This window comes from Oncorhynchus mykiss, chromosome 15, assembly GCF_057628025.1.
Source record: "Oncorhynchus mykiss isolate SJ-2025 chromosome 15, ASM5762802v1, whole genome shotgun sequence".
Lineage (NCBI taxonomy): Eukaryota > Metazoa > Chordata > Actinopteri > Salmoniformes > Salmonidae > Oncorhynchus > Oncorhynchus mykiss.
The window spans coordinates 19,358,120-19,502,298 of NC_143036.1; the positions used below are offsets into that span (position 1 = coordinate 19,358,120).

The 144,179-nt window shown below is 42.0% G+C and overlaps 5 protein-coding genes across 22 annotated transcripts in view; 2 read left to right on the forward strand and 3 right to left on the reverse strand.

Annotated features, from left to right (window-relative positions):
- Positions 1-20,344: 20,344 nt before the first annotated feature.
- xylb (xylulokinase homolog (H. influenzae)) lies at positions 20,345-84,212 on the reverse strand. Of its 9 annotated transcripts, XR_016486583.1 has the most exons (21): positions 84,048-84,212; positions 83,503-83,585; positions 83,239-83,308; positions 82,699-82,779; positions 82,508-82,594; positions 81,515-81,643; positions 81,239-81,304; positions 80,875-80,947; positions 79,242-79,360; positions 76,917-76,998; positions 74,593-74,633; positions 71,609-71,724; positions 68,415-68,530; positions 68,031-68,104; positions 67,402-67,498; positions 54,957-55,015; positions 53,999-54,074; positions 53,795-53,882; positions 44,244-44,305; positions 40,308-40,402; positions 20,345-20,927 (listed from the first exon to the last, which is right to left on the reverse strand). XR_016486583.1 is itself a non-coding variant. In XM_036943978.2 (19 exons), the coding sequence occupies exons 1-19, from the start codon at positions 84,099-84,101 to the stop codon at positions 20,859-20,861; spliced, it is 1,599 nt and encodes a 532-aa protein (XP_036799873.2). In that variant the 5' UTR covers positions 84,102-84,212; the 3' UTR covers positions 20,345-20,858. The 9 variants fall into 9 exon arrangements, 3 of the variants coding, with proteins under 3 accessions (XP_036799873.2, XP_036799874.2, XP_090055591.1); XR_016486581.1 differs by lacking the exon at positions 53,999-54,074; XR_016486582.1 differs by lacking the exon at positions 44,244-44,305.
- Positions 84,213-86,465: 2,253 nt separating this feature from the next.
- On the forward strand, positions 86,466-89,369 carry LOC110489736 (uncharacterized). The gene is made up of 2 exons (XM_021562577.3): positions 86,466-86,796; positions 87,328-89,369. The coding sequence occupies exons 1-2, from the start codon at positions 86,571-86,573 to the stop codon at positions 87,834-87,836; spliced, it is 735 nt and encodes a 244-aa protein (XP_021418252.3). The 5' UTR covers positions 86,466-86,570; the 3' UTR covers positions 87,837-89,369.
- A 5,392-nt stretch (positions 89,370-94,761) lies between these two features.
- On the forward strand, positions 94,762-101,411 carry nub1 (negative regulator of ubiquitin-like proteins 1). 7 transcript variants are annotated; one of them, XM_021562578.3, is made up of 15 exons: positions 94,762-95,045; positions 95,242-95,359; positions 95,512-95,670; positions 95,748-95,812; positions 95,949-96,013; positions 96,099-96,266; positions 96,489-96,577; positions 96,765-96,871; positions 98,280-98,466; positions 98,589-98,696; positions 99,205-99,357; positions 99,621-99,767; positions 99,930-99,998; positions 100,106-100,214; positions 100,440-101,411. In XM_021562578.3, the coding sequence occupies exons 1-15, from the start codon at positions 95,026-95,028 to the stop codon at positions 100,607-100,609; spliced, it is 1,734 nt and encodes a 577-aa protein (XP_021418253.3). In that variant the 5' UTR covers positions 94,762-95,025; the 3' UTR covers positions 100,610-101,411. The 7 variants fall into 7 exon arrangements, with proteins under 7 accessions (XP_021418253.3, XP_021418256.3, XP_021418258.3 ...); XM_021562581.3 differs by having other exon boundaries at positions 94,772-95,045; positions 100,133-100,214; XM_021562583.3 differs by having other exon boundaries at positions 94,772-95,045; positions 100,149-100,214.
- Positions 101,412-106,578: 5,167 nt separating this feature from the next.
- Positions 106,579-109,527, reverse strand: crygn2 (crystallin, gamma N2). Its single transcript, XM_021562584.3, has 4 exons — positions 109,399-109,527; positions 107,743-107,991; positions 107,307-107,452; positions 106,579-106,817 (listed from the first exon to the last, which is right to left on the reverse strand). The coding sequence occupies exons 1-4, from the start codon at positions 109,417-109,419 to the stop codon at positions 106,682-106,684; spliced, it is 552 nt and encodes a 183-aa protein (XP_021418259.1). The 5' UTR covers positions 109,420-109,527; the 3' UTR covers positions 106,579-106,681.
- An 8,639-nt stretch (positions 109,528-118,166) lies between these two features.
- rheb (Ras homolog, mTORC1 binding) overlaps positions 118,167-144,179 on the reverse strand; it is a 35,276-nt gene continuing 9,263 nt past the window's right edge. Inside the window, exons 2-8 of one of the 4 annotated variants that reach the window (XM_021562585.3) lie at positions 139,309-139,380; positions 130,595-130,662; positions 130,160-130,242; positions 126,180-126,236; positions 126,046-126,093; positions 120,838-120,919; positions 118,167-118,733 (exon numbers count right to left, since the gene is read on the reverse strand). In XM_021562585.3, coding sequence (XP_021418260.1) covers positions 118,641-118,733; positions 120,838-120,919; positions 126,046-126,093; positions 126,180-126,236; positions 130,160-130,242; positions 130,595-130,662; positions 139,309-139,380 — 503 coding nt within the window. In that variant the 3' untranslated portion in view covers positions 118,167-118,640. The remainder of the gene's footprint in view (positions 118,734-120,837; positions 120,920-126,045; positions 126,094-126,179; positions 126,237-130,159; positions 130,243-130,594; positions 130,663-139,308; positions 139,381-144,179) is intronic. The other 3 variants (XM_021562587.3, XM_021562586.3, XM_090199468.1) reach the window with 3 other exon arrangements.

Genomic DNA, 144,179 nt, shown 5'->3' on the forward strand with positions numbered 1-144,179 from the left:
CAACAGGCGGGTAGACAAACAAAAACCCACAAATTCTGACAAACTCCAAGCATTGATTATGCAAGAAGGGGCTACCATGAGTTAGGATGTGGCCCAGAAGTCAATTGACAGCATGCCAGGGGGGATGGCAGAGATCTTGAAAAAGAAGGGTCAACACTGCAAATATTGACTCTTTGCATTAACTTCATGTACAGTGGGGCAAAAAAGTATTTAGTCAGCCACCAATTGTGCAAGTTCTCCCACTTAAAAAGATGAGAGAGGCCTGTAATTTTCATCATAGGTACACTTCCACTATGACAGACAAAATGAGAAGAAAAAAAATCCAGAAAATCACATTGTAGGGTTTTTTATGAATTTATTTGCAAATTATGGTGGGAAATAAATATTTGGTCAATAACAAAAGTTTATCTCAATACTTTGTTATATACCCTTTGTTGGCAATGACAGAAGTCAAACGTTTTCTGTAAGTCTTCACAAGGTTTTCATACACTGTTGCTGGTATTTTGGCCCATTCCTCCATGCAGATCTCTAGAGCAGTGATGTTTTGGGGCTGTTGCTGGGCAACACGGACTTTCAACTCCCTCCAAAGATTCTCTATGGGGTTGAGATCTGGAGACTGGCTAGGCCACTCCAGGACCTTGAAATGCTTCATGCGAAGCCACTCCTTTGTTGCCCGGACGGTGTGTTTGGGGTCATTGTCATGCTGAAAGACCCAGCCACGTTTCATCTTCAATGCCCTTGCTGATGGAAGGAGGTTTTCACTCAAAATCTCACGATACATGGCCCCATTCATTCTTTCCTTTACACGGATCAGTCGTCCTTGTCCCTTTGCAGAAAAACAGCCCCAAAGCATGATGTTTCCACCCCCATGCTTCACAGTAGGTATGGTGTTCTTTGGATGCAACTCAGCATTCTTTGTCCTCCAAACACGACGAGTTGAGTTTTACCAAAAAGTTATATTTTGGTTTCATCTGACCATATGACATTCTCCCAATCTTCTTCTGGATCATCCAAATGCTCTCTAGCAAACTTCAGACGGGCCTGGACATGTACTGGCTTAAGCAGGATTTGAGTCCCTGGCGGCGTAGTGTGTTACTGATGGTAGGCTTTGTTACTTTGGTCCCAGCTCTCTGCAGGTCATTCACTAGGTGTGGTTCTGGGATTTTTGCTCACCGTTCTTGTGATCATTTTGACCCCACGGGGTGAGATCTTGCGTGGAGCCCCAGATCGAGGGAGATTATCAGTGGTCTTCCAGTGTCTTCCATTTCCTAATAATTGCTCCCACAGTTGATTTCTTCAAACCATGCTGCTTACCTATTGCAGATTCAGTCTTCCCAGCCTGGTGCAGGTCTACAATTTTGTTTCTGGTGTCCTTTGACAGCTATTTGGTCTTGGCCATAGTGGAGTTTGGAGTGTGACTTTTTGAGGTTGTGGACAGGTGTCTTTTATACTGATAACAAGTTCAAACAGGTGCCATTAATACAGGTGGAGGACAGAGGGGCCTCTTAAAGAAGAAGGTCTGTGAGAGCCAGAAATCTTGCTTGTTTGTAGGTGACCAAATACTTATTTTCCACCATAATTTGCAAATAAATCCATTAAAAATCCCACAATGTGATTTTCTGGATTTTTTCCCCCTCATTTTATCTGTCATAGTCGAAGTGTACCTATGATGAAAATTACAGGCCTCTCTCATCTTTTTAAGTGGGAGAACTTGCACAATTGTTGGCTGACTAAATACTTTTTTGCCCCACTGTAATTGTCAATTAAAGCCTTTGACACTTATGAAATGCTTGTAATTATACTTCAGTATTCCATAGTAACATCTGACAAAAATTTCGAAAGACACTGAAGCAGCAAACTTTTTGAAAATGTATATTTGTGTCATCTTCAAAACTTTTGGCCACGACTGTACACACGGACATGGACACGCACACACCTCCCGGTTCATCTTCCATTCACGCTGGCATCTCATCAGTCAATTTCACCCCACGATTAATTAACGAGATACTTAAATTAAATGGGCCATGTTACAGCACCAAGCATCATGCTTTGTGAGCCCGATTACATCATACTAATTAGTCCCTCCTCAACTAATTTGCTCCCCTGAAGCCCCCTAGGACCCATACATTCATTGCAGGTAAGTATTATGCATCTTAATTGATGACATGGGCTATTGTCTTTGTTTATTTATGACATCCATTCCGTAGAACTGTGTGTGTTCGTATGACGATTATTTTGAGGGAGTTGGATAAGGTTGTACATCGATGAGAAATATGGCGGTTGTTGTTGTTGTTGCTAAGCATCCGCTGCTTGGCTATTCGTTACCCATTCCTTACCACTCCGCCATTTTGGAATATGTCAATTTGTTAAGCAACACGAGTGCAATTAGATGAGATTTCATGACATTTAGACCCAATGTAGGGCAAGAATATACATGTTAAGGACCTTAACAGACAAATGATGACGGTTGTGCACAGTGAAACTCATATTTTGCTTTAAATAGGTAATGTAGTAGTCCTGGACATCATTTTCTAACTTCTGTGGAGCATTTGAAACCGCTCAGGAAGTTTGACAGATCAACTGCACCATTGTTGTGTCAGAAAACCCAATATAATCATGAGGCAGTTTGCGAGCCAACTGAATCTGTATTGACCTACCATAGCTGTTGCACATGGCTGATATCAAATCAAAATGTATTTGTCACATACACATGGTTAGCAGATGTTAATGTGAATGTAGCGAAATGCTTGTGCTTCTAGTTCCAACAATGCAGTAATTACCAACGAGTAATCTAACCTAACAATTTCACAACAGCTACATTATACACACAAGTGTAAAGGGATATGATATGAAAGCACATTTCTGCTCAGTGTTATAACGTCTGCTTCCAACTCACAAACACGTAGATCCCCTGAACGCAGCTCACTTTCCAGACCACTTTCCAGTTCACACTCTCTAACACATAGATCCCCTGAACGCAGCTCACTTTCCAGCCCACTTTCCAGCTCACACTCTCTAACACATAGATCCCCTGAACACAGCTCACTTTCCAGCCCACTTTCCAGCTCACACTCTCTAACACATAGATCCCCTGAACGCATCTCACTCTCCAGATCCCAATCACCTGAATTCTGATCACCTGTTCACATACCTGTATGTCAGTATCACACACTATTTAGTTCAGTTCTTTGCACCCCGTCATTGTGAGGTATTGTATTGTTTGTTTTGTGACACACTTCCATTCGGAGCTCTGTTTTTCCCCGTAATTTAATCCTCCCATGTATGATAGTTTTGGCCTGCCTCACTAACAACGCCTTTTGCCTATTTCCAATCCTTGTTGGCAAATGTAAACTAGTGCTGGATTCATATGGTGTAATCAGCATCATTTCCCAGTACAATATCAACAGAAACAAATAATAATCATTCTTAAGGTCATGAAGAGGTTAAAATAACACAGCTGTTTCAAATCTAGTCCCACTTTCAGGTATTTTTCACTAAATCGTCAAAAAACAAGAATTTGTCGTGGTGCCATGATCCCTGTGTAACGGAGGTTTCGGAACCCCACTCTCGTGATGAATCTCGTCTGAGATCAAAAAACTTGTCCCGTCTTTAACTCACAGTGCACAGGAGACCCAGGTTCAAACACCAGTTGGTCACACTTGCTCAACACAGGACTGACTCCTGATACAGTGGAGAAGAATTACAGTAGCTGGTTGGGCTAACTTATCATATGTCCCCCAAAACATCCACACTTTCCTGTGTATCATGTATGAGGTGGCTAGCTGGACATCCTGCTATTTAAACATGCAAGGGTACAAAGTGTGATGCGTATGAATGTGGAATGCTTATGTAAAACAGAATAATTAATTCACACTTGATGGTTTGAGGAACTTGAAAGTGGGCCCAGTTGCCCCATCTGTGTGTGCTTGTTGGTTCACCAATGTCTTGATCTCTCAAGATGCCTGGAACTGGGAATATGCCTGCCCGGTGAGGAAGAGGAGTTATCTTTGAACTGAAGTACACACATGCTGTGTAGTATACCATGAGGGGTTATGAGGTTCAGACGCCTGCATTTATGAATATGGTCTTCTGGCCTTGAAGAAATGCATAAAACAGAATTCCAGAGTGTGTTCTAAAGCTTTTCAAATGCGGTTTGAAAGTACTGTGTTTACCCTGTAGTTAGCTATTTAGCAGCATCTGTAGAAAAAGAGACATAGGCTACAACGTGAGGTATTTGGAAATGACGATTCTTACTCAGAAATGGCTATTGATCCTGACAACATCATATATTATTATCTTCATATCGTGATGATAGGGCTCATGTTTGTGGAAATGTTTTTTACTATATTGTATTGTATTTTATGTCATTGTAAACACTGAGTGTTCAAAACACCTGCTCTTTCGATGACATACTGTAGACTGACCAGGTGAATCCAGGTGAAAGCTATGATCCCTTATTGAAGTCACTTGTTAAATCCACTTCAATCAGTGTTGATACATAAAAATAAAAAAAATGTATTTCACCTTTATTTAACCAGGTAGGCCAGTTGAGAACAAGTTCTCATTTACAACTGTGACCTGGCCAAGATAAAGCAAAGCAGTGCGACAAAGTCAATAACACAGAGTTACACATGGAATAAACAAACGTACAGTCAATAACACAATAGAAAAATATATATACAGTGTGTGCAAGTGTAGTAAGATTAGGGAGGTGAGGCAATAAATAGGCCATAGTGGCAAAATAATTACAATTTAGCATTAACACTGGAGTGATAGATGTGCAGATGATGATGTGCAAGTAGATACTGGAGTGCAAAAGAGCAAAAAAACAAACAATATGGGGATGAGGTAGTAGGGTAGGCTATTTACAGATGGGCTGTGTACAGGTTCAGTGATCGGTAAGCTGCTCTGACAGCTAATGCTTATAGTTAGTGAGGGAGATATAATTCTCCAGCTTCAGTGACTTTTTCAATTCGTTCCAGTCATTGGCAGCAGAGAACTGGAAGGAAAGGCTGCCGAAGGAGGTGTTGGCTTTGGGGATGACCAGTGAAATATACCTGCTGGAGCGTGTGCTACGGGTGGGTGTTGCTATGGTGACCAGTGAGCTGAGATAAGGCGGGGCTTTACCTAGCAAAGACATATAGGTGACCTGGAGATAGACTGCATCCAATTTGCTGAGTAGAGTGTTGGATACTATTTTGTAAATGACATCGCCGAAGTTAAGGATCGGTAGGATAGTCAGTTTTACGAGGGTATGTTTGGCAGCATGAAGGGGAGGAGACAGGTTAAAGAAGGATTTTGAAGCATTGAGACATGGATTGTGTAGGTGTACCATTCAGAGGGTGAATGGGCAAGACAAAAAAATCTAAGTGCCTTTGAACTGGGTATAGTAGTAGGTGCCAGGCGCTCTGGTTTGAGTGTGCCAAGAACTGCAACGCTTCACGTTCAACAGTTCCCTGTGTGTATCAAGAATGGTCCACCAGCCGTTAGACACCCAGTCAACTTAACACGACTGTGGAAAGCATTGGAGTCAACATGGGCCAGCATCCCTGTGGAATGCTTTTGACACCTTGTAGTCCATGCCCAGATGAATTGAGGCTGTTCTGAGGGCAAAAGCGGGTGCAACTCAATATTAGGAATGCGTTCAGTTTTTCATCAGTCAAAATTGAAATGCCAAGGCATAAGGAAAGTAACCAAGCAGATGTTCACCATCTTCTTTATCAAAACATATATTGACTATAGAGCACTGATGCACAGAGGACCTTGTACCCTTAACACTATACACCCACACAAGCCCAATGTCTTTCATTTTGTTTGCACTGTCACACTTTTAATACCAGAGCTACACAACACCCTCAATACCTTTGAAAAATTAATGCTATGCCCAATCGTTATAACTATACCAATGGACTTGTTTCTATACTAATGGGCTATAGCAACGCTCAAAATAAATACCTCACCAGAAATGTCTGAAATATTTCTTTGGGTGTTTGTTGTCCTGAATTCTTTCAATATTTTGAGTTTTGAGAACCATCTAAAACAGGCTCTGTGGGAATCCAACTTTACTTCTTCCATTTGACAAAACAAGATATTACCTCTATTTGAGAAGCATGTGTGAGTGTCCCCCTGTGACTTTCACCCAAACACTATCAGGACAGGAAGCATCACGTAACAGACTTGGCTTTTCTCATGAATAAATAAAATAAGTCACTCAAAGACACATTCACTGCAAATTTTACAATCGCAGTGTGGCTCCGTTTCTCTCTACACCACGCTGTAAACATAGTCTTGTAATATTCCTCAATTTGGGAATGATTTTCCTGTTGTGGTGTCATTTTTTGCTACCGGTGCACTTATCCAAATCCCTCTTTTTACTCTGCTGCTACTCTCTGTTTATCATATATGCATAGTCACTTTAACTATACATTCATGTACATACTACCTCAATTGGGCCGACCAACCAGTGCTCCCGCACATTGGCTAACTGGGCTATCTGCATTGTGTCCCACCCACCACCCCCTCTTTTACTCTACTGCTACTCTCTGTTCATCACATATGCATAGTCACTTTAACCATATCTACATGTACATACTACCTCAATCAGCCTGACTAACTGGTGTCTGAATGTAGCCTCGCTACTGTATATAGCCTCGCTACTGTATATAGCCTGTTTTTTACTGTTGTTTTATTTCTTTACCTACCTTTTGTTCACCTAATACCTTTTTTGCACTATTGGTTAGAGCCTGTAAGTAAGCATTACACTGTTGTATTCAGCGCACGTGACAAATAAACTTTGATTTGATTTGTTAGAAGCCGAGGCTTCAGCACAGAACTTGTCAAACCTCTCACAGATATTGTAACTATAAACAGTATTTCAATATAACTCCAATTGATCAAATCAAGTGTTCCCTCTCCCTTTGTGGCCAAATGCTAGCTAGAACCCTTGATGTCAATTTGGGGACAGTACCTGTGTACATTTTAGGTTACCCTCAGTGTGAGGCTTGAGGCTAACAGTGTCCTAAAACGTACCCCAGAACACCTGTCAAAACCCATTGTCTTAGCATCAGCCTTCCTCTACCCTGAGATGAGGGAGCAGGTCTCCTGTCGCTTTTTATGTTCCTGGTTACATATGATGAAATCACACCCCACACCTGCTTTAACACTTCTTCTGTTGATGTTAGGCCTCACTCCTTAGGTACTAAAGGTACCTGGACACAGGGTCGTATAAGACCTAGCCAGAGGACAAAGTCTGCTCCATTCCAGAAACATGTTTTTACACACATGCCAGAGATGCACCATGACACAAACAGACTGTGGCAGCCCTGTCTCATGCTATGTCCACAGAGGAATTGACAAGGGTGCACATTATGCAGAAAGACCTCATCTACCTTCCCTAAAAAACAACTAGGTTAATCCACCCACATTGTATTAGCAATTATTCAAAGCCTTTTTTTTCTTCTTTCATCTGGCAAAAGGAAGTTTAATGTGAGGAAACAAAATGGCTGCATGCATTATTGAAGAGGCAGCGGACATTGCACTTTTGTTCAAGTGTTGCATAATCAGCTTTATTGCATGCAGGGCTGACAAAACAGCTAGCTGCTAGCCATAATGGTTAACCAGGCTATTTGAGTATCTTAACTAAAGCCTTCTGTGTTGTTGAAGTTGGATTTCACAAGCCTTTCACTCGCACAAAGAGTTCTCTTAACTCTAAAACCGTGCTGTGACTATGTGCAGAATGACAAACCAACAGAGCTGCACTCTTGCAGCAGTTGGATTTATTTCTGTCTACTCTCTTTTTCCCTCTGCTACTGCTAGGCAATGTATAGCTAGCTAGCAGTAAAGGAAATTGCTGGATACCAATTGAAAGAACGATTGTCTCCTTGAACAGTAAGTAGGCTACGTTTTGACCGGCTCACAACAGCTTAAAGTATTCCGGGAGTCATAGGGAGGAAGTAGTGAGGAGGATACAGGGCTGTGTGAATTGAACTTCGGATGCACCAAAGTAACAGCAATGTTTGAAAAAGCTCAATGACATGATTAACTTGTGAGTACTGTGTGGTTTTCCAGATGACAGTTCAAATTGCTTTGTTGAATATGGATTCCGGAGCAATACTCTAGACACAGATCATCTTTGATGATGAGAATATCTGTGCTGCAGTTCATTCATGCTTTATGACTGTTGGCCTTCCACCAAGAGCAGTAATTCTTACTAAAGAATCACTCTCAGAACTGACTGCAGTCAGAGCTCTGCCTCTCCAGTAGGCTATAAACAGGTCTTCCGAAATTCCATCAGAGCTCGTCTAAACTCCCACACCACCTCCCGTCCCGCAGGCTACACTACAAAGTCCCGGACCACCCAAAATGTCTGACTTACACCACACAGTGAAAGGCCATGTGTGACTGGCCGACTGCCCTCAGAGTTGAAACACCGGCCCCTCTTCCCAGACATCTGGGAAGGAGCTCAGGTGAAACCCAGTCGCCCCATAAAACCTAGTTGAGTTACTGAGACAAAATGGCCAGCTTGGAACTGCTGACAGCAGCTGCTTTTAATGTTAGCGCCAGACTGCTGGAAGTAATGGGTGCAATGGTAGCCCCATCTTTCCTTCACATGACTAAACAGAGGCAGGGGTATCCCTCCACATCTGGAGAACATCAAGGGCTTCCTATGCTCCCAGCGTGTCTGAGGAGGAAGATTACTTACCACCCACAGGCCTACTTGAGGAAGACAACTCACAGGTCTAACTGTTTTCTACCCGGTAGAAAACAAGCCAGGAAGATGTCAGCAGTGGTGTGCGGACAACTTGTAACACAGTTATAAGTGTGGCTCAGTTGGTAGAGTATGGTGTTTGCGATGCCAGGGTTGTGAGTTGGATTCCTATGGGAGACCGGCACAAAAAAGTATGAAAGTTTATGCACTCACTGCTGTCCCTCTGGATAGGAGCGTTTGCTAAATGACAACATTTTTTAATTAGAGTACTTGCACACACGCAGAAAAATAAATAGTTAAAAAGTGGCAGCATGGATAAAATGTATTCAAACATTCTAACAGCCTCTACCACTGCACCACGGTGCCATTCTCATCATGGCCTTGACAACAGAACACAGGAAGTTCTCATCATGGCCTTGACAACAGAACACAGGAAGTTCTAAAGTAAAAATCTGACTGAACTATCAACACACAAAAAGTCTGGAGTACACGACAATGACTCAATTAAACAAATATTTTCAGATTATACTTATTCATCCTCAAACGCTTCACTGAACCATTCTGTTTGATGCATTTTTTACATTTCTTTCTCTGCTGTTGCACTGTAACTAATTAAGGTTATTTCAGGCATCCTAACTCATTACATTCTGTGGTGTTGGATAAACACAAGTTTGTCTCATATTGTCTCCCTTTTGGAGGATGTTGTTTTTCTTCCCATAACTGATAGCATTTAGTAATTTAAGCAACATATTTAAATGTCGTACAAAACAAATAAAACAATACAGCTAGACAAACAGTGGGAGAGTGCTTGTAAAGAAGCCACATAGGCTTTTGTGTCAACATTGCATTAACCATGCACATGATGTCTTGTCCAGGCATGACAAGTCACATAAGGAAAACCACATTTTCCCTGCTGCTCGTCTATCAGCATATATCCTCATCTGAACCACATTCTATCTCATCCTGCCACACGGCATTAGTCAAAGAACTCCATTTTGTTCCAAAAGGTGCGACATTTATGATCTAATGTGATATGAGCTAACGGTCTCAAGTGCATACTAACCTTTTCAAAAAAAATAAAAATAATTCATAGCCGGATTCATTCACAGCGAGAGCTTCATTTTATTCATCCTTTTGAGTTCAACCTCCTGGAGCATTTTCTTCAGCGTAATCCTTTATTTTTTTTGCTTCAGCCTCTCGCATTATCGCCTGACACACTACTCCAAATACACGGCACTGCCATGGGGGTGACAGGTGCATCAAATGGTCACAAATGCTTTCTGAGCTTTGGAAAGGTTACGCAAACAACTGTCATATTAGGTTTTGGTAGGGGAGTGTGTGTGTGTGTCTCAGAGGAGAGAAGACAGAGACAGAGTGAAGAGTGAATACTATAGCCCACATATGTTCAGTGTATTCTGACAACCTAACACTCAAGTGCACATATACACACAACCGCCAACAAAGAGAAATGTACAAAAAATAGTTTTAAAAAAAAACTGCGTCTCCCAGAGTGCATCTCACTGCCTAAACATGTTTGATCCAGGAGCTCTGTGGAAGGAGGGATTTGTCACAATGCTTTCCCATCTTTAATCTGCGGTCTCTTTGTTCCTGTGGCTCAGAGCTGTTGTGTGTTACAGGAATTAGTGTCAGGAAAAAAACATCCCCCTGGAAGAGCTGGCCTATTATTTGATCCTGTGATGCACAACGGCAAGCCAAAATAGACAAGGTCTTTAGGGCACTGTTAGTGTCATTTATATGTATCTTTCTAACTTTGCCTGAAACCCTGAGTGTATTATTGTTTCGGTCTGTGTTGTGATACTGTATTTATGCTCTTGGCTTGTTAATAAGTGGAAGGTGATGATTTTGGAAAGAAAAGGTACATGCATATCAGCAAGAGCCCTCTTCTGTTGAAATTGTTTTTTGGCACTCCAGAATAAGTTTAACAAAAACTCCTTCTGCACAGAAAATAAACAGTTGACTTTCTTTTTGGTTTGCCATTAAAGCAGTGTTTTGTGTGGTTGAGTGCCAACCTGAACCCAAGAAAACCTTATTCTTGAAACTTGTTGGAATGAATAATGATTAGAGTCCCAAGTAGCCACTGAATCAATGTTTGCATACCCTATCGAACCCAGACACCTGCGCACCTAAACACTGCAAGCTCACACAAGTCTTCAGGTTTCTGGCAAGGTAGCCATACAAGCGTGGTTCACCAAAACAAATCTGCTCCCAACGTGACATTAGAGGTGGAGAAGTTCTCTGAGCTGAGCCTTAGAGGAGATTGTTGGGTTCAGGGGTTTGTGACATCTCAATTGCTACCTTCAGGGTGGGTACAAACTGGACAAATGCAGGGAGACAATCACTCACACAGCCCTAACTGCCTGACAAACTTACCAGAACACTCCTCAGGCCACACAGCACCTTCGGAGGTAATAGATGCTTTGTTCAACAGACATTTCATGAAAATGGTTACATTTCCCCAAGTGTTGATACCAGACACACATTTACAATTGTGATCACAGTGCCATCTCATGATCGTATCACGAGATGACATATCAATGATCATTTCTTCAGCTGAAAGACTGATAATGAAAGACATTATCTTACAATTTGATGTAACATAGTGTAATTCCAGTCCATTACCAGTTCACCTTTTGATAGTTTAAAAAAGAAGCAGAGCCATGGATATAAAGAGTTCATTGAACTTCGTTTGAGATTTACAAGATTACATTTCCTAATATCCTAACTGAGTCTAACAGAATAACGTATCACTTGCAGCTCCTTACACGCAAAAGGGTTCCACTCCATTGTCTCCTTTAATTACTGTGTTTTTCTGTTCTTGAAAAAGACACAAATGTTCTCTGAACAGCCAATTTGTTTAATTAAAGCGTAATTTCCACATCGTGGTGATGAGATTCCTAGGAAGTAGGAATTCTCTCAGTTAAGCACAAGCATTTTCTTTAAGTGAAATAAAATAAAGTCTGGCAGTCAAAATCAATGTGGGAGCAGTGAATCGAAACCACTTATGCCAACGATTAAAAGACAGACAGACATTAAGAAGAACATTTTCCATTTTGACGTTGTTCTTCTATGTTATTGAGAATATTATATCTGCTTCACCCTTGACTTTTTCCTAATTTTGTTGTGTTACAGGCTGAATTTAAAATGGATTAAATGTAGATATTTTCTGTCACTGGCAAACACACAATACCCCATAATGTCAGTGGAATGATGTTTTTTTTTTTGTTTTTATTAAAAAAGCTGAAATGTCTTGAGTCAATATGTATTCAACCCCTTTGTTATGGCAAGCCTAAATAAGTTCAGGATATTTTTTTTTATTAACAAATCACATCACTCTATGAGCAATAATAGCGTTTAACATTATTTTTGAATGACTACCTAATATATTTACCCCACACATACAATCTGTAAGGTCCCTCAGTCAAGCAGTGAATTTCAAACACAGACTCAACCAGAAAGACCAGGCAGGTTTTCCAATGCCTCACAAAGAAGGGCACCCATTGGTAGATGGATAAAAAAAAAATGTGTTAAGCAGACATTGAATATCCCTTAGAGCATAGTGAAGTTATTAATTACACTTTTGATGGTGTATCAATATACCGTCACTACAAAGATACAGGCGTCTTTCCTAACTCAGTTGCCGGAGAGGAAGGAAACCTCTCAGGGATTTCAAAGTCACAATGGTGACTTTAAAACAGTTACAGAGTTTAATGGCTGTCATAGGAGAAAACTGAGAATGGATCAACAACATTGTAATTACTCCACAATACTAACCTAAATGACAGAGTGAAAAGAAGGAAGCCTGTAAAAAATATTCCTAAACATGCACCCTGTTTGCAACAAGGCACTCAAGTAATACAGCAGAAAATGTGGCAAAGCAATTAACCTTTTGTCCTGAATTTTTTATTTTTATTTTACAGGCAAGTCAGTTAAGAACAAATTCTTATTTTCAATGATGGCCTGGGAACAGTGGGTTAACTGCCTGTTCAGGGGCAGAACGACAGATTTGTACCTTGTCAGCTCGGGGGTTTGAACTCACAACCTTCCAGTTACTAGTCCAACGCTCTAACCACTAGGCTACCCTGCCGCCCCAAAATGCAAAATGTTTGGGGCAAAACCAATACAACACATTACTGAGTACCACTATGTTCAAGCATAGTGGTGGCTGAATCATGTTATGGTTATGTTTGTAATCGTTAAAGACTGGGGGGTTTTTGTAGGATAAAAAATAACTGGAATGGAGCTAAGCACAGGCAAAATCCTTTAGGAAAACCTGGTTCAGTCTGCTTTCCACCAGACACTAGGAGATGAATTCATCTAAAACACAAGGCCAGATTTACACTGGAGTTGCTTATGAAGAAAACAGGGAATGTTCCTGAGTGGCCGAGTTACAGTTTTGACTTAAATCTGCTTGAAAATGGTAGTCTAGCAATGATCAACAACCAATTTGACAGAGCTTGAAGAATTTTGAAAAGAACAATGGGCAAATATGGCACATTCCAGGTGTGAAAAGCTCTTAGAGACTTAGCCAGAACAACTCACAGCTGTAATCGCTGTCAAAGGCGCTTCTGCAAAGTATTGACTCAGGGGTGTGAATACTTATGCAAATGAGATATTTCTGTATCTAAATTTCAATACATTTGCAAACATTTCTAAAACAGTTTCACTTTGTCATTATGGGGTACTGTGTGTAGTTGGGTAAGACACAGCAAAGTGTAGAATACGTTATGGGGTATGAATACTTTCAGAAGGCACTGTATGTAACTAATGGTATATCATGTTTATTTATTTTTTATTTTATTTCACCTTTATTTAACCAGGTAGGCAAGTTGAGAACAAGTTCTCATTTACAATTCCGACCTAGCCAAGATAAAGCAAAGCAGTTCGACACATACAACAACACAGAGTTACACATGGAGTAAAACAAACATACAGTCAATAATACAGTAGAAACAAGTCTTTATACGATGTGAGCAAATGAGGTGAGATAAGGGAGGTAAAGGCAAAAAAAAAGGTCATGGTGGCAAAGTAAATACAATATAGCAAGTAAAACACTGGAATGGTAGATTTGCAGTGGAAGAATGTGCAAAGTAGAAATAAAAATAATGGGGTGCAAAGGAGCAAAATAAATAAATAAAATAAATACAGTAGGGAAAGAGGTAGTTGTTTGGGCTAAATTATAGATGGGCTATGTACAGGTGCAGTAATCTGTGAGCTGCTCTGACAGCTGGTGCTTAAAGCTAGTGAGGGAGATAAGTGTTTCCAGTTTCAGAGATTTTTGTAGTTCGTTCCAGACATTGGCAGCAGAGAACTGGAAGGAGAGGCGGCCAAAGAAAGAATTGGTTTTGGGGGTGACCAGAGAGATCACCTGCTGGAGCGCGTGCTATAGGTGGGTGATGCTATGGTGACCAGCGAGCTGAGATAAGGGGGGACTTTACCTAGCAGGGTCTTGTAGATGACATGGAGCCAGTGGGTTTGGCGACGAGTATGAAGCGAGGGCCAGCCAACGAGAGCGTACAGGTCGCAATGGTGGGTCAATATATGGGGCTTTGGTGACAAAACGGATGGCACTGTGATGGACTGCATCCAATTTGTTGAGCAGGGTATTGGAGGCTATTTTGTAAATTATATCGCCGAAGATGAGGATTGGTAGGATGGGCAGTTTTACAAGGGTATGTTTGGCAGCATGAGTGAAGGATGCTTTGTTGCGAAATAGGAAGCCAATTCTAGATTTAACTTTGGATTGGAGATGTTTGATATGGGTCTGGAAGGAGAGTTTACAGTCTAACCAGACACCTAGGTATTTGTAGTTGTCCACGTATTCTAAGTCAGAGCCGTCCAGAGTAGTGATGTTGGAACGGCGGGCAGGTGCAGGCAGCGATCGGTTGAAGAGCAAGCATTTAGTTTTACTTGTATTTAAGAGCAATTGGAGGCCACAGAAGGAGAGCTGTATGGCATTGAAGCTTGCATGGGGGGTTGTTAAGCACAGTGTCCAAAGAAGGGCCAGAAGTATACAGAATGGTGTATTCTGCGTGGAGGTGGATCAGAGACTCACCAGCAGCAAGAGCGACATCATTGATGTATACAGAGAAGAGAGTCTGTCCAAGAATTGAACCCTGTGGCACCCCCATAGAGACTGCCAGAGGTCCGGACAACAGACCCTCCGATTTGACACACTGAACTCTATCAGAGAAGTAGTTGGTGAACCAGGCGAGGCAATCATTTGAGAAACCAAGGCTGTCGGGTCTGCCGATGAGAATGTGGTGATTGACAGAGTCGAAAGCCTTGGCCAGATCAATGAATACGGCTGCACAGTAATGTTTCTTATCGATGGCGGTTAAGATATCGTTTAGGACCTTGAGCGTGGCTGAGGTGCACCCATGACCAGCTCGGAAACCAGATTGCATAGCAGAGAGGGTATAGTGAGATTTGAAATGGTCGGTATTCTGTTTGTTGACTTGGCTTTCGAAGACCTTAGAAAGGCAGGGTAGGATAGATATAGGTCTGTAGCAGTTTGGGCCAAGAGTGTCCCCCCCTTTGAAGAGGGGGATGACCGCAGCTTCTTTCCAATTTTTGGGAATCTCAGACTACACGAAAGAGAGGTTGAACAGGCTAGTAATAGGGTTGGCAACAATTTTGGCAGATCATTTTAGAAAGAAAGGGTCCAGATTGTCTAGCCCGGATGACTTGTAGGAGTCCAGATTTTGCAGCACTTTCAGAACATCAGCTGACTGGATTTGGGAGAAGGAAAAATGGGGAAGGCTTGGGCAAGTTGCTGTGGGGGGTGCAGTGCTGTTGACCGGGGTAGGGGTAGCCAGGTGGAAAGCATGGCCAGCCGTAGAAAAATGCTTATTGAAATTCTCAATTATAGTGCATTTATCAGTGGTGACAGTGTTTCCTATCTTCAGTGCAGTGGGAAGCTGGGAGGAGGTGCTCTTATTCTCCATGGACTTTACAGTGTCCCAGAACTTTTCTGAGTTAGTGTTGCAGGAAGCAAATTTCTGCTTGAAAAAGCTAACCTTGGCTTTTCTAACTGCCTGTGTATATTGGTTTCTAGCTTCCTTGAAAAGCTGCATATCACGGGGGCTGTTAGATGCTAATGCAGAATGCCATAGGATGTTTTTATGTTGGTTAAGGGCAGTCAGGTCTGGGGAGAACATTTATTGAATGGGGCATGCTTATTTAAGATGGCTAGGAAGGCATTTAAAAAAAAAACAGGCATCCTCTACTGACGGGATGAAATCAATATCCTTCCAGGATACCCCGGCTAGGTCGATTAGAAAGGCCTGCTCGCTGAAGTGTTTCAGGGAGCGTTTGACAGTGATGAGTGGAGGTTGTTTGACTGCTGACCCATTACGGATGCAGGCAATGAGGCAGTGATCGCTGAGATCTTGGTTGAAGACAGCAGTGTATTTAGAGGGCAAGTTGGTTAGGATGATATCTATGAGGGTGCCCGTGTTTACGGCTTTGGGGAGGTACCTGGTAGGTTCATTGATAATTTGTGTGAGATTGAGGGCATCAAAGCTTAGATTGTAGGATGGTTGGGGTGTTAAGCATGTTCCAGTTTAGGTCGCCTAGCAGCACGAGCTCTGAAGATAGATGGGGGGCAATCAGTTCACATATGGTGTCCAGAGCACAGCTGGGGGCAGAGGGAGGTCTATTGCAGGCGGCAACGGTGAGAGACTTGTTTTTATAGAGTTGGATTTTTTAAAGTAGAAGTTCAAATTGTTTGGGTACAGACCTGGATAGTAGGACAGAACTCTGCAGGCCATCTTTGAAGTATATTGCAACTCTACCCCCTTTGGCAATTCTATCTGGTCTGAAAATGTTGCAGTTAGGGATGAAAATGTCAGAATTTTTGGTGATCTTCCTAAGCCAGGATTCAGGCACAGCTAGAACATCCAGGTTGGCAGAATGTGCTAAAGCAGTGAATAAAACAAACTTAGGGAGGAGGCTTCTAATGTTAACATGCATGAAACCAAGGCTATTACGGTGACAGAAGTCATCAAAAGAGAGCGCCTGGGGAATAGGAGTGGAGCTAGGCACTGCAGGGCCTGTATTCACCTCTACATCACCAGAGGAAAAGAGGAGGAGTAGGATAAGGGTACGGCTAAAAGCAATGAGAATTGGTCGTCTAGAACGTCTGGAACAGAGAGTAAACTGAGGTTTCTGGGGGCGATGAAATAGCTTCAATGTATAAATGTACAGACAAAGGTATGGTAGGATGTGAATACAGTGGAGGTAAACCTAGGTATTGAGTGATGATGGGAGATATATTGTCTCTAGAAACATCATTGAAACCAAGAGATGTCATCGCATGTGTGGGTGGTGGAACTAATAGGTTGGATAAGGTATAGTGAGCAGGGCTAGAGGCTCTACAGTGAAACAAGCCAATAAACACTAACCAGAACAGCAATGGACAAGGCATATTGACATTAAGGAGAGGCATGCTTAGTCGAGTGATCAAAAGGGATCAGTGAGTAGTGAGGTTGGTTGGGGTCACGGCGATTCAGACAGCTAGCCGGACCATCGGTAGCAAGCTAGCATAGGATGGAGGTCTGTTTTTATCCACCTCGTGCGTTTCCGTCGGTAGGATTAGTGGGGTTCCGTGTGGTAGAGGGGATCAATCCAATTCGCAAAAAAAAAGGATCTCTGAATGATCCAATGTTGACCTAAATTACTAATGATGATAAATACAATCCACCTGTGTGTAATCAAGTCTCCGTATAAATGCACCTGCACTGTGATAGTCTCAGAGGTCCGTTAAAAGCGCAGAGAGCATCATGAAGAACAAGGAACACACCAGGCAGGTCCGAGATACTGTTGTGAAGAAGTTTAAAGCCGGATTTGGATACAAAAAGATTTCCCAAGCTTTAAACATCCCAAGGAGCACTGTGCAAGCGATAATATTGAAATGGAAGGAGTATCGGACCACTGCAAATCTACCAAGACCTGGCCGTCCCTCTAAACTTTCAGCTCATACAAGGAGAATACTGATCAGAGATGCAGCCAAGAGGCCCATGATCACTCTGGATGAACTGCAGAGATCTACAGCTGAGGTGGGAGACTCTGTCCATAGGACAACAATCAGTCGTATATTGCACAAATCTGGCCTTTATGGAAGAGTGGCAAGAAGAAAGCCATTTCTTAAAGATATCCATAAAAAGTGTCGTTTAAAGTTTGCCACAAGCCACCTGGGAGACACACCAAACATGTAGAAGAAGGTGCTGTCAGATGAAACCAAAATTGAACTTTTTGGCAACAATGCAAGACGTTATGTTTGGCGTAAAAGCAACACAGCTCATCACCCTGAACACACCATCCCCACTGTCAAACATGGTGGTGGCAGCATCATGGTTTGGGCCTGCTTTTCTTCAGCAGGGACAGGGAAGATGGTTAAAATTGATGGGGAGATGGATGGAGCCAAATACAGGACCATTCTGGAAGAAAACCTGATGGAGTCTGCAAAAGACCTGAGACTGGGACGGAGATTTGTCTTCCAACAAGACAATGATCCAAAACATAAAGCAAAATCTACAATGGAATGGTTCAAAAATAAACATATCCAGGTGTTAGAATGGCCAAGTCAAAAGTCCAGACCTGAATCCAATCGAGAATCTGTGGAAAGAACTGAAAACTGCTGTTCACAAATGCTCTCCATCCAACCTCACTGAGCTCGAGCTGTTTTGCAAGGAGGAATGGGAAAACATTTCAGTCTCTCGATGTGCAAAACTGATAGAGACATACCCCAAGCGAATTACAGCTGTAATCGCAGCAAAATGTGGCGCTACAAAGTATTAACTTAAGGGGGCTGAATAATTTCACGCCCAATTTTTCAGTTTTTGATTTGTTAAAAAAGTTTGAAATATCCAATAAATGTCGTTCCACTTCATGATTGTGTCCCACTTGTTGTTGATTCCTCACAAAAAAATACAGTTTTATATCTTTATGTTTGAAGCCTGAAATGTGGCAAAAGGTCGCAAAGTTCAAGGGGGCCGAATACTTTCGCAAGGCACTGTAGCAGCTGATAAATCAGCTAACGATTAGAGGGCCGCAGATGGGCGTTCAGGTAACGTCGCGACGGAGGAGCCAGCTGGATAACTCCCTCGGGCAGATAACATCGGTAGTCCAGTTGTGAAGGACCGGTGGGGCTCTGCGTTGGCAGTAAAATGGGTCCGGATAGGTGATTGTAGCCCAGGAGTGGCTGATGGAACTCTTCAGCTGGCTAGCTCCGGAATAATTGATGTTTGCTCCGGGATCGACGTAAGCCGATAGTCACACGGATAGCAGCTAGCTAGCTGCAAGATCCAGGTATAAATGTCCAGAGCTGGCGGTTGAAATCCGGGGACATGGGGAGAAAAATAGGTCCGGTATGTTCCGGTCTGCAACGCGCCGTACAAAACTGCCGATAGATCTGATGACCACAAACCGTGGTTAGCTGAATACTAACGATTAGCCAGTAAAGAAGCTAACTAGCTTCTGGCTAGCTTCTGGTTAGCTTCTGGTTAGCTTCTGGCCAGCTTCTGGTTATCTTCTAAGGAGGATTACAGATTTGAGGTAAATAATACTTTCTTTTTTATATACATATACATTGGTGAGGCGGGTTGCAGGACTGTTTTGAAGTTGGGTTTATGGAAAAGAAAAAATATATATATAAAAAGGTATGCGAAGAAAGTTGTAAATATATATATATATATATACGGGACACGACAAGACGAGGACAAAGGACGTCTGACTGCTATGCCATCTCGGATGTATATGTGTGCCCTACATTACTCTTAGGATTATTCCTATAAATAGTAAATGTATTCTTTCTTTTGTGGATGATCGCAGGCCCACAGACCACTAGCAAGGTTTTCCTTTGCGTTTGTGCCTCCCAACAATAAAGGAGAAATTTCTCGTCACTTGTCAACCCCCCCGGTTACACCCAGCACAGTGTCACGCTCACCCTCAAATTCAGATCCTCTGGAGGTTGATCAAAAAGGGAACGTTGTCACATGTTGACAGTGTAACGTGCCAAAAAAAAAAGTGACAAGAGAACCATTCGCCTCAACATCCTATATGTTTGCCATCTAGAATAGGGGTGTCAAAGTCATTTTGCCTTGGGGGCCACATATCCATAGTTTTTGGAATTTTCGATGCTCTCGACTGTCTAGCTTTCATTTCTGTGATTATTATCCAGCTGGACACAGTAAAGAGATTGTATGAATGTAGGTCCATTCTCATTTCTATACAGTTTCCAGTTGGTTTTAGTCATTTTAAGGTATATTGAGTGTGTTCCCTCCCTAACACAATCTAACTGATCTAAAAGTATGTTTGTCAAAATACCGATGGTATTATAGTTTGTTGCCTAATGAACACAACTATGGAGATCATTTAAGCGCACAGATGTTGGTTGGACTGGAGGAGAATAATGAACAATTGATTGGGAGTGGAAATCGTGGGGCCTGTGTGTGTGTGTGTGTATGCGCTGCTAGGAATGCTGGGTATTAATAGACCAGTAGGACACAGCCCCAGTCAGAACATCAGCAAAGGAGAAACAGATACAAATATCTCATTGTAAGAAAAGACTGTCTCAGTCACCTTCACCAATGTGATTAATCACAGTAATGACATGGGTTGTCATGAAAAGTTCAATAGATTTTATTGTTTGAAGAAATTCGAGGGCATCAGCACAGTAGATAAATGAAGATTCAGAATACTCATAATACTGTAGATCTTTCAGAATTCCCATGAGAACAACATTTTTCAGTTTATTTCTGAGTGAGAAGACAATTCCCTTATGGAACTTTCATACTTCCAAAAATACTTGTTTGACTATCTAAATGCCCATTGAAATGATCATGGCATGACAACAGAGATTGGTTGCTGAATACACAATTAGACAGAAGCGAAGAATGCAAAGAAAATGAGGTATTCTTAGTATCATCACAACTAAACAAATTGAAGAGGGTTGTGTCACTTGCAGATACATTCATGAAAAATTACCTGTAAAAAAATAATATTTAAGGTGTTTTACAAAGTCAAACTAAAGAGGTTGGAATTACGTGTAAGGCACAGGTTTGCAAGTCCTTCTTATTTGCTCATCAGACCATGGAGAAATGTGCTGATTGAAATAATTGCCAGTGTTCAGTCACTGCTTTGATTCCTGGAGCACTCTCTCCTCCAGCTCAGCGTAACGCCTCAACAGGGGAGCAAACACCTGAAACAAAAAAGACAAAGAAATCCCAGTGAGAACCTAAATGTTCTATATAAACAAAAATGAATTGAATATCCATTTCATTAGCGCTATGTGGTAAAGTGATCAGCGGACAATGCTGAATAACACTCCTCTACAGATACCATTTTAGAACTACTTTTGAACTTCTGAATCCGACCCTAAACGCCCCGTTTACTGGCTCAGATATTTCTTATTCACATTGTCCTTTCCTTTCTGTGAAAAGAGTATATGGTGGATGTGTAACCAGATCAGATCAGCACGGCTCATCTCAACTCAGTAGTGTGAAAAGTGGTATACGGTTGAATGTATAACCAGCCAGCCCAGTATAAGTTAGCTCGGCTCAGAGGTATGAAAAGGCTACCAGACCTTAGAGTTTTTTTTAGGTCTGAAAAGTAGTCCAAATAAAGTGGTTTGCCAGCCCAGAGGCCAGAAAATTGGGTTATTTTCTCCCCCTGTGGTGAATGGACACGCATGGTTGAGTGGTTAAGAGCAGGGCAAAGCAGCAGACGCCGAGCCAGGATGGCCTTTCTTCTGAAAATACACTGTGGACACTATCAGTCATTTTGCTTGGAAAAGTCACAGTCAGCCAGGACACTGTTTGTCTGCCCTTAGAACCCTGTGTGTGTGTGTGGGGGGGGGGGGGGGGGGGGGGGGGGGGGGGGTGTTACTATCCTTATGGGGACCAGAAGTCCTCACAAGGATAGTAAAACAAGGACAATACTGACAAGTGGGGACAAAAAGGCTTTTTTAGGCTTAGAGGTTAGGTTAGGTTTAGGTTAAGGGAAAATAGGAATTTTAATGGGCATCAATTGTTTGGTCTCCACAAAGATAGTTAAACAAATGTATGTGCGCGTGCGTACAGTGAGAAGAATATTGATATTGATTGAGTCTTCAACTCCAGTCTGAAACCTTTTTATTTCACATCCATTACTCTCCTGGTCCTCTCTATCCCCTTGACTCCATTTCCCTGGTCCTCTATATCACCCTGACTCCATTTCCCTGGTCCTGCCTAACCCCCTGACTCCATTTCCCTGGTCCTCTCTATCCCCCTGACTCCATTTCCCTGGTCCTCTCTATCCCCCTGACTCCATTTCCCTGGTCCTCTCTATCCCCCTGACTCCATTTCCCTGGTCCTCTCTATCCCCCTGACTCCATTCCCCTGGTCCTCTATATCTTCATCTGTTTCTGTTATCCTCAGAGTTTCTACTCTCTCCTTTCTCTTGCTTGCTGTCTGCCATACCCCTGCCCCCTTTCACACTGCTCCAGCCCTCTATCTCCAATGCCCCTCCCCATCTCTACCCACCCCTCTCCCTTCCTCGGTGGAGTGTTGGCTCTAGGCCAGAGCTCCATGGTGCCACAGCGTATCATGCCAGAGCAGGGTGGCTAATCACACCAGTGTCAGCAGTTGGCCAGGGCCACCATGCACCAACGCTGTGCAATGCTCAGGAAATTAGATTGACATAACACTGCTGGAGGGAGTGTGTGCACGCGTGTGTGGTAGCACACAAAATCTTCTCTCCGCCCCATGGTGAAATGTGTAGAATTGCAGCAAACTTGCTTTAAAACTGCAACATTTTCTCCACTCTTCATGGCGATGGTTGTAGAATTGCAGGAAATAAACCTCTGACTGCATGTGTGTGAATGGATGTGGGTATGCAGATGTTTTTGAGGCCCCCACCCCCATCAAAGTTACCCATCCATGGACTAGGCTTTTAAACAAAAAGATGTAGGGGTAGATCAGCTTTAATATTGCGGATAGACTGTACCTTCCATCATTTCCAATACCCCACACATTTTGGGGTAAATACACAGTACCAGTCAAAAGTTTGGACACACCTGCTCATTAAAGGGTTTCCCTTTATTTTTACTATTTTCTACATTGCAGAATAATAGTGAAGACATCAAAACTATGAAATAACCCACACAGAATCATGTAGTAACCAAAAAAGTATTAAACAAATCTAAATATATTTTACATTTGAGATTCTTCAAATAGCAACCCTTTGCCTTGATGACAGCTTTGCACACGCTTGGCATTCTCTTAACCAGCTTCATGAGGTAGTCACCTAGAATGCATTTCAATTAACAGGTGTTAATTTGTGCTATTTCTTTCCTTCTTAATGAGTTTGACCTAATCAGTTGTGTTGTGACAAGGTAGGGGTGGTATACAGAAGATATATATAGTTTTAAACCAACAAGACCCTTCCTAGAACTGGCCGCCCAGCCAATCTGAGCAATGGTCACTCACTCTGACAGAGCTCTAGAGTTCCTCTGTGGAGATGGGAGAACCTTCCAGAAGGACAACCATCTCCGCAGCACTCCACCAATCAGGCCTTTATGGTACAATGGCCAGACGGAAGCCACTCTTAAGGTTACATTTTTTTTTAAAGATGGTGGCGGCATCATGCTGTGGGGGTGTTTTTCAGCTGCAGGGACTGGGAGACTAGTCGGGATTGCGGGAAAGATGAACAGAGCAAAGTACAGAGAGATCCTTGATGAAAACCTGCTCCAGAGCGCTGAGGACCTCAGACTGGGGTGAAGGTTCACTTTCCAACAGAACAACGACAAGTTTCTGAATGTCCTTGAGTGGCCGAGCCAGAGCCCGGACTTGAACCCTATTTACCATCCCTGGAGAGACCTGAAAATAGCTGTGCAGCAAAGCTCACCATCCAACCTGACAGAGCTTGAAAGGATCTGCAGAGAAGAATGGGAGAAACTCCCTAAATACAGGTGTCCCAAGCTCGTAGCGTCATACCCAAGAAGACTCAAGACTGTAATCGCTGTCAAAGGTGCTTCAACAAAGTGCTGAGTAAAGGGTCTGAATACTTAGGAGTATTACCTATTTCAGAGCTCTACGAACAATTCCTTCGACCTCATGGCTTGGTTTTTGCTCTGACACTGTCAACTGTGGGACCTTATAGAGACAGGTGTTTGCCTTTCCAAATCATGTCCAATTAATTGAATATACCACAGGTTCCCTTTGACATTATGGGGAATTGTGTGTAGATTGATGAAAAAAAAGTAATAATTTAATCAGTTTTAGAATAAGGCTGTAATGTAACAAAATGTGGGAAAAGTAATGGGGTTCGAATATGGATGAATGACCCAATAAGCAGCTTAGGTGAAAAATCAGATACATCTCACTCCACATTTCCTTCAGTGAATCTAATCCTCTTGCAATTTAAATCAAATCAAATTGTATTAGTCACATACGCCAAATACGCCAAATACAACCTTACTTACAATGCAGTAACAACAGAGAGTAGCAGTGGTGTAAAAGAGGGGGAAAGGGGCAATACAAATAGTTTGGGTAGCCATTTTATTAGATGTTCAGGAGTCTTATGGTTTGTAGAAGCTGTTTAGAAGCCTCTTGGACCTAGACTTGGCGCTCCGGTACCGCTTGCCGTGCAGTAGGGTTGCTGGTGTCTTTGACCATTTTTAGGGCCTTCCTTTGACACCGCCTGGTATAAAGGTCCTGGATGACAGGAAGCTTGGCCCCAGTGATGTACTGGGCCGTTCGCACTACCCTCTGTAGTGCCTTGTGGTCGGAGGCCAAGAAGTTGCCATACCAGGCAGTGATGCATCCAGTCGATGGTGCAGCTGTAGAATCCTTTGAGGATCTGAGGACCCATGCCAAATGTTTTCAGTCTCCTTAGGGGGAATAGGTTTTGTCGTGCCCTCTTCACAACTGTCTTGGTGTGCTTGGACCATGTTAGTTTGTTGGTGATGTGGACACCAAGGAACTTGAGAATATCAATCTGCTCCACTGCAGCCCCGTCGATGAGAATGGGGGCGTACTCAGTCCTCTGTTTCCTGTAGTCCACAATCATCTCCTTTTTCTTGATCACGTTGAGGGAGAGGTTGTTGTCCTGGCACCACACAGCCAGGTTTCTGACCTCCTCTGTATAGGCTGCCTCGTCATTGTCGTTGATCAGGCCTACCACTGTGTTGTCATCGGCAAACTTAATGATGGCGTTGGAGTCGTGCCTGGCCGTGCAGTCATGCGTGAACAGGGAGTACAGAAGGGGACTGAGCACGCACCCTGAGGGGCCCCTGCGGCCTTGTGAATGTTGACCTGTTTAAAGGTCTTAGTCACATCGGCTGAGGAGAGCATGATCACACAGTCTTCCCGAGCAGCTGGTGCTCTCATGTATTTTTTGTGTTATTTGCTTCAAAGTGTGTGTGGAGTAAAGGTGGTTCAGAGTTTTTTCCCCTCTGGTTGCACATTTAACATGCTGATATTTAAGTTTCCCTACATTAAAGTCCCCGGCTACTAGGAGCGCCGCCTCTGGGTGAGCGTTTTCTTGTTTGCTTATGGCGGAATACAGCTCATTCAATGCTGTCTTAGTGCCAGACTCAGTCTGTGGTGGTATGTAAACAGCTACGAAAAATACAGATGAAAACTCTCTAGGTAGACAGTGTGGTCTACAGCTTATCATGAGATACTCTACCTCAGGCGAGCAACATTTAAACGTGTTAACCCTCGCAAGGCTGCCGGCCCAGACTGACCAGCTGGCTGGTGTGTTTACGGACATCCCAGTCTGCTGTTCCCACATGCTTCAAGAGGGCCTCCATTGTTCCTGTTCCCAAGAAGTAGCACTCACTTCCATCATCATGAAGTGCTTTGAGAGACTAGTCAAGGGCCATATCACCTCAACCCTACCTGACACCCTAGACCCACTCCAATTTTCTTACTGCCCCAATAGGTCCACAGACAATGCAATCGCAATCACACTGCCCTAACCCATCTGGACAAGAGGAATACCTACAGTGCCTTGCGAAAGTATTCGGCCCCCTTGAACTTTGAGACCTTTTGCCACATTTCAGGCTTCAAACATAAAAGATATAAAACTGTATTTTTTTTGTGAAGAATCAACAACAAGTGGGACACAATCATGAAGTGGAACGACATTTATTGGATATTTAAAACTTTTTTAACAAATCAAAAACTGAAAAATTGGGCGTGCAAAATTATTCAGCCCCCTTAATTTAATACTTTGTAGCGCCACCTTTTGCTGCGATTACAGCTGTAAGTCGCTTGGGGTATGTCTCTATCAGTTTTTCACATCGAGAGACTGACATTTTTTTTCCCATTCCTCCTTGCAAAACAGCTCGAGCTCAGTGAGGTTGGATGGAGAGCATTTGTGAACAGCAGTTTTCAGTTCTTTCCACAGATTCTCGATTGGATTCAGGTCTGGACTTTGACTTGGCCATTCTAACACCTGGATATGTTTATTTTTGAACCATTCCATTGTAGATTTTGCTTTATGTTTTGGATCATTGTCTTGTTGGAAGACAAATCTCCGTCCCAGTCTCAGGTCTTTTGCAGACTGCATCAGGTTTTCTTCCAGAATGGTCCTGAATTTGGCTCCATCCATCTTCCCATCAATTTTAACCATCTTCCCTGTCCCTGCTGAAGAAAAGCAGGCCCAAACCATGATGCTGCCACCACCATGTTTGACAGTGGGGATGGTGTGTTCAGTGTGATGAGCTGTGTTGCTTTTACGCCAAACATAACGTTTTGTATTGTTGCCAAAAAGTTCAATTTTGGTTTCATCTGACCAGAGCACCTTCTTCCACATGTTTGGTGTGTCTCCCAGGTGGCTTGTGGCAAACTTTAACTGACACTTTTTTATGGATATCTTTAAGAAATGGCTTTCTTCTTGCCACTCTTCCATAAAGGCCAGATTTGTGCAATATACGACTGATTGTTGTCCTAAGGACAGAGTCTCCCACCTCAGCTGTAGATCTCTGCAGTTCATCCAGAGTGATCATGGGCCTCTTGGCTGCATCTCTGATCAGTCTTCTCCTAGTATGAGCTGAAAGTTTAGAGGGACGGCCAGGTCTTGGTAGATTTGCAGTGGTCTGATACTCCTTCCATTTCAATATTATCGCTTGCACAGTGCTCCTTGGGATGTTTAAAGCTTGGGAATTTTTTTTGTATCCAAATCCGGCTTTAAACTTCTTCACAACAGTATGTCGGACCTGCCTGGTGTGTTCCTTGTTCTTCATGATGCTCTCTGCGCTTTTAACAGATTTCTGAGACTATCACAGTGCAGGTGCATTTATACGGAGACTTGATTACACACAGGTGGATTGTATTTATCATAATTAGTAATTTAGGTCAACATTGGATCATTCAGAGATCCTCACTGAACTTCTGGAGAGAGTTTGCTGCACTGAAAGTAAAGGGGCTGAATAATTTTGCACGCCCAATTTTTCAGTTTTTGATTTGTTAAAAAAGTTTGAAATATCCAATAAATGTCGTTCCACTTCATGATTGTGTCCCACTTGTTGTCGATTCTTCACAAAAAAATACAGTTTTATATCTTTATGTTTGAAGCCTGAAATGTGGCAAAAGGTCGCAAAGTTCAAGGGGCCCGAATACTTTCGCAAGGCACTGTATGTAAGAATGCTGTTCATCGACTACAGCTCAGCATTTAACACCATAGTACCCTCCAAACCCTTAAGCTCGAGACCCTGGGTCTCGACCCCGCCCTGTGCAACTGGGTCCTGGACTGCCTGACAGGCCGCCCCCAGGTGGTGAGGGTAGGAAACAACATCTCCACCCCGCTGATCCTCAACACTGGGCCCCACAAGGGTGCGTACTCAGCCCTCTCCTGTACTCCCTGTTCACCCATGACTGCTTGGCCATGCACGCCTCCAACTCAATCATCAAGTTTGCAGACGACACTACAGTGGTAGGCTTGATTACCAACAACAACGAGACGGCCTCCAGGGAGGTGGTGAGGGCCCTCGGAGTGTGGTGTCAGGAAAATAACCTCACACTCAACGTCAACAAAATAAAGGAGATGATCATGGACTTCAGGAAACAGCAGAGGGAGCACCCCCCCCCCTCCCCTCCCCATCCACAGACGGGACAGTAGTGGAGAAGGTGGAAAGTTAAGTTCTTCGGCATACACATCACGGACAAACTGAAATGGTCCACCCACACAGACAGCGTGATGAAGAAGGCGCAGCACCGCCTCTTCAACCTCAGGAGGCTGAAGAAATTTGGCTTGTCACCAAAAACACACAAACTTTTACAGATGCACAATCGAGAGCATCCTGTCGGGCTGTATCACCGCCTGGTACGGCACCTGCTTCACCCACAACCGTAAGGCTCTCCAGAGGGTAGTGAGGTCTGCACAACGCATCACCGGGGGCAAACTACCTGCCCTCCAGGACACCTACACTACCTGATGTCGCAGGAAGGCCAAAAAGATCATCAAGGACAACAACCACCCGAGCCACTGCCTGTTCACCCCGCTATCATCCAGAAGGCGAGGTCATTACAGGTGCATCAAAGCTGGGACCGAGAGACTAAAAAACATCTATCTCAAGGCCATCAGACTGTTAAACAGCCATCACTAACATTGAGTGGCTGCTGCCAACATACTGACTCAAATCTCTAGCCACTTTAATAATTAAAAATGGGATGTAATAGATGTATCACTAGCCACTTTAAACAATGTCACTTTATATAATGTTTACATTCCCTACATTACTCATCTCATATGTATATACTGTACTCTTGACCATCTACTGCATCTTGCCTATGCCGTTCGGCCATCGCTCATCCATGTATTTTTATGTACATATTCTTATTAATTCCTTTACACTTGTGTGTGTATAAGGTAGTTGTTGTGAAATTGTTAGATTACTTGTTCGATATTACTGCATGGTCGGAACTAGAAGCACAAGCATTTCTCTACACTCGTATTAACATCTGCTAACCATGTGTATGTGACAAATAAAATTGGATTTGATTCAGATATCGTGCACCAGCTGTTATTTACAAAAATACATAGTCCGCCACCCCTTGTCTTACCAGACGCTGCTGTTCTATCCTGCCGGTGCAGTGTATAACCAGCCAGCTGTGTGTTGATGGTGTCGTCGTTCAGCCACGACTCCGTGAAACATAAGATATTACAGTTTTGAATGTCCTGTTGGTAGTTTAATCTTCCGGGTAGATCATCAATTTTATGTTCCAAAGATTGCACGTTAGCTAGCAGAAGTGGGGGTTTATTCGATCGCCTACAAATTCTCAGAAGGCAGCCCACCCTCTGGCCCCCTTTTCTCTGCCTCCTCTTCACACAAATCACGGGGATCTGGGCCTGTTCCCGAGAAAGCAGTATATCACTCGGGTCGGGCTCGTCAGAATCTTTAAAGGAAAAAAAATATTCTGACAGTCCGTCGTGAGTAATCGCAGTCCTGATGTCCAAAAGTTATTTTCGGTCATAAGAGACGTAGCGGCAACATTATGTACAAAATGAGTTACAAACAACGCAAATAAATGAACAAAAAAACACAATCGGCACGTAAAACGTCAGCCTTCTTCTCCGGAGCCATAGTTACTTCTCCCGAGTCTATAGAGATTGCATTGCGGGAGAGTATATTTTGGGGAAAAAAGGAGGGGTGAAAGATATTTTCCTCTGCCAGCCTGTGCCCCATCCCTAAGAAAATAGCTTTCTGCCCCCTTGACACCATCCATTACTGTTGTGCTCTGGCAATAGCAGTCTATCCCTGGGGGGCATACTAACAGAATTGTGTTGTATTGTACATGTCAACAGCACACTCAATTTGGAAAGTGTAATAGACATTTAGTATAAACTAGTGTGCGTGGTGGTTGGTTTTTCTATCCTTGTGGGGACCTAAAATCCACAAAAGTTCCCACAAGGACAGTAAAACAAGGAAAATTCTCCCTCCTGGGGACATTTCCAATGACCCCATGAGCTTAGGGGTTAGGTTTAGGGTTAGAATTAGGGGTTAGTGGTTAGGTTTAAGGTTATGGGTTAGGCTTAGGTTCAATAGGATTTTGAATAGAAATCAATTTTAGGTCCCCCGAGGATAGAAGAACAAAACGTGTGTGTGTGTGTGTGTAAGGTAAACACCAATTAAAGAACCCTCTGAATAGTGTAGTCTCTGCTGACCTCTGACAATCTCTATGAAGGGAGATAAAGACCCAGCGTTTCCACAGCAACAACACCCCGATGCCCCAGAGGACAGTGGGTAGTGTGGTACACTAACACACCTCTCCTTTTGGCAGGGTAGTCCCTTCTATGGGCCACATCAATCAGGTCTCAGAGAGAAATCTCAGAGAGGCCTATGCACATCCATGATTTCTTATGTCGATAAAAAGGACCGAAAGTATTAGGCTAAAAAAGGGATATTCACACACTGATTTATGCTCTCAATAAACTGTGAAGGTTTATTTCAAAAGCTGTGTTAGCTATCTGTTAGCCTACAAATCCCTGACCAGAACTGACATTGTACAACATCAGCATGCTAGCAGTTAACATTAAGAAGGACAAGGCTTTGTAATCATTCAATTCCTTTTTATAGTTTAGTAAAACTGTCCAGGGTGCTGTAAAATTAGTCTAAAACTTCTGCTTTTCCCAGCCACACCATGTAGCTAAGTAGCTGTTGTTAGTATGGAGGGGGGGGGATGTTCGACGGGTTTGCATAAAAGTGCAATGAACAGTAATCCGGCATGTCTGATTCCTGCCATCTCCTTAATAGGTTGCCGCCGCCGCCCTGACAGCTAAACGTATTCCCGCCCAACAGGGGCTGACACGTGATCTGCAATGAATTCCCACCGGGGCCTAGCAAATATAGAGCATTCTAATATCACACACAAACACATAGTGCTCCTCGGTCCCTCAGACCACATTCAAAGATTAGCTGCCGAGAAGCTAGAACAAAAGGCACACTTCAGAGAAGCAGCGCCGTTGTTAATGTATTGTGAAACCGACTGAGACAACATCACTTTAAAGCTCAATAGGTAGGCTATAGTGACGTGAAAGTGATTGAAAGGTCTATTAACAACACAAAGATAAGCTACTGTACATAAAGTACATCATGTAATCTCCATACAGTACATGAAGTTCCCTGGTTTTTTCAACCTGTAAGGCAGCTGTAGGATCTTAATTTGATCACCCTGTTACAGGAGAACTTTCTTGAAATGCAGAAAATGTCAAACTTGTAGTGTATTTGAGGTTTTAAAAGGCTTCTGAAGGTTGTAATTTCCACTTAAATATTTCTGATTTGATTTTCCCTTACGAAAAACTCCTACAAAAATATCCAAATAATAATTCACATTTCCTGTTGCTTCAGGATTCTTTTTTTCCACCTGTAGCAAAATGGCTCAAATTAAGACCCTACACCTGTACAGGTCCAGAGCTCATCTTCTGCAGACAATGAACGAGATGAGGGCAAAACAACTGTCTTTCATAACATTTCAAAGCAGTCATTTTCTATCTTTAGGAATACAAACAATATTGTGTGTGTGTGTCATGTTCAGTAACCTCGGCCCATTGAGGGACGGAGAGGAGAAACAACATGTATGACTTTCAGCTGATTCGGAACATATACTAGACTACTGTGTATGGGAACATAACAGACCAGGCAACAACACACTTTATTTTTTGATTGGTGGCCAATTAATGGAAAATTAACACACATCATTTACATTGCTGTCTCATTACGAAGAACATCGTCATTCACTGGGTGTGAAATGGGTCCCACACGCTGTCTCGCAAAGCAGTATAATAATCAAAGGTATCTAAATTCATAGCGCTGCAGGAGGAAACCCTGTTCAATGTGCTACATCACGCATGTAATAACCAGTTGTGAAATTTCTCATTGTTATTTATGAAGTATACTGAATTATTTAAAGGTACATCATGAGAAAAACCTGCAAAACATCTCCTCACTAATACTGGTATCATCTTAAGAAACCCAGCCAGTTTCGTAGCTAAATGTATCTTATACGTTCCTTTTGTAAAATATTTTAAATACATGCATTTTTCATGTGATATAAATGCATTATAAAAGTGTATTTATATCTCACATGGTATTGTCAGTTTGTAATGACAGAAAGGTACACGTTTGATATCAACTTTGGCAATATTTCCCCATTCCAAAAAAATACCCTTCCAAATCAATGGCAGTCTAATTTGACCACTGTTTGCATCCCATACACACAAAACATTAGGACTGATATCTAATATGCATTATTGTTGTTATTCATGCCTTCGCCATTAGAATTACTCTTCAGGACTGGGTGATAAGAGATATTCGACATGTCAGTGATTCCAGAGAAATTCAACATGCCAAAGATATGAGAGATATTAGACATGTCAAACCGTCTCCCTTTTTCTGGGAACCCAAATCATACCAGTCGCCATGTTAATGTGCCTTTGTTGTGGTGGGTAATGTCGGATTTTAGGAGGGAGGTAGGCACTAAGCTTTTTCCTCCCAGAATCCTTCACAATGAGACAATTGTTGAACTGTGATGTTTCTGTCAAACTCCAAATTAAGAAACAGCAAGCGGCCCACATCGTTACTGTCTTTCTTTCACACAGCCTACATAGATGACCTTGAGGGAAGGGAAGGGAAGGGGGGGGAGAAGTGAGTGATTGCGGGAATAAAGACAAAAGCTAAAAAAATATTAAGATGTTTGCCATTAAGCTGTCGTAGTCCTAGCTCATGAATATTTATCAAGGTTGAAGTTTAAGCCCACATTTGGAACATCTCTCTTTAAAAGCGTTTTTTCCCCCTTCTCCTCACTACTTGTTTCATTGTTGACATAATAGTACTGTCAAACTGTTGATGTGCTCTGAAGGACACACCTGCTAGGAGAAGGCTTTTATGCCAAAATATTTTTGAAGAACCACCAAATACGCTGCAAAAAACATAACTGAGAAGGAGCGTGACTCTTGACTAGGGTTGCAAAAGGTCGAAACTTTCTGGCAAATTTCCAGAATTTTCCCGTAAATTTTCCATGGGAAGAATTTGGGTAATTTTGCTTAAATTCATCAAAAAAGGTTCGCTTTTAACAGTGAACCTTTTGTGGGATACACATAAGGCAATTCTAGGTATTGTGATTTATTCAATGGAATTGCAACCCTTTGCATGCACAGTGCATTCTTCCTTCACATGTGCAATGCACTCTTCCATCACATGTACAGCTGATTCTTAAGATCTTGCACACTAATTATATGCTATCGAGCCCACACTACTACACTGTCTGAGCCAAGGACTACATGCTTTCTGGTAAGTTTTGATTACAATACTGGGTGGGGTGAATATATCTTATATGACATACATTATTTTTTGTTAACTAGTAAATAGTAGCCTACAGCAAAGTGTGTTTATATAATTTCTTACTTGTTAACAATTTCTGCTAGATAGTTATTGCTACCATGTGGGTTTTAGTTTGCTTGAGCCTGATAACTGAGGAGTGTTAATTCACCTGTTTCCATACGTTTCATTTTAAAACTTTTATCTTACAAAGCAGTTGTTTAATCTAACTGCTTAACTATTTATCTGTACATGGAATTGTATTTGTTGTTTTTTTAACATTTTTTTCCCCTAATTACAGGAAAATGCCACGGGCACTATCTGATGTGTGGAGACATTTCACTGGAACTAATGTAGAAGGAAAAGCTGTGTACATTTGCAAATACTGTGCCAAATCATATGTGAAGAATGCAACAAAGATGCAGAATCATCTGGCCATGTGCATAAAGTTCCCTCAGCGCTCACAACAAGCAACCTCTGACAAAAGTCCCTCTACTTCTATTTGAGGTGAAAATGATGAATCAGACACTTTATCGATAGCAACAGCTATTGGTCCTCCTGGAATCCAAAGTTTTTTTTGACTCAATGGAGGAACGTAGTCAGAGAAATGCTGATGAATGTCTTGCTCGAGCTGTGTATGCAACTGACAATGGGTATTGGAAGAGATTTCTGAATGTTCTTCACCCAGCATACACTCCTCCAATCAGACATGCTTTATCTACTAATTTGCTGGATGCAGAGTTCAACAGAGTTCAAGTGAAGGTCAAGCAAATAATAGAGAAAGCAGACTGTATTGCAATCACCTCTGATCGGTGGTCAGATCTTTGTGAGCAAGGAATAATTAAACTACACAATCTCCACGCCTCAACCAGTATTCCACAAGAGCGCAGACACAAGGGACAACAGACACACCGGTCTCTACATTACAGATGAGCTGAAGGCAGTGACCTTGAACCACAGAAGGTATTTGCACTGGTGACAGACAATGCTGCGAACATGAAGGCTGCTTGATCTAAAGTGTAGGAGTCCTACCCTCACATCACACCCATTGGCTGTGCTGCTCATGCATTGAATCTGCTCCTCAAGGTCATCATGGCACTGAAAACAATGGATATACTCTACTAGAGAGCCAATGAAATGGTTAAGTATGTGAAGGGTCATCAAGTTATAGCAGCAATCTACCTCACCAAGCAAAGTGAGAAGAATAAGAGCTCCACATTGAAGCTGCCCAGCAACTTCCGTTGGGGTGGTGTTGTCATCATGTTTAACAGTCTCCTGGAGGGGAAGAAGTTTGGCCATATCGATATGGACAGCCCCATCAAGAGGATCCTCCTGGATTATTTATTTTGGAGAGAGTGGTAAGCAGCCTGAAACCTATAGCAGTAGCCATTGCACGAATTGAGGGAGACAATGCCATCCTGTCTGATGTTCAGACTCTGCTTGCAGATGTAAGAGAATAAATCCGTACTGCCCTGCACACTTCACTGTTGCTCAAAGCAGAGGAAACTGCAGTTCTGAAATACATCAAAAAGACTTCTGCCTGAAGCCCATACACGCCGCAGTGTACATGTTGGACCCCAAGTATGCTGGCAAGAGCATCCTGTCTGGTGCAGAGATCAACAAGGCCTATGGTGTCATCACTACTGTGTCTCGCCACTTTGGCCTGGACAAGGGCACGGTTCTTGGCAGTCTGGCGAAGTACACTTCCAAGCAAGGGCTTTGGGATGGAGATGCAATATGGCAGTCGTGCCAACATATCTCATCAGCCACCTGGTGGAAGGGACTTTGTGGATCTGAGGCTCTTTACCTTGTTGCCTCCATCATCCTCCAAATCCCACCAACATCAGCCGCATCAGAGCACAACTGGTCCTTGTTTGGGAACACACACACCAGAGCACGCAACAGGCTGACCAATACAAGGGTTGAAAAATTGGCCCATCCGGGCAAATTTGAGGCTTTTTGAGCCTGACAACGAGCCATCCTCAACAAGGTTTGAAAGTGACAGTGAAGATGAGGCCTCAGAGTCTGATGTTCAAGAGGTGGACATTGAGGAGGTCCAAGGAGAAAACATGGAAGCCTGAGAGGAAGACAACCAAAGCTGTAGTTTGTAGACTATCATTTTATGTATGTTGAAAACATTTTGGGAGATGCGATGGATCATTGGGGATCATTCGATATTCCCTTTCTTTTGTTTGTTTGTTCAGTGAAATCATCCCATGTGAAGAGTCAACTCATTTAATTAAAGTTCAATTCTTAACTAAATTGTTTTTTTTATTTCTATTAATAATTACAAATTATTATGTGTACTTATGATAAGGTAAAAGGTCTCTGTTTCTATCTCCATATGATATGGTAAATATATCCAATGCAAAAAACATCTACATTTAAAAAGTATTACTATTAATTCGCATATATTTGCGTTAATTACCATATATTCTCATTCATTCCCATATATTCCCGTTAACTATTGACACCAACTTCTTGTGACTCTGAACAAGTCCAAATATGGACACCGTACGTACAACTACAACCCTGACTGTTGATGTTGCTTCTTAACTTCTGGACTAAGGAGTACAAAACCAGTACATTTCATAACATTGTGACAACTGTCAATCATCCCAGGATCCTCTTCTTTTAAGCCTAGACAATGTTAATTAACTAGACCTACAGTGCTCCCACATCCCTTATCCCATAATTAAGCCCTTACAGAGGCTAGAAGAGCACAACTTAACTTACTTCCACGTCAGAGGAACCTGTTCCCCTCGGGACATTGTGCTGCTGTGTAATGCTTTGTGAACTGTACACACACACACACATATACGCACGTCATCTATAGGTGTGTGCGGTGGGTTTTTCTAATGGGTACTGCCTGCTATCTACCTTCACCTCATAGGAAGAACTTGTTCACCTCGACACACTCCTGCTGCGCATCATGAATTGTAAGCACAGGCACACACATACTAACTCTCTACAGTATGTGCGCATGTGTTCTCTCTTGGGCCTTATGGTTTTGTCCTAGACATATATAGGTTTCCATGCCTATGATATGTTCATATGTCAAATAAATATGATGAACTCTTGTGCAATGTGAATAGTGAGTGAGCTGCTCTCACAATGTAAAGCAGGATGATTTGTGAGTACATTTTCCTCATATAGAAATTACAGTCTCAATAAGAGCATGAAAACACCATTGTGTCAAAAATGGCCATTCCTACACGGGGAGATCAACCTATATACCGCAGTTGACCATCTTGAGTCAATTTCAGTGGCCCCGTGGAAATCGAATTAGCATAATACAAATATTCCCATCAAAATTTGTCAGTTTAAGATAGAGATCAGTTTTTTTTGCATGGGCTGCGCCTCAATCCACCACATCTGCCAATTGCGGCCTTATGCATCTGCATTGGAAGGTGGCCGAGATACAGCGGTATTTGTCAGACCAGGAGACATCCCATCTGCATTGGAAGGTGGCCGAGATACAGCGGTATTTGTCAGACCATGAGACATCCAGGAAATTGGTCTTCTCACAAAAACATCTGTAGTGTCTGTACTGACTGGCCTTCACACTATTATGACCCCTCTATGGAAAGGTTTTGCTCTTTTATGCCCACAAGCCTCACATGACTCGCCGTTACCAGTAAAAAATATAAATGAATGGAAGTATATATATGTAAGTAGTTAAGTACCTAAAAAAGGGGGTAAATATGTGTGAAAAAAATACAAATAGTTACAAATACAAATATCTTTCATTGCCTTTAAATTGTTTAAAAGCCTCCCCCTTTTTCCTCTAAACATAACAATGGTCATTATGGCCAAACAGTTCTATTTTTGTTTCATCAGACCAGAGGAAAAAGTACAATCTTTGTCCCCATGTGCAGTTGAAAACCGTAGTCTGGCTTTTATATGGCGGTTTTGGAGCAGTGAGTTTGAAGGTAGGCCTTGAAATACATCCACAGGTACACCTCCAATTGACTCAAATTATGTCAATTATCCTATCACAAGCTTCTAAAGCCATGACATAATTTTCTGTAATTGTCCAAGCTGTTTAAAGGCACAGTCAACTTCTGACCCACTGGAATTGTGATATAATGAATTATAAGTGAAATAATCTGTCTGTAAACAATTGTTGGAAAAATTACTTGTGTCATGCACAAAGTAGATGTCCTAACTGACTTGCCAAAACTATAGTTTGTTAACAAGAAATTTGTGGCGTGGTTGAAAAACGAGTTTTAATGACTCCAACCTAAGTGTATGTGAACTTCTGACTTCAACTGTAACTATCTGTTTTTCTATGAATTAATCTGTTATTCATTCATTCATTCATCTGTTATTTTTCGGGGATACCTAAAGGGGTCCTAAAATTCTAGATCAAATAGCTGAATGATCCTTGGTATGACCGTCATAAAACAATTCTCCCCAGCTTAGACTCTAGAGGGTTAACAACATCGCTCAAGCCTCCATTTGCACATACTAGCAGCCCAGCAGTGGCCGTTCACAATGATGCAGAGTCACCGACCCCAATTACCTCGCTGTGTTTTATCAAAGATGCCGCTTGATCAGTCCACTGTCGCATTGGCTGCATCTCTTACAAATGCTCACAATGGCTGCCTCGCCCACTAATTCCCAGAAATGTCACTTCAATTTCACACAGCTCCTTATTGGCCTATTTGAGCTAAATATCATGTATTTTAACTAGAACTGAGCTTTCCCCCATCCATTAATCTCCTTCTGTAAAAGTCTCTCAATCTCACACACACACACACACACACACACACACACACACACACACACACACACACACACACACACACACACACACACACACACACACACACACACACACACACAAAGTCTCTGGCCCCATTTAGATAGCAAACCACCGTCTGTCCCTGCGTGACCCCCATGTATTTCTACCACCGGTCAGAGGGGATGGCATGTAATTCACTTTTACAATCACTTCACCAAAGGGGGATGAAGCATTTAATGAAGAAGCAGTGACTCATAAAAGTAGGCTATTCGGCAGCCGATAAGTCTGGAGACTGAGGGGAATCTGAGGGGAGAGTTCAGTGGCTAAAAAAGCGTCTTGTAGTCATAGCCGTCACTCACACAATCCCCATGTTCCCCCTGTGACGCTGCCACTGTTAAACAGTAGAGCTCTGTGACATTTGAGGTAGGCCAGGATATGGCGAAGACACTGATTTCATTGGTCAGGTCATTACAACACAGTGATTTCATTGGTCACTTCATTAGGACACTGTGATTTCATTGGTCACATTGCTAAGCACTTTCCCAATCCTGTCGGTGCTACTTAATAGTAATGTTTAGGCGGCACGTTACATCCAAGCTGTCTGCCTTGAGCTAACAGCGGAACATTAAAACCATTCAGAAAGATCAAAGAGGCGATCAAAGAAATGTTGTACAGAAAATGTAGACCTGGAGCCATTGCCTTTGAGGCACAGACAGCTAGTTCCTTAGCATATGTATCCCTCATTCACATGCCTTACCTTAAAATAGTATGTAATCCTTTTGGAAAACTTATTGAAATGCCTTCACAAAGTATTACTCACAGTGGCAAGAAAAAGTATGTGAACGCTTTGGAATTATCTGGATTTCTGCATGAATTGGTCATAAAATTAGATCTGATCTTCATCTAACAGACAAACATAGTGTGCCTAAACTAATAACGCGCAAATTATTGTATTTTTGTCTATATTGAATACATAATTTAAACATTCACAGTGTAGTTTGGGAAAAGTATGTGAACCCCTAGGCTAATGACTTCTCCAAAAGCTAATTGGAGTCAGGAGTCAGCTAATCTGGAGTACAATCATTGAGACGAGATTGGAGATGTTGGTTAGAGCTGCCCTGCCCTATAAAAAACACTCACAAAAATGTTGTTTGCTATTTACAAGAAGCATTGCCTGATGTGAACCATGCCTCGAACAAAAGAGATCTCAGAAGACCCAAGATTAAGAATTGTTGACTTGCATAAAGCTGGAAAGGTTTACAAAAGTATCTCTAAAAGTGTAGATGTTCATCAGTCCACTGTAAGACAAATTGTCAATAAATGGAGAAAGTTCAGCACTGTTGCTACTCTCCCTAGGAGTGGCCGTCCTGCAAAGATGACTGCAAGAGCACAGTGCAGAATGCTCAATGAGGTTAAGAAGAATCTTAGAGTGTCAGCTAAAGACTTAAAGAAATCTCTGGAACATGCTAACATCTCTGTTGACGAGTCTACAATACATAAAACAGAAAACAAGAATGGTGTTCATGGGAGGACACCACGGAAGAAGCCACTGCTGTCTAAAAAAAACATTGCTGCACATCTGAAGTTCGCAAAAGAGCGTCTGGATGTTCCAAAGCGCTACTGGCAAAATATTCTGTGTACAAATTAAACTAAAGTTGAGTTGTTTGGAAGGAACACACAACAACATCAAAACCTCATCCCAACTGTAACGTAGGGTGAAGGGTGCATCATTGTTTGGACCTGCTTTGCTGCCTCAGGGCCTGGACAGCTTGCTATCAGACGGAAAAATGAATTCACAGGTTTATCAAGACATTTTGCAGGAGAATGTGAGGCTATCGGTCCTCCAATTGAAGCTCAACAGAAGTTGGGTGATGCAACAGGACAACGACCCAAAACACAGAAGTAAATCAACAACAGAATGGCTTCAACAGAAGAAATATGAGTCCTGACCTCAACCCGATTGAGATGCTGTGGCATGACGTCAAGAGAGTGGTTCACACCAGACATCCCAACAATATTGCTGAACTGAAACAGTTTTGTAAAGAGGAATGGTTAAAAATTTCTCCTGACCATTGTGCAAGTCTGATCCGCAACTACAGAAAACGTTTAGTTGAGGTTATTGCTGCCAAAGTAGGGTCAACCAGTTATTAAAACCAAGGGTTCACAAACTTTTCCCACCCTGCACTGTGAATGTTTACACAGTGTGTTCAATAAAGACATGAAAAAGTATCATTGTTTGTGTGTTATTAGTTTAAGCAGACTGTGTTTGTCTATTGTTGTGACTTAGATCAGATCAAATTGTATGACTAATTATGCAGAATTCCAGGTAATTCCAAAGAGTTCACATACTTTTTCTTGCCACTGTATATGCAAGAGGCCATATTTAGACACAGATTCCCAATATGAATAAATGCTGATCACAACCAAGACGCGGTGTTGACTTAGCGAGAGGGAGGGGGAGCGGTAGAGAGAATGAGAAGGGAAGAGAGAGTGAGAGAGCTGCTGAGCTGTATTGGGTTGTGCTGCTGTACCTTGTCAGCTCCAGGTGTTGGGGTCACTGCTAGCTGGGCTTCTGGGGCTTTTTTCACCGCCTCAGCGAAGGACACTCCTGATTCAGCAACAAGTCCTGGTAAACAAAAAGTGGATTCAGTTTAAAAAAAACATCAAATACCCCCGTTAGTCAAAAAGTTAGTCAAATGGCAACCAATCCTTGAAAAGGGGTACATCACAATACAATGTGTATCACCTAGGTAAATAAACCTATGGCAAAGAATTGCTGAAAATGGGTACATCATAGATACTGTATTTATCCGTTGGGTATTAAACATGTAATACTAATGTGGAAAAGAAGGGGGTCGAGTGATAAATGGCAGATATGTGAGAGCAGAACTAATAAACAGGCTCTGGCCTCTCACTAAAATGGCCACCCCGATCAAAACTACAGATCACAAAATGGCCGGCTGCCAAAACTACAATTCCCAGAAGCAAGGGGAACGCTATCCCTTGACCTCGCCTGCGGCCTGTGTGGACAAGGACGGAGAAACAAGCACACAGGTACTGTCCTGTTCTAAAGTCCTCTCATTCTTCGGGTGATTTTGGTGACGGTTTCCCGCTTAATTTGTGACAAATTCTCCTAATCTTGAAGAGGTTTGTCACATGTGGTGGAGAATGCGGGCATATGGACTAACCATACCGCTGGTTAGGTAGAGGAAAAAAATGTTCTGTTAGCACTCCAAAGGGGAGTCAGGCTTTTTTTGTGGCTTTGTTTGGTTCGGACAGATTGCTCGGGGAAAATGAGTATGGAGGGAGCCATACAGGCCCTGTTACAAGCGGTGGCCGCCCAACAAGAGGCAACTAGAGCTCAACAAATAGCTCATCAGGATGCAATGTGAATGTATCAGGACACATTACAGGTCCAGCACCACACCAACCAGCTGTTCAGAGAGGAGCAAGAGAGAAACACCCGGGAGTTAAGAGGCCTAAAGGGAATCACAGGACCAAATAAAGGCTCATTTAGCTGCAAATACCCAAAGGCGGGACGGCCCAAAACCAGGATCCAACCCTGCAGCAAGCCAGAGCAGATGTGCAGGACATAGATGGTACTCCCATAAATGATGGAACGATGCTTAATAGTTTTCCCCACTTCATTATGAAAAAGGGTTTGGTGTACAGTGTGTCAAAAATAGGGGTTGATGTGGTGGAGAACTTGGTATCGATAAAACCTGAGACCGGATTGTAAGGAGGTTTTACTGGACAGGAATTCAGGCTGAAGTGGCTCGGCATTGTAGAGAGTGCCCGGAGTGCCAGTTAACAGCTCCCCGACCAGCTGTTAGAAGCCCGCTAGCACCATTCCCAGTAATCGAAACACCATTTGAGAGGATAGCAATGGATATAGTGGGCCCACTACCCAAATCCGCCAGAAGGCACCAATACATTCTGGTCATTCTAGATTATGCCACTCGCTACCCAGAAGCCATTCCCCTTCGGACGATGGCTTCCAAAAATATTGCCATGGAATTAGTGCTCCTGTTCACCAGGGTAGGGGTTCCAAAGGAGATCCTTACTGACCAGGGAACCCCCTTTATATCCCGCCTTATGGCGGACCTTTGTAAATTGTGGCAGGTGAAACAGTTGACATCGGTTTACCATCCTCAGATGGACAGGCAAGTTGAGAGATTGAACTGCACCCTGGTTTTCCCACTTTGAGCTGGTATATGGGAGGCACCCCCAGGGAATCTTAAGATATCGCCCGGAAAACCTGGGAGCACCAATCCACCCTGTATACTAGTGTTATAGAGCATGCCACTGCAATGCAAGACCGGATAGCCACAGTCATGCCAATCGTCAGAGAACACATGAGACAAGCACAAGGGCACCAGCGGCAAACTTATAACAGGCAGGCTACCCTTAGGGAATTTCAACCGCAAGAAAAGGTGTTAGTGCTGGTCCCAACGACAGAGTTCAAACTACTAGCCACATGGAAAGGACCATATGAAGTACTGGAGAGAACAGGATAAGTTAATTATTGGATCCGACGGCCCACGGAACATATCTATCACATAAACCTGTTAAAAGCATGGAAAGTGAGAGAAACACTAACGGTCACGTACCCCACACACACTCAGGAGACAGCCAAAGTAAATATTTCACCTAGGTTCACTTAGGTTGGAGTCAATAAAACTTGTTTTTCAACCACTCCACAAATTTCTTGTTAACAAACTATAGTTTAGCAAATCGGTAGGAACATCTACTTTTTCTAACAATTGTTTACAGACAGATTATTTCACTTATAATTCACTGTATCACAATTCCAGTGGGTCAGAAGTTCACCTACATTAAATTGACTGTGCCTTTAAACAGCTTCGAAAATTCCAGAAAATTATTTTACGGCTTTAGAAGCTTCTGATAGGCTAATTGACACCATTTGAGTCAATTGGAGGTGTACCTGTGGATGTACTTCAAGGCCTACCTTCAAACTCAGTGCCTCTTTGCTTGACATCATGGGAAAATCAAAATCAAAATAAATCAGCCAAGACCTGAAAAATAATTGTAGACCTCCACAAGTCTTGTTCATCCTTGGGAGCAATTTCCAAACGCCTGAAGGTACCACGTTCATCTGTACAAACAATAGTATGCAAGTATAAACACCATGGGACCACGCAGCCGCCATACAGCTCAGGAAGGAGACGCGTTCTGTCTCCTAGAGATGAATATACTTTGGTGCGAAAAGTGCAAATCAATCCCAGAACAACAGCAAAGGACCTTGTGAAGATGCTGGAGGAAACAGGTACAAAAGTATCTATATCCACAGTAAAAGGAGTCATATATCGACATAACCTGAAAGGCCGCTCAGCAAGGAAGAAGCCACTGCTCCAAAACCGCCATATAAAAGCCAGACTACGGTTGGCAACTGCACATGGGGACAAATATTTTACTTTTTTGAGAAATGTCCTCTGGTCTGATGAAACAAAAATAGAACTGTTTGGCCATAATAACCATTGTTACGTTTAGAGGAAAAAGGGGGAAGCTTGCAAGCCGAAGAACACCATCCCAACTGTGAAGCACAGGGGTGGCAGCATCATGTTGTGGGGTGCTTTGCTGCAGGAGTGGCTGGTGCACTTCACAAAATAGATGGCATCATGAGGCAGGAAAATGATGTGGATATATTGAAGCAACATCTCAAGACATCAGTCAGGAAGTTAAAGCTTGGTCGCAAATGGGTCTTCCAAATGGACAATGACCTCGAGCATACTTCCAAAGTTGTGGCAAAATGGACAACAAGGTATTGGAGTGGCCATCACAAAGCCCTGACCTCAATCCTATTAGAAAATGTGCGGGCAGAACTGAAAAAGTGTGTGCGAGCAATGAGGCCTACAAACCTGACTCAGTTACACCAGCGCCGTCAGGATGAATGGGCCAAAATTCACACAACTTATTGTTGGAAGCTTGTGGAAGGCTACCTGAAATGTTTGACCCAAGTTAACAATTTAAAGGCAATGCTACCAAATACTAATTGAGTGTATGTAAACTTAAATGTATTTGGCTAAGGTGTTTGTAAACTTCCGACGTCAACTGTATATACAGTGAATTATAAGTGAAATAATCTGTCTGTAAACAATTGTTGGAAAAATGACTTGTGTCATGCACAAAGTAGATGACCTAACCGACTTGCCAAAACTATAGTTTGTTAATAAAAAAATTGTGGAGTGGTTGAAAAAATAGTTTCAATAACTCCAACCTAAGTGTATGTAAACTTCTGATTTCAACTGTATGTACAGTACCAGTCAAAAGTTTGGATACACCTACTCATTCAATTGTTTTTCTTTATTTCTAAATGTTCTACATTGTAGAATAACAGCGAAGACATCAAAACTATTAAATAACACATATGGAATCATGTAGTAACCAAAAAAGTGTAAACAAATCAAAAAATGTATTTATATTTGATATTCTTAAAAGTAGCCAACCTTTGCCTTGACAGCTTTGCACACTCTTGACATTCTCTCAACCAGCTTCATGAGGTAGTCACCTGGAATGCATTTCAATTAACAGGTATGCCTTGTTAATTTGTGGAATGTCTTTCCTTAATGCGTTTGAGCCAATCAGTTGTGTTGTGACAAGGTAGGGGTGGTAAACAGAAGATAGCCCTATTTGGTAAAAGACCAAGTCCATATTATGGCAAGAACAGCTCAAAAAAGAGAAATGACAGTCCATCATTACTTTAAGACATGAAGGTCAGTCAATCTGGAAAATGTCAAGAACTTTGAAAGTGCAGTCACAAAAACCATCATGCGCTATGATGAGCCTGGCTCTCATGAGGACCACCACAGGAAAGGAAGTCACAGAGTTACCTCTACTACAGAGGATAAGCTCATTAGAGTTACCAACCTCAGAAATTGCAGTCCAAATAAATGTTCCACAGAGTTCAAGTAACAGACACATCTCAACATCAACTGTTCAGAGGGGACTGTGTGAATCAGGCCTCCATGGTCGAATTGCTGCAAAGAAACCACTACTAAAAAGACATCAATATGAAGAAGAGACTTGTTTGGGCCGAGAAACACGAGCAATGGACATTAGACCATTTTAGATTTTTGGTTACAACCGCCAAGTCTTTCTGAGACGCAGAGAAGATAAACGGAAAAATCTCTGCATGTGTGGTTCCCACCGTGAAGCTTGTAGAAGGAGGTGTGATGGTGTGGGAGTGCTTTGCTGGTGACACTGTCTGTGATTTATTTATTCTGCAGTGATATGCCATCCCATCTGATTTGCACTTAGTGGGACTATCATTTGTTTTTCAACAGGACAATGACCCAACACGCCCCCAGGCTGTGTAAGGGCTATTTGACCAAGAAGGAGCGTGATGGAGTGCTGCATCAAATGACCTGTCGACAATCACCCGACCTCAACCCAATTGAGGTGGTTTTGGATGTGTTGGACCTCAGAGTGAAGGAAAAGCAGCCAACAAGTGCTCAGCATATGTGGCAACACTGTTTTGGTTACTACATGATTCCATATGTGTTCTTTCATAGTTTTGATGTCTTCACTATTATTCTACAATGTAGAAAATAGTAAAAATAAAGTAAAACCCTTGAATGAGTAGGTGTGTCCAAGCTTTTTGACTGGTACTGTATGTACAGTGCCTTGCGAAAGAGATGGATGGAGCCAAATACAGGACCATTCTGGAAGAAAACCTGATGGAGTCTGCAAAAGACCTGAGACTGGGACGGAGATTTGTCTTCCAACAAGACAATGATCCAAAACATAAAGCAAAATCTACAATGGAATGGTTCAAAAATAAACATATCCAGGTGTTAGAATGGCCAAGTCAAAGTCCAGACCTGAATCCAATCGAGAATCTGTGGAAAGAACTGAAAACGGCTGTTCACAAATGCTCCCCATCCAACCTCACTGAGCTCGAGCTGTTTTGCAAGGAGGAATGGGAAAAAATGTCAGTCTCTCGATGTGCAAAACTGATAGAGACATACCCCAAGCGACTTACAGCTGTAATCGCAGCAAAAGGTGGCGCTACAAAGTATTAACTTAAGGGGGCTGAATCATTTTGCACGCCCAATTTTTCAGTTTTTGATTTGTTAAAAAAGTTTGAAATATCCAATAAATGTCGTTCCACTTCATGATTGTGTCCCACTTGTTGTTGATTCTTCACAAAAAAATACAGTTTTATATCTTTATGTTTGAAGCCTGAAATGTGGCAAAAGGTCGCAAAGTTCAAGGGGGCCGAATACTTTCGCAAGGCACTGTATACATGTATGCATGCATGTATGTATATTATGTGTGCTTGTTTGTGTGTAATCGTATGTATGGAAACATGTATTCTAGGAGGTGGGATATATTGCTTCCACATCCGAAAAATGAGAATTACATTTCAAGTGCCAAAGTAAGTTTTTACTTTGGCACTTGAAATGTAATTCTCATTTTTTGGATGTGGAAGCAATATATCCCACCTCCTAGAATAAATGTTTCCATACATACGATTACACACATAGTGTCACACCCTGATCAATTTCACCTGTCCTCGTTATTGTCTCCACCCCCTCCAGGTGTCGCTTGTTTCCCCATTGTATTTATCCCTGTGTTTCCTTTCTCTCTGTGCCAGTTCGTCTTGTATGTTAGTCAAGTCATCCAGCGTGTTTTCCCGTACTCCTTTTGCTATTCGCTCTTTGATAGTCCTCCTAGTTTTGACCCCTGCCTGACTCTAGACTTCTTTCCCACCTGCCTGATCATCCTGCCCGGCCTGACCTTGATTCTGCCTGCCCTTCGGTACCTTTTAAACTCTGAACTGGTTTTGACCCTTTTCCCTGTCCACAACAAGTCTCTTGCCTTCCCCTATTGGATTAATACATATTGTAAGACTCCGACCATCTGCATCTGGTTCTCGCCTTGTGTCATGATACAGTGCCTTGCGAAAGTATTCGGCCCCCTTGAACTTTGCGACCTTTTGCCACATTTCAGGCTTCAAACATAAAGATATAAAACTGTATTTTTTTGTGAAGAATCAACAACAAGTGGGACACAATCATGAAGTGGAACGACATTTATTGGATATTTCAAAAACTGAATAATTGGGCGTGCAAAATTATTCAGCCCCCTTAATTTAATACTTTGTAGCGCCACCTTTTGCTGCGATTACAGCTGTAAGTCGCTTGGGGTATGTCTCTATCAGTTTTTCACATCGAGAGACTGACATTTTTTTTCCCATTCCTCCTTGCAAAACAGCTCGAGCTCAGTGAGGTTGGATGGAGAGCATTTGTGAACAGCAGTTTTCAGTTCTTTCCACAGATTCTCGATTGGATTCAGGTCTGGACTTTGACTTGGCCATTCTAACACCTGGATATGTTTATTTTTGAACCATTCCATTGTAGATTTTGCTTTATGTTTTGGATCACTGTCTTGTTGGAAGACAAATCTCCGTCCCAGTCTCAGGTCTTTTGCAGACTCCATCAGGTTTTCTTCCAGAATGGTCCTGTATTTGGCTCCATCCATCTTCCCATCAATTTTAACCATCTTCCCTATCCCTGCTGAAGAAAAGCAGGCCCAAACCATGAAGCTGCCACCACCATGTTTGACAGTGGGGATGGTGTGTTCAGCTGTGTTGCTTTTACGCCAAACATAACGTTTTGCATTGTTGCCAAAAAGTTCAATTTTGGTTTCATCTGACCAGAGCACCTCCTTCCACATGTTTGGTGTGTCTCCCAGGTGGCTTGTGGCAAACTTTAAACAACACTTTTTATGGATATCTTTAAGAAATGGCTTTCTTCTTGCCACTCTTCCATAAAGGCCAGATTTGTGCAATATACGACTGATTGTTGTCCTATGGACAGAGTCTCCCACCTCAGCTGTAGATCTCTGCAGTTCATCCAGAGTGATCATGGGCCTCTTGGCTGCATCTCTGATCAGTCTTCTCCTTGTATGAGCTGAAAGTTTAGAGGGACGGCCAGGTCTTGGTAGATTTGCAGTGGTCTGATACTCCTTCCATTTCAATATTATCGCTTGCACAGTGCTCCTTGGGATGTTTAAAGCTTGGGAAATCTTTTTGTATCTAAATCCGGCTTTAAAATTCTTCACAACAGTATCTCGGACCTGCCTGGTGTATTCCTTGTTCTTCATGATGCTCTCTGCGCTTTTAACTGACCTCTGAGACTATCACAGTGCAGGTGCATTTATACGGAGACTTGATTACACACAGGTGGATTGTATTTATCATCATTAGTCATTTAGGTCAACATTGGATCATTCAGAGATCCTCACTGAACTTCTGGAGAGAGTTTGCTGCACTGAAAGTAAAGGGGCTGAATAATTTTGCACGCCCAATTTTTCAGTTTTTGATTTGTTAAAAAAGTTTGAAATATCCAATAAATGTCGTTCCACTTCATGATTGTGTCCCACTTGTTGTTGATTCTTCACAAAAAAATACAGTTTTATATCTTTATGTTTGAAGCCTGAAATGTGGCAAAAGGTCGCAAAGTTCAAGGGGGCCGAATACTTTCGCAAGGCACTGTAGATAGCTTTGTATAAATGCTAAAACATCAATAGGGAATCATCAAGGAAAAGGTTAGGTCGCTTCGACCACATGTCATCTTATTAATATTTGTTACCTATATTTAACGAGGCAAGTCAATTAAGAACAAATTGTTATTTACAATGACGGCCTATCAAGAGGCAAAAGGCCTCCTGCGGGGACAGGGGCTTTTTATAAAAAAATTAAATGTTGAACAAAAAACAGATCATGACACGAGAGACACTACATAAAGAGAGAACTAAGACGACAACACAGCATGGTAGCAACACAACATGACAACAACACGGTAGTGACACTGCACAATACGGACAATATGGTAGCACAATATGGTAGCAGCACAAAACATTGTTAGGCACAGACAACAGCACAAAGGGCAAGAAGGTAGAGACAACAATACATCAGGCGAAGCAGCCACAACTGTCAGTAAGAGTGTCCATGATTGAGTCTTTGAATGTAGAGATGGAGATAAAACTGTCCAGTTTTAGTGCTTTGTGGAGCTCGTTCTAGTCGCTAGCAGCCGCGACCTGAAAAGAGAAGCGACCCAGGGAGGTGTGTGCTTTCGGGACATTTAACAGAATGTGACTGGCAGAACAGGTGTTGTATGTGGAGGATGAGGGCTGCAGTAGGTATCTCAGACAGTGGGGAGTGAGGCCTAAGAGGGTTTTATAAATAAGCGTCAACCAGTTGGTCTTGCGCCAAGTATACAGAGATGACCAGTTTACAGAGGAGTATAGAGTGCAGTGATGTGTCCTATAAGGAGCATTGGTGGCAAATCTGATGGCAGAATGGTAAAGAACATCTAGCTCTTCGAGAGCACCCTTACCTACCGATCTATGAATTACGTCTCCTTAATCTAGCATGGGTAGGATGGTCATCTGAATCAGGGTTAGTTTGGCAGCTGGGGTGAAAGAGGAGAGATTAAGTTGGAGGAAACCAAGTCTAGATTTAACTTTAGCCTGCAGCTTGGATATGTGCTGAGAGAAGTACAGTGTACCGTCTAGTTATACTCCCAAGTACTTGTATAAGGTGACTGACTACCTCAAGCTCTAAACCCTCAGAGGTAGTAATCACAATAGTGGGGAGAGGGGGGCATTCTTTTTACCGAACCACATGACCTTTATTTTGTAGGGCAGAGAAAGATTGTTGGACACTAAGAAAGCTTTGTTGTAGAGAGTTTAACACAAAATCCAGGGAGGGGCCAGCTGAGTATAAGACTATCATCTGCGTATAAATGGATGAGAAAGCTTGTAATATGATTGCAAGCTCAGTGTTTCTGAAGGACACTGTGTGAAGAGAAGCTGTATAGTGTTTAAGCTCAGTGTTTCTGAAGGACACTGAAGAGAAGCTGTAAAGTGTTTATGAAGGACACTGTGTGAAGAGAAGCTGTATAGTGTTTAAGCTGTGTTTCTGAAGGACTCAGTGAAGAGAAGCTGTAAAGGGTTTAAGCTCAGTGTTTCTGAAGGACGCTGTGTGAAGCAGCTACATAGTGTTTTTTTTTTGTTTGTTGTTTTTTAACCTTTATTTTGCTAGGCAAGTTAGTTAAGAACAAATTCTTATTTACAATGACGGCCAACCCCGGCCAAACCCTAACCCGGACGACGCTGGGCCAATTGTGCGTCGGCCTTTGGGATTCGCAATCACGGCCGATTGTGATACAGCCTTGAATCGAACCAGGGTCTGTAGTGACGCCTCTAGCACTAAGATGCAGTGCCTTAGACCGCTGCGCCACTCGGGAGCCCAAGCTCAGTGTTTAAGCTCAGTGTTTCTGAAGGACACTGTTTGAAGAGAAGCTGTATAGTTAGTGTTTAAGCTCATTGTTTCTGAAGGAACACTGTGTGACGAAAAGGTGTATAGTGTTTAAGCTCAGTGTTTCTGAAGGATACTGTTTGAAGAGAAGCTGTATAGTGTTTAAGTTCAGTGTTTCTGAAGGAACACTGTATGAAGAGAAAAAGCTCTATAGTTAGTGTAAGTTCAGTGTTTCTGAAGGACACTGTATGAAGAGAAGAAGCTCTATAATTTGTGTTTAAGTTCAGTGAAGGTGTAAGGATGAAAGGTTTCGGGTCTAAATTGGTCACGATGTCAGCGGTCGCTTGCGTAAGACATTACGGCACCGCTGACCTTTTCCGCAGGAGTCGAATAGCTTGTCTCTACGATATCTGTTGACTCTGAATGCTCTTGACATTTGACGCCAGGTTATTGGGTGCAGGGATATTGTTTTAACGTATCGTGGTCTAGGCTGTGTAGAACAATGCCATAATCACTGTGGCTTTCCAGACTCAATTTATTTTCGCTTCCATCATTGAAACTGACATTTTCAGCTCAGATCTGACAACGCAATCTCCAAATAATATGTCACTTATGAAAGGAAAAACATCAAATACGTCCGTCAAATTTGTTTGACATTTGTAGTTAAGTAAGGAAGGCAAGATGGAAATATTGCTGTGGTGTATTTTATGGGCCATTATATGCATCATCTATATATAGCATTATTCTACATCAGTTAGTTTACATGATTCAACATGGATGGCTAAGTGGGTCAATGAAAATTGGGGCGAATGCTTCGTTAAGTCAATATTTATGTTGCAAGTCACATGACATTTATGCAAGAATTATGGAGGCCTGCTGTGCTTAAGTGCTACTTATCCAAGCCCCAGACCCAGTTCACTCATAGGCTGGTAATCAAAAATCCATGTATTTACTTAGCTGTACCTAGTGAGCCATGGCTGAGAAACTGTGGCACGACATCCAACATTTGACTCAAGCCAAAACACGGCATAGAACAATTCCTTTCTCCACTCGATAGGCTTCATTTGTGTGTGTGTGTGTGTGTGTGTGTGTGCGCACACATGCACTCGCATGTGTTTCTGCCAAAAAAGACAGAGTGCTTAATTTCAACCGTCCCGAAGACGAGGAGGCAATTGGTCTTGGCAGACTTATTGAATGAAGTCAGGTTCCATCCGGGCTACATTTTAGAGACGTATTTATTGGTTAGTTTCTAAGCCTCGGTCCCTGGCGTGGAATCTAAAATGAGGCCAAAAAGCCCGGCCTGTCAACAACATACAGGAACTGTCTCCCCCGTCACCCTAAAACATGACAGAAATACTAATATTAATGAGATCACTCAGCATAGAAATTACACTGGAGAAGCACATTACCCCCCACCTGCTCGACCCAACCACTATCCCCCAGATTCAGACCCTCCACCCCCGCCCTGCTTCCCACCTCTGGAATATAATAAACAATGACAAGCGATTGAAACTGAGCACTGCATGTAATGAAAATGGACTTTGGTTGTCGTCGTAGGACCTAGAACAGCGGCTCTGTCTCTGTTCCCCCCAGACCATGTATTGCGTCGCGCAGGGCCTGGTGTTTGCGAAGTGGGGGAGGGGAGGACGCAGAGACACTTCATTCTTTATTGTTTAATTAACAGTGTGAAGAGATGAGCTCTCGTCAACATCATCTCCGCAGGCATTTTTTTTTTATGAGCAACTTATGACAAGATCTAATGATTAGACTGGTGGTGAAGCAAAAGGCCTGATTAATCAAACACATGCCATACATTTCTCTGGCTTTGTTATACTGTTTTGTCTATCTGCCTCTAAGCTACTCATAAATCATATATCTTCCTCCCTCATTCATAATCTCTATATAGAGTGTCGCTAATGAGGAGATTCAAGCCTTCAGTGTTGAATTGTTTCGTGTTTTGGCCATTGTAACACAAACTAGATCTTTGAGCAGTGTTGTAATTGCCTCACACTGTGGATTGGTACATTGAAACCACACCTGGGTTCAGATGGTATTCACTTTCTTTCGTACTTTAGCTGCGCTCCATTAAGCTTGCCTGGCATGACCGAACCAATGGAATCATCTTAAAAGTGCAAACCCTGCCCATCCGGCACTCTAGGCAGACTCAATCAAAGACCCAAAGTATTGGAAAAAAACTAATAATAATACAACCCATCCAAGTCTGGTTGAAACATTAATAGGTTTTCATTAAGTATAATTGACGATCTATGTGAATGCATGATTATACATGAACGTTCTGAGGAAAACACACTCACACAATGGAAGGGAAAACAACCAAGCGGATGCATTCCACTTGCGAGTTTTGACTTCCATTAAAATGTATTCGAGGCGCATAAGCAGTGTTTATGGAAACCGGGAAAACATTGGTGAAAGGTGAGACCGCAAAACAAGTATGCATAATAAAATAATAATTAAAGCCTAATTTAGGAGTGCTAATCTCTAAAAAGCCATCGATTCAATGCCATTTATTAAATGCTAAGACATTAAATTCCTCTCGCTGACATTTAAATGCTGTGACCAACTGACGAAAGGATTACTAAGTGTTGACTGTCTTTTCTCTTTCCTGCTGTACGTCAGATGATTCAGACATGGATTCAAATAGTACTAGTCTTTAATCTACGTTGAGTATTTGATTGCGCCTGCCTGGAGTGCCAGATGGGCGGGGTTTGAACTTTTGGGAATATTCCATTGGGTCCATTTCCTCAGGTGAGCTCAATCAAGAGCAGCTAGTGTATTTGAACACAGTTCTGCTACTGTACAAACATTCGATTTTGGGGAAGGAAATACCATTTCATCTTTATGATAATGGGGCAATGAGAGCCAATCGATCCCATTGATCAAACTTCCAGATGACAAAATTCATGCCCAAAAATCGCCATGAATCAGACTAATCAATTGATTATTATGACAAAACATGTCAGCTGCACAAACAGAACATCAATCCAAATATTCACTGAAATGCACACATTTGTCTTACTGTTTGAATGCAGCTTCTATGATATAGCCCTGCCTAGTGTTTGAAATGCCAAAATTGTTTATTTTACACTTAGAAGCAAAGACTTCTTCAGATTAATTGATGCTGCAAAAAAATCGGCTCTTAGAATTATTAACCGCTTGATCTTTTCTGTATGCCGGTTCCATGCTGGCTTAAGCCTTTGAAGTGTCAAAGTTCAAGAGAATTCACTGAGGAAAATGTTTTCATTTGTCTTAATTTAGTACACTTCCAGATGAACATGTGAGTGAATTACTGGACATCCTTTTAATGTCGAAACCAGCATAAACATATCCAACATGGGTGCCCTCTAAACTCCATCAGATGGAGGAATCGGCTGAACACAAAAGAATGCTAATATACCAAAGGAACAAAGTAGGCAGGAAATTATATTGAATAACAGCATGAGTCACTCTGTACATGTATCTCCATAAGGGTTCCTATAGCAGCGTTCTTCAACTCCGGTCCTGGAGAGCTACTGCAAGCGCAGTCTTTTGTTCTAGCCCTGCAGTAACACCAGCTGAACCCGCTATTATGGTTCAGACCAAAGACCAAGATTAGTTGATGATTTAAAGCAGGGGTATTGGTGCTGGGCTGGAACAAAAACCTGCACACCCAGTATCGCAGCTCTCCGGGGCCAGCGTTGGAGAAACTCTGTTGTATACGTCAGTCTTACTCACCCTGCAGGGCCCTGTAGCCACAGCCTAGACAGGCAGAGTTGGCCACGTCAATGGTGTACACGGGAGCATCGAACACGTCAGATAGCACCTGAGTATGGAGAGAAGAGGAATGGGACCGCATGCTATTGGAAATATTACTGTCTGCAAATGTTACATTATGAGTCACTGTCCGTAATATAGAAAGCAATGTCTAATGACACATACCTGAACTGAATTCTATACTGTGGATTGTATCTGTATTTACACAGGTTCGTGGTGGCTTAAATAAGATCTCTAAACACTGCAGAGAGGATAGAAGGCTATCATTTTCATCCATTTCACTCGAAACAAGAAACGAAACAAAGGAACAAAAGAGCATACAGTTTCCTCATAGTTATTGTTTCCTGTTTTGAGGCCGATTGATTCCATTTCCACTCACTTAGAGTGTAAAACATACACAATTTTGCAGCGCTCTAATTTCATTACCTTGCCACTCATCAGGGAATAACCTTGTTAAGGCGTGAAGCGATACAACATTATGTTTTGTAATAAAAAAATAATTAGACGGCAAACAAAACATCTGTAGCGTCAAAATACTTCTAACATGTAACATCATTATCACAGAGAGAATATGAATACATAACAAATGTCTGTTCCACAGGGGCTTGGCATGGCCACGCATTCTAATGGCTCCATTTCCAATACTGCATCATGTCAATATCATTGAAACTGAGCATGCCGCCCACAACACCCACACAAATATAGTGAAGGGACTGTAGCCAAGTGTCTTGCTCGAGGGGGAGCACATCGTAAATGCATGGGGTGTGCTGGGCTGAGCACAACAAAGGGACCATGAGAACACATACAGGGCCTAATGTATGGAGAGAGAGGTCAGCCGGGGTTACACGAATCATAAGGCCTCAAACACAGCTGTGTGGCCCTGCAGGAGACATGGCAGTCAGATGGCATTAGCTTCACGCCGCAACCTGAGGACAGCACACATACTGTAATCAGCTACTGTGTGTGTGTGTGTGTGTGTGTGTGTGTGTGTGTGTGCGTTTTGATCCAAACCACACAGTAGCGCCTTTGAAAAACAGGGGTTATAAATAAACCATTTGTAGGGGATAGAAAAAGCCAAAAAGAGAGTTTATAAAAACATGAGACGGTTATCAACACCACCAACCTGCAGAATATCCTTGTTAGAAGAAGCCCCTCCGGTGGCCAGCACTCGAGTTCCTGGAACTGAAGAGAGAATTCTGACATCAGTGACACCGCTGATGAGACATTTATGACAGAAGTTTTGCTACTGCAGCAGTGAGTAATCGTTGATGTTTGACTGCATGTTGAGTTTAGAGGCAGAGAGAGAGGGAATGAAAGAGAAAGAGGGTTTATTGAACATAAGCACTTGAAATACTACTGTCATGCATTTTTGTACTTTCTTATGCGACTTGAAATTGGCCTCTCAAAAGAACTCTTCACAAGTGTCAAGAGAGAACTGAGAATACTGAAAAATATGAAACAATGTCCGCAACTGATATGCTCCCAACAGTGATTTATTTGTGAGATCAGAACATGTTCAATAAACCCTCTTTCTCTCGCATTCCCTCTCTCTCTCCCCCAACATGGAGAGTATAATGGGCCAATGGACCCTTCGCTTAGCCTCGACACAGAATTTTGGCCAACCAATCTAGAGCTCCAATTGACAGCAACTGTTGTCAAGTCTGACACCTCAGGCAAGCTGAAACTCATGTTTGAAACACATGAAAGCAGTAAGGGAAGTGGGAAAAACGGATCATTTTCTTAATTATAATTATTTCTTTTTTAATGGCTAAATAATTGAACAGTGCAACAGGAGTACTTGCTACCGTGATTCCTAAAATACAGAGCCTGTTGGCAGTATTTTTCTAATCTGAAATTATAAATTTGTTACATGGTTTGCTAGCTCAGACATCATCAGACACCAAACGTTGCTAAAGCTAGCTAGCTAGCCACTTAATATACGTTAGCTAGCTATGTTAGCCATGTTATTAATACAACTCCCATCTACTGTCGTCATCAGAAAAGGATTTGAGAGCACTAGTTTACTCCACAAGTGGTTTCAGCTAGCTTTGACTACATGCTGACACTGGCTAGCCACATTACAAACAATTTTAGCAGGTTCCCGTGAAGCAATTCCAATGACAGTCCACCACAACATATCCAAGAGTTTCCTGATTAAGTAGGGGTAGTCTGTGTTTAATTTAAATGTAATTGCGTATTAAAAACAGTTTGAGATCATTGTGAGTGGATTTTGCCAGTGGTTAGAAGAGGGACATAGAAGGGGGGCTTAGCAAAAGGTCAATTGGAAGATGAGGATGACACTTTTGAGGAGATGGGAAACTACGTTGCCACCTATATCGTCAATGGGCTGCCCGGTGCATTCTGGGTACACTCCGACAAGGAGATCTCTCCAAGGAGTTAATTTGGCACTAGCACAAAAACAAAACATGAGAACGAATTACGTGAAGAAGCGCAACCTTACATTAAGTAAGATATCAGGTTTACTTACTGCTGTGTAAGTACTCCTAACCTGCTACAAAAAAGGTACTTCAGTATTGCACCGTGAAAAGAGTAATTCCCTTCTTGACTCATAACCTGCATTTTAGAAAGTATTGCGTGACGATTAGCTTAGCAACCGCGCGACACAGCATAACAACGTTATTTGTGGAAACTTTGCTGGGCAGAGCGTTATACATTTCTCCATACATTTCCCGCTGAGATTCTTATCTCCTCCGTTTCTAATATCTTTGCAGGAAGGTTCCATAGACGGGTTGGTTGTTTAGCGGCAAAACAGAAGGGGTTGGCTTAGATTGTTGACAACATGTAAAGTATATTTCGTCTCCAAATGTTTTTTGAAAACATAACATAACCCGTTCATAATCATAACATCACACGGCTTTCAGCCCCAACGATGCACGTTGTCAGCCAACCCATCTATAGGATCTGTATAGTTGACCCAGAGCCTCAAATAGACATTTCATCAATTGTTCCAGTCTATTGTTCCAGAGTCTACAGTATTTCACTCGTGCATTGTGATCTTCTAATCTATACTAAATGAAAGAGAGTGCTAATTCAATACCAGTTCCAGCAAGATTCATCACAACAGGGTAGAAGGGTAGTAGGTTCATTGCAATTGGAGTGAAAGTCTACAGACCTCCAGAAACTGAGTAAGAGATGCTTACTGGAGCATACTCCCCTGTCCAACAACATATAAAGACTTACTGGAGCATACTCCTCTGTCCAACAACATAAAGACTTACTGGAGCATACTCCCCTGTCCAACAACACATAAAGACTTACTGGAGCATACCCCTCTGTCCAACAACACATAAATACTTACTGGAGCATACTCCTCTGTCCAAGAACACATAAAGGCTTTATAGAGCATTCATAAAATCTTCATAAGCACTATTGATTATACTACACAAAGGGTGTTATGAAATATCTGTTCCTTGGTCAAATGTGGCACAAGTGTTTGCAACCCTTTGTATAGCATGACATTGACTTATGCATCATTTCTAAAACATCTATAGAGGCCTTAGAAAGGCTTCATTAGCTCGTTTGTTCCGTTTATGGTGGGACCATTTATACAGTAGCCTGTACTGCAAGACATCTTTCCCACCGTGGGTGTCGAAACTCATGCAAATACGCAATACATGACCACAATATTTATATATATATATATATATTTATATCCATAAGGCTCCACATGAAACGTGTTAACAGCGTGAAATTGAAATTTGTTCAGCAATCTTTGTTTCAGGTGGTTTTACTGGAGCATTATTATAATATATACTGTGGTGAGACGGAATTGGCTCTCCCGTGTACACCATTAAAAACAGTCACGCCGGCCGATGTTAGCCTTGGGGTGTCAATCTGAATGAAATGGATCCCCAGTATGCCTTCCCCAATTGATTTGTTGCTTTGTTTTGCCTCCCTCAATGACGAGATGTACTGAAGGTCGGATGTGTAGAAAATAAAGCAACTCAAAGTATGGAGAGAGGGGGAGAAGGGAAATAGGCTAAGCGCCAAAAAGCGTCTAAAATGACAGTAGCAGCAGGGGTTTTGATGTAGTGATTTTCCCCCACTACATAAGAGAGAAAGCCTGGTTAAACCATACGGAATCCTGGGAAAAATCTGTTTTGATGTCAGGCTATAACGAAGATACATTTGCGTTTTTCTTCATGCGCATTTCTTATCTATGACAAGGGGTTGCTAGAAGCACCGTAACACTATGAGGAAAAGTGTAGTCTAAAATCTATAATGACATTTTCTACAATCATTCCTCACCAATGTCTTGGAACACCTGGGGCGTCATTGGGTAGAACATGTTGAATAGTGCATCTCTCAGTCAGGTAAAGTACAGCATAAACCAGAAAACACCCATGTCCTGTCAGTGAGGTATTGGCACATCCATTTCCTTAGCATGTTACACTCTGCATCACTGCACCGGTCTTCTCACAGATCAATACACTGTTGCATAAACAGACACACACAAACACAGTCTCTCTCTCCCTCTCTCTCACACACACACACACGACCTTGGCCCTTGTCATAGAGTGGGTGTTACTAAGTCTGGCATTTGCAGGGCACTGGGTTCCCCCACCTATATGCCTGCTGCTCTCCTGCCTGTGCGGTGACTGTATATAAATAACACCCGCTCTACTCCTCTCTGCTCGCCACATAGGGATCTGATTAAGATCTACCTGTATAGATCTGCATTCATCAAATATTCATGAAGGCCACTTGCATTCCTTGTGCATGGACACTATATATACAAACGTATGTTGACACCCCTTCAAATGAGTGGATTCGGCTAATTCAGCCACACCCATTACTGAAAGGTGTATAACCTCAAGCACCCAACCATGCAATCTCCATAGACAAATATTGGCAGTAGAATGTCCTTATTGACGAGCTCAGTGACTTTCAACGTGGCACCGTCATAGGATGCCACCTTTCCAACAAGTCAGTTCCTCTTCTGCCCTGCTAGAGCTGCCCCAGTCAACTGTAAGTGCTGTTATTGTGAAGTGGAAATGTCTAGGAGCAACAGCGGCTCAGCCGTGAAGTGGTAGGCCACACAAGCTCACAGAACGGGACCACCGGGTGCTGAAGCGCATAAAAAGCGCATCTGTCCTAGGTTCCAACACTCTGTAAGCAACTTCAGCACAAAACTGTTCGTCGGGAGCTTCATGAAATGGGTTTTTATGACAACCCTAAGATCACCATGCACAATGCCAAGCGTCGGCTGGCGTGTTGTAAAGCTCGCCACCATTGGACTCTGGCGCAGTGTAAACGCGTGATGAATTACGCTTCACTATCTGGCAGTCCGACGGACAAATCTGGGTTTGGCGGATGCCAGGAGAACATTACCTGCCCGAATGCATAGTGCCAACTGTCAAGTTTGATGGAGGAGGAATAATGGTCTGGGGCTGTTTTCCATGGATCGGGCCCATTAGCTCCAGTGAAGTGAAATCTTAACGCTACAGCATACAATGGCATTCTAGATGATTCTGTGCTTCCAACTTTGTGGTAACAGTTTGAGGAAGAACCCTTTCCTGTTCCAGCATGACAATGCCCCTGTGCATAAATCGAGGTCTAGAAATGGTTTGTCGAGATCGGTGTGGAAGATCTTGACTGGCCTGCACAGAGCTCTGACCTCAACTCCATCGAACACCTTTGGGATGAATTGGAACGCCCGACTGTGAGCCAGTCCTAATCGCACCAAAATCAGTGCCCAACCTCACTAATGTTCTTAAGGCTGAATGGAAACAAGTTCACGCAGCAATGTTCCAACATCTAGTGGAAGGCCTTCCCAGAAGAGTGGCGGCTGTTATAGCAGCAAAGGGGGGGACTGACTCCATATTAATGCCCATGATTTTGGAATGAGATGTTCAACTAGCAGGTTTTTAAATTGTTTAAATGAACCTTTATTTAACTAGGCAAGTCAGTTAAGAACAAATTCTTATTTACAGTGACAGCCAATCAAATGACAAAAGTCCTCCTGCGGGGACGGGAATAATAATAAATATAAGACAAAGCACACACCATGACAAGAGAGACAACACAGTAACACATGACAACACAGCATGGTAGCAGCACAAAACATGGTACAAACATTATTGGGCACAGACAACAGCACAAAGGGCAAGAAGGTAAAGACAACAATACATCACGCAAAGCAGCCACAACTGTCAGTCAGAGTGTCCATGATTGAGTCATTGAATGAAGGGATTGAGATAAAACTATCCTGTTTGAGTGTTTGTTGCAGCTCCTTCCAGTCGTTAGCTGCAGCAAACTGAAAAGAGGAGTGACCCAGGGAGGTGTGTGCTTTCAGGACCTTTAACAGAATGTGACTGGCAGAACGGGTGTATGTGGAGGATGAGAACTGCAGTAGATATCTTAGATAGGGGGGAGTGAGGCCTAAGAGAGTTTTATAAATAAGCATCAACCAGTGGGTCTTGCGACGGGTATACAGAGATGACCAGTTTACAGAGGAGTATAGAGTGCAGTGATGTGTCCTATAAGGAGCATTGGTGGAAAATCTGATGGCTGAATGGTCGAGAGCACCCTTACCTGCCGATCTATAAATTATGTCTCCGTAATCTTGCAAGGGTAGGATGTTCATCTGAAACAGGGTTAGTTTGGCAGCTGGGTGAAAGAGGAGCGATTATGACAGAGGAAACCAAGTCTAGATTTAACTTTAGCCTGCAGCTTTGATATGTGCTGAGAGAAGGACAGTGTACCGTCTAGCCATACTCCCAAGTACTTGTATGAGGTGACTACCTCAAGCTCTAAACCCTCAGATGTAGTAATCACACCTGTGGGGATAGGGGTATTCTTATCCACATTACCTATGTTTTGGAGGTGTTCCGAACAAGGTTAAGGGTAGAGAAAGCTTGCTGGATACTAAGAAAGCTTTGTTGTAGAGCATTTAACACAACATCTGGGGAGGGGCCAGCTAAGTATAAGACTGTATCATCTGCATATAAATGGATGAGAGAGCTTCCTACTGCCTGAGCTATGCTGTTGATGTAAATGATGTAAATTGAGAAGAGCGTGGGGCCTAGGTTTGAGCATTGGGGTACTCCCTTGGTGACAGGCAGTGGCTGAGACAGCAGATTCTCAGACTTTATACACTGCACTTTTTGAGAGAGGTAGTAAAACAGGCAAAAGACACCTCAGAGACACCAATACTCCACAAGAAGGGAATGGTCTACCGTATCAAAAGCTTTGGCCAAGTCAATAAAAATAACAGCACAACATTGCTTAGAATCAAGGGCAATGGTGACAACATTGAGGACCTTTAAGGTTGCAGAGACACATCCATAACCTCAGTGGAAACCAGATTGCATACTAGAGAGAATACTATAGACATCAAGAAAGACAGTCAGTTGATTATTGACAAGTTTTCCAACACTTTTGATAAACAGGGAAAAATAGAAATAGGCCTATAATAGTTAGGATCAGCTTGATCTCCCCATTTAAATAAAGGACGAACCGTGGCTGCCTTCCGAGCAATGGGAACCTACCCAGAAAGGAGAGAGAGGCTTGGCGATGATGATGGGGGCTGCAACCTTAAAGAACAAAGGGTCTAAACCATCTGACCCAGATGTTTTTGGGGGGTCAAGTTTAAGGAGCCCTTTATCACCTCGGACTCAGTGACTACCTGCAGGGAGAAACTTCGTAGCGGGGCAGGGGAAAAAGAGGGAGACGCATCGGGGAGTCACATTAGAAGGGGTGGGAGATGAGTAAATGTTGGACGGGCAAGGAGGCACGGCTGAGTCAAATAGGAATCCTGACTTAATGGAGTGGTGATTAAAGAGCTCAGCTATGTGCTTCTTGTCAGTAACAACCACATCATTAACTTTAAGGGACATGGGCAGCTGTGAGGAGGAGGGTTAATTCTCCAGGCCTTTAACCGTTTTCCAGAACTTCTGCTCCTTAAAGTAACTAACTTTTGGCCTTCCAGATAGCCTGAATGCACTTATTTCTCATTTGCCTGAGCAAGAGCCAGTCAGCCTGAGTATGCGTGAGCCTTTTGCCAAATGCAATTCTTGAGGTGTCCACATACTTTTGGTTTTGTAGTATCTATCTATCTATATATATATATATATATATATATATATATATATATATATATATATATATATATATATATGCAGTGGGGAGAACAAAGTATTTGATACACTGCCGATTTCACAGCTTTTCCTACTTACAAAGCATGTAGAGGTCTGTCATTTTTTTCACAGGTACACTTCAACTGTGAGAGACGGAATTTAAAACAAAAATCCAGAAAATCACATTGTATTATTTTTAAGTAACTAATTTGCATTTTATTGCATGACAGAAGTATTTGATACATCAGAAAAGCAGAACTTAATATTTGGTACAGAAACCTTTGTTTGCAATTACAGAGATCATACATTTCCTGTAGTTCTTGACCAGGTTTGCACACACTGCAGCTGGGATTTTGGCCCACTCCTCCATACAGACCTTCTCCAGATCCTTCAGGTTTCGGGGCGGTCGCTGGGCAATACAGACTTTCAGCTCCCTCCAAAGATTTTCTATTGGGTTCAGGTCTGGAGACTGGCTAGGCCACTCCAGGACCTTGAGATGCTTCTTACGGAGCCACTCCTTAGTTGCCCTGGCTGTGTGTTTCGGGTCGTTGTCATGCTGGAAGACCCAGCCACGACCCATCTTCAATGCTCTTACTGAGGGAAGGAGGTTGTTGGCCAAGATCTCACGATACATGGCCCCATCCATCCTCCCCTCAATACGATGCAGTCATCCTGTCCCCTTTGCAGAAAAGCATCCCCAAAGAATGATGTTTCCACCTCCATGCTTCACAGTTGGGATGGTGTTCTTGGGGTTGTACTCATCCTTCTTCTTCCTCCAAACACGGCGAGTGGAGTTTAGATCAAAAAGCTCTATTTTTGCCTCATCAGACCACATGACCTTCTCCCATTCCTCCTCTGGATCATCCAGATGGTCATTGGCAAACTTCAGATGGGCCTGGACATGCGCCTGCTTGAGCAGGGGGACCTTGCATGCGCTGCAGGATTTTAATCCATGACGGTGTAGTGTGTTACTAATGGTTTTCTTTGAGACTGTGGTCCCAGCTCTCTTCAGGTCATTGACCAGGTCCTGCCATGTAGTTCTGGGCTAAACCCTCACCTTCCTCATGATCATTGATGCCCCACGAGGTGAGATCTTGCATGGTTGGAGTCCGTTTGATTGTGTGTGTGGACAGGTGTCTTTTATACAGGTAACGAGTTCAAACAGGTGCAGTTAATACAGGTAATGAGTGGAGAACAGGAGGGCTTCTTAAAGAAAAACGAACAGGTCTGTGAGAGACGGAATTCTTACTGGTTGGTAGGTGATCAAATACTTATGTCATGCAATAAAATGCAACTGAATTACTTAAAAATCATACAATGTGATTTTCTGGATTTTTGTTTTAGATTCCGTCTCTCACAGTTGAAGTGTACCTATTATAAAAATTACAGACCTCTACATGCTTTGTAAGTAGGAAAACCTGCAAAATCTGCAGTGTATCAAATACTTGTTCTCCCCACTCTATATATGTGACATAAAGGCACATGCATCCTCAATTGCATAAGTATGCGCGCGTGTGTGCCCACGCACTGACGCACACAGACCCACAAACACACACACACACACACACACACACACACACAAGCATGCACTCAAAGACTATAGACCCAACCCAGAGTAAAACGTTCTGTGGGAAAAAAACGGCATATATATTCTCCAAATAGAGTTGCTAGATGGAACAATCACTTGAGTTACATGAGAATTGTACATCTGTCAGTAAGTACAGTGCAGAGCTGTAACACTACAACAGTAGCCTACATGGCGTTACAGATGATGACAGAATCCGTGTTTGTCTTGAAAGAAAGGCTCCGGTGTATAAAAAAATAATAGCCACTATTCTTCAGAAAATGAAGCTATGCTGTCAAAGCACTACACTACACATCGTAACTTGTATAGCTATTCCTGATCGGAGGACATCATCTTAAAGGAATGTGCCACAACAAAACATGAAGGCCGTAAATGAATACCTTAAAAACACATTGTTCCTTCCTACTTTCCTTGAAGTTATCACTGACTTACTGTAACACAAATAGATAGGCGTAAACAACAGTGCTCGGCTATGAAAAGCAAACTGACATTTACTCCTGATGTACTGACCTGCTGCACCCTCTACAACCACTGTGATTATTATTTAACCCTGCTGGTCATCTATGAATGTCTGAACATCTTGAAGAACGATCTGGCCTTAATGGCCATGTACTCTTATAATTTCCACCCGGCACAGCCAGAAGAGGACTGGCCACCCCTCAGAGCCTGGTTCCTATCTAGGTCTCTTCCTAGGTTTGTGCCTTTCTAGGGAGTTTTTCCTATCCATTGTGCTTCTACATCTGCATTGCTTGCTGTTTGGGGTTTAAGGCTGGTTCTGTCTAAGCACTTTGTGACATCTGCTGATGTAAAAAGGGCGTTATAAATACATTTAATTGATTGATTGATTGAGTTTTATCACACAGCTTTCACCAATCCAGCAATGCTAGATCAGGGATTTCTTCAAGGAAGGGAGGATGCATGTTGATAGTATCCATCCACTCTATCGATGTTTCCTCAGTGGCTTGTCCTCTTTAAAGTAGCCAATGCCTTCCTCCCCCTGGCTGGAACGTATCAAAGGCAAGAAGCAGGGGGAGAAGAAAAGAGGGGGATACATGGTAGGAACAGGATGGCTGGATCGAAGGAGGAAGTAAATAATTCAAGGAGAACACCATGTCTGGCTGGATAATCAATGTTCCTTAGCGGTCAGGGAGATTCATTTATAAAGGCCCTCAAAGAGACTGTATGAAGAAGATATGCCTTAGGCATAATTGATTAGATTTGATTGACATCATCATCACCACTCATATCTAATATTATCATTACCACAATTATTATCATTACCACTGTCATCAAAAGCAGCAGCACTACCACCACCATTATCATCACTGCCACCACCACCATTATCATCATCACTGCCACCACCACCACCATTATCATCACTACCATTATCATCACTACCATTATCATCACTACCATTATCATCACTACCATTATCATCACTACCCCCGTCATCATCTTCACAATCATTTGCTTTACTTGAGGTCAGAAGTGACATTTCAGTCAGTCCTCTCCTTTTTCTGTGATTAATCCATATCCTTTAGAGAGAACTGGTCAGTGCTGAGCAGGACATAAATCTACAAGCTTACAAGATGACTAGCGGTCGGAGTGAAATAGTCACTAGATTTAAAGAAGGATTCAAGAAGGGAGAGGGAGAGGAAGAGAGAGGAGGGGAAGGGACATGAGGAGGAGAGAGAAGAGAGGAAGAGACATGACAGGAGGAGAGAGAGAAGTGAGGAAAGGACATGAGAGGAGGAGAGAGAGAAGTGAGGAAAGGACATGAGAGGAGGTGATAGAGAAGTAAGGAAAGGACATGAGAGAGAAGAGAGGAAGGGACATGAGAGAGAAGAGAAGAAGGGACATGAGAGGGAGGGGAGAGAGAAATAAAGAAAGAAAGAAAGAGAGTGAATGAGAGTACAGAGGGAAAGAGAGACAAAGAGAGAAGAGGGAGGACCAGAGAGAGAGAGCGAAAGAGAGAGAAAAAGAGAGAACAGAACACAGTGCTCTTTAATAAACTGTAACCCGGGCGTCCCAGTCAACAGCAAATCACTTCTCCAGGATGTAAAGCAACATGCTCGTTCAAAATATTCAATTTGAGGTGGATATAACATAACCTCTCTCTCTGTCACGCCTGCTCCCGCTCCTCCTCCCTGGCGCTCAAGGGCGCCAGGCTACCCGTCATCATACACTCCTGTTACCAACAATACACGCAGCTGCGCTCATTGGACTCCCCTGGAATCCTTCACTCTGTCTGTTCCTTGTTTGTGTTTCCTGTGTCCGCATTGTTCCATATTGTGATTGTTATTTACCCGTGTGCTGACGCTGTTCCTGTCTCGTTCCATGTCCGTTCCATATTAAAATGTTTGACTCCCCGTATCTGCTTCGCCTCTCCAGCATCATCCCTTGACACGCTCTGTGTGTAGCTAAATCTATAGAATTAAATCAGTTTAACTTACTTTGTCTGATAGGTCATTCTAGGACAACAGAGAACATAATATGTAGTTGAGTTGCATTTCCCACACTCAAATACTGTTAAAAAAGACCTATAGTGTCAATAAGAGGGTTTCCTTTTAATAAAGAGTGATCTGTCAGTATGCAAATACATTATTCATTACTATTGATGGCCAGTGAGGGTCTTATTTGAAGTTAAATTCTCTGGCAGAATGTTGACCTTCGGTGACGAGTGAGTGAGATTTCAGCTTAGCCAGGCTACACATGCCCACACATATAGGACCAGCCCCAAACGTCATAAGAGAAATCAGCATCAATCGATGCACAAACCTGCCTGTCTACAGTATCTATCTAACCTGGTAGGCTCTGACTCCTGAAACTCTCTGGGAAAAGTCTACATTTGAGCATTTCATTTTGCAATGGCTTTGAATTGAAAGGATGCATTGAGAAATAGCAATGTGGCCCAGAGTGATTCCAATGATGACAGATGGACCAAACTGCTTGCTTTGTATGAAGGCAACAGACAAACAGATCCCTCATGGACTAATTTAAAATATCCGCCTTGGCAGTAGTCAATGTGCTTTAATTGAACTAGCATCATCTGCCAAAATCCATACAGTAGCAGTTAGTAGAAATATCCTAACGGATCACAATATTACTCTGTTCTTTTTCTCCTTCAGCAAATTTGACTGCAATAATGGACTTCTTTTACGGGGGGCTAAAAAAAAACAATCTGCCGCTCGATACGAGGTCCTCAAGGCAAAATCACCGCCTTTGATTAATCACTAATATTCTGGACCAATATAGAGCCAAAATTGAGTCTGCCAAATAGCTGTGATAAGTGAGTGCGAGGGGTAGCCTATTCTGTCCTCATGCTTCAATATCTTTGAGGCATTCTGTTCCCTTCCGGGGGTTTTTGAGTGAAACTGCATCCAGCCACTATGCTAAAAGACTACTGATACTGACCACTGTGGAGAGAGAGGGACAGAGATAAGTGTGTGTATGTGTGTGTGTGTGTGTGTGTGTGTGTGTGAGTGAGTGTGAGAGAGAGAGAGAGAGAGAGATGAAGAGAAGATAGATGAAGGAAATGCCAGGGGGAAGAAAATAGTAAAAAAATAAAGAGCGAGTAGAAGATAAGAAAAGAGAGAGAAAGTGAATGTACAATAATGAGTTAGGAGGGAAGCAAAAAATTACTACAAGAAAGAGAGAGAGGAGAAAGAGGAGAAAGAGAGAGAGGAGAGAGAGGAGAAAGAGAGAGGAGAAAGAGGAGAAAGAGAGAGGAGAAAGAGAGAGGAGAAAGAGAGAGAAGAGAAAGAGGAGAAAGAGAGGAGAAAGAGAGAGAGGAGAAAGAGAGAGGAGAAAGAGAGGAGAAAGAGAGAGAGGAGAAAGAGAGAGAGGAGAAAGAGAGAGAGGAGAAAGGAACTGCATCCACTCACTGATCTTATAACCCAGCTTTTCGGCGTGGACCCTCTTTGCCAGGAACTGTCCCTCAACCAGGGCTCGGATTTCCCCCTGGGCGGAGAAGCCGGCTACCTGAGCGGGACGACAGGGATGGGGAACACAAAGAGAGGCTTTTGGAACGCAGGCAAAGGAGCAGGGGAGTAGATGGGAGATTCCTGCCCTTACAGAACTTTCTTTGACTGGGGGAATGGAGAGCCTCATTCCCACCGGGCTAAGTCCCCACCCCTTCTGACCTCTCTCCTCACATCACCCTGTATGACGTCTCCTAATCCTCCGGCTTCACCGCCCCGTTGAAGGAGTTCACAAGGATAAGGAAAAGCGGGTGACAGCGATACTGTAGCCTCGCGTGACTTATCTTTGTCTGTCTTGGACAAGGGCTCCGGTTGCTGTTTTGAAACCATTCATTGGTCAATAAAACATTGATCGATAAAAAAAACTACATGCATTAATCTCTTACTTATGAATTACTTATGTGCTTGTACATCTTTTCATTTAGATGGAAACAACAGAGAACTACCGTTTCCAGTTTTTCATTTGAATTGCAAATAGAATCCCATCCATAATTTGACTTCCTTTCAATACACAGCAGAGTCTTTGCACTGACCTTCGTATTTTCTTTGTCAAATCTGTGAACTCCGACTGCAGACGGTGTGATTTCCATGGCATCAAAATAAATCCCTGGAAGAGAACGTTAGATGCCAGCCCATTCAGAATCAGTCAGCACCACATCAAAATAAATCCCTGGGAGAGAACGTTAGATGCCAGCCCATTCAGAATCAGTCAGCACCACATCAAAATAAATCCCTGGGAGAGAACGTTAGATGCCAGCCCATTCAGAATCAGTCAGCACCACATCAAAAAAAATCAAGCCGTTATCTGAAAACCCTGCCATTATCTGAATAAATCTGGGGCCTACAGTCTCTAAATCAATCCAACTTGATGACTAAAACAAATCTACTGATAGATACAGCATGTTTGACTTCATCACCTATGTTCCCGTTGTTCCCTATTGGTGTAGTCCTCAGGACCGAGGAGAAGACTTCCCATGACCCTCCAGCACACTTGTTTCTGATCCTCTCTCTGGTCAGGGAGCCATTCTTATAGCTGGCAGGAGGCATATAAATATACACACACACACACACACACACACACACACACACACACATTTACCTGGGCTGACATACCATCATTTAGTATAATTGAATTCAAAGCAAGCCATCTACAGTAAAAGCCTGAGCATCCTTCCCGATTTTAATCTCCTTTGTGTATCAGCTATTATGAGTAAAACCACTTATTTTATAATACTCTATTTTACCGTAGATTAAAACATTATGGAACAGGAGTCATACAGACAGAAGATAATGATTAGTAAAAGATGTCAATGTCACTTGGTGTGTGTGTGTTTGTGCACTTGTGCAAGGTTACCAGTGGCACAATGACAAGTGGCAAATTTGTTTTGGACTGTATGTGACAGAGTTATAGTTCAACAAAGTCTCAAGGAATTCAATTAAATGTCAATGCCACATAACGATCGTTAGCATTAGGTACCAAGGTTATTGCAGTTGTGTTTTTATATTCGTTTTTATTTTGTTTTGTTATTTATGATTTAGTTGTTTTCAGATCCACTTTACTAGTTTTTATTTAGTTTAAGTTTTCTAAAAACAGATATTTCATTTTTATATTATTTAGTTTCAGTTTTAATTTAATGTTAGGGACATAAAGGGCCTCCTGAGTGGCGCAGCGGTCTAAGGCACTGCATCGCAGTGTTACGGCGTCACTCCAGCCTGGGGTTGGATCCCGACCAGGAGTCCCATATGGCGGTGCACAATTGGCCCAGTGTCGTCTGGGTTAGGGGAGGGTTTGGCCCAGTGTTGTCCGGGTTAGGGGGGGTTTGGCCCAGTGTCGTCTGGGTTAGGGGAGGGTTTGGCCCAGTGTTGTCCGGGTTAGGGGGGGTTTGGCCCAGTGTCGTCCGGGTTAGGGGAGGGTTTGGCCCAGTGTCGTCCGGGTTAGGGGAGGGTTTGGCCCAGTGTCGTCCGGGTTAGGGGAGGGTTTGGCCCAGTGTCGTCCGGGTTAGGGGAGGGTTTGGCCCAGTGTCGTCTGGGTTAGGGGAGGGTTTGGCCCAGTGTCGTCCGGGTTAGGGGAGGGTTTGGCCCAGTGTCGTCCGGGTTAGGGGGGGTTTGGCCCAGTGTCGTCCGGGTTAGGGGAGGGTTTGGCCCAGTGTCGTCCGGGTTAGGGGAGGGTTTGGCCCAGTGTCGTCCAGGTTAGGGGAGGGTTTGGCCCAGTGTCGTCCAGGTTAGGGGAGTACATGTATGCCATTTAGAACATGCTTCTATTACCAGGTCAGTTGTAGTACAGTGGAAATAATCTTTGTCATGAATCATGTACGGTGCATTCAGAAAGTATTCAGACCCTTTGACTTTGCCCCACATTTTGTTACGTTACAGCCTTATTCTAAAATTGATTCAATTATTATTTTTCCTCAATCTACACACAATACCCCATAAACAAGGTGAAAAATGTATTTAAAATAATTAACAAAAATACCTTATTTACATAAGTATTCAGACCCTTTGCTGGATCATCCTTGAGATGTTTCTACAACTTGATTAGAGTCTACCTGTGGTAAATTCAATTGATTGAACATGATTTGGAAAGGCACACACCTGTCTATATAAGGTCCCACAGTTGGCAGTGCATGTCAGAGCAAAAATCAAGCCATGAGGTCAAAGGAATTGTCGGTAGAGCCCCCGGGACAGGTTTGTGTCGAGGTACAGATCTGGGGAAGGGTACCTGCACTGAAGGTCCCCAAGAACACAGTGGCCTCCATCATTCTTAAATGGAGACTCTTCCTAGCGCTGTCCGCCAGGCCAAACTGAGCAATCAGGGGAGAAGGGCTTTGGTCAGGGAGGTGAGCAAGAACCTGATGGTCACTCTGACAGAGCTCCAGAGCTCCTCTGTGGAGATGGGAGAACCTCCCAGAAGGGCAACCATCTCTGCAGCACTCCACCAATCAGGTCTTTATGGTAGAGTGGCCAGATGGAAGCCACTCCTTGGTAAAAGGGTTGGCAGCACACTTAGAGTTTGCCAAAAGGCACTTAAAGACTCTTAGACCATGAGAAATAAGATTATCTGGTCTGATGAAACCAAAATTGAACTCTTTGGCCTGAATGCCAAGCGTCACGTCTGGAGGAACCCTAGCACCATCCCTACGGTGAAGCATGGTGGTGGCGGCAGCATCATGCTGTTGGGGTGTCTTTCAGTGGCAGGGACTGGGAGACTAGTCAGGATCGAGGGAAAGATGAACGGAACAAAGTACAGAGAGATCCTTAATGAAAACCTGCTCCAGAGCACTCAGGACCTCAGACTGGGGTGAAGGTTCACCTTCCAACAGGACAATGACCTTAAGCACACAGCCAAGACAATGCAGGAGTGGCTACAGAATGTCCTTGAGTGGCCCAGCCAGAGCCCGGACTTGAACCCGATCGAACATCTCTGGAGAGACCTGAAAATAGCTGTGCAGTGACGCTCCCCATCCAACCTGACAGAGCTTGAGAGGATCTGCAGAGAAGAATGGGAGAAACTCCCCAAATACAGGTGTGCAGAGCTTGTAGAGTCATACCCAAGGAGACTCGAGGCTGTAATCGCTGCCAAACGTGCTTCAACAAAGTACCAAGTAAAGGGTCTGAATACTTATGTGAATGTGATTTTTAAATTTTTTTATTTAAATGTGCAAAAATATCTAAAAACCTGTTTTTGCTTTGTCATGATGGGGTATTGTGTGTAGATTGATGAGGAAAAAAAATATTTAATACATTTTAGAATAAGACTAACGTAACAAAATGTGAAAAAAGTCAAGGGGTCTGAATACTTTCCGAATGCACTGTACCTGAATGCCTCAGAGAAAGAGCTAAGTTGTTCATTAAATTATACTTCACTAAGGGAACTGAGTCTATAGGCTTAGTCTAAACCCTACTCTATAGTCCTACCGCAACATCCATGGTCTGTTTCTGCAAAGCCATACTGTTTCTGCTTATGTAAGTATTCAGAGCGTATTGGCTCTAGATCTATTGTGACGGGATGTGGTGCTTCTTCGCCATTTGTTAAATGTATACCATTCTAACGTGAACTGCGGGGGAACTACTTTGTTTCTGAAGTCGTGGGGGTAGTGTGGGAGATGTTTACCATATCAAAGCCATATAGGAGGGCCGGTCCACTGGGTTGCAGAAGATGTGTCCTTCCACTGTGGGCCTCGGCTCTTTGATCCACAGGAAGACTGTGTCGCTAGTGCCAAGACTCACCTGGGAGTGAGGAAGATAGGAAGACGGAAGGAGGAACAACTTATATAACCACTTATATAAAATATACCTGAGTGTACAAAACATTAGGAACACCTGCTCTTAAAATGACAGACTGACCAGGTGAAAGCTATGATCCTTTTGATGTGACTTGTTAAATCCACTTCAAATCAGTGTAGGTGAAGAGGAGGAGACGGGTTAAAAAGGATTTTTAACAGACACTAGATCAAAGGGAACATTCTAAATGTTGACAGCCTCCCTGTACAATATTCGTTTTATGATTTGCTACACCGCCCTCCCAACTCAACACACCTCATCTCACAGTTTGTCACCCTTTTCTCCAAATACATAAAGACCTGGGGTAAAGAGTAAAATATTGAGATCTCAGATGATCTATGGGGAGAATCCCTGTCTACAATTCACTCCTGCTCCGTCAATGCCAGATGTCAATTGATACAATACACAGTCAGACATAGACTTCACTACTCCAAAACCAAAGGCCCCAGGTCTCCCCACTGTGTGACACTATGTGACAAATGTAAAGCCTCAGAGGGTTCATTAACTCATCTTTTTTTGGCTATGCCCCCTACTTAATCATTTTTGGAGGAAAATCTTTGATTGATATTCAAAGGTATATGAGAGGGCCATTGACCCTGATGCAGAACTCGCTCTCTTTGGCTGCTCAGAGTCTGTTCTAAGATCGTCCCATGAGGAACAACAGGCTCTGATGTTTGGAATGGTGGCTGCAAAAAAAATATCCTCACAGAATGGAAGTCACCCACCTCCCCTTGCTTCCATAGATGGTTAGCAGAAATGATTAACACCATTAACTTGTAAAATATTAGTTTTTTCAGGACTAACTCCTCCAGCAGATTTCTCAAGGTTTGGGGTCTGTTTCTGGACGGTCTGGACAGAGACTGACTGTGAACACTGACTAGGAACGCTTACTGTTGTTGTACCTGTCACTGTTGCTCTATTCTTGTCCCATGTCTTGCTTAAGCAATACTTCCTTTCATGTCTGGCAGCTGTGTTTTTTGGTAATTTTTTTGCATGCTTTTTTTTGTTGTACTAAATTGCAAGAGAAAATCCTTTGATTTTAAAGCCTTGAGACAATTGGGACATGTATTGTTTATGTGTGCCATTCAGAAAGTGAATGTGTCAAGAACTGCAAATCTGCTGGGTTTTTCACACTCAACAGTTTCTCATGTGTATCAAGAATTGTACACCACCCAAAGGACATCCAGCCAAGTTGGGTAAACAAAATACGAAATTCCCTTACGCTGTTTATGGCCGCGGGAAGATGATTTCTCCCTGCTCTCTTCGTCTGCTCATACAGGAGTATTAATGCTGCAATATATAACTTTTTTGGCAAACAAACCAAATTTATAGATCTGTCATTCTCATTGAAAGCAAGTCTAAGAAGCTTAATCACTAAGAAGTCTAATCTGTTCTATGTGCACTATTTCTATGATTCTCGTGCTTAAGTTTTGTTTTTGCATCTTTCACTTTTGGTTTTGAACACAAGTTTCAAACAGCTGAAAATCATTTTTCACAGCGGTTTAGATGGTACAATGATTCTCTACACTATAGTTACTTGTTTTGTCATATAAACTGAAGTTAACTATAAAACAATTTGCAACCAGCAAATGGCAGAGCGATTTCTGCATAATGCATCTTTAAATGGAAAGTGCAATAATTTGGTAAAAAGTCAATTACAACAATATTATTCTTTTTTTTTTTCATTGTGATTTATCAGGGAGTGCTGCAGCAACCTCGGCACCCCTACTTCCCGCGGCTATGACGTTGATTACTTTTTTCAAATCCAATCATTTTCCCACATGGATTCAACGTCATCACATTACATTTTTTGGTTTAAATGACGTGGAAACAACGTTGATTCAACCAGTTTTTGCCCAGTGGGTTGCTTCTTAGCAAAGAGCAATTTCTCAAGCAAGAATTTTGCTAGGACTGTCTGGGAGTGATCTGAGTGGGGAGAGAAAATGTGAAAACTAGCTGTTATTGGCAGAGGATTGGGACTTTGGTTGAACTTTTTTTATTATCTATTAACTAAATTACCACCTTGTGATGTCACCAGACAGGCCAAACTCCATCGCACAATTTCACAGTATTATTCCAACCTCTTAGTGTGGAAATATATATAAAACATAGGAAATCACGTTTTTGATTGCAATGAGCCTTTAAGTGAAGACATGCAAAACAAAATCTGATTAGAGTAAGTGAATTATATTTGGTTGTAGGTTTCTGAAGTGATTTGGAAGCCGGTAGTCAAAGCGCATCTTGAAAAATTTGTGATTCCCTCATTTAGGTGAAGTTCAAAGCGAGTGCTGTAAATGCGTTTAATGCGTTGATTCTACCAAGTGTTCCGTTTGATGATGAAAACAGCTTGAAATTTCTCCTCGTCGGACAACGGCGGAACTCTGGCATGAATGATTTAATGCCATGGAACCTCCATGTGGTTCTTAACATAGCTTCCTTGCACCATATTACTCTACTGCTGTAGCTAAAGAGGCTGTATGGAAGTTTAGTTGCAAATTGTTCACCTCAATAATATAAAACCACAACATCCTTGCTCATGGGTCTGGGGAGGTGTGCCCTTGTGTCCAATGAGGTAATTTCTCTTTACCTCTTTAAGCACTGAACTGCAACTTGATAACATTTGAGCCCTATACCCTTTAATTGGCTATGATATGATGTACTGTGCTTGTGCAGAAAGAAAGAAAGAAAGAAAGAAAGAAAGAAAGAAAGAAAGAAAGAAAGAAAGAAAGAAAGAAAGAAAGAAAGAAAGAAAGAAAGAAAGAAAGAAAGAAAGAAAGAAAGAGAGAGAGAGAGAGAAAGAAAGAAAGGTCTTACGGCTATGTCTCCTTCCTGTAACCTCATCCCAGCCAGGGACCCTGGAATAAGAAATGAAAACAGCATTCATACTTGAAACACACTAATTGAAGATTGAAAGCCAGTAAGAAAGTCTAGTTCCCTTTAGCCCACGTTCCATTCATCTCTCTTGCCTTGGTCTGTACAACAGACCTGTACAACAGACACAACATAGACTCTCTCAGATCTACTAGAGTCACTGAACATGTCATACCGTATTGAGACGTTTAACTTCAATTCCATCCACAGACTGTGACCTAAGGTTACCTATGGTACACTCTTAGAAAATAAGGTGCAATCTGAAACCAAAAAGGGTTCCTTGGCTGTCCCCATGGGAAAACCCTTAAGAACCCCCTTTGGTTCCATGTAAAACCCTTTTGGTTGCAGGTAGGGTTCTACATGGAACCCAAAAGAGTTCTACCTTGAACCAAAAAGGCTTATCCTATGGGGTGTATATACTGTGTATTGTCATTGTTCTGTATGGACAATAAGGTATACAGGTTTGGCCCATAACAAGGTATACAGGTACAGCCTATAACAAGGTATACAGGTATTACCCATAATAAGGTATACAGGTATGGCCCATTATGAGGTATACAGGTATGGCCCATAACGAGGTATACAGGTATGGCCCATAACGAGGTATACAGGTATGGCCCATAACAAGTCCCAACTTTCTGCTGTTGAGTTGGGAGTTGCTGGGCAGATCTTTTACATGTTTTAATTTTGGGGGCTTCAGAGGGCGGACCTGGTGGAAAGATTTATTAATTCCAGTCTATTGGATTTCTTGGTGACCTTGCATAGAGCGTTAAATCAATCTTTCCCGTGCTGTGACGCATACACACGCAGGCCCCTGAAAGGACGACAGTCCCAAGAAAAATGGCCCTCGGACTGGATTCTCATTTCAATTCTTCACCGGCGTTCAAGTCTGAAGCTTAGGAATAATTTTGAGAATTTCATATCTGTCATTGACCTTAAAAAATGGTTTGCTGCGATGATTTATTGGAATGTAGTAGTATAAATATATTGATAAGCCGACATCTTTATGTATTAATGTGTAGAATAAATACAATCCATATACCTCCCTGAGCTACTAAATCATTCTCAAATCTGGATGAAAATATTAGGGCTTGTTTAGGCAAGACACAGCGGTCATGGGCATCTAGTTAACCTCAATACTTCTGTCCCTTCATATCTCAGAAAATGATTTCAAGTGAGTTTTTTGCATACATGATAACTATTAATGATACTCTTATCTACATATCAATCAACAAACAATTTGAATTAAATTACTGAATGCACCATGGCTCTTCAAATCTTAGCATAAGCCCTGCACTGATCAACTAGCCTCATCAATTATTACAATGATCAACTAGTATAAATTTGAAGACCGCCATCTCACTGTCTAGTCTATGCATTCATAACCAACTCCTTGCGTATCCTGCCTCCCCTTCATCTACTCTATCACACCGTGGATAATATTTCATTATATCCAGGCAATTTCAAAACGGTATCAATTAGTCCATTGGCTATTGTTTGGCTGCTCAAACCGAGCTGTGCTGAAAGAGCTAAATCTCAACCGACTGTGCCAGACTCCCTCACACAACCACCGTCTGGGCGTCGCCCGCCTTTTAATTGGTCGTAAAGCCCCTTTATGCAGATGACACTGCTGAGCGGACTAGCGGAGAGGAGAGCGGTCTAGGCTTGTTTCAGTGTTTACGTTCAGCTGGCCGCCGCGGCATTTCATTGGAAAAGCACAGAGTCACCACCTCTAGTCTACAAACACGGGCAGCACACGGCACAAGTCGCATGGCGATAGTCTTAAAGGCATAGTTTGGGACTTTTGGCGATGAGCTGTACCCAAAAATAAAATAAACTAGTTAGTTTTGCGAGCCAATGCTATCTCTAACTTCCTTCATACTGGACGCAGAGACATAACAAATTTTATCCACGAGTTCATCTGACTCTGAGGAAGTATATAAAGAGCTTCATTGCCAAAATCCCAAACTATCCCTTTAAACCAGTGCTGCTTGCTTGGCAAGGGGCCAGCTCTTCTCTCCGTTCATCAGGTTTATATCAAGATGCCCGGGAGGAGGGCGAACATGTGACCACCGCCGCCATGCACTCTCATTAGAATCTACACAACATCCACGTGTAGGATAGGAGGAGTGGAGGCACGGAGAAGGATCACTGGAGCAGATCAATGCAGTCAGTACAGTGCTACTGCCACCCAGTGGCCAGATGACGGAAAATAGAAAACAGAGGCCCCTGACAAAGACAGCATCAGAGCATGATAAAGCTCTTACCTGGGTTATCCCCAGTGAATGCCACCACCTTGCAGTCCTCTGGGAAGCCATAACGAGTGACATGGTAAGGAGAGAGGAGGCCCTGTGGAGGGGAACCAGGTGAGGTTAGGGTTTATAGAAGAGGATGAAGAATAAAGAGATGTGAACAGTCCAATGTTAGCTTTAGCAGTTCAACAGTCATCAGCGTTTCCTATGGATATTGTGCACAGCAATCAGTCCTGGACTTTTCCTCAATAACTAGAATAGACATGAACCATCTAAGGTGGGTTAAAAGTCAGACATTTATCTGCACGGTATAGATGCGGTAAACGCAAACATTCCATTGACCAGATTGGCACACATTCAAGAAATCTGATCTAACAAAATAGATATTCGTCAAATCCGTCATGACATTTAGAAGTTGTGCCTTATCAAGTTTTGAAGAAGTGACAGCTAAATGCTTACTCCCGCTCGCATAAACTGGTTAGCATAACTAGCATAAAGAAATTGCTGGTGGTAGTCAAATTTGTTTTAAACTGTAATGCAGTTGATTATCAACGATGGCATGAACATGTGTTGGGGTTGACATTCATACAAGCATTATACTCCGATTTTTACCTCAACATGAAAAACACATGTAAACAATAGACTAAATGTGGGAAAGTTTTGCTGGATGGCAATGAGGAGACTCGGGATCTTACCCCCACGGCCCTTTCCCCCACGCGTTTCCATGGCAATTCCATTGTTTTGGTCGAGTTCGATTTACCTCTTTACCGCATCTATGTTTGTTAGCGAGCCACCAGTTTTAGAGCAATGATTCTGTTAATTTTTCAAATTAAATGCCAATATGCCAACATACCATTCAAACAAATGCACTCAATCCACAGCCACACATTGGCTAAAATCAGTTGATGATAGGATTTACTGTAGACAAGTTGTAAAAGTACTGATATTGGATCATATAATAGCACTCACAACTTTCCCAAACATTTACATTGAAACATTTATGGTCTGTTTACATATATTTTAAGGCTATATATACAGAAAGTGTATAAAACCATATAAACTGTATTTAGAATTATATGATAATATTTTAGGTTGACAATAATTATATTACACAATTTCTGATATATCACATGCCTTACTTGTATTTTACTGCATTCAATAAAATCAGGATTATGTCTCTACTATGTCAGTACATTACTGGGGCAAAGCTTCCTGCCATCCAGGACCTATATACTAGGCGGTGTCTGAGGAAAGCCCCAAAAATTGTCAGACTCCAGTCACCCAAGTCATAGACTGTTTTCTCTGCTACCGCACGGCAAGTGGTACCGGAGCGCCAAGTCTAGTACCAAAAGTCTCCTTAACAGCTTCTGCCCCCAAGCCATAAGACTGCTGAACAATTAATCAAATGGCCACCGGACTATTTACAGTGACAACCACCCCATTTGTTTTGAACACTGCTGCTACTCGCTGTTTATTATCTATGCATAGTCACTTCACCCCTACCTCCATATACAAATTACCCCCTGTATATAGCCTTTGTTATTGTTATTGTGTTACTTTTTATTAATTTTTTTACTTTTGTTTGTAAGTAAGCATTTCACGGTAAGGTAGTATCAGATAGATTGAGGTTTCCAAAACACGTAGCTTTGCCAAATAACTCTCAAAATTGAAGAGATTAGCTCTTATTTAAAAATATATATATATTTGTCTAAGAATATCCGCTGTTCCTGTGCGCTCCACACGTGAGCACGCAGTAGCAGATCGCCTACAGTAACATAAACTAAGGAAAATGCTTTTGTTCTTAGAATTAAAAAAAAAATCTGTATTCTAATGTTACCCAAGACCTTCATAAACACACCCAAAGGATAAGTTTTCCGATATTATATATGAAATTAATTTATTAGACTGTTAGAATGGCTGTTCATTGGTGTAGTACGGGGGTAGTGAGGCCAGGCAGTTTAAGTGTTACGAGGATCCAAAGACAAACAAGTGGAGCTGGGACGAAAGCCTTGATGGCCCCAGTTCTTTATCCAATTATTGCCGGAGCCCTCAGGCTGACCTACAACTCTTCAAATATAAACATTTGAATATGAGGTGATACGATGGATATTATGTAGCCTACATGACCTGACCCAAGGCCTTGCAACTGAAGAATTCACCAAAAAATGACTTATTTTACAATGAAAATGTAAAACAACCTTCCATGTGAGATGAAATCACAGCCCATTCAAAAGTCAAAAGTTGATTTGCATTCCTTATCACTTGCCCAACCAGGAGAATAGACAAAAAAATAGCAACACATGGTCAAGAACCATGATACTGCATATAGGGGTATCTCACCAAGACAGCTGAAGAATGCACAGGGGCTCCCAGCCTCTCCTCCAGGTGAGGAGCAGTAGCCTCAAGACAGGAGTCTGCCCACTGTTTGCTGAAAATGTCCATCAAATTCATCCCTGAACCTTAATAAAGGAGAAGAATGAACATGTCACCAATCAGAACGACTGATCAAGCCAATCCAAAGAACATAGAATATACAGTGCACCTCAATGCAAGTCAATTTGATTCAAATGCGGGTCACAGAACCGAGTGTAACAAATGTTTGGGTAACTCTTAATAATGACTTTCATTAAAAATCATGAATAAACTATTAATACACTTTCTACGCATAAGTATTTCATTATTTCTATACATTTATAAACATTTATATTGTCTTATTATAAATGTTTTTATTAACTCAATCCAATCTCACTAATCTGAATATATTTATGTTATTCATAAACTGTAATGTATGTTATCACAGCACTGTGGTATACTTCTATGTATATGTCAGATATCATTGTGCTGATAGACTAGAATGTCATGCGCAAATTGTCACAACTACTGTAATCTTCCTGTATGATAAACAAGACATTTCCCTCATATTGCCCTGTTGTATATTGTAACGAAATTCAGGCGAAAAACAGGCTACATGACTTGATTACAATGTCAAGCTGGTTTCAGTGCTGCTGATAACAGATGGGAGAAAAATCCCTTGGCGACCTTATTGCACAAACACAATGATGATTGTTATCCAGCAGACCTTAAAAGAATGGTTCTGCCAGGTAAAAACATTGTAATGAAGTAAGTGTCAGAGATAAGTTCAAGCCAACTTGGAGAGTTAACCCCCTGTGTTCCCATAGTAGGTGATGTTTCAAGCATGCTGGGGTAAAGTAATATGGTCTGAAACAGCTAACTCTTTAAGGATTAGTTTGTTTTTGTATTTAACCTTTATTTAACTAGGCAAGTCAGTTAAGAACAAGCCTACCAAAAGGCCTCGTGCGGGGACGGGGGCAGGGATTTAAATAAAGAAAAATAAATATTCAAAAATAGGACAAAGCACACATCACGACGAGAGACAACAGAACACTACATAAAGTGAGACCTAAGACAACAGCATAGCAAGGCAGCAACACATGACAACACAGCATGGCAGCAACACAACATGACAGCAGCACAACATGGTAGCAGCACAAAACATGGTACAAACATTATTAGGCACAGACAACAGCACAAAGGGCAAGAAGGTAAAGACAACAATACAGCCACAACTGTCAGTAAGAGTGTCCATGATTGAGTCTTTGAAGGAAGAGATGGAGAGAAAACTGTTTAAGGAGGATCTTCACTCCCAGGGTATTTGTTCCATAGTAGTTGTACTTAAATGTTATATTATAACATGTTATAATGCAGGATAACTTTATATTAGGGTAATGTTTTCACAGGTATTTACAATGAAATGATGTGCTACCAATAGGTACATTCTTGTGCTAAGTGGTAACTAAACTGATAACAAATTGTACATGCAGTACTCATATTTGTTTTAATAAATCCCAAAGAGAAACAAAAAAGTGAAGCATAGCTTGCTATTGTGTAGTAATTTCTGTACCATACAATAAAGTACTACCCGATAACAAATCATCATTAACCATTATCTTACCGTCACTGTAATCAATAGCTGCATAGCTGCCCAGGAAGAGAGAGGCAGCAAAGCTGCTGACCAATGAGATTCTCTGAAATGAATAGCAAAAAAATAAGGGGGGAAATATTTCAGACAATTACAGAACTAGTGAAATTCTATCTAAAATTCTATTGATCTTTCCTACTAAATCAACACAGAATATGTTCCACAAAGAGAGCAGAATTATCTGGCATTTTTAGAGCCCTATTTACCTTAATGTATTGAATTCACACAGATATGTGACCAAGAGTAGTTTACCAATGGTGCATATAAATCATTGGATTTAACGTAAGACAATGGGCAATGGTGATAGCAGACAAGTAAAATGGGCACGTCACCTCACCTCTGTGTCCTCGTACTTCTCTGGTTGGGCCTTGTAAATCTTGGCAATCTGATTTCCAGTGAAACGCTGAAAGGTAATGTTATAGAATTGATAAAAAAAAAGGTCAGTGCCTTTAGTAAATATTGGATCCCCCACATACGTGTACACGTGTTACCTGTGTCCATATCACTTGGAGACATGTATGATTGAAGTTACTTGTAAACAATGAGTAAAGTAAGTGTCAAGTAAGTCTATCCATCAAATCCATCCAGTCAAGGAAACTTAAGTCTTCCTCACCTCATAGGCCCGGGAGCCCGTGATGTCTGCAACTCTCTGAGCGCCACCTACTGCTGTCTCCAGGTACTGACACTGCTCTGTAGTGCTGGAGTCCATCCACACTGGACTATCTGACACTGCAAAACCACCCTGTTGGCACAAGTACAGACATAATGTATCAATATACAAAATGAGAAATCAGATGACAAGACACTAGCTTATTTATTGCAATCCATGGAATCACTTAATAGAAGTGGAATGTGCACAACTAAAATCTATTTTAAAAAAAAGTGTTTGAATGAATCAAAACAACTACTAATCAACTAACTACTGTAATACTCTCAAAATATATATCAAGGCATTCAAAGATAAGAACTAATTTGGAAGAGACAACCAGGTTTGAGACTAAATGTTCATAGAAACACCTTTTCATGGTCCTTTTAGACTTGCAAACTCACTGATGTAAAAAGGAGGCCCTTCAGGTTAGTATTAACTGAATAATCCTCAGGGTTTGATTGTACTGTTGGATTAATGAATAAACATTGGGCTATAGGGTTGGCTGTGCCTGAAATGTATCAAAGGCTGTGGCAAATGTGTTTTTTTCTCACCCACACGAGGAAGGTAATGTATTAACTTTTAACCAGGCGGACACCGCCTATTTGACATTTGCCAAAAGCAGGGCACTGTATTTCAAATCAAGTGGTGCATGTCATTTGTGCTTGTTGCTGATACTGAACTGTATGTGCAAAATGAAATTCTTCTACACCTGCATTGCTTGCTGTTTGGGGTTTTAGGCTGGGTTTCTGTACAGAACTTTGAGATATCAGCTGATGTAAGAAGGGCTTTATAAATAAATGTGATTTGACGATGAAGTTGACTATCAAAAATGGGAGATAATTGTTTTATCTGGCATGTCACTAGCAAACATGCACTCTACTCTGCTGTAGTAATAGACAGAAAGGACAACCAGAGAGTATAGAATCTCTCTCTGCTACTGCCTTGTATGCCTTGTACCTTCAGAAGTTCATGCAAACTTTTTCCTGGCTGGAGATCCCTGAGAACTTGGTTGGTCCCTTTCCTCCAATACACACTGCCATGTTGCTGTAAAAACAAGGCAATGATGAAATACAATACATGTAATGCCTGACTGTATTCAAAATACACAATGGAGCACTGTAATAGAGTACTAGTAATAGTCCACACACCTGGCCACTCCCAGATAGGGCTTTCACACGCGAGAAGTCAAATCCTGCATTCTTCATCTTGCCAAGGATCAGGTCAAGTGCCTGGGAAATCATCATGGAATTGTTCAGTTAAAAATCACAGAACTAAAACACGCTCAGCTCTGCCGATGGCATCCTTATTACGCATAGATTGCTCTTGAATCTGATCTAGGTGACTATTGATTCAAAGTGTTGTGTATTTCTGCTGAAGATAACAGTGAGGAGTTACTTACAAAGAGAGATATCTTCCCCAAATTAGAATGAACTGCTGTTTAATAATAGTAGTTTAATCAACCTTACAGTTTCATGCAGTGTTACAACACTTTTGGGAACGTTATTGCTGTAGGCCCTACCTTTGAACTCAACGGAATAACAGCTTATATGGAAGTTAATTCAGTACTTCAGCTACGCAATGGTTTGAGAGTGAGCAGACCACTGAGCTACTAGTACTTTTACTGAGTACTAGTGAAGTATTCACTGTGCAGTGCACTAATAAGTAGTAAAGTATTCATGGTGGACTACCTTTACCCACATGAGCACAGGAGAAGTGACAGTCAGACTGTCTGCATGGATATGGACCCCTCCCTGAGTCCTGGGGAGATATGAAAAGATAGAAGTCAGTTTCATTGACTATTTCCAAACTGTGTAGCCTAGCCTACTATCAAGGGTGTAGGATTTGCCAGCCTTGGAATTGTGCTGTGATAGTCAGGAGGACATAGCTATTTATCAGTTGTCAGCACATATCGTCCTACACATTATGAAATGTATTTTTTGATTTTGTGTTACCCGAATTCTGGCAGTTCACTGTCAAACTGCACATTGTCCTGGTGGACAACACTTAGGTTCCCATCAACAGCAACCACCTTCAGCTGAACACAAAATTGGGGAAATGGGTTGAGTACGTTTAGGAGCTACAGTAGGATACAGGAAAAGCAATAGAAGTGCCTGCTTTGCAGCCAATGTAGTGCCAATGTAGTAGGAAGAATGGCAAAATGTTATGAAATAAGCAATTCAATGTTTGTCTAGGCTAAGTCCGAAGTCCAATGGAATGAAAGGAAAAAACATGTCACGCGCATTTAATTTATTAATGAATGCCAGAACCACTAAATATTGCTTATAATATTGCTTATATAGTATGGTACACATGGGTTATTTGAAAGGCTATCTTCCGGTAGGCCTATGCTATGTAAAATGTTCCAGATGAGCCTTCATTTGTAGTTGCTGATTCATCGTTTTATCTCTTCTTCCGTGTTACACAAAGTCTACGCGCGTGCGTATAGGCAATATTGCAAACAGAACGACGTTAAGCATGCATTATAATCCGAACCTACTTGTTGAGTGCTGAAATCAAACCCCAGGTAAAATGACTCGGTGGACGCAGCCATTGCAGTCAACACATAATTCTAGGTCCCAAAACTGGAAGTGCAGCACAGTATCGCTGTTACTGAACAGTGCACACAGGGTTCATGTTTAAAGGTGCAGCGCACTCCAAAAATGCAAGATAGGCTGCAGTTAAAGACTCAAACTCTTCTAGCTATATATAGCCTACGTTGCATTTTATTTAATCAAATACGATCTGGTGAGTGGCTTTTTGAATACTTCATGACAAACGTCAAACATTTACGACAAGCAAAAAATACTGTGTCTATATACTGAACAAAACTATAAACGCAACATGTAAAGTGTTGGTCCCATGTTTCATGAGTTGAAATGTTTCTACATGCACAAAAAGTTTATTTCTCTCAGATTATGTGCACAGATGTATTTAAATCCCTGTTACTGAACATTTCTCATTTGCCAAGATAATCCATCCATTTGACAGGTGTGGCATATCAAGAAGCAGATTAAATAGCATGATCATTACACAGGTGCACCTTGTGCTGGGGACAATAAAAGGCCACTAAAATGTACAGTTTTGTCACCCAGCACCATGCCACAGATATATCAAGTTGTGGGAGCGTGCAATTGGCATGCTGACTGCAGAAATGTCCACTGAAGCTGTTGCCAGATTATTTAATGTTAATTTCTCTACCATAAGCCACCTCCAATGTTGTTTTAGAGAATTTGGCACTACGTCCAACCGGCCTCACAACTGCAGACCACGTGTAACCACGCCAGCCCAGGACCTTCACATCTGGCGTCTTCACCTGCAGGATCGTCTGAGACCAGCCACGCAGACAGCTGGTGAAACTGAGGAGTATTTCTGTCTGTAATAAAGCCCTTTTGTGGGGAACTACTCATTCTGATTGGCTGGGCCTGGCTTCCTGTAGATCAGTCAATTGAAATAAATACATTCATTAGGCCCTAATCTCATTGGGCATGGGCACAGCCATTGGTGGGCCTGGGAGGGCATAGGCCCACCTACTTGGGAGCCAGGCCCACCAATGGCTGTGCCCGTGCCCAATGAGATTAGGGCCTAATGAATGTATTTATTTCAATTGACTGATTTCCTTATATGAACTGTAACTCAGTAAAATCGTTGAAATTGTTGCATGTTGCTTTTATATATTTTTGTTCAGTATATATTCCTTATTGTCTATTAGGTCTAATGTTGCAAAAGGTAGGACATTCAGTTAGGTTCAGATGCTCCACCCATGGCTATTATTATTTGGACATTTAAATGTTCATGATGAACACTCATGCGCACAGAGAGACAGACAGACAGACTGACAGGAAGAAAGACAGGGAAGAGAGAGAGACAGAGATCCATTTTGTCATTTAATTTGCTGCATGAGTTATCAGCAGCTCATTGCTTACTTTTCAGAAACAGGAAATCCACAGGTCTCCACAAACAATTCATGGAAGTGGGACTGTTTGCATAGAAAATCCCTGTGGTAATGATATCTTTGAAATACAGGCCTCCCTGCTTTAGTAAGGAGAACGTGTCAGGCAATAATGTTGAGGCAAAGGAGTGATGTGTGAGTATTTAACCTTTATTTAACTAGGCAAGCCAGTTAAGAACAAATTCTTATTTACAATAATGGCCAACCCCGGCCAAACCCTGACGACGCTGGACCAATTGTGCGCCGCCCTATGAGGACACCCAGTCACGTCCGGTTGTGATACAGCCTGGAATCAAACCAGGCTCTAGCACTGAGAAGCAGTGCCTTAGACCACTGTGCCACTCAGGAGCCCTAAGCATTGGACTCCCGAGTTGACTAAGCATTGAACTAAGGGCTAATTATCTGTGAGTTTTTTTGCAGCGCAGGTACACCTGCTAGATGTGTCAGCACCACCATGTCATCCATTTAAGTCATCCCTCCAAAGCAGGACTCACCCACAACTTCAACAACACTGTGTCAACATACTGTGTCAGTGCCAGCCCAAGTAACAACTGGGTCATTCAACACATTTTTCCAGAACATAATATATGAACATGTAAATCAATGTTGATTGTTAGGCCTACAGATAATAAAAGACTACTGGATTCTATAGTATGAAGATGTAAGTAACTTGATGTTTGTCTAGCCTAGTTTACTGTAGGCCATGTATTATGTTTGGAACTTTCCTTCATTATTATGTTTGGAACTTTCCTTCATAATATACTGACCTATTCACCTATTTTACTTTAGCCTATCATAAACATAAGCAGTTTTCACTAAAACTACACTACACATACACCTACATGGTCTACTGTAAAAGAAAAGGGCAACCTTCAATTATCCTCAATTGTTTGCACATCACTCAAACTTTTGAACCACTTTAGACTAGCCTACACTACACCTACTGAGATGTAGACAGTGCCGTATAGGCTATACTGCCGGCAGCAGGTGGATAACTACTTATCATTCTATCAGCTGTGCCTTCTTTGATTGGGGAAATAAAAATCCAAATTGGTTATCAATGCAAAAAGGATGTTGTCGTGCTGCTGTTCCAATTCGAAGTGTTCCTGGGAACAGATAAGTTCCCGGAGTCGCAGTGAAACCGCCAACGGCGACGTGAATCATTTGGTCGAGGAAGCGGACCAAAGCGAAATTGTGGCGGACCTAACCAGGATGGACATTGCACTTTTGACGGAACAGTACAACTTGACTAAAGAGAAACAAAAGCGTCAGACCCTGGTGGTTTTATTCAGACAAGGTAGACATCGCTTTCCAAGAGTGCTACGAGAACTTGGCACGCACCCAACCGGGGTTGCGTTCAGCAGGACGCTTACATGCCTATCTGACATGTAGAATAAAGAATCACATTGGCTTTATTCATGGAATTTCTATTTGCAATGTTCAATAACATTTGGTAACGTAACATGGCCCAGTTGTCTGAACAGTTTGGCACTGGCAACAAGTTGTTAAATTGTAGACAATATTGTGCATCCTCAAGGTCATGTTGCAACAAAGTAGCAGTAATTGATTTATATCACGTGAATTTGAGTCCTTGTGGACACACATGGCAGCACTGGTCTTTGGTACTTTTTTTCTTCATGCAAAAGCTTTTCCTGCTAGCCTACTTTGAGCAACAAAATGCAGTTATACTGCATGTAGGCTATACTGGAAATGTGGTCATTCAAACAAAAGTAATATTTTTGTTACAGTACTTTTCCATTGAGCTGGAAGGTTGATTGCAGATGACTGTGTAAACCTGTCTGTACATTTCCATTCTATTTCCTAACAGTTTCAACTGATGATGCAGCAGAAATCAGTGGGCAAGCCCTGGTCAATGTAGTCCCAGTCAACCAGGAGATGAAGAGCAAACACGAGAGGAAGAGGTCGGTCTCAGAGTCTGAGAATGACTTTGTTGGGGACCTGGAGAGAGCCCCATGGCGCAAACCCTTGGGCATCCACCGACAGGCCAACGTCATTATAACACCACATACAAACCCCACAATCACGGGCAGTAATTCAAGTTTTACTTCGCTGTCTGAAGACTTTCCTGAGACGTCCAGTGAGAAGGACTTGGGGGATTCTATTTCTACCCATCCTGTAGAGTTGAGTACCAGTAACAGCAGTTCAGGCTCCCGGAAGTTCTCAGCCCCAGCCATTTTGTCCAGACAACTGAGTTTTGGGGGGCAGCGGCCGCCTCTTCTCTCCTCTTGCCCCCATCACCACTACCCCTTCCCCCAAAGAAAAGGGCCCAAGAAGTCGGAAGCTGCTAGGAGACTTGGGATGTACTCATCATTCTGATCAGATTACAGGAGAGGGAAAGAGTCCGTTACAGTCTATAGTGCAATAGAGAATGTTTTCTATGTTTCTGCAGAATTAAACTAATCTTGTTGTTGCTATAAAGGACATTTGGTATGCAGCCATGCAAATAATATAATGTAAGATGTCGTGCCTTGCCCTATATAGGATCATATGTTAACGTTCGGGTTTCATCCCAGCTGAGAAGGGGATCCATCTCCACCCATTGAGTGAAATACTCAATGTCTTGAAACGTTATTTTTCCCAGAGAGCAAACGATTAGGCCTACAGACAATGGTGCGATGTTTTGTTTTTAATTACAGCATTCATCCCAGGAAAATATTCAAGAGACCATTTACAGACCATTGTTAGGGTAATAACAGGTGGAATAAAATATAACTAAACATTTAAATGTTTTAGTTACATTATCCCAATGAGTTACACCATAACGCAGGCATTATTTGTATTACTACAAACCCTTTTTAAACAGTGTGTGTTTGAGCTACATGGGTTGTGCCATTGGATTTGTCTATTTATTCTGTATCTGTACATACCAACCATTAGTCTGTGTGATTAACGGGGGCTGAGAGTGGTGTTTGTGAGACAAGGGCAGATCCTGAAGGGGCCCGGGTCTTTTTTACAAAAATGTCTGTAAAGTCCGTATGGTTTGAACTACACACTTAAAAGCCATTATGAAAAACTGAGACTCTCACGAACATGCACATGTTTTGCTCAAGAGTCATTAGAAGGTAAAGGGGTTCTTGTACATAGAAAATCAAAGGAAATCCCATGACATAGTGTCTGTAATAAGCTCACAGTTTCTGTCCCAAACACCAGACTAGTTGGATATTCATTTCCCAGTGAGGAAACAATTTCTATAGTTACAACATTTACATAAATTAATTTAGTCAGGTTTTTGCTTCGGCTGAGCTTCTTTTTTGTTTGTTGACATTTGTCAATTAAACTCATGAATACAACTGTTTATGTCAAATTAACTTGTGTTCTACCTGTAGCCCTGGTTGTCCTGAAAGGAAAATGGTAAAACACTTAATTGTGAGGTTAAATATAAGGGCTGGACATGCAGATAAATAAAAGTCAGATTAATGAAAATACTATTTTTACTGGTGTCTCGGGACTGATAGGGTTCAATTAAAAACACAGGAGGTTGGTGGCACCTTAATTGGGGAGGAAGATCTTGTGGTAAAGGCTGGAGCGGAATACATGGAATGATAACAAAGACATGACACACACGGGTACCATGTGTTTGATGCCATGTCATTTGCTTCTTTCCAGCCATTCTTATGAGCCGTCGTCCCCTCAGCAGCCTCCACTGGAAATAATGACAGGCTGTTGCCACTGAACAAATATGTGACTTGAAAATGACTGATTATTCTCTGGTGTGCATTTTATTGTCATACAATAAGATGAATCCCAGCAATACCAATGGAATGTGAAGACATGATGCATTAATTAAATATGGTAGCCTGTATACAGTACTACTAAATACATAATGAACATTTTAAAATCACATCACAACGGTTTGTATGAGTCATTTTAAAGGTAGGCCCTACCATGATTTTACACGTGTTGTAAACTCAGTGTTGTCAGCTTCATAGTCTCAGGACCGAGCCCATCTCCTAATCTGACCCCAAACATTTAGATAAAGGTTGTGTGCACAATTTATTATGCATTGTCATTGGAGCATTGTTATTGCAGAGTTGAAAAGCCTACTGAAGATTTTAGTATATTGTCAATACAAGGATTGCAAATCTGGGCTGAAACAAGGCACATGATTAGGCTACAGACAATGGTGCACTTTTGTTTTTAATTACAGCATTCATCCCAGGAAAATATGCAAGAGTCCACTTACAAATTGTTAGGGTATTAACAGGTAGAATAAAACATAACGAAACATTGTATTAGCTACATTAACCCAATGAGTCCCACCGTAACGCAGGCACGTTTTGGACTTCTATCCCCTTTTAAACATTGTGTGTTGGAGCTACATGGGTTGTGCCGGGCACCGAAGACGTGGATGACGATTTAAGGCAGCTCCCCGCACCGGGTAAAATGCAGAAGACACATTTCAGTTGAAGGCATTCAGTTGTACAGCTGACTAGGCATCACCTTTTCCCTTTGGATTTGTCGATTTCTTCTGTATCTGCACATACCAACTGCTAGTATGTATGATTAACAGGGGCTGAGCTAGAGTGGTGTCTGAGAGACAAGGGCGGGTCCCGAAGGGGCAGGGTCTTTTTTACAAAGACGTCTGTAGAGTCCGTATGGTTTGAGCTACACACTTAAAAGCCATCTATGAAAAACAGACTCTCACAAACAAGCACATGTTTTGCTCAAAAGTCGTTAGAAGGGGTTCTACATAGAAGATCATAGGAAATCCCAGGACGTAATGTCTATAATACTGTAATAAGCTCAGTTTGTCACAAATGCCAAACAGTTGTCACTGACTAGTTGGATATTAATTTCCCAGTGTGCAAACGATTTCTGTACTTACAGCATTTATATACACTACCGTTCAAAAGTTTGGGGTCACTTAGAAATGTCCTTGTTTTTTGAAAGAAAAGCACATTTTTTGTCCATTAAAATAACATCAAATTGATCAGAAATACAGTGTAGACATTGTTAATGTTGTAAATGACTATTGTAGCTGGAAACGGCAGATTTTTAATGGAATATCTACATAGGCGTACAGAGGCCCATTATCAGCAACCATCACTCCTGTGTTACTATGGCACATTGTGTTAGCTAATCCAAGTTTATACTTTTAAAAGGACAATTGATCATTAGAAAACCCTTTTGCATTTATGTTAGCACAGCTGAAAACGGTTGTTCTCATTAAAGAAGCAATAAAACTGTCCTTCTCTAGACTAGTTGAGTATCTGGAGCATCAGCTTTTGTGGGTTCGTTTACAAGGTCAAAATGTCCAGAAACAAAGAACTTCTTTCTGAAACTCGTCAGTCTATTCTTGTTCTGAGAAATGAAGGCTATCCATGCGAGAAATTGCCAAGAAACTGAAGATCTCGTACAATGTTGTGTACTACTTCCGTCACAGAACAGAGCAAACTGGCGCTAACCAGAATAGAATAATCAGAATTGAAAGAGTAGGAGGCCCCGGTGCACAACTTAGCAAGAGGACAAGTACATTAATATCTAGTTTGAGAAACCGAGGCCTCACAAGTCCTCAACTGGCAGCTTCATTAAATAGTACCCGCAAAACACCAGTCTCAACTTCAACAGGGAAGAGGCGACTCCTGGATGCTGGTCTTTTAGGCCAGTTCCTCTGTCCAGTGTCTGTTCTTTTGCCCATCTGAGATATGCCTTTTTCTTTGCAACACTACCTACAAGGCCAGCATCCCGGAGTCGCCTCGTCACTGTGAATGTTTAGACTGGTGTTTTGAATGTACTATTTAATGAAGCTGCCAGTTGAGGACCTGTGAGGAGTCTGTTTCTCAAACTAGAGGACAACAGTTTTCAGCTGTGCTAACAATGATCTAATGATCAATTAGCCTTTTAAAATTATAAACTTGGATTAGCTAACACAACGTGCCGTTGGAACACAGGGGTGATGGTTGCTGATAATGGGCCTCTGTACGCCTATGTAGATATTCCACTAAAAATCAGCCGTTTCCAGCTACAATAGTCATTTACAACATTAATGTCTGCACTGTATTTCTGATCAATTTGATGTTATTTTAAAAATGGACAAAAAAAAGGGATTTTCTTTCAAAAACAAGGACATTTCTAAGTGACCCCAAACTTTTGAACGGTAGTGTAAAATTCATTTTTAAATCAGGTTTTTGCTTTGGCTGACTTTTTTGTTGTTGTTGTTGGACATTTGTCAATAAAACTCATGAATACAACTGTTTATGTCAAATTGATTTGTGTTCTACTTGTAGCCCTGGTTGTCCTGAAAGGAAAATGGTAAAACACTTAATTGTGAGGTTAAATATAAGGGCTGGACATGCAGATAAATAAAAGTCAGATAAATGAAAAGGTGACTTTTGCTGGGGTTTCTGGACTGATAGGGTTAAATTAAAAACACAGGAGGTTGGTGCTAACTTAAATTGGGGAGGACTGGCTCGTGGTAATGGCTGGAGCGGAGTTTCATGTGTTTAATGCCATTCTATTCGCTCTTTTCCAGACATTATTATGAGCCACCCTCCCCTCAGCAGACTCCCAATAATCATAAGGACAGGCTGTTGTGTATTGACTACAGTGATTTCTAGAGTAGTCACTAATTACCACAACCACAAAGTCTTATATCCCACATATTTCTACAATGTTTCTTAAAATCAGATTTTTTACCTAACCCTAACCACACTGCTAACCCTATGCCTAACCTTAAATTAAGACCAAAATGCAACAAAAAAAACACACAAAAAATAATTTGTACAATACCACAGCCAAAGTCAAAATGGCTGTAACTAGTGACAAGCACTTTCCAGAAATCGGAGAAAATAGTTATTGAGTGTGGCTGACCTTTTTTGGAGGACTCAGGAATTTTACAGCAAAGGCATTGCAAGGAATCCTGTTGATGAATGTTGCATCCACACAGGCAGGTGAGCCTGTGTAGGGATGTAATGTGGATTATCACTAAAGGAGCAGGGATTTTTGGATGCATTTTATTTAGGGATTTTATGATGTTGGTATCCTCACCCTCCCCCCGTCCAGCAAGCAGGATATGTATTTTTAGTAAAGAACGAAGGTTGAGTATGTAACCACGGCTATGAGAGCTACAATATATGGATCACTCCAATATATTGGTATCACTCCGAAGCGGAGGGACATATCCGAGGTGAGGATTTTGATTTACTCCTGTGTACACCTGTGTCACGGCTGGTGTCCGCCCCTATACGTAGATCCCATGGCCACGACACACATTCTCTACATCACTTGAGGCGCCTCTAGCACCGCAGAGGATTGGAGTGATCCACATAGCTCACATAACCATGGTTACATACGTTTGTTATGTTTCACTATATTGGATCACTCCAATATATTGGAATACCCGTACCAGATTTAGTCAGTGCTAGAGGGACCTGGCCAGCCAGCAGCGAAGTCCCATGGCTGGAGTTGAGTCAGTATGTTGGCAGCAGCCACTCAATGTTAGTGGTGGCTGTTTAACAGTCTGATGGCCTTGAGATAGAAGCTGTTTTTCAGTCTCTCGGTCCCAGCTTTGATGCACCTGTACTGACCTCGCCTTCTGGATGATAGCGGGGTGAACAGGCAGTGGCTAGGGTGGTTGTTGTCGTTGATGATCTTTATGGCCTTCCTGTGACATCGGGTGGTGTAGATGGCCTGGAGGGCAGGTAGTTTGCCCCCGGTGATGCGTTGTGCAGACCTCACTACCCTCTGGAGAGCCTTACGGTTGTGGGCGGAGCAGTTGCCGTACCAGGCGGTGATACAGCCTGACAGGATGCTCTCGATTGTGCATCTGTAAAAGTTTGTGAGTGTTTTTGGTGACAAGCTGAATTTCTTCAGCCTCCTGAGGTTGAAGAGGCGGTGCTGTGCTTTCTTCACCACGCTGTCTGTGTGGGTGGACCATTTCAGTTTGTCTGTGAAAACTTACTACCTTCTCCACTACTGTCCCGTCGATGTGGATAGGGGGGTGCTTCCTCTGCTGTTTCCCAGCATCCACGATCATCTCCTTTGTTTTGTTGACGTTAAGTGTGAGGTTATTTTCCTGACACCATACTCCGAGGGCCCTCACCTCCTCCATGTAGGCCGTCTCGTCGTTGTTGGTAATCAAGCCTACCGCTGTAGTGTCGTCTGCAAACTTGATGATTGAGTTGGAGGCGTGCATGGCCACGCAGTCGTGGGTGAACAGGGAGTACAGGAGAGGGCTCAGAACGCACCCTTGTGGGGCCCCAGTGTTGAGAATCAGCGGAAAACAAAACAGCGCCATATGATGCAATAACTCCAAAGTGAAATGTCTCAACGTAGTGGAAGCCCACCACAATACTCCTACATTCTGTAGGGGAAAGAACAAGAAAAAAATAATGTCGGTTAATTAGCAGATAATGGCACGTTAAAGCAAATCACAACACACACAGAACAAGCCAGTCGGCAAGTTGTGTAAGGAAAATACAGTTTGTGGCAGCAAGAGCCACCAATATATTAATGGATACACACGGCGTCGTAGTGTAAGTCTGACGAAACACAAGCACGACAAACCACAGTTCTCAAAAGGGGCTGGCCATGTGGCCAGCTGCTCCAGGCTGCAAACAGCCAGTGAATATACTTCCACGAAAGATATTACACTTACCAGTGACTTACCAAGTGAACTTCGGAAAGTTTGTACCTCAATCCATACGGACGTCCACCGAGAAAATGAAAGAGATAACGTGTGTCGCTCAGTAAACAATGGACCTGATCAGACAGCTCAGAGCTTCTGCTCTTTTCTGTCCATAAGAAACAAATGGATTGGTGGAAGAGGCAGGGCAAGGAAGGAGGGTGTGGTCAAGCAAGGCATCCCTCGAGGCTAGATGCCCTGAGGTTTTTATCAGAACGGGCGTAGATTAGTTTCGCCTTTTTTTCTTTTCCCAACATGAGTTCGTGGTGTTTTACTTTAAAAATAAAATAGAAGTAAAACATTTAAAATAAGGGATATAAAACTTCATTAAAATTATAGCTCACAACTGTGCAGGGGGAGAGGGGTGGGGGCGCTAAGGAGTGCATTCACATATATCTACACATTTTCATACACACACAAATGATTGTATTTTTAAAAAAAAAATTCTCCCCCCTGTCTTCTAGGTCAGTTTCAGCATTATGGACATGGGTGTATCTGTGGTCCATTTGGCCTGTCCCACGGCTTCCTTCAATGATGGGTTGTGAGTGGCTCTGTTGATGAACTTCTGGCCAATGATTGACTCTCTATTGTTGATTGATGTCAGTCGTGTGATGCTGCCATGGGGTTTATATATAGGGGCGGACCCCAGCCGTGACACAGGTGTCCACTGGAGTAAATCCTCACCTCGAATGTATTCCTCTGCCGAGGAGTGATGCCAATATATTGGAGCGAGCCAATATAGTGAAACATAACCACTTTCCAGAAGTTCTCTGTGTTTTTAGAGCGATGACAAATTGGCCCACGTGACTTATCCTAGTGTGAAAGAGAAGATAAACAACATTCTCGGCTCAGAAATGTTCCTATCAGAACAATACGGCGACAATGTTAACAACACTTCAAACGTGAGTCATTAATTTGTTATATCTTGAAAGAAACCGAAAACAACAATGGATGTAGCTAGCTAGTCGTTGGTGTAGTCTTCTGCGACTGCGTAACTAGTGCAACGTAATTTTGTCTCTACTCATTCTGTGGAATTCCCCTTTTGTTTGCTGGCTGTTCACTTTCACTTTTCCTTACATGTTTTTCCACCGTTTCGAGAATGGCGGAGCTAAATATTCAGGAAAAGCTGGTAAATCTTTTAAATCAAGGTAATATTCAGCTCAGGAATCCACCTTACACAACAGAGGACAGCGAGGCAGGACAGCAATCTCTTCAGGTAAAGTTAGTTTGCTAGGTGACCAACAGTTATAGCCATTCAAAATGTATTGATGTTCATTGAGCTCGTTGGTCTGTGACCTGACTATGAGTCACCTTTGTGAGATAGAGTAACAAATTATCCCTGTCTGTTTGTCACTGTTGTCATTGCAGGAGCTTGCAGTGAACTATGCCCCCATTGTGTGCATCTCTGTGTCTGAAGTGGCCAGTGCCTTGGAGAGCCTCCGATCCCAGGCAGTAAAGAGTGGAATGGGGAACAAGACCTACGGAGAGACATGTGTGGAACTCTTTCTGCCTAAAGACTTGAAAAAGGTATGTGGGTGGGTGTGTTTGCCCTGACACAGCCTACAGAAAATGAAGTAATTCCACATTGTTACCCATTCCTTTAGTATACCAAGAAGAATAACTATTTGGAGACAAAACTGGATGTCCTTGCTCAAGATATCATGGATAGGTAAGTGAAAATGGCCAGTGCAATGTCAGTCTTTTATAATGTGAAGTGAAGATGCCCTGTCACTTAAATCTCATATTATTATGTCTACCAAAGTCACAAATTGAAAAGGTGCTACTTTTTTTCTACTTTTGTATAGGATTACTGAACAATATGGACTTAAATACATCCAGTTAATTTTTAAAGGGAAGACACTGACTCCTGGTACGTTTCCGTTTAGTTGCCACAACACTCATCTAATCAATGTTTGGTCATTTCAACTTTGCATTGAAATAGTTTCTCTTTACAGAGAAGCGTCTGGATGAACAGAATGTGAAGAACAAAAGTAAGATGATGGTTCTGCGGGTGAGCGTGCCAGAGAGCAAGAAACAGATGTTGGAGGTGGAGGAGGAGAAGAAAACGCATGACCAGAGTGTCCAGAGAACCCAGAGGGGCTTCCAGATCCTATCAGAGAGAGGTTAGTTAGACCCTCACTGCTTTTAAACACAATAACAATGTTATCACAATGCTACATGAATAGTATTTTTTTGGATGTTCTGTGACTTGGTTGTCATGTTAGGCTTCCAGATCCTTTCAGTTAGACCCTCGTACTGTGTAGAACTCCAATCACAACTCTCTGTATTTAAGTGTTATTTTAGGAGTGTTATTTTATGGTTCTGTGGTTTGGCTGTCATTTTAGATGGCACCGATGATCCAGCCACGACTCCATTCCTAGAGATTGCTGATCAGAAGGGGAACCCCCTGAAAATACCTCACAGTAAAAAAAAGGTAGTCTAGACAAAGGACTAATGAACATATTACCAATATTATATCCAAAACGGTCATGGTAAGCAGTATGAGTGGGTGGCAAGCTCACACAACTTATGGCTTGAATGGTAAGTATGGTTCTAGCCATGTCCTGTGTGAATTCAAACTCCACTGACTATTTCTAATGCTGTGTGATTGTTGTCCTAAGGCTCTGATTTTAGCCATGGGGTTCCATGAGAAAGGCCGTGCTCTGATGAAGAAGAAACAGTATGAAACTGCTCTGGGCCACCTGGTGCAAGCTGACGACCAGTTTGTGTAAAAAAAAACAACCTTCCTCTTAATCACATCAAAACACCCAGTCCATTTCTGATTCAAAGATGTTTGTATGATTGGCATGTTAGATCATTGTATTGTTGAATGATTATTTTATTGCATTTTGAATGTACAGTACTCTGTTAAGAGTTAGGTAATATGGGGGAAAAATATATTTGGGATGGATTTTATTCATTTATTATCCAAGCATTTCGCTACACCTGCAATAACATCTGCTAAATATGTGTATGCGACCAATAAGATTTGATTTGAAATACTACTAGTTTGATGGTTGTAGCCATTAATTGTCCCATTAACAGTCACCTATATTAGCAAACTTATTTCATTTTAAACTTATTTCATTTCTCTACTATAGGCTACTTATCGTAATGAACAATATAAAAATGCCTGTGATAAGTGGTCTGTCGCTCATTTTCCATTTATTGTCCCAGCTCTACTCTACGTTCCACCACGAAATCACCTTGCATCTCAAATAACTACTTACTTATGTGATCAAGATTAGTGATTCTGTGCCTCACATTGCTCAGTCTGATCCCATGTAATCATGGAAATCCAGAACTAAATTCTTGCGTAATAGCTCCATAGAGTTCTGGGGGGAGATGTGTTAGAAAATGTACTAGACTGAGGACTACGGTACCATGTACACTCTCCTCTGTATGTATTTGGACAGCGATGCAAAAATAACAAATTTGTTTCTAAACTCCAGCGTTTTGGATTTGAAATCAAATGTTTCATCTGTGGTGACAGTATAGAATGTCACCTTTTTTGAGGGTATTTTCAAACATATCCGTTTTACCTTTTCAGAAAGGAAAGCAAGTATTTGGACAATTCACTGATACTGTATTAAAGTTATAAAAAGTTGAGTATTTGGTCCCATATTCTTAGCATGCAAGGACCACATCAAGCTTGTGACGCTACACACTCATTGGATGCATTTGCAGCTTCAAAATACACTTCTTATTGGGCAAAACATAATCTGAAACACAACCAAAACAAGCTGTAAATTTATCCAAGTTTGTAAAGTCATAAGTTTGAAGCAGTCATTGCGTGCTAGGAATATGGGACCAAATACTAATATTTTGACTACTTTAATAGACTTAGTGATTTTTGTCCAAATACTGATGACATCTTCAAATGGGGGGACTAGATATAGAAAGTGCTTTGTTTTAAATGGTAAAACGGATATGTATGAAAATACCCTCAAATAAAAGGTGACGTTCTGTCTCCTCAGATGAAACATTTGATCTCAAGTCCAAAATGCTGGAGTATAGGGCCAACATTTTTAGCTTTGCTGTCCAAATACATACAGAGGGGAGTGTATGTTACGTGCTCCTGTCCATGAGGAATTAGATCCTGTCAAACACATTGATTATCTTGTGTGTCTCTACAGTAAGTGTGGCTCCAAGCTCTTGAACACAGTGGACAACTATGCAGTACTGCAGCTGGACATCGTGTGGTGCTACCGAGCCTTGGAGGCCCTGTCCTATCTGGATGATGGCAAGCGGAGGCTGCAGATTGCCGAGGACTGCTTCCACAATTGCTACGGAGACCAGCATCAGAGGCTCATGAAGATCAAGGTGGTCTATGGCACTGGTCTATGACTTCGTTCACAAACAACCAACGCACTAGGCACTAATGTAGATCTGAATTTCACAATCGTTTGAATGTACTTAATTTAATTAATTGATTTTGTTTTTAGGGAAACACCAGAGGAGAGGAGGTGCTGTTCCTCAGGCTGTACCTCCTGCAGAGCATACTGGCGCACATGGTTGGTAACGAGCGCCAGGCCACACAGAAGCTTAAGCAGGTGTAGTACATCATTATAGCTCTGTTTCCAGATCCTCTTGTGTCCTGACATGTTCTAGGTGGAGGATCTGTATGGACGCCTGTATAATGATGTAGTATTACTGATTCTACCTTTAACCCCTGCTGTGTTCTAGGCTGAGGATCTGTATGGACGCCTGTATAATGATGTAATATTACTGATTCTACCTTTAACCCCTGCTGTGTTCTAGGCTGAGGATCTGTATGGACGCCTGTATAATGATGTAATATTACTGATCCTACCTTTAACCCCTGCTGTGTTCTAGGTGGAGGATCTGTATGGACGTCTGTATAATGATGTAATATTACTGATTCTACCTTTAACCCCTGCTGTGTTCTAGGCTGAGGATCTGTATGGACGCCTGTATAATGATGTAATATTACTGATCCTACCTTTAACCCCTGCTGTGTTCTAGGTGGAGGATCTGTATGGACGTCTGTATAATGATGTAATATTACTGATTCTACCTTTAACCCCTGCTGTGTTCTAGGCTGAGGATCTCTATGAGCGTCTGTGTCTGGACCCAGGGGAGATAAAAGTGCTGAAGGATCTGGGGTTCTCTGAACAGGAAGCCCGTCTGGGTCTGAGGGCCTGCCATGGCAACGTAGGCGAGGCCACGCTGCACATCACCCATAGGAGACAGGTGTGTCCCCATAGCAATAGAACTACACAACGTTTACTTGAATGGGGATGTCCTATATTTCTATGAGTAACTCTCATAGAGGAATAAAAGTGTCAACTCACTTGATATAGGTGCTATTAGGACATGTTGCTTAAGTTCAGAGCTGTTTTAGTCATAGAAATATAATTACTAAAACAAACATTCCCATTCAAGTCAGTGTCCCATGATGGTTGGACCGGTGGCCATATTGAGTGTAATTCTATGGTTTTGTCTGTCCCTGTCAGGAGAGGGAGGAGATGAAACAGAAGGAGAGTGAGAAGAGGAGGATGTGTGTGGAGGGACTGGCTACCCTCAGAGCGCTGGGTTACTCCAAGAAAGATGCTGCCTGGGCCCTCCTTCAGACAGACGGAGACATGGACGGAGCCTACAGGGTGAGAGACTGTCATCGCCACTGCAAAAACACATGTTACCATAACCAGAGCCATGAAGCAACCTTACATTAGCTAGCAGAAGAGTGTAGGAGCTAGCTAGCATACTTTGCTAATGTGTTTTTTTTCCCCTCCACTTTATCCTTGTTTGCTTGTTTCCTCTAGATGCTTCTAGATTCTGCTGCTAGAACCAACAACGCAGAGCTCCCCATAAGTCAATCAAAGGTTGAGCAGGTAACAAGCCTCTACCTCTTTCTCTCTCTAGTCACTATGTCTATGTAAAAAGTCTGCTTATCACAGTGGTGTATGTAGATAGTGCCTAAATCCCTTCCTCGCCATAGCTGACATACCCAGGTTTTGACAACCAGGTGGTCCTGCCCCCAGAACTGCTGTCCCCCTCTCCCGCCTCCTCACTGTCCGAGGAGCCCAGCACCACCTACGAGTCCGCAGGTAGGACTCGCATGCACGCACGTATGTACACACAGCATATAGGCAAGTAGATAGACAGAAGGATGCACACGCATATTACTGTGGGAATACAATTAAGACGTATGTGAGAGAGGTATTTAGTGTCTATATGCTGCTGATACTTAAGGCTCCAGGATGCCTTTTATACCCAAATCGCCAAAGGGGAGCCCTAATTGAACATGACACTGTTGCCAATGGTGTTTCCAGGTTCTGGGAACCAAGGGGAGGCCCCTACGGACGTCGACCTGGTGAATGAGGTGCTGGAGGACATCCCTATACACGAAGAGGACTACCTGGACCTGACCCTGGAGGAGGAGAGCGAGGTCATAGACAAGATGAAGTCCTACCTCTACAAGAACTGTGCCTCCTCCAGCTAAAGTACTGTCCAGCCAGCAGCCATTTTGAAAGCACTTCCACCACCACCTATTCCAAGGGTGTTTGATTTGAGTCTTTTTAGGCCCCAAATTAGGTTTGTTTTTCTCTCCTCCACAAGCAATATATTGAAAATTGTATCTTCTGTTTTTGTACTAAAGTGTTATTAATTGAGTTTAATAACACAAACGTTTGAAGCTGGTTGACTATAATTTGTAAGGAAATAAACTGACATGGATTAAAGACAAGAGAATTTAACAAATTAAGATTTAGTAGATACACATTGTTATTGCTCTATGCTTAATAGCTACAGAGGACAAATTTGATTATTTGAAGGTTCATGTTTGAGATTTCAACACAGAATTTAGAATGTGAGGCCTTGAGGCCTATAATTGTATGGTAAAGGGATTTTTGGTTGCTTGTGTAAAAGATTGTTCTACTTTTGTATATGCTCTGGTTTATGTTTGAGATCCCTTTTTAATGGAATTTGATTAAGTTTGATTTAATGTTTTTTATATTTAAAAAAATATATATTTTATGGAGTTTGACTGTACTTAGTTTTTAATAGGCTAAATTACACATTCTGTTAACATATCTCCAGTGAGCTTTTCTTGCAATTTATAGTCTGACATTTTGAGATTTAAATTATCATATCTATCACTAAGTAGTGTGGCGGTAGGGAACTATTTTTTTACAAAGTCACTTTACTTAAGTAAACTACGCTGAACCAAAATATAAAACGCAACATGTAAAATGTTGTTCCCATGTTTCATGAGCTGAAATAAAAAAATCCCAAAAATGTTCAAAGCTTATTTCTCTCGAATGTTCTGCACAATTCTGTTTACGTCCCTGTTAGTGAGCATTTCTCCTTTGCCAAGATAATCCATCCACCTGACGGGTGTGGCATATTGTCCTGGGGACAATAAATGACCACTCTAAAATATGCAGTTTTGTCACACAACACAATGCCACAGATGTCTCATGTTTTGAGGGAGTGTGCAATTGGCATGCTGACTGCAGGAATGTCTACCAGTTGTAGACAGATAAATGAATGTTCTCTACCATAAGCCACCTCCAACATCATTTTAGAGAATTTGTCAGTGCATCCACGCATAACCATGCCAGCCCAGGACCTCTACATCCGGCTTCTTCATCTGGGGGATCATCTGAGACCAACCACCCGGACAGCTGCTGAAACTTTTTGCACAACCTGTCAGAAATCAGAAACTGTCTCAGGGAAGCTCATCATCCTCACCAGGGTCTTGACCTGCTCCATTGTCGTGCCATTCATCTGCCGCCATCACCTCATGTTTCAGCATGATAATGCATGGCACCATGTCACAAGGGTCTGTACACAATTTCTGGAAGCTAAAAATTTCCCAGTTCTTCCATGGCCTGCACCAGACATGTCACCCGTTGAGCATGTTTGGGATGCTTTGGATAGACATGCACAACTCACTTAGATAATACATTTGATGATACAGTGGTAACAATACATGGTTATAACATCTACAGAAAAGACAGAAATGCCAAATGGGTAGGTGTTTCCATTTTAAATTCAGAACCACGTTCCTGTAAAGCTTAGAGAGGATCTTGTGTTGAATACTGTTGAAGTAATATGGCTACATGTTCATCTGCCTCACCTAAAGCCCATTCTGGTGGGAACCTGCAGTAGACCACCAAGTGCCAACAGTCAGTATCTGGATAATGTGTGAAATGCTTGATAATGTATGTGATATCAACAGAGGTATATTTTCATGGTGATATAAATATTGACTGGCTTCATCAAGCTGCCCAAAAACTTAATTGTTACCAGTGCCTGCAACCTGGTTAAGGTTATCAGTCAACCTACCAGAGTAGTTACAAACAGCACAGGAATTAAATCATCAACATGTATTGATCACATCTTTACTAATGCTGCAGAAATTTGCTTTAAAGCAGTGTCCAAATCCATCAGATGTAGTGATCACAATATAGTAGCCATATCTAGGAAAACCAAAGTTACAAAGGCTAGGCCTAATATAGTGTATAAGAGTTTTGTAGTGATTCCTATGTTGTTGATGTGTAAATACAGAAGATTGGCAAGCGTCCTGCAAATTGAGAAATCATGTGACTAAACTGAATAAAAAGAAGAAACTACACTATGAAACTAAGATATATGACAGGGTCTGACAACTTGGATGCACAATTACTGAGGAGAATAGTTGACAATATTGCCACTCCTATTTGCCATATCTTCAAACTAAGGCTACTAGAAAGTGTGTGCACTCAGGCCTGGAGGGAAGCAAAAGTAATTCTGCTTCCGGGGAATAGTAAAGCCCCCATTACTGGCTCAAATAATCGATCAATCAGCCTGTTACCAACCTTTAGTAAACTTTGGGATTTTTGTTTGTTTGACCAGAGACAATGCTACTTTACTGTCAACAAATTGACAGACTCAGCATGCTTATAGGGAATGACATTCAACAAGCACAGCACATACACAAATGACTGATGATTGGCTGAGAGAAATTGATGATAAAAGATTGTCGGGGCTGTTTTGTTAGACTTCCATGCGGCTTTAGACATTATCGATCATAGTCTGCTGATGGAAAAACGTATGTTTTATGGCTTTACACCCCCTGCTATATTGTGGATAAAGAGTTTTGTCTATCAGAACACAGAGGGTGTTCTTAAATGGAAGCCTCCAACATAATCCAGGTAGAATCAGGAATTCCCCAGGGCAGCTGTCTAGGCCCCTTACTTTTTACTAATGACATGCCACTGGCCTTGAGTAAGCCAATGTGTCTATGTATTCGGATGACTCAACACTATACACGTCAGCTACTGCAGCTAGTGAAATCAGTGTAACATGTAACAAAGAGCTGCAGTTAGTTTCAGAATGGGTGGTAAGGAATAATATTTTGAAAACTAAAAGCATTGTATTTGGGAGAAATCATTCACTAAACCCTAAACCTCAACTAAATCTTGTAATAAATAATGTGGAAATATAGCAAGTTGAGGTGACTAAACTGTTTGGAGTAACACTGGATTGTAAATGGTCATTGTCAAAACATGTTGATGCAACAGTAGCTAAGATGGGGAGAAGTCTTTTAACAACACTATCAAGAAGGCAGGTCCTACAGGCTCTAGTTTTGTTGCACCTGGATTACTGTTCAGTCGTGTGGTCAGGTGCCACAAAGAGAGACCTCAGAAAATTACAATTGGCTCAGAACAGGGCAGCACGGCTGGCCCTTAAATGTACACGGAGAGCTAATATTAATAGTATGCATTTAAATCTCTCATGGCTCAAAGTAGAGGAAAGTGACTTCATCACTACTGATTTTTGTAAGAAGTGTTGACATACTGAATGCACTGAGGTGTCTGTTTAAACTACTAGCACACAGCTCGGACAAACATGCATACCCTACAATACATGCCACCAAAGTTCTCTTCACAGTCCCAAAGTCAAGAACAGACTATGGGAGGTGCACTGTACTACATAGAGCCATGACTACATGGACCTCTCTACCACATCAGCTAACTGATACAAGCAGTAGAATCAGATTTAAAAAATGGATACAAATACACCTTATGGAACAGTGGGGAATGTGAAGACACACACATAGGCACAGACACACATACACATGAGAAGACACACACTACACACGTACACATCAAGTTGTATTGTAAATATGTGATAGTGGAGTAGTGGCCTGAGGGAACACTACATTTATTGGGTAAAATGTTATGAAATGTAATGTCATGTAGTATTTTAAATTGTATATAACTGCCTTAATGCTGCTGGACCCCAGGAAGAGTAGCCGCTGCCTTGGCAGGAAGTAATGGGGATCCTAATAAATACAAACAAAAACAGGACAGTGTGTTCCAGTTCCCGCCAAAATCCAGCAACTTCGCAAAGCCATTGAAGAGGAGTGGGACAACATTCCACAAGCCACAATCAACAGTCTGATCCACTCTATGCGAAGGAGATGTGTTGCGCTGCATGAGGCAAATGGTGGTCACACCAGATACTGACTGGTTTTCTGATCCATGCCCCTACCTTTTTTTAAAGGTACAGTGGGGCAAAAAAGTATTTAGTCAGCCACCAATTGTGCAAGTTCTCCCACTTAAAAAGATGAGAGAGGCCTGTAATTTTCAAAAAACAGAAAATCACATTGTAGGATTTTTTATTAATTTATTTGCAAATTATGGTGTAAAATAAGTATTTGGTCACCTACAAACAAGCTAGATTTCTGGCTCTCACAGACCTGTAACTTCTTCTTTAAGAGGCTCCTCTGTCCTCCACTCGTTACCTGTATTAATGGCACCTGTTTGAACTTGTTATCAGTATAAAAAACGCCTGTCCACAACCTCAAACAGTCACACTCCAAACTCCACTATGGCCAAGACCAAAGACCTGTCAAAGGACACCAGAAACACAATTGTAGACCTGCACCAGGCTGGGAAGACTGAATCTGCAATAAGTAAGCAGCTTGGTTTGAAGAAATCAGCTGTGGGAGCAATTATTAGGAAATGGAAGACATACAAGACCACTGATAATCTCCCTCGATCTGGGGCTCCATGCAAGATCTCACCCCGTGTGGTCAAAATGACAACAAGAACGGTGAGCAAAAATCCCAGAACCACACGGGGGGACCTAGTGAATGACCTGCAGAGAGCTGGGACCAAAGTAACAAAGCCTACCATCAGTAACACACTACGCCGCCAGGGACTCAAATCCTGCAGTGCCAGACGTGTCCCCCTGCTTAAGCCAGTACATGTCCAGGCCCGTCTGAAGTTTGCTAGAGAGCATTTGGATGATCCAGAAGAAGATTGGGAGAATGTCATATGGTCAGATGAAACCAAAATATAACCTTTTGGTAAAAACTCAACTCGTCGTGTTTGGAGGACAAAGAATGCTGAGTTGCATCCAAAGAACACCATACCTACTGTGAAGCATGGGGGTGGAAACATCATGCTTTGGGGCTGTTTTTCTGCAAAGGGACCAGGACGACTGATCCGTGTAAAGGAAAGAATGAATGGGGCCATGTATCGTGAGATTTTGAGTGAAAACCTCCTTCCATCAGCAAGGGCTTTGAAGATGAAACGTGGCTGGGTCTTTCAGCATGACAATGATCCCAAACACACCGCCCGGGCAACGAAGGAGTGGCTTCGTAAGAAGCATTTCAAGGTCCTGGAGTGGCCTTGCCAGTCTCCAGATCTCAACCCCAGAGAAAATCTTTGGAGGGAGTTGAAAGTCCGTGTTGCCCAGCAACAGCCCCAAAACATCACTGCTCTAGAGGAGATCTGCATGGAGGAATGGGCCAAAATACCAGCAACAGTGTGTGAAAACCTTGTGAAGACTTACAGAAAACGTTTGACCTCTGTCATTGCCAACAAAGGGTATATAACAAAGTATTGAGATAAACTTTTGTTATTGACCAAATACTTATTTCCCACCATAATTTGCAAATAAATAAATTAAAAATCCTACAATGTGATTTTCTGGATTTTATTTTCTCATTTTGTCTGTCATAGTTAAAGTGTACCTATGATGAAAATTACAGGCCTCTCTCATCTTTTTAAGTGGGAGAACTTGCACAATTGGTGGCTGACTAAATACTTTTTTGCCCCACTGTATCTGTGACCAAGAGCTGCATATCTGTATTTCCAGTCATGTGAAATCATTAGGGCCTAATGAATTTATTTCAATTGACTGATTTCCTTATAAAAACTGTAACTGTAACTAAAAATTGAAATTGTTGCATGTTGCGTTTATATTTTTGTTCAGTGTATATTTGTCTTAAGGGTAGCTTTAGTGTAGCTTAACTTCTTCCAGTGTGAAGTAATTGGTTGCTTGATAAACTATATTTTCAGAATTGTACTAGTACCCCAGGTTGAAAACCACTGCTCTGTATAGACCCTCATACACTTCATAGTAACTCACAGAAGGAGAACACGCCAAGTCTTTGATAAAAATACATTTGTGTGATTTTTTTGGGGTGTCTTTTTTTATTGAACATTTCTAGAGCGGTAGTGGTAAAAGTCACTGTCCATGCCAGGGTCGAGGTCTCGGGCAGGATAGGAGAAGAGGTTTAGAAGTAGTTGACCACCCTACGGATGGACTGGATGTTGGGGTTCTGGGCCTGCCACTCGTTGTGACTGCAGTAGTCTCCTCTCTCCACAATGTACATGCGGCCGCGGAAGTTAGGCTCCTCATACATCACCCAGCTACAGAAGGAAACACACACAGGTTAAAAATGGTCACACACCTGCTCACTTCACACACTTAGAGCAGATGGAATAACAGTAATGAGGAAACATCTAACATCAAGCTGTAAAATCCTGAACTTCCCCTTTAATATTTAACTCCCTCCTGGAAAACAACTGTTGGGACCACAGGTGTGATTAGTGGTGTTAAAGTTATTTAGAAATTCAGCAGTGTCTATGATTTACCAGCTAGATCATTAGCATCTGTGTTCCAATTATGTGCCAACTTAATTAACACCATAACATATGCTAAAAGGTTGGATGTCTTGGCTCAACAAAAATAGATCCAAAAGTTGAATCACTATGAATTCATCTCTGCGTTTTGCCAATTGCTGTGTGTCTGTTTTTGTGCGCCCCTGCATGTGTGTGTTTGTCAGTGCCTGTGTGTTTGTCAGTGCGTGTGTGTGTGTGATTGCAGTCTGAAACTTAGGCTAGAGGTGTACTACTTACGCTCCGTCTCCATAGACCTTGATGGAGTTGATGCAGTTCTTGCTGAGGCCACGGCTCTGCAGGAAGGGGCAGTCATCACAGATCTCCACACACTGGCCGGAGAAGTTACAGGCCTCGAACAGCTCCATTCTGTAGTGCTCACCGTGCTGCAGAACACAGGAGAGGATTGGAGAAAACACAAGTTTTTCAAGTCAAATACAGGAATACTGTTATAATGAAGAAGATGAGAGACTAGAAGAGAGGAGATTAAATTTGAGGTACGTTTACAAATTGACAACACTACACCCAAACTGTGCTTTGGTCATTCACCCCCCGTATTGATCTAAAGTATCTTTGAGTTAAAGCAGAAAATGTCTGTATAACTTCAACCTCTCCTCATCCTCACTAGCTATCATCTTAACCTCTAACCCCTATCCTTTCGAGCCCCGTCTCTCACCATCTTGATGGGCTTACAGGAGCCCATGTGGTCGTTGTGGCTGTTCCAACGCTGGAACTCGGGGTATTCGCCGTGCTCCAGGATGTACTGCTGTCCCTTGAAGTCGGGGTGGTCGAAGCAGCGGAAGGCGCCGCTCTCCACACGGATGGAGTTGACGCGGTTCATGAAGCCACGGTCCTGGAAGTTATCGCAGTCGCCCCTGACCTCCAGCTGCCTGCCAGTGAAGCATTTTCCCTCGTAGAAGGTGATCTGTGATGGGTGGGTGGGTGGACAGGAGGAGGTTAACCCCATAGTTCATTAGTTAGGGTGGGGAGTTGAACCTGGGTTCAGATACTACTTGTCATGATTATAGATTCAGTGGGTTTGATTGAGCTTTTCTGTTGCAATTTAACCAATATAAATGTTGCAAAAGTACAAACCCACCTGGCACTCCAGATAGGTTAAAGCAAATGCTTAAAGTGTTTGAAAGATTTTAAATCATATTTGAACCTAAGTCCTGGTGGGATACAAACTCAATTGCTCAATTTAACTATATTGCATCCAGTTCATGACTCAAAATGTAGTGAAATGGTCCAGAGCAAAGCGTTTTGGATCCCAGGCTAGAGGCTGGACGGACATGTGGATACTTTGTCACTGGAGTGTAGGTGTGGATTTGTATGTGTTGGCGTGGTGTAGTCAGTTCAGTATATAAAAACATTTTGTCATGCAGACTTGTGTCCATAGCGCAGGAGTCTGGTGACACCTTAATTGGGGAGGATGGGTTCATGGTAACGCTTGCAGCGGAATAGGTGGAATGGTATCAAATACATCAAACACATGTATTTGTTTCCATGTGTTTGATTCCACGTTTCCATGTGTTTGATGCCATTTCATTTGCTCCGTTCCAGTCATTATTATGAGCCGTCCTCCCGTTAGCAGCCTCCACTGATCTGTACAGTATATATGCTGAAGCATATATATAGATGAATAGAAGACTAGAATAGAAGATTAGAGTTGGCTTGCAGTTGGCTTGAAGTATGGATACAAGACTATGTTGTCCTATTGGCCAGCCACCAACTAATTATCCCTACCTGCCATTGATAGTTTATTCAAAATAAAATAAATAAATGCAATTTCCTTGACCTTGCTTGCTCTTTTAGATATATCTATAACACAAGATTGACGGTAGAACTAGGAGCAGAATCAGAATGCACTCAAAACTTTCTCCAAATATTCACGATACAATATGACATTCATTCGCTTTCAACTCCTGTAACAGATTTAACTGTATTTCTCCCAGCAAGACAAACTGAGTAATTGCTCTGATTAGAATAATCTCTAAATCTAAAAATGTTCACCAGGGATTGCCTCCACATTTTATTGAGTGTTGAATTGAAAAACAAAAAAAAACACCTGTTTGTTGAATACCTAACCTCATGATGGTATGAGAAAAGTACATTTTCCACTTCCAAACCAATGTTATCACACCTGCACTAAATACCTGTAAATGCATACACTCCCAAACCTATGTGTTTATTGACTGGAGTTCTCTCTAACCAGGCAGTCCTGTTGAGGTTGGAAGAACTCTTTTCCAAGGGAGCCCTGTCCAGTCAGTTATGTCCCAGTGTTAGCCAACCTGATGCTGTGTGAATGCAGGTTGACCCAGATGCTGCTTACCTTTCCAGAATACTGCGACATTTTCCACTGGATACTGTCCAACCTGGCCCACAAGTAAGAAAGTGTAACAGTAAAAAAGTTGGACACCCCAATATATATGGCGGGGCGCGTGCCCGGCAGTATCGCGAGGCTTTCCGCACAAAGGACACACAATGGGGGACTTAGGGCTTTCGCTGGGTGAGCACTTTCCCCTTCGACTCTTGGCACTGCTGATTCTGGGCTTTGGCTGCAGGGGGACTGAACAGGAGACAAACAAAGGAATTTGCTTGGCCGGGGCTTTGTGCACGCCGTTTTGCACATGCTATGCTTCTCTTATGCTGAAGTTGAATGGGGCCTGCATGCACAGTGAGCGAGACAGAGAGAAGTGTGTGTGTGCATGTTAGAGAGAATGTGTGTGTCAGAGTGTGTGTGTGTGGTGGGAGGGTGGTTACCATGGCAACCAGGTGATGGAGAAGAGCGCGTGCAGAGCTCCAACAAAGACTTGGTATTCTCTTTCACTCTTCACACACTACTACTATGACCTGCCATTGTTCACATACACACAGAGTGTCACAGCCATATTTAGACGACCTCCGACCTCGGAAGTACTAGAACTGGCAGTGTCATTGTATTTGAAGTGTGGGGGACATTTGAATAGATTATCAGGAGATAGAATGCCGTTTCAAATCTTTTATGCCTTTTATGATTTTTATGACTTATATGGCTGCTATGCCAATAATGTATGGGGCATATAAATCTTGCTATCAAAAAGGTGCTAAAACTGTATGTTCGTGTCAAAACTATCTCTGTACATTCAAGGGAGAAATATAGAATTATACTCTCTTTAATGTCATTAAATCATTTCCACCTTTAAAAACACCCATTGGGATATTGCAATATCCTGAAGTGCTTAAAGCCCTGAAAGATAGCAGAGAGAATGTAAAGAGATCTCCTGACATACATCACACAGTGCATTATGGTATTACATTACTACCCTTGAATCCTGAGGACTTCTATCGATCGACTACACATCCATTAGAGGATGTTAAGCACTTTTTAGTCTATCTCTCTCTCTCTCTCTCTCTCTCTCTCTCTCTCTCTCTCTCCCTCTCTCTCACTCTCTCCCTCTCTCTCTCTCTCCCTCTCTCTCTCTCTCTCTCCCCCCCCCCTCTCTCTCTCTCTCTCTCCCTCTCTCTCTCTCTCCCTCTCTCTCTCAGCGCCCCATTAATTACATGGGGAATATAATGTCTGGAATGAGCATTATGATGCATTTTCATGACACTTTAAAATTAACATTAACATAACATGGGAAGTATTTAAATAATGCTATGTAACTGAATGTCTAAAATTAGAACAAAATTCAAAAGGTTGGCTCAACTTTCTAAATACATGGCTCTACTTTAGACTGTTGACATGTAGCCCAGGGACAATTGGATAGTTATAACCAATATTTTAGAATCTCCTCCTTGCCCTCTAATAAGCTAGGTTTTAAAACGGTTGAAAGGTTATGTGTGATGATGTAGTACACATGAAAATAACTTTTGCAGATAAATTCCCATGTTCTGAATAAAAAATACAAGTTAAATGGGTTTCCATCGCATTTTCAACTCTAATGATGGTTTTGTCACAAAAAATGTATAGCATTATATAGCGAATGTGCCCACTTTGGTCTTGGCAAGTGCTCTCTAGCCAACAGCTCACAGATACAGTGCGGGTATAGCCTACATGATGAGATCATTTTTTTATTTGTCAAACGGCAGCCAAGCATCGATCGTCATGTCACCAGAATACGACTCTCGATATTTATTGGAAAGAAGCATTAAGCTGATCATCGTGTGTCGTGTATTGATGTGACATACTGATATGATGTCACCACCACCCATTGTCGTGCCATTCATCTGCCGTCATCACCTCATGTTTCAGCATGATAATGCACGATGTTGCAAGGAGCTGTACACAATTCCTGGAAGCTGAAAGTGTCCCAGTTCTCCCATGGCCTGCATACTCACCAGATATATTACCCATTGAGCATGTTCGGGTTGCTCTGGATCGACATGTACGACAGCGTGTTCCAGTTCCCGCCAATTTCCAGCAACTTCGCAAAGGCATTGAAGAGGAGTTGGACAACATTCCACAGGCCAAAATCAACAGCCTCATCAACTCTATACAACGGAGATGTGTCGCGCTGCACGAGGCAAATGGTGGTCACACCAAATACTGACTGGCTTTCTGATTCATGACCCTACTTTTTTTTAAGGTATCTGTGACCAATCCATAGATTAATTTAATTAATATATTTAAAATGGTTGCATGTTACATTTATATTTTTGTTCAGTGTAGATGAGACCACATGGGAAATGCTGAAAGCCAAGAAAATCAGGTGCTATAAAATCAAAAGCTATATCCATACTCATCAAGCGAGCCAATACCAGTGAAAAGGGTTTTCACATGCCAAATAAAGATAGGCAAGCGCAGCACACACACTGAGTTCACTGTGATACGGTTGAAGTCGGAAGTTTACATACACATAGGTTGGAGTCATTAAAACTCGTTTTTCAACCACTCCAAAAATGTCTTGTTAACAAACTATAATTTTGGCAAGTCGGTTAGGACATTTCTCCCAAAAATGTTCCAACAATTGTTTACAGACAGATTATTTAACTTATAATTCACTGTATCACAATTCCAGTGGCTTACATACAGAAGTTTACATACACGAAGTTGACTGTGCCTTTAAACATCTTGGAAAATTCCAGAAAATTATGTCATGGCTTCAGAAGCTTCTGATAGGCTAATTCACATAATTTGAGTCAATTGGAGGTGTACCTGTGGATGTATTTCAAAGGCTACCTTTAAACTCAGTGCTTCTTTGCTTGACATCATGGGGAAAAAAAAAAAATCAGCCAAGACCTCAGATTTGTTTTTGTAGACCTCCACAATTCTGGTTCATCCTTGGGAGCAATTTCCAAACGCCTGAAGGTTCATCTGTACAAACAATAGTACGCAAGTATAAACACCATGGGACCTCTCAGTCGTCATACCACTCAGGAAGGAGACGCGTTCTGTCTCCATAGAGATGAACGTACTTTTGGTGCGGAAAGTGCAAATCAATCCCAGAACAACAGCAAAGGACCTTGTGAAGATTCTGGAGGAAACAGGTTCAAAAGTATCTATATCCACAGTAAAATGAGTCCTATATCAACATAACCTGAAAGGCCGCTCAGGCTACGGTTTGCAACTGCACATGGGGACAAAGATCATACTTTTTGTACTCTTTTGCCATAATGACCATCGTTATGTATGGAGGAATAAGCAACATCTCAAGACATCAGTCAGGAAGTTAAAGCTTGGTCGCAAATGGGTCTTCCAAATGGACAATGACCCCAAGCATACTTCCAAAGTTGGGAAGATGGTATAAGGACAACAGTCAAGGTATTGGAGTGGCCATCACAATGCCCCAACCTCAATCCTATAGAAAATTTGTGGGTAGAACTGAAAAAGTGTGTGCAAGCAAGGAGGCCTACAAACCTGACTCAGTTACACCAGCTCTGTCAGGAGGAATGGACCAAAATTCACCCAACTTATTTTGGGAAGCTTGTGGAAGGCTACCCAAAACGTTTGACCCAAGTTAAACAATTTAAAGGCAATGCTACCAAACACAAATTTAGTGCATGTAAACTTCTGACCCACTTGGAATGTGATGAAAGAAATAAAAGCTGAAATAAATCATTATTATCTCTACTATTATTCTGACATTTCACATTCTTAAAATAGAGTGGTGATCCTAACTGACCTAAGACAGGGAATTCTTACTAGGATTAAATGTAAGGAATTGTGAAAAACTGAGTTTAAATGTATTTGGCTAAGGTGTATGTAAACTTCCGACTTCAACTGTATGTGGACCCGGAGAGACGTTGCTAGGGAAAGAGACTGCCATTAAATTGGGTGTGCTAAAAGTGGCTGTGACCATAGCAGCAGTGACAGATGTAAAAGTGCAGATAAAACAGCAGTAGCCCAAGTTGTTTGAAGGGGTGGGAAATGTCAATACAAACCAGATCAACCTACATCTAGATAGAAACCTGACAACAGTAGCACAGGCTCTTAGGCGTGTACCATTCCACCTGAGAAAACGATAGAGAAACTACAAAACATGGACTTAACGGAGAGAGTAGATGGTGCCACACGTGGATGAATCCGGTAGCGGTGGTGCCAAAACCGGACGGAGACATAAGACTGTGTCTGGACATGAGACAAGCAAACACAGCAATCATATGAGGCATGTACCCAATCGCCAGAGTAGATTCACTTTTGCAAGGAATGATTGGGTCTGTCATGTTCAGTAAACTGGATCTTAATGGGGCTAACACCAGAGTCAAGCGGCATAACGTTTGCAGTGCATAGTGGGATATACAGGTATAAAAGACTCATATTCAGTATCAACATGAAATAACAACACTGGCAGGCACAGAGGGGATGAAGAACATATTGGATGACATCATCGTCCACGCCACGGATCAGGAGACCCATGACCAGTGGCTACATGCTGTCCTCAACAGGCTGGAGAGCTGTGAACTGACTCTCAACTCAGGTAAACATGGACAAGTTAGTGTTTATGGGCATGATACTCTCACAGAAGGGCATCGGTCCTACAGCTGAGGGTGAGAGCAGCGGTCGAGTCCAGGGAGCCATCGGTCTCACAGCTGAGGGTGAGAGCAGCGGTCGAGTCCAGGGAGCCATCGGTCTCACAGCTGAGGGTGAGAGCAGCGGTCGAGTCCAGAGAGCCATCGGTCCCACAGCTGAGGGTGAGAGCAGCGGTCGAGTCCAGGGAGCCATCGGTCCCACAGCTGAGGGTGAGAGCAGCGGTCGAGTCCAGGGAGCCATCGGTCCCACAGCTGAGGGTGAGAGCAGCGGTCGAGTCCAGGGAGCCATCGGTCCCACAGCTGAGGGTGAGAGCAGCGGTCGAGTCCAGGGAGCCATCGGTCCCACAGCTGAGGTGAGAGCAGCGGTCGAGTCCAGGGAGCCATCGGTCCCACAGCTGAGGGTATAGAGCAGCGGTCGAGTCCAGGGAGCCATCGGTCCCACAGCTGAGGGTGAGAGCAGCGGTCGAGTCCAGGGAGCCATCGGTCCCACAGCTGAGGGTGAGAGCAGCGGTCGAGTCCAGGGAGCGATCGGTCTCACAGCTGAGGGTGAGAGCAGCGGTCGAGTCCAGGGAGCCATCGGTCCCACAGCTGAGGGTGAGAGCAGCGGTCGAGTCCAGGGAGCCATCGGTCCCACAGCTGAGGGTGAGAGCAGCGGTCGAGTCCAGGGAGCCATCGGTCCCACAGCTGAGGGTGAGAGCAGCGGTCGAGTCCAGGGATAAAAGGTTCGTACCTTTCTAGTCTTAGGTAAGTTAATTCCCGGCTTTCTATAGTCTCAGAGCCTCTGCGGAAGTTGATAAAGAAGGACACAACATTCTACTTCGGACCGGAACAGAAGACGGTGTTTCAGACATTAAAAGAGAAACTTAGGAGCTGTGCTTGTGCAAGAACAACACAGAGCAATGGTTCCAGTCTGTTATGTGAGCAGGAGTCTGACAGAGTGGGAACGCAGATATTCACAGATTGAGCGTGAGGCCCTTGCATTGGTTTGGACTTGTGAAAGGCTACACCCGTATGTATACGGCAGGGAATTTGATTCAGTGACTGATCACAAGGCGTTAAAAGCGATTTACAGTCTTCACTCAAAGCCATGCACTCGCATAGAACAGTGGGTGCTGAGGCTCCAACCTTATGACTTTTGTGTTGTCCACATACCAGGGAAAAGCAACATCGTTGACCCTCGTCTACTCGGAGTGACTGCAGTGAAATAATCACACACACATGGAGCAGAGGAGTATGTGAGATGTATAGCTGTGAACGCAACTCCAAGTGCAATGACCACAAGGGAAGTGGAAGTGGAGGAAGCATTTGCTACAGAGGAAGCGCTAAGAGGGGCGAGAAATGCTATTCAGACTGGGTGTTAGGAGACATGCCACGCAAATGCACCTATAGCAAATGAACTGTGTGTAATTGGACAGTTAGTCCTAAGGGGAAAAAACATTGTTTTGCCCCATGTAGCCTTAGCTCACGAGGGACATTAGGGCATTGTAAGTACAAAACTTCTCAGGAGTAAAGTAGCGTGGCTGGGCAGGGGCAAGGCCGCAGAGAGACATGTCAAGTCATGTCATGGTTGCCAGATTGTAGCACGACCAGACGTGCCAGAACCCGTGAGACCCACAGCGCTACCTGACGGGCCGTGCCAGGACGTCGCCACTGACCTATTGGGTCCACTACCAACAGGACACAGGTTTCTGTACAGCTAAGAATAAGTGTTGTGTATGTCAGGTTGACTGAAGTTTATATCGAATTGCAACGGGTGGGTCTAATCCTGGATGCTGATTGGTTAAAACCAACAATATATCATCCAAACACAGGCTTCTCAGCATTATCACTGAAGTAAAGGGGGGGGGGGTTGTCGTGTATTGATGTGACGTACTGATATGACGTCACCATGTCCGTATAAAATGCAGAGTTCTTGTTACACCGACAGTCTTGGAGTAAAGACATGTTGAAGTTTACCTCTGAGTCCGGTTGATTCAATTCAGAGAAATAACCTAATTTAGCACATGTTGCAAGTGTTGGATTAGACACAGTGCACTTTCACCACCCTGTGCCGTTCATTAGGAAAAACGAGAATGTATGCAGCAACCTTAGAATAACTGCTCAAACTCCCAGTTTTACTTCTATACGCGTTTGTTTAATGTCGAACGAACAAATAATCTGTAAGGCATTTATAAAACTGTACTGTTTGTGTTTCCATCACAGGTGTTGTGATTTTTTTATAGTATGACTTTAGAAATACAACTGTGGGCAGGATTGTTTTGCCATATTAGATCCATTCCCTTTGATCTCCCCAAGTACCTAGAGCAGGAATGGGAAACAACCCTACCCTTCAAAAGTTTGGGGTCACTTAGAAATGTCCTTGTTTTTAAAAGAAAATCCCATATTTTGTCCATTGAATAACATCAAATTGATCAGAAATACAGTGTAGACATTGTTAATGTTGTAAATGACTATTGTAGCTGGAAACGGACGATTTTTTATGGAATATCTACATAGGCGTACAGAGGCCCATTATCAGAAACCATCACTCCTGTGTTCCAATGGCACGTTGTGTTAGCTAATCCAAATGTATAATTTTAAAAAGCGAATTGATCATTAGAAAACCCTTTTGCAATTATGTTAGTACAGCTGAAAAATGTTGTCCTGATTAAAGAAGCAATAAAACTGGCCTTCAGACTAGTTGAGTATCTGGAGCATCAGCATTTGTGGGTTCGATTACAGGCTCAAAATGTCTAGAAACAAAGAACTTTCTTCTGAATTCGTCAGTCTATTCTTGTTATGAGAAAAGAAGGCAATTCCATGCGAGAAATTGCCAAGAAACTGAAGATCTCGTACAAAGCTGCGGACAACTCTTCACAGAACAGCGCAAACTGGCTCTAACCAGAATAGAAAGAGGAGTGGGAGGCCCGAATTATCTTTGAAAGACAGGGACCTGAAAAAGGGACGTTTCTTTTTTTGCTGAGTTCATTTAATGAAACTGCCAGTTGAGGACTTGTGGGGCATCTGTTTCTCAAACTAGACACTAATATATTTGTCCTCTTGCTCAGTTGTACACCTGAGTCTCCCACTCCTCTTTCTATTCTGGTTAGTGACAGTTTGCACTGTTCTGTGAAAGGAGTAGTACACAGCGTTGTACAAGATCTTCAGTTCCTTGTCAATTTCTCACATGGAATAGCCTTCATTTCTCATAACAAGAATAGACTGACGAGTTCAGAAGAAAGTTCTGTTTGTATACATTTTGAGCCTGTAATCGAACCCACATATGCTGATGCTCCAGATACTCAACGTAGGACAGTTTTATTGCTTCTTTAAATCAGGACAACAGTTTTCAGCTGTGCTAACGTAATTGCAAAAGGGTTTTCTAATGATCAATTAGCCTTTTAAAATGATAAACTTGGATTAGCTAACACAACGCGCCATTGGAACACAGGAGTGATGGTTGCTGATAATAGGCCTCTGTACGCCTATGTAGATATTCCGTTAAAAATCGTCTGTTTCCAGCTACAATAGTAATTTACAACATTAACAATGACTACACTGTATTTCTGATCAATTTGGTGTTATTTTAATGGCCATTTAAAAAAAAATTCTTTCAAAAACAAGGACATTTCCAAGTGACCCCGAACTTTTGAACGGTAGTGTATATAGAATTATTTTTGCGGGGGGTTGGGGTTGTTTCTGGACAAGCCTCTGTCTCCGACAATGAAATGTATGTATTCTATGGAGGAAAGAACAGCTAGAAGTGAATTGTGAATCCTATAATTAGAAACCATCTCCAACTGGCAAATAGAGTGGAATATAATGAGTAGTAGATCTCTCGTGGACACATATTATTCCAACCCACCAGGTTTCCATTTCTCCTTGGTAACGTTAATTATCACCCCCCCCCCCCCCCCCCCCCTTCTGAGAGCTGGCGTGAGTGAATGTGTGGAGCAGTGTGATGGCACATCCCTGACTGAGTGGCAGCATCAGCCTTTTGACAGGTTCTGAGGTAGAGGAGCCAACTGGAAGTAGAATACTGAACCCCTTATCTCTGGTAAGGGAAAATATATATCATATACTATATGAATTATATAATGTATCAAAACACCTTCGTGTGTATTCTGCTAATTTGTATAAAGCAAATTTTGAGAAATAAGAAAATCAAACTCTAGTGAAACAATATGCTGATTTAATGATTACAATCAAAAAAACATAATCAACATTCACTAGACTAGCAAATGAATGCTGGCCAACTATAGTGGCCATAGTAATAACATTTTAAGAAATACAATATACAAACTTTTCAAGGGGAAGGGAGGGGCAGGGAGGTCAGGTAGAAAAGAGATTACAGGCTTTAAATGAGGCTAGATATATTTCACCACATTTGGTTTCTCAGAAAAAGGGGAAGTCGGGGGGAGCAAGACGGGTGTACCCTAAGCTAGGATCGATTGTTACTCTTAATGTCGAAGTCTTCGTCTGTCCTTCTGGAAATGAAAAAAGAAATGTAGAAAAGAAAAAGACAGATGTTTCTCGAGGGAGGAAAACAGGCAGTTAGCCACTTCAAGTAGAGGGATTTCCCAGTGTCCAGTGCTGTGGTTGGGGACGGTGTTCGAGGGCCTGGGGGGCCAGGGAAAAGGAGGGTTACATCAGGGAGCAGGATGTCCTGCCCTGGGGGGCTCCCCCCTCCATCTTCTCCGCCTCCAGGATGGTCCTCTTGAACACCTCCACCGCTGTCTGACTCACACAGAAAACAGGAAGTCAGAGGGAGGAAATGTCATATCACAACAGGGTTGTGCAGACGGGTTTTTTTCTGCTCTGTGCTTGCAAATGCTACAATCTAGTGTAAACCAAATTGATAGATTCATTGTTATTGCTAGGATATAAAGAAAGTAGGAAATCCAAACATTCTAGATGACGAGAGGAATATTTGATACAAACACTATTTTGATATCATCAACACAGTAGCATTGATCAATGGATCCAACATGCCTCTTGTGGTACAATAGGGAAATAGCAACAATTCTGTTGAATGATGCATTGATGCGTCCAGGCCATGTTGGCAACAAATGTTCCTTCCTTTAGATTACTCTTCCAATTTAAATTCAAACTAGACTGTAATTGCCTTGGAACATTCTGTGCCAAGATGGCACCCATTAAAATACTAGATGTCAAAACAGAGTTGGCCAAACTATATACAGTGCCTTGCGAAAGTATTCGGCCCCCTTGAACTTTGCGACCTTTTGCCACATTTCAGGCTTCAAACATAAAGATATAAAACTGTATTTTTTTGTGAAGAATCAACAACAAGTGGGACACAATCATGAAGTGGAACGACATTTATTGGATATTTCAAACTTTTTTAACAATTGGGCGTGCAAAATTATTCAGCCCCTTTACATTCAGTGCAGCAAACTCTCTCCAGAAGTTCAGTGAGGATCTCTGAATGATCCAATGTTGACCTAAATGACTAATGATGATAAATACAATCCACCTGTGTGTAATCAAGTCTCCGTATAAATGCACCTGCACTGTGATAGTCTCAGAGGTCCGTTAAAAGCACAGAGAGCATCATGAAGAACAAGGAACACACCAGGCAGGTCCGAGATACTGTTGTGAAGAAGTTTAAAGCCGGATTTGGATACAAAAAGATTTCCCAAGCTTTAAACATCCCAAGGAGCACTGTGCAAGCGATAATATTGAAATGGAAGGAGTATCAGACCACTGCAAATCTACCAAGACCTGGCCGTCCCTCTAAACTTTCAGCTCATACAAGGAGAAGACTGATCAGAGATGCAGCCAAGAGGCCCATGATCACTCTGGATGAACTGCAGAGATCTACAGCTGAGGTGGGAGACTCTGTCCAGAGGACAACAATCAGTTGTATATTGCACAAATCTGGCCTTTATGGAAGAGTGGCAAGAAGAAAGCCATTTCTTAAAGATATCCATAAAAAGTATAGTTTAAAGTTTGCCACAAGCCACCTGGGAGACACACCAAACATGTGGAAGAAGGTGCTCTGGTCAGATGAAACCAAAATTGAACTTTTTGGCAACAATGCAAAACGTTATGTTTGGCGTAAAAGCAACACAGCTGAACACACCATCCCCACTGTCAAACATGGTGGTGGCAGCATCATGGTTTGGGCCTGCTTTTCTTCAGCATGGACAGGGAAGATGGTTAAAATTGATGGGAAGATGGATGGAGCCAAATACAGGACCATTCTGGAAGAAAACCTGATGGAGTCTGCAAAAGACCTGAGACTGGGACGGAGATTTGTCTTCCAACAAGACAATGATCCAAAACATAAAGCAAAATCTACAATGGAATGGTTCAAAAATAAACATATCCAGGTGTTAGAATGGCCAAGTCAAAGTCCAGACCTGAATCCAATCGAGAATCTGTGGAAAGAACTGAAAACTGCTGTTCACAAATGCTCTCCATCCAACCTCACTGAGCTCGAGCTGTTTTGCAAGGAGAAATGGGAAAAAATTTCAGTCTCTCGATGTGCAAAACTGATAGAGACATACCCCAAGCGACTTACAGCTGTAATCGCAGCAAAAGGTGGCGCTACAAAGTATTAACTTAAGGGGGCTGAATAATTTTGCACGCCCAATTTTTCAGTTTTTGATTTGTTAAAAAAGTTTGAAATATCCAATAAATGTCGTTCCACTTCATGATTGTGTCCCACTTGTTGTTGATTCTTCACAAAAAATACAGTTTTATATATTTATGTTTGAAGCCTGAAATGTGGAAAAAGGTCGCAAAGTTCAAGGGGGCCGAATACTTTCGGAATGCACTGTATCTATCTGGGAGTGGCTGGTGTCATCATCATCATCACCTGGTTCTCTTTAGCGGAGGACTCCATGAATGCTGCGTTCCATGAGTCAGCCAGCGCTTTTCCTTCTTCACAACTGATTACACTGAGGAGAGGGAAAAACATCACATTGACTACAATTAGCTTGTAACAGCAGCACAGCCTATAACCACAGTTCCTGGTTGTACTGAGGGGAACCCAATATCACAGTGAACACCATTTGCTTGTAACACAACAGTCTATAACCACATGTGGGAGCATTAGCTATAGGAGGGTAAGGCACTAATGGAGAAACTGATCTGTGGTCACTCTCCCTATACTGTCCCAGGCATTCACTACACCATCTCTCCTCCATGTCTTTTTACACTAGCCTGATCCAAGATCAGTTTGTCCTGTATAGTCAACTCCTATGGTCGCAGCCCAAACAGACCTGGGACCAGGTTAGATAGTATTGCGATGCTAAGATACCACCCCCCCCCGACGGATTTGAACTGCATCGCATGAGTCTTTTTCAGCCGAGCCAAAATCTATAGGCTTTATAGCCTAGTGGCGTATCTGCTGACTGGTGTAACTGTACTACAGCACTCTGCATCCCTAACATTCACTCCTGGGATTTAATAGCCTGGAGTTATTGATTCATCCTAAGGTTCAGCCGGTTCCTCACTTCGCCTTGGCGCAAACCTTTCCCAGCCCTTGTTTAATGAGATCTGTCGGCGCACACACACACACACAAGATAATGCAGTTAGAAGATAAAGGGCGATATACTGTATGTACTGTTAAGCAGTAAACAATACAAACAATACAATGTATGTTACATTGTATATATCTAGTCTCTAGTCTATTTCAGGGTGGAATGATAGTTTGGGAGGTATGTGTTACTACGGAGAAGTCATTAGGAGAGACAGAGAAAGAGATACATTGAAAGAAATTGAGAAAGAAAGAAAGGGAAAGAGAGAAAGAAAGAAAAAGAGTGAGAGAGAGAGAGAGAGAGAAAGGGAAAGAGAGAAAGAGAGAGAGAGAGAGGAAGTGATCAGTAATGCCTTGATTACTTTAGTTGGCTAATAGAATTCTAGCCGGCCCCAGGGCTACTATGCTCCTGTGTGTCTGTGTTTGTACTCACTCCACACTGAGAAGCATATGAATCCCTTCAACACTCCTTACAGCGTGCACATCATCATAATGGGGCCAGAGTGTGTGCATGCGTGGGTTGATGTGTGCATGTGTATGTGTGTGTGTGGAAGGGATGTCAGAGTAGCTGTCACTACTTCCCACTATGAGCTGGCTGTGCTACATTTCCTGTTTATTCTGGGAATGATAGAGGAGGCAGGAGGAAGGATGGATGAAAAAAAAAGGAGGGAGGAGGAACGAGGGAGAGCTATGAGTGAGTGACCCATTTTCAGAAGTGTGTTGAGCAAGCAGAATGCACTGTTCAGGCCTGGTAAGAAATGACACACACAGGGGAAGTGGATCATGTCAGTTAGCAAGCTAACAATGTGCATGATATCTTAACAAGCTGAAAAAAAAAATCTGGATTTATTATTTTTTTTATTAAAACCGGACTTTCTCAAATCATCCAGTTCAGAAATTAGCTTGCTATACAAGGTCGGAAAGAGCAGATTCTAAGATTTCTAAAGTAAACAAACTCTAAAAAATAAGGACACGGTCTCCGTTTAAAAATACCACTTTTTGAAGAATAACAGTGGTTCCACACATTCCTCCGATACTCAAATTGTTTGGGAAAAATATGTATATTTTATTCTGTTATATTCCATTACATTCTTAGTATAACATATTTACATTGGTATTTTTTAAAATGTAACCTTTATTTAACTAGGCAAGTCAGTTAAAGAACAAATTCTTATTTACAATGACGGCCTTTCCAGGACAACGCTGGGCCAATTGTGCACTGCCCTATGGGACTCCCAATGACAGACGGTTGTGATACAGCCTGGAACCGAACCAGAGTCTGTAGTGATATATTTGTGTTGAATGTGATCAGGGCAGGGGAATGTAAGTTTGTTTAGTCTGTTTAACCCCCTAGAGTCTATGTCCACACCCATGCGGACATCTAATTAACATAATCATTCAAAATCCCCAACAAAATCTGTCTGTTTATAAGCTATATATATATATATTTTTTTGCATGGGCTGTGTCTGCATCTGCGCTGGAAGGTGGCTGAGCTACAGCGGTGTTTGCCAGACTATGAGACATCCTGAGAACCAGTCTTCTCACAAAAACATCTGTAGCGTCCAAACGGTTTGGCCTAGAAACTATGACCAATCTATGGAAAGATGAGACTCTAACGAACACGTACAGTACATGTCGGTTGTTGCTCTAGGACATCCAAGAGGTCTCACAAGAGGTCTGAAGATAGTGGAAGTACATATGGATGTAGTTTAGTGCCTAACATTTTTTTTGTATGGATAAAAAAACCTAATATTTTCCTGATCTTTTTGATCTCTCTCAGATTTAGGACAGACACTTAAAAACAAACTTCCTTTTGATTTCTTTTTGACCATCGGTTTTTCCATGTATAAATCTATTATCCAATGTTTTTCTATGGGCTAGTAGCAGTAAGGCCAAATTCAATGTTTCATCAAATATTTGTATACATTTTTGGGGGGTAACACTTTACTTGACGCCCAGTATAATAACACATAATGACAGTCATTACCATGTCATAATGGTATAACAGCTTATATAACTTGTGTTATGACATAATATGGTCATAACACTGTCATGACCCATATTATTTACTACATATATTGACTGGAACGAATTGCAAAAAAAAATCACTGAAGCTGGAGACTCATATCTCCCTCACTAACTTTAAGCACCAGCTGTCAGAGCAGCTCACAGATCACTGCACCTGTACATAGCTCATCTGTAAATAGCCCATCCAACTACCTCATCCCCATACCGTTATTTATTTTGCTCCTTTGCACCCCAGTATCTCTACTTGCACATTCATCTTCTGCACATCTATCACTCCAGTGTTTAATTGCTAAATTGTAATTATTTCACCACTATGGCCTATTTATTGCCTTACCTCCCTTATCTTACCTCATTTGCACACACTGTGTATAGACTTTTTTTCAATTGTGTTATTGACTGTATGTTTGTTTATTCCATGTGTAACTCTGTGTTGTTTGTGTCGCACTGCTTTGCTTTATCTTGGCCAGGTCGCAGTGGTAAATGAGAACTTGTTCTCAACTGGCCTACCTGGTTAAATAAAGGTGAAATAATAAATACATAAATATTGCGTTATTTTATGGCTGGTTATGACACCTACATAAGTGTCAAAACCCACATTTATTCAAATGAGTTTTTTTCCCTGCCAAGAAGTTTCCTTTCATTGGAACGTTTGTTTCTTAAATCCATTGTTGTTGTAATGAATTATTTACAGTCATGTGTCACTTTATTTGGACAACAAAAATACACTTCATGTCATTGTCAAGAAGTATTATGACCATCGTGATCATATAAGCCACTTAGGCCTGTCACATACATGCCCTTACGTCAGTCATCAGTCACAAAGAGGGTGTCTTGTACTGCTCCTGAAATCTGCTGCTGCATTCATCCCAGTCATCAGACACAGATCATTGGGGTATGTAGGTGCATGTCTGACACCAATGACATCAATCATTTACAATTATAATTTAATACCTCTTCCCCCTGTTTCCTCTCTGTACCCCACTGATGTGACATTTGAAAACCCCTTGGTTAACATTGAGATTCTGGGAACATCAGAAGGTGGGGGGAAATTAACTATATTCTGGTAATCCGACCAATTGAACATATGCGGTGGTACTTAATGAATATGATGTCAGTTCGGTTGTCATCTGAGACATTCTCATCAATGATAGGAAGACAAACTCTACAGTGGAAACTTTCAGATGAGACTGAATTAAGGTGATGATGAATATTGACTGCTATTGATGTAAAATATTACTAGGTCTTTAAGAGTTTATTCGGAAGATAACAGCTCTATAAATATTATTTTGCGGTTCCCCGGACTCTCTAGTTAATTACATTTACATGATTAGCTCAATCAGGTAATATTAATTACGGAGAAAGGATTTTATAGAATAACATATCACTTAGTCCGGCATAGCCAAAGACACGACACTATGATGTAATGGAATGTTTTGCCTTGTGTGGTAGGTTTTGACACCCTAATGTAGGTGTCATAACCAGCCATAAAATAACTACTGTGGTATGTTTGGTCGATTTTTACACTCCTATGTAGGTGTCATAACCAGCTATACAATATATGTGTCATGACAGTATTATGATCATATTATAACAGGTTCTGACAAGTTATGTCTGCTGTTATGACATGGTTATGACCGTGTCACAACGTGTTATGATGCTGGGTGTCAAGTAAAGTGTTACCTTTTATTTTAAATACCTAAACGGGTCCTAAAATTCCACATCAAATAGTTAAATGATCCTTGATATGGAACCCCCCTATTGATTTCATTTGCTTGGCGTAGCCATGTAGCCTATAGGCTGCACAGACCAGTAACATAATTGTATATTCAATGGATACAATTTTTTTTTAAAGACGCCCAACCAAATCTGCACACCCCTCCTCCCACCCGTCACCAGTGCTGGCTGCACAACAGGATGCAAGGCATGCAGTATGCCGGTAAAAATGTGGTCATATAAACATTGCCCGATGTATTATTTTTTATACCGTAAATTCTGTCCGAAATAGGTATAACTAACGTCACGCTGACCCAAACACACAGCAGACCGACCTGATCCTGCAGTCTTTAAAACAGAGTCAGAGCCAAAGACAGCTGAGAGCAGACCGGTCCAGTTTCCCAGGCTAGCGTCAAGGTCTAAAACAGGCCAGTAGTCTAGTCTAAAAGAGACAGGACAGCCAGGGAAATGGCATATACATTTCCCCTCCCTGCCAAATATGGCAAGATGTGGGGATTTTATGACAAGGCCTATAAAACTCCAGCAGATCAAGTCCTAAAGGTTTATTCCAGCCCCCCACCCTCTGCTGAAGCAATATACTTTCTCTCCATTTGGTCCTGTCTGTGAACTAAATGTCTTTGGACAGGTCTCCACGGACGCGTACAAACATAACGACAGACAGTAAGAACATTAAATCCCAGTTAAATCTCATTTAAAGCTGAAAATGGAATAAACTGTCTGGTTCCTCTGGGAAGACTAATGGTGTGTGTGTGTGTGTGTTTGTGTGTGTGGCATACAGTACCGTTCCATGTGTAGATCTTTCTTGTTTCCGACCAACATGATGGGTACTCTGCAGAAGACAAAAGTCCTGTTAGTCATATTAATCAGGTATTAATCAGATAGAAATGTTTACAGACAGGAGAATAAGGTACTTACTGTACTTTACCAACCATATCCAATAATTTTTCGTGGATAACTTTTATTACTTCAAAACTGCAGCAGAAAACAAAAAAAAAGGTAATTCAAACCTTTATTTAACAGCCAAAGTAACAAGTGAAAACATTCAACAAAGTCCTAGTGTACTGTAGACAAGACGAGTCTCAACACAACGATCAATTCTCTGAAGAAATCTTCCAAAGGTAAAAACTTAGAAGACTTGAAGACTCTCTCTCGTGCTTAAATGCATCCTTTATGGGAGAAAAGGTTGACATTGACAAATGTAGTGTGGTCCGACACAATAATCCATGTCAAATGGCTGCATTCTCCTATCCCGGCCGCTCCGTGTGTGTGTGTGTGTGTTGAGTACATTAACGAACGTTGCCTAACAAAGACGGTTGCGGTTGACCCGTTGCTTGAATCTGTATGATAGGCTACTAAGCATATCAAATCTTTCCCAAGAAGAACCATCAATCTGTGCCATAGGTTGTAATGTAGAGGCCCAATGTATATAATACAGACAGGCCTGATGCATGGTTTGAGACGCAATTTAAATAATGAATGTTGAGCCCCGGGCTGGTCAGTAGAAATGCATAAAGCAATGGAGACATTAAGTCAACTTGACAGCATTAACTGGCCAGTGGAAAGTAGAGAGACGTGATGGGATGTGGTTAGGAACAGCTTTCTCCAGGGAAAGTCTCCCTAGGCCCGCTCCCATGGCAACTGCCATAGGACCCAGGGGGATTTAGGATTAAACACACTCTCTAGCCTAGACTACAGTATGATGGTCTTACACAGGACAAAGAGTTTGACACAGTATGAATCCTGTTGTCATTTAAGATGTCTGATGTCTGGAGGCATTACAGGAGAGAAAGTGCAGCTTTGATGCACTTCTGTATTTAAAAGAGGAATAACGGGACATTTCGAAACATCTCGGATTCGTTCAGGGATAGCGAGGTCAAGCTAGCGTGAGAGCTAAGTTACAGGGTTATAACAGCCCCCCCACTCACTGCAGCGCTAGATAGAACTTTGTGGAATAACGCACATCTACAAAAAATATAAACATTCTGTCACAGCTAAAATACAACAGTCGGGAAGTCCAATCGATTGTGAGATATAGCATATACATTTTGTGATAAAATGTGGGTCACGGGTTCACAACTGTACCTTCTCTGAGATCTCTGCCAAGCAAAGAATTTTGGAATATATAAATTGCGCAATAGGCTATAAGGCTTTTACAAGGTGGGAGTTCATCCTGGTTCAAGTCCCGTGCACGAAACACATCTAACGAGCTGGAGAAATGTACAGTGCATTCGGAAACTATTCAGACCCCTTCCCCTTTTCCACATTTTGTTACCTTACAGCCTTATTCTAAAATATATTTATATATATTTTCCAACAGGAGAACGACCTTAAGCACACAGCTAAGGCAACGCTTCGGGACAAGTCTCTGAATGTCCTTGAGTGGCCCAGCCAGAGCCCGGACTTGAACGAACATCTCTGGAGGGACCTGAAAATAGCTGCGCAGCGACGTTCACCACCCAACCTGACAGAGCTTCATAGGATCTGCAGAAACTCCCCAAATACAGATGTTCCAAGCTTGTAGCATCATACCCAAGAAGACGCAAGGCTGTAGTCGCTGACAAAGGTGCTTCAACAAAGTACTGAGTAAAGGGCCTGAATACTTATGTTAATGTGGTATTTCCGTTTGCATTTTTAATACATTTGCAAAAATGTCTAGAAACCTGTTTTGCTTTGTCATTATGGGGTATTGTGTGTAGAATGACAAGGGAAAAAAACAATGTAATCAATTTTAGAATATGTCTGTAACGTAACAAAATGTGGAAAAAGTAAAGGGGTCTGAATACTTTCTGAATGTATGTTACGGCCGTCGTTGAATGAGTGAGACCAAAGCGCAGCGTGGAAAGTGTTCATCGCACTTTATTAAATGAGCACCAAAAAAACAACAAAATATAAATGAAACGTAAAGCTCTGTGTGCTAAACAGCAACTATACAAAGACAAGATCCCACAAACTAGGGTGGAAAACAGGCTGCCTAAGTATGATTCCTAATCAGAGACAACGATAGACAGCTGCCTCTGATTGGGAACCCTACCCGGCCAACAAAGAAATAGAAAACTAGAATGCCCACCCAAAATCACACCCTGGCCTAACCAATAGAGAAATAAAAAGGCTCTCTAAGGTCAGGGCGTGACAATGTACTGTACACCGAAGCAAAGTGTCACCCACATTTCAGATAAGAATATCCGCCTACCTATGTCATGTCAACCATCCATCCAATTAAAATAATTCCAGGTGTCCGCCTTTTGTCTTGATAAACTTTCACATGGTCTGTTCCATGGTATGGGGTAATCCAATGAGCAACACTGTAGCTGTTGATTGCAGTGATCATAATTCATCACGTATGCTATATATAATCAATACATTACTTTTCAAGGAGTAGGGTAATTGATGCAAACATAGGCTGTAAGAACTCTTTTCTATTTGATCAAATTCTGCCTACATTATAACATTCTCTTGCAAGTCCCCTGCATAATTGAGTAAATGATTGTCATTCTTCTGCAGATTTGAACATGTAAATGTTAGTTAATAATACTTTGACAGTGAGCATATATCACATTTCAATAGACGCACGCATCAGTGTCTAGGCTGTCTATTATATCTGCAGCCAAAATGATTTCACAACGATATGTTTGCTGTCAGCTGGCTACTGTAGGAAAGTTACAATCTAACTACACATTTGCATACATTTGCCTTATAACCCATATATGTCATCCTATGGAATTCACATTACGTTGCACACTCCCTAGTCTTTCCCTCTCATTTTAGTAGATACTGTATATTTTGCCATAATGATCTGATTACACCATGCAACGAGGGATGTAGCCTACAGTCAGAGAGGGAAGATGGACAATGTTGATTGGCAGATGAAATTATGTCCAATGAGGTTGCAATGTAAAAGTGGGAGGCGGGATTAGGTTGGCTCCTTTCCTCCTAGCTTGGTTGAGATCTCAGAAACGGTCATATTGTGAACCCGCGACCCAGATTGATCACATATAATGGGCATGCCACATCTCACAATCGATTGGACTTCCCGAATGTGGTGCTTTTGCTGTGACAGAACGTTGAGATTATTTGTAGATTTGAGTTATTCCACAAAGTTCTATTTAGAACTACAGTGAGTGTGTGTGGGGGGGGGGGGGGGGGGGCTGTATAACCCTGTGAAGTAGCTCATGCTCTAGCAGCTCTCGCTCTACCTCGACCTCCCTAAGTGAGAAAGGTACACACTTTGACAAGACAGTCCAGGAGTTAGGAACATAGACACATTTTCACAATCCCCTTTAAATCTGTCCAAATCCGATCACATTTCTACTGCTGCGCCCAGGAGAACTTTTCCACTTTTTCATTCTCATATTAACAGAGCGAGAGAGGGGAAGAGAGAGAGGGAGAGAAAAGGAACAAGGGAGTAATTGAGTGATGGATGGAGTGAGGCGAGAGAGTTGGATGGAGAGAAATGCCCGGTGCGAGGAAGAGAGAATAAATGGTGTGGTTAAGAGAGAGGAGAGAGATAGATGGAGACATTTTATTTAAATCTCCAGCTGATATGGAGGCAAGTTAGCACACACACGCCTGCATGCGCAAACCCACAGCTAGAAATGACCATCTCTGATTCACATCCACGCTACATCTATTTTAGCTACGCAGGAATACCTGTTCTGTACTACCACATACAGGAGCCCTGTTCTATAGAATAGCATACAGACAGACATATAATGCACAGATCAATAATAGCGTCAATGGTTGATTCATGCCTTTTACTAGAGAGATAAACACTAGATCGATTCAGAGAAACCTTGAGCGGCTAGCTCTCTCAGGGATGAATCCACATGGGTTCATTTTGCAGTAACAATGCTTTAGCAGCAGTGTGAAGGAAGGAGAGGGCGAGCGGAGTTACCTACCTTTTATTGGAAGTGACAGAATACACCAAAATGTATCCGTTGATGTCTATGGAGTAGGTCTGTGGGAAAATGGAGTATTCATCCTGCCGAGAGTGGAACATCACAAATATAAAGTAGATGTTCTATGATAGTAAAAATGTAGGTAAAAAATACAAGACAGTGTAATAATTCCATGGAAGCGTTCAGAAATAAACAAATTCATGGGACCAGCGCTGTTGCGAACTACTAGCGCCGTTGCTAACTAGCAATCCCGTTGTCTTAACCTTGTAGTCTTCAACCTAGGTAAAAAACATTTGGAAATCTAATCTACACCTGGTATTAAAAATAACTTTTCTGCCAATTACATTAGAGCTCACATAATATAGTGGCCCACTGGCAGTCTGACCACAACATTCTGATATGCGAGTGATCCCTCTACTGGTAAGAAGGACTCACCTGTCCGGCTGTGTCCACCAACTGCAGGAGGTACTCCTGACCATTCACTGTGATCATCTTTGTAAATGCTGAGGAAAGAGAAAGGTAGAGCACAGTAGCTCATTCATTATCATGATCTTACACACATTTACATTACAACTCAGTTGGGATATAGAATACCTCTTTGGTACTCATGCCAGACAACTACAGGGTGGAGAACAAGTATTTGTTACACTGCCGATTTTGCAGGTTTTCCTACTTACAAAGCATGTAGAGGTCTGTAATTTTTTTATCATAGGCACACTTCAACTGTGAGAGACGGAATCTAAAACAAAAATCCAGAAAATCACATTGTATGATTTAAGTAATTAATTAGCATTTTATTGCATGACAGAAGTATTTGATACATCAGAAAAGCAGAACTTAATATTTGTTTGCAATTACAGAGATCATACAGTGCATTGCGAAAGTATTCGGCCCCCTTGAACTTTGCGACCTTTTGCCACATTTCAGGCTTCAAACATAAAGATATAAAACTGTATTTTTTTTGTGAAGAATCAACAACAAGTGGGACACAATCATGAAGTGGAACGACATTTATTGGATATTTCAAACTTTTTTAACAAATCAAAAAACTGAAAAATTGGGCGTGCAAAATTATTCAGCCCCCTTAAGTTAATACTTTGTAGCGCCACCTTTTGCTGCGATTACAGCTGTAAGTCGCTTGGGGTATGTCTCTATCAGTTTTGCACATCGAGAGACTGACATTTTTTCCCATTCCTCCTTGCAAAACAGCTCGAGCTCAGTGAGGTTGGATGGAGAGCATTTGTGAACAGCAGTTTTCAGTTCTTTCCACAGATTCTCGATTGGATTCAGGTCTGGACTTTGACTTGGCCATTCTAACACCTGGATATGTTTATTTTTGAACCATTCCATTGTAGATTTTGCTTTATGTTTTGGATCATTGTCTTGTTGGAAGACAAATCTCCGTCCCAGTCTCAGGTCTTTTGCAGACTCCATCAGGTTTTCTTCCAGAATGGTCCTGTATTTGGCTCCATCCATCTTCCCATCAATTGTAACCATCTTCCCTGTCCCTGCTGAAGAAAAGCAGGCCCAAACCATGATGCTGCCACCACCATGTTTGACAGTGGGGATGGTGTGTTCAGGGTGATGAGCTGTGTTGCTTTTACGCCAAACATAACGTCTTGCATTGTTGCCAAAAAGTTCAATTTTGGTTTCATCTGACCAGAGCACCATCTTCCACATGTTTGGTGTGTCTCCCAGGTGGCTTGTGGCAAACTTTAAACAACATTTTTTATGGATATCTTTAAGAAATGGCTTTCTTCTTGCCACTCTTCCATAAAGGCCAGATTTGTGCAATATACGACTGATTGTTGTCCTATGGACAGAGTCTCCCACCTCAGCTGTAGATCTCTGCAGTTCATCCAGAGTGATCATGGGCCTCTTGGCTGCATCTCTGATCAGTCTTCTCCTTGTATGAGCTGAAAGTTTAGAGGGACGGCCAGGTCTTGGTAGATTTGCAGTGGTCTGATACTCCTTCCATTTCAATATTATCGCTTGCACAGTGCTCCTTGGGATGTTTAAAGCTTGGGAAATCTTTTTGTATCCAAATCCGGCTTTAAACTTCTTCACAACAGTATCTCGGACCTGCCTGGTGTGTTCCTTGTTCTTCATGATGCTCTCTGCGCTTTTAACGGACCTCTGAGACTATCACAGTGCAGGTGCATTTATACGGAGACTTGATTACACACAGGTGGATTGTATTTATCATCATTAGTCATTTAGGTCAACATTGGATCATTCAGAGATCCTCACTGAACTTCTGGAGAGAGTTTGCTGCACTGAAAGTAAAGGGGCTGAATAATTTTGCACGCCCAATTTTTCAGTTTTTGATTTGTTAAAAAAGTTTGAAATATCCAATAAATGTCGTTCCACTTCATGATTGTGTCCCACTTGTTGTTGATTCTTCACAAAAAATACAGTTTTATATCTTTATGTTTGAAGCCTGAAATGTGGCAAAAGGTCGCAAAGTTCAAGGGGGCCGAATACTTTCGCAATGCACTGTATGTTTCCTGTAGTTCTTGACAATGTTTGCACACACTGCAGCAGGGATTTTGGCCCACTCCTCCATACAGACCTTCTCCAGATCCTTCCATTTTCGGGGCTGTCGCTGGGAAATACGGACTTTCAGCTCCCTCCAAAGATTTTCTATTGGGTTCAGGTCTGGAGACTGGCTAGGCCACTCCAGGACCTTGAGATGCTTCTTATGGAGCCACTCCTTAGTTGCCCTGGCTGTGTGTTCCGGGTCGTTGTCATGCTGGAAGACCTGAGGGAAAGAGGTTGTTGGCCAAGATCTCGCGATACATGGCCCCATCCATCCTCCCCTCAATACGGTGCAGTCATCCTGTCCCCTTTGCAGAAAAGCATCCCCAAAGAATGATGTTTCCACCTCCATGCTTCACGGCTGGGATGGTGTTCTTGGGGTTGTACTCATCCTTCTTCCTCCAAACATGGCAAGTGGAGTGTAGACAAAAAAGCTCTATTTTTGCCTCATCAGACCACATGACCTTCTCCCATTCCTCCTCTGGATCATCCAGATGGTCATTGGCAAACTTCAGACGGGCCTGGACATGCGCTGGCTTGAGCAGGGGGACCTTGCGTGCGCAGCAGGATTTTAATCCATGCCGGCGTAGTGTGTTACTAATGGTTTTCTTTGAGACTGTGGTCCCAGCTCTCTTCAGGTCATTGACCAGGTCCTGCCGTGTAGTTCTGGGCTGATCGCTCACCTTCCTCATGATCATTGATGCCCCACAAGGTGAGATCTTGCATGGAGCCCCAGACCGAGGGTGATTGACCGTCATCTTGAACTTCTTTCATTTTCTAATAATTGCGCCAACAGTTGCTGCCTTCTCACCAAGCTGCTTGCCTATTGTCCTGTAGCCCATTCCAGCCTTGTGCAGGTCTACAATTTTATCCCATTGTAGGATTTTTAATGAATTTATTTGCAAATTATGGTGGAAAATAATTATTTGGTCACCTACAAACAAGCAAGATTTCTGGCTCTCACAGACCTGTAACTTCTTCTTTAAGAGGCTCCTCTGTCCTCCACTCGTTACCTGTATTAATGGCACATGTTTGAACTTGTTATCAGTATAAAAGACACCTGTCCACAACCTCAAACAGTCACACTCCAAACTCCACTATGGCCAAGACCAAAGAGCTGTCAAAGGACAGCAGAAACAAAATTGTATACCTGCACCAGGCTGGGAAGACTGAATCTGCAATAGGTAAGCAGCTTGGTTTGAAGAAATCAACTGTGGGAGCAATTATTAGGAAATGGAAGACATACAAGACCACTGATAATCTCCCTCGATATGGGGCTCCACGCAAGATCTCACCCCGTGGGGTCAAAATGATCACAAGAACGGTGAGCAAAAATCCCAGAACCACACGGGGGAAACTAGTGAATGACCTGCAGAGAGCTGGGACCAAAGTAACAAAGCCTACCATCAGCAAGGGCATTGAAGATGAAACGTGGCTGGGTCTTTCAGTATGACAATGATCCCAAACACACCGCCCGGGCAACGAAGGAGTGGCTTCGTAAGAAGCATTTCAAGGTCCTGGAGTGGCCTAGCCAGTCTCCAGATCTCAACCCCATAGAAAATCTTTGGAGGGAGTTGAAAGTCCGTGTTGCCCAGCAACAGCCCCAAAACATCACTCTAGAGGAGATCTGAATGGAGGAATGGGCCAAAATACCAGCAACAGTGTGTGAGAACCTTGTGAAGACTTACAGAAAACATTTGACCTCAGGCAACCTGTCATTGCCAACAAAGGGTATATAACAAACTTTTGTTATTGACCAAATACTTATTTTCCACCATAATTTGCAAATAAATTCATTAAAAATCCTACAATGTGATTTTCTGGATTTTTTTTCTCATTTTGTCTGTCATAGTTGAAGTGTACCTATGATGAAAAGTACAGTCCTCTAGCATCTTTTTAAGTGGGAGAACTTGCACAATTGGTGGCTGACTAAATACCTTTTTTTGCCCCAACGTATTAGGACATCACTCATTTTTGAGACTGAGCTGGAATTAGCAGACAATTAGCAACAAAGAACACCTCCTTCATCACAATTAAGGAGGCCATTTCTCTACGTCGCTTTGAGTGAGAACACCACAAGTCAGTTAGTGAAGCAGAGAGAGACAAGTGAGGCAACATTTCATGTTGCGCTGAGATGTCAGAACACAGGAAAGTGATGTATGTAATCGACTAGAATAGGCAGGACTGGGACTGAGACAGATTCTGATTGGGCTGTTACTTTGGGTGACAGTGGAGCTGTGCGTGTGTTTGTGTGGCAGGTGGGCTGGGGCCTCAAATTAACTGAGGGGGTTTGCTGCAGTTGCTTATTTAAGCACCACACACACACACACACACAAAAGGAAAGCCAGCCAAATCCACATCGCTACTGTAGTATAGTAGAATTATGTTTGTAGCACAATTTATTATGGTAATCGTTCTACGTTCTTGGGCTTAGAGAATGCAGCAGAGGCAGATCAAGCTTTTCATTCAGAAAAAAATAAGCCCTGGCTGGCTAAAAATAACTGAACGTTCCCTTCACCGGGGGCTGCATGGATGGAAGCTTCCCGAGCCATAGGCACTGTAGATACAGTAGGCAGGTACACACACACACATACACAAATGTAACCTAGGACTTTGTGAAGCTACTGTACCATACAATCAATTGTGTTCTCCGGGAGCAATGCCATACCAAAAACGTGTATCATGATTAGGGCTGTGGCGGTCACAAAATTTTGTCAGCTGGTGATTGTCAAGCAAATAACTGTCGGTCTCACTGTGATTGACTGCTAATTAACATAAACACATCTAGCATCTCCTGGCTTCCACACATAGCCTACAAGCCATTTTAAAAAGTATAATAAATCCTACACCGTCACAATAAAACCATTACTTATTTTAGACAGGTCTAAAGAAGGATGATATGAAGAAAATGTAGTTTATTTCAGAAGAACAGAATAGTTATCCTTATGTTAGTGTAAGGGTGTTTAACTGGCGGCAGAGAAGTCAACATTTATGTTCTGGAGAAGGTATAAAAGATCGGTGAAGAATCCAGCTACGAACTGGTCCGTTTGGTACAATTTTGTGAAACTTATGGGAGACAATATGGCCACATTACCATAACGCTGTTTATATACAGTGGGGCAAAAAAAGTATTTAGTCAGCCACCAATTGTGCAAGTTCTTTTTGCCCACCGTTCTTGTGATCATTTTGACCCCACGGGGTGAGATCTTGCGTGGAGCCCCATATCGAGGGAGATTATCAGTGGTCTTGTATGTCTTCCATTTCCTAATAATTGCTCCCACAGTTGATTTCTTCAAACCAAGCTGCTTACCTATTGCAGATTCAGTCTTCCCAGCCTGGTGCAAGTCTACAATTTTGTATCTGGTGTCCTTTGACAGCTCTTTGGTCTTGGCCATAGTGGAGTTTGGAGCGTGACTGTTTGAGGTTGTGGACAGGTGTCTTTTATACTGATAACAAGTTCAAACAGGTGCCATTAATACAGGTAACGAGTGGAGGACAGAGGAGCCTCTTAAAGAAGAAGTTACAGGTCTGTGAGAGCCAGAAATCTTGCTTGTTTGTAGGTGACCAAATAATTATTTTCTTTTTTTTAACTAAATCAGAGGACCGCCCAGGAGCACAGTTAGGACCTGGCATCATGATACAGCTTTTTCTGCAATTCCGAATAAAACCCCCACTTTGAGAAGTTCTCAACAGACCATGTTGCTCTCAATTACGAGAGGACAAAGGTTTGAGACCAGACTGCTGAATCTTTTAACCATCCCACGTGGTTAAACTCTTAGACTATCGATACCGACAGAATAAGAACAAGTCTTTGATATTAATTACTAGTCTGCAGCTAGGAATTCAGGATCATTGAACGGGAAGACCGACAACCGCCGAAACATCTATTCTATAACGACATGAATGAATGTCACTCTGAACAATCTATTCTAACCACGAGAGAGAGAGAGAGAGAGAGAGAGAGAGAGAGAGAGAGAGAGAGAGAGAGAGAGAGAGAGAGAGGACTGACACTCTCCAACAGAAACAAACTTTTCAACAGAGATCCCAACGACACACTGAGCGTAAATATATATATTGTTTGCAATTGTTCCCGAATGAGTGAGCATTCATGTGCAAAGGATTAGCATTTCAATTGTTAGAATTATCAACTCTGTAGTGACTCCCACTCCCCTTTTGTCTAACAAGCCGCCATGCCGGTTTAGCCCACTAGGGCACATTCCCCTATCATTTCTTGTAACCATATTTACTTTGTTTGTTTGTGTGTGCACTTCTGTGATTGTTTAGTTAGTTAATAAATAAATGATTTAAGGCAATTTATGTATGGATGACTCATAGTGAAGACTGGGTTTGTGCAGATAACCAACCATTTACAACGTTTGGAATGAGACTAACGTGAGGTAAAATAAATAATTCATTCATTAAGAAGACTAATTGATCAGATATTAAAATATCTGAAAAGTTGTATTAGGAAAATTATGACTTTGTAATCTGAATATTTTCCTTGGTGCCCCGACTTCCTCATTAATTACATTTGCCTGATTAGTTCATCACGAAATGCTAAATTACAGAGAATCTTTGATAAAACTAAAAGTCTTCATTTAATGATGGTAAAGACATGACATCAGCCAACAAGATGAGTAGGCCTCACAAACAGCAAAAGCACTAGCCTATGTCAATCTACTATCACCCATAGTACAAAAGTCGACCTATTCTATTCTGTGTGATAAATAAATATTCCAAACCATCTGAGAAAGTTGTGGGATTAGATAGATCCCAAATTAATACAACAACTAGCATCAAAACATATTTTTTAAGCAATGTGGCTGACGCAACAGATCAGAACGTTTAGCTTAAAATGTTGATAAACTGTTAGGCTATTTCTTCACATTAGTCAGGTGAAGAAGCCGGATGTGGAGATTCTGGGCTGGCATGGTTACACATGGTCTGCGGTTGTGAGGCCGGTTGGATGTACTACCAAATTCTCTAAAACAATTCTCTGGCAACAGCTCTGGTGGACATTTCTGCAGTCAGCATGCCAATTGCACGCTCCCTCAAAACTTGAAACATCTCGGCATTTTGTTGTGTGACAAAACTGCACATTTTAGAGTGCCATTTTATTGTCCACAGCATAAGGTGCACCTGTGTAAGGATCATACTATTTAAAATCAGCTTCTTGATATACCACACCTATCAGGTGGATGGATTATCTTGGCAAATGAGAAATGCTCACTAACAGGGATGTAAACAAAATTTGTGAAGAAAATTAGAGAGACATTCTTGTGCTTATGGAGAATTTCTGGAATCTTTGATTTCAGCACATGAAACATGGGACCAACACTTTATATGCTTTATACAGTATTTATATATATATTTTTTTATTAAAAAAAAAAGAAGAGGAGTCTAGGTTTGTAAGTGCTAAAGTGTTCTATAAACTGTAAAATGTGAGCGCAACAGAGCAAGTTACAACTAAAGTATCTGATCATCAATAGATTAGAGACAAAGACAGTTGTTTAACACAGTGCCAAATATCATCAGGTGGGTTCTGATGAAGCCTATGACATGTTGTAGATGTAGCAATGAATATTTTTTTATTTAACCTTTATTTACCTAGGCCAGTCAGTTATGAACAAATTCTTTACTATGGCGGCCTACCCCGGCCAAACACTAAAGACACTGGGCCAATGGTGCGCCGCTCTATGGGACTCCTAATCATGAGTGGTTGTGACACAGCCTAGAATCGAACCAGGGTCTGTAGTGACGCCTCTAGTACGGAGATGCAGTGCCTTAGACCGCTGCACCACTCGGGAGCCCAAGCTTCTTACAATAGTCTACTTCCAAAATCAATAGGTATAGTCACAAAGGCAGATGGGGTGGTTTGTTCAATTATATTTTTTAAACAAAAAAATTCTGGAGCGAATTCAGAGAGGCAGTTTTTTTAGCGGAGCTGGAGGAAAGGGCGTTGAGTGCCGGAGCGCTACGTGAGCAATGAGAGGCTGTGTAAGGGCTATTTGATCAAAAATTAGAGTGATGGAGTGCGGCATCAGATGATTTGGCCTTCACAATCCCCCGACAAACAAATTGAGATGCTTTGAGATGAGTTGGACCACAGAGTGAAGGAAAGGCAACCAACAACTGCTCAGCATATGTGGGAACTCCTTCAAGACCGTTGGAAAACATTCCTCATGAAGCTGGTTGAGAGAATGCCAAGAGTGTGCAAAGCTGTCATCAAGGCAAAGGGTGGCTTCTTTGAAGAATCTCAAATATAAAATATATTTTGATTTGTTTAACACTTTTTTGGTTACTACATGATTCCATATGTGTTACTTCATAGTTTTGATGTCTTCACTATTCTACAATGTAGAAAATAGTAAATATAAAGAAAAACCCTTGAATGAGCAGGTGTGTCCAAACTCTTGACTGGTACTGTATGGGTGTGTGTGTGTAGTGTGAGCTTCACCATGAATGAGGAGTGTAGATAAATGCACCTGGCTGTGGTCCAGCAGAACTTAGAGACCTGGGTGGGTGGCTAGCCCTACCAACACAGGCCAGCAGCAGGGGAGAGGGAATGAGATCACACACACACACACACACACACACACACACATACTTACTGTTTTCTATAGTTGGGTCATATGAGTCGACAAACTGGCCTTCCACAAACTGTATAGTCAAGGAAGATTTCCCTGTAAAGGAGATAGACACTTGTGAGCTTCAGTGTGTTTAATTAAGAATCATTGCTGATCGATCACAATGAATTGTTCTTTGATTCACTAGTGGTATCATTCATCAGCGTCTTAGGAAAAAGCCAAATACTCTGCCTGCCTTGAGTGAACAGAGTGGGTTTGTTCATATTTTGCTAAATGTCAAACACTGCCTTGTCTAGAGCTGTAGAAAACACAATGCATGCCATTTTCAAATCACATTATGCTCCCTTCCAAAATGGGCAATATTCAAGAGACGGAGGAGCATAGCTCAAATGCTGTTAAAATTGGTATGTGGTAAACAACTATTTCTGGCCTTTTACAAACAATTCCATGACATCGACGTACGTCAGAATAGCAGCTTACTAATATTAACACATTTGAGCAATTATCTAGGGTGGAAAAAAGCTAGCCCAGTGGCCTTTATTCAATAAAATGTAACTCTTCAAATAAATATCAAGAAGACTAGGCTAGTCAATATAAGGATTTCTTGCTGCATTCGTAAGCCAGTGTTTAACATCTAGAAGTAGCTTAACACAGGCAGGATATTACAATGGTATACTATCATTAGCCTAGATATCCCCACGGCGCACTATTACTACAGATGCCTTTTTTAAAATTATCTAAACACTCCTATACAGTCCTCCAGCAGCCTGTTGCTATAACAACCGAGAGTGGAGCGTGGCCATCCACGGTTGGAGACGTGAAGTATCTCGCTAGCTGGGAAAAACCCGGAGGACGAGAGAGCAGCTCGCTCCCATTTTCAATGCTCCAATAGTCACTCATCAATTCTGAATGCTCACCTCCCAGTCCAAACAAACTATCTTGTCTCCCTGGGTGGCGAAACTCCAGGGACACACACCGCGGAAAATGTTTAGATCAATATAAATACCTGAATAAAAAGGCTACACGTGGAGTATGTTGGGGTCTTTCAGACAGTTAGTTACACAATGTGTAGGAAATGCATACCATTCAAACCCGGTTTTAGATTAGGTTTGAGGAATATACATTGGAAATGAAAATGCATGTACAATGCACATCATTCCAAACCAGTTTCAACCCTGTTTTCAGTTTGCTTTGTTGAGGATGCATTGGAAGTGCAAGCCAATTGTAAATCATTCTAACTCCAATTCATACCAGGTTACAGTTTGAGTACACACTAGCTTCGGCGGTATTCTGTCTACTTTTGAAGTACCGACAGTATGATTTCCAATACCACCCCCCCAAAAGAAAGAAAATATATTTTAAACAAATGTGTTCACAAAAAAGCATGTGGCGCAAACATGAAGATCCACTGTTGAGCAAGCAGCATAAGAGGTGAGTGATCAAGTTCCGCTTGAAATGTAAAAATAACTTGAAATAGTTACTACTGAAAACGATATATTAGTCTTAGTTTAATGTCGCATGTAGTGAAATGTCAAGTACAGTGAAATGCTTTTCTTGAAAGTAATACTGTGTAATACTAAAAATAACATAAGGTAGAACAAAAACATGAGAAATAAAAATAAGAACATGACAAACAAAGTAAGTAATCATACTACACTGAACAAATATATAAAACGCAACATGCAGCAATTTCACAACCGTTCCCAACTTTGACATCAGCAAACTGCTCGCCCACATGACACCATACACGCTGCTCTGTCTGCCATCTGCCCAGTACAGTTGAAACCAGGATTCATCTGTGAAAAGCATGTTTTACCTTGCTTCAAAGTAGCCGAGCCAAAATCAGATGATATCCGTGGAGGAAATTATTTTAAATCAACTTCTTTCATTGTCCAGTAGCCAAAGGCACAATCCTAGTCATATTAGCAAAAGGTAAAAATCTGTCGTTCTTCCCCTGAACAAGGCAGTTAACCCACTGTTCCTAGGCCGTCATTGAAAATAAGAATTTGTTCTCTAACTGACTTGCCTAGTTAAATAAAGGTCACATAAATAAAAAATAAATAAACATGCTAGTTGTTGCATATTAGATCGCCCCTCTTTCAACATTTCTAAGGGATATTTTCATCTCTGTCACATGAAACTGCTCACATGTGCACTGCGTTTTTGACAACTGTGTTTTCCCACTAATTGCATTATTGAACGAACATTTGCACGTAGCTTACTGCATTGTGCATTGCTGCGCGTATAATGCTGAAGAAATAATACTTTATCAACATTTGAAGTTAAAAGGTTCTGATCTGTTGCATCAGACTCATTGTTTTTATTTTGTTATAATTATGTAGCCTGAGCCTACTAGTTGTATGAATTTGGGATCTAGCGTCCCACACTGTCCCAAGGTCTGTTAAAACCTCTTCATCCTACCCCCTCCCTTTTCGAACATTCTGTTAAAAATCGCGCAACTTTTCAGCGTCCTGCTACTCATGCCAGGAATATAGTATATGCATATGATTAGTATGTGTGGATAGAAAACACTCTGAAGTTTCTAAAACTGGTTAAATCACGGCTGTGACTATAACAGATCGTGTGTTTCATCGAAAAGCGCAAGAAAAACTGCTCACTGAAAGCTAAAAATAATATCCATGCGTCACTTTCATGGATTGTTAAAAAGGCACAAAATTAATTATGGACCTGCATGCAATTCCTACAGATTCCACACGATGTCGCCATTGTCGTTTTTTTGTTGGTAAATCCAACTAACTGGATTCCATTTCTTCCGGTCTCCGCCAGGATGTTTTGAAGTGCACATTTTCAGCCATTGATTTGAAGACGAGGAGCTATTGAATACACATCGCCCTATAATCATTTTGATAGATTATAAACGTTTACTAATACCTAAAGTTGGATTACAAAAGTATTTAGAAGTGTTTTGTGAAAGTTTATCGTCGACTTTTTTAATTTTAAAAAATGACGCTGCGTTTTAAAACAATGTTTTTTTCTGATTTACACAGCTTCCATAGATGGCTATTTTGGGTATATATGGACCAATTTAATTGAAAAAAAGACCCAATAGTGATGTTTATGGGGCATATAGGAGTGCCAAGAAAGAAGCTCGTCAAAGGTAATGAATGTTTTATATTTTATTTCTGCGTTCTGTGTAGCGCCGGCTACGCTAAATCTTTGTTTACGTCGCATTCAGGCATTTTGGGGTGTTGCATGCTATCAGATAATAGCTTCTCATGCTTTCGCCGAAAAGCATTTTAAAAATCTGACTTGTTGGCTAGATTCACAACGAGTGTAGCTTTAATTCAATACCCTGCATGTGTATTTTGATGAACGTTTGAGTTTTAACGAGTACATTTAGCATTTAGCGTAGCGCATTTGCATTTCCAGGTGCCTACTTGAGACATCTGCGTCTCAAGTAGGAGCAAGAAGTTAAGAATCGGCTATTTCTTGTTGATAAGCGGACCAATAGAATGGGCAAACTTTTCTTCTACAGGGGATAGTAAATAGTAGGCTAGTCATTTTGCTGTTCGCTACTCATCTTGTTGTCTGAGAAAAGTACATGTGGACATGTTCTAACATCTTCAAAGTGCGCATCAGAATTCGGTAAGAAGGACCGCACATCGTTGCATCCTGGACTTGCATGTTCTGTTTATATGAATTACCATAATCCAAATGGGTGATTCTCGTGAAACCAGTTTTAAAAATGTCTGTAGCAAAATGAGTTACAAAACCATGATGCATCTGCAAAAATAAACCATCATTCCGAGGACTAAGATGTCTAGTTTTTCAAGAAAGTGTCTTATTTTAAATACATTTTCACCTGAATTTGGTACATTTTCACCAGAAATTCTCATTACTGAAATGTGTCCGGATTAAATTCTCGGGTCATTTTATTTAAAACATTTTTTTATTTGAATAAAACACAAAATATTTTGGGTGTAGTTTGTCCATAAATCATAAAAATGGTATACTAGTTAAAGTTAACATGAAACTAGAATATTTATTACATGCAAGCACAGTGTCTGTGGACATACTGAGCACAGTGTCTGTGGACATACTGAGCACAGTGTCTGTGGACATACTGAGCACAGTGTCTGTGGACATACTGAGCACAGTGTCTGTGGAAATACTGAGAAGTGTCTGTGGAAATACCGAGCACAGTGTCTGTGGACATACCGAGCCGAGCACAGTGTCTGTGGTCATACCGAGCCGAGCACAGTGTCTGTGGTCATACCGAGCCGAGCACAGTATCTGTGGACATACCGAGCCGAGCACAGTATCTGTGGACATACCGAGCCGAGCACAGTGTCTGTGGACATACCGGGCACAGTGTCTGTGGACATACAGGGCACAGTGTCTGTGGACATACCGGGCACAGTGTCTGTGGACATACCGGGCACAGTGTCGGTGGACACACCGGAATCAGTGTCTGTGGACATACCGGGCACAATGTCTGTGGACATACCGGGCACAGTGTCTGTGGACATACCGAGCACAGTGTCTGTGGACATACCGAGCACAGTGTCTGTGGACATACCGAGCACAGTGTCTGTGGACATACCGAGCACAGTGTCTGTGGACATACCGAGCACAGTGTCTGTGGACATACCGAGCACAGTGTCTGTGGACATACCGAGCACAGTGTCTGTGGACATACTGTAAACCTTTTTTCAAGTTCCTCTAAAAACTTCAAATCTGTTTTTAAATAAAGCTTTATTTCCCCTTGATACATCATCTAGAGCAGGCTTTTCTCCATGGAGGGCCACATTAGAATGCATTTTCGCCATCGCGGGACAGAATTATATTACAAGATTATACATCATGTGTATGACTGTGTTGACAGAGATATCTACTGTAAATCACATCCAGATATGCTACTTATTTTACTTTTT

Excerpts from the sequence above, each read along its gene's own strand:
- LOC110489736 (XM_021562577.3), top strand. The coding sequence starts at position 86,571 with ATGTTGTCGTGCTGCTGTTCCAATTCGAAGTGTTCCTGGGAACAGATA. Across the intron at positions 86,797-87,327 it reads GGTGGTTTTATTCAGACAAG|TTTCAACTGATGATGCAGCA; the intron begins GTAGACATCGCT and ends ATTTCCTAACAG.
- xylb (XM_036943978.2), bottom strand. The coding sequence starts at position 84,101 with ATGGCTGCGTCCACCGAGTCATTTTACCTGGGGTTTGATTTCAGCACT. Across the intron at positions 68,531-71,608 it reads TCCTATATGGCTTTGATATG|CTATAAGAATGGCTCCCTGA; the intron begins GTAAACATCTCC and ends GCCTCCTGCCAG. Across the intron at positions 20,928-40,307 it reads CAACACCTGGAGCTGACAAG|GTGTTTGCTCCCCTGTTGAG; the intron begins GTACAGCAGCAC and ends TTTTTGTTTCAG.
- crygn2 (XM_021562584.3), bottom strand. The coding sequence starts at position 109,419 with ATGTCGCAGTATTCTGGAAAG. Across the intron at positions 107,453-107,742 it reads CCTGTAAGCCCATCAAGATG|CACGGTGAGCACTACAGAAT; the intron begins GTGAGAGACGGG and ends TGTGTTCTGCAG. Across the intron at positions 106,818-107,306 it reads AAGGTCTATGGAGACGGAGC|CTGGGTGATGTATGAGGAGC; the intron begins GTAAGTAGTACA and ends TTCCTTCTGTAG.
- nub1 (XM_021562578.3), top strand. The coding sequence starts at position 95,026 with ATGTTAACAACACTTCAAAC. Across the intron at positions 95,671-95,747 it reads TGCCTAAAGACTTGAAAAAG|TATACCAAGAAGAATAACTA; the intron begins GTATGTGGGTGG and ends CCATTCCTTTAG. Across the intron at positions 100,215-100,439 it reads CACCACCTACGAGTCCGCAG|GTTCTGGGAACCAAGGGGAG; the intron begins GTAGGACTCGCA and ends TGGTGTTTCCAG.